Source organism: Brienomyrus brachyistius, chromosome 16 (assembly GCF_023856365.1).
Source record: "Brienomyrus brachyistius isolate T26 chromosome 16, BBRACH_0.4, whole genome shotgun sequence".
Taxonomy (NCBI): domain Eukaryota; kingdom Metazoa; phylum Chordata; class Actinopteri; order Osteoglossiformes; family Mormyridae; genus Brienomyrus; species Brienomyrus brachyistius.
The window spans coordinates 2634370-2772611 of record NC_064548.1 but is presented as its reverse complement, the minus strand read 5'-3'; the positions used below and the strand labels follow the sequence as shown (position 1 = coordinate 2772611).

General features: G+C 44.7%; 3 protein-coding genes and 1 long non-coding RNA gene across 6 annotated transcripts; 1 reads left to right on the top strand and 3 right to left on the bottom strand.

Annotated features, from left to right (window-relative positions):
* Nucleotides 1-16813: 16813 nt before the first annotated feature.
* Nucleotides 16814-20178, top strand: LOC125709987 (uncharacterized). The gene is made up of 3 exons (XR_007382893.1): nucleotides 16814-16965; nucleotides 17320-17386; nucleotides 19026-20178. It is a non-coding gene; the product is annotated as an uncharacterized LOC125709987 (long non-coding RNA).
* A 1321-nt stretch (nucleotides 20179-21499) lies between these two features.
* man1a2 (mannosidase, alpha, class 1A, member 2) lies at nucleotides 21500-114182 on the bottom strand. 3 transcript variants are annotated; one of them, XM_048979030.1, is made up of 14 exons: nucleotides 113109-114182; nucleotides 112099-112529; nucleotides 74341-74602; nucleotides 69232-69328; nucleotides 51195-51313; nucleotides 46756-46836; nucleotides 39538-39632; nucleotides 35751-35874; nucleotides 35147-35240; nucleotides 33199-33314; nucleotides 32283-32502; nucleotides 31923-32095; nucleotides 25514-25629; nucleotides 21500-22827 (listed from the first exon to the last, which is right to left on the bottom strand). In XM_048979030.1, the coding sequence occupies exons 2-14, from the start codon at nucleotides 112407-112409 to the stop codon at nucleotides 22701-22703; spliced, it is 1935 nt and encodes a 644-aa protein (XP_048834987.1). In that variant the 5' UTR covers nucleotides 112410-112529; nucleotides 113109-114182; the 3' UTR covers nucleotides 21500-22700. The 3 variants fall into 3 exon arrangements, with proteins under 3 accessions (XP_048834987.1, XP_048834990.1, XP_048834991.1); XM_048979033.1 differs by having other exon boundaries at nucleotides 113416-114182; XM_048979034.1 differs by having other exon boundaries at nucleotides 112099-112230; nucleotides 113109-113144.
* Nucleotides 114183-122471: 8289 nt separating this feature from the next.
* trim45 (tripartite motif containing 45) lies at nucleotides 122472-128766 on the bottom strand. The gene is made up of 6 exons (XM_048979035.1): nucleotides 127848-128766; nucleotides 125664-126409; nucleotides 124190-124319; nucleotides 123736-123850; nucleotides 123372-123498; nucleotides 122472-123237 (listed from the first exon to the last, which is right to left on the bottom strand). Exons 1-6 carry the CDS (start codon nucleotides 128390-128392, stop codon nucleotides 123086-123088), a joined length of 1815 nt encoding a protein of 604 aa, XP_048834992.1. The 5' UTR covers nucleotides 128393-128766; the 3' UTR covers nucleotides 122472-123085.
* Nucleotides 128767-128844: 78 nt separating this feature from the next.
* On the bottom strand, nucleotides 128845-133444 carry vtcn1 (V-set domain containing T cell activation inhibitor 1). The gene is made up of 5 exons (XM_048979059.1): nucleotides 132968-133444; nucleotides 132502-132566; nucleotides 131373-131735; nucleotides 130467-130721; nucleotides 128845-130281 (listed from the first exon to the last, which is right to left on the bottom strand). The coding sequence occupies exons 1-5, from the start codon at nucleotides 132997-132999 to the stop codon at nucleotides 130169-130171; spliced, it is 828 nt and encodes a 275-aa protein (XP_048835016.1). The 5' UTR covers nucleotides 133000-133444; the 3' UTR covers nucleotides 128845-130168.
* Between the last annotated feature and the right edge of the window lie 4798 nt (nucleotides 133445-138242).

Here is a 138242-nt window from a genome sequence, read left to right as displayed (position 1 = left end):
GATTCTGTTCATAGTTTTTATGGACAGAATTTCTAGGCGCAGCCAGGGCGTTGAGGGCGTCCGGTTCGGTGACCTCAGGATTAGGTCTCTGCTTTTTGCGGATGATGTGGTTCTGTTGGCCTCATCGAACCGTGACCTTCAGCTCTCACTGGAGCAGTTCGCAGCCGAGTGCGAAGCGGCTGGGATGAGAATCAGCACCTCCAAATCCGAGACCATGGTTCTCAGCCGGAAAAGGGTAGAATGTTCTCTCCGGGTTGGGGATGGGGTCCTCCCCCAAGTGGAGGAGTTTAAGTATCTCGGGATCCTGTTCACGAGTAGGGGAACGATGGAGCAGGAGATCGACAGGCAGATCGGTGCGGCGTCAGCAGTCATGCGGGCGCTGCATCGGTCTGTCATGGTGAAGAGAGAGCTGAGCCAAAAGGCACAGCTCTCGATTTACCAGTCGATCTACGTTCCTACCCTCACCTATGGTCATGAGCTTTGGGTAGTGACCGAAAGAACAAGATCGCGGGTACAAGCGGCCGAAATGAGTTTCCTCCGCAGGGTGGCTGGGCTCTCCCTTAGAGATAGGGTGAGGAGCTCAGTCATTCGGGAGGGACTCAGAGTAGAGTCGCTGCTCCTCCGCATCGAGAGGAGCCAGATGAGGTGGCTCGGGCATCTGATCAGGATGTCTCCGGGACGCCTTCCTGGGGAGGTATTCCGGGCATGTCCCACTGGGAGGAGACCCCGGGGAAGACCCAGGACACGCTGGAGAGACTATGTCTCTCGGCTGGCCTGGGAACGCCTCGGGATCCCCCCAGAGGAGCTGGACGAAGTGGCCGGGGAGAGGGAAGTCTGGGTCTCCCTGCTGAGGCTGCTGCCCCCGCGACTCGACCCCGGATTAAGCGGGAGATGATGGATGGATGGATGGATGGATGGATATTGACACCAATACATACAGTAAACTGGTTAAATTTGCAGACGACACCAAGGTGGGTGGTGTAGCAGATACTGAACAAGCAGCACAGAGGCTACAACGGGATCTGGATTCAATTAGGAACTGGGCTGATACCTGGCAGATGGAATTTAACATAGATAAATGTAAGGTAATCTATCACTAGATTTACCGAGTTTTTATTCTCTGCTGAGAGTCCCAAGGTGTTTGTCACCCCTGCTGTGATTTTCGCAGGTCTTCAGCCCCATCCTCCTCCTGCTTTTGTTGTGCAAACACACCCATTACCTGTGAGGCCTGGCGCATTTGCATTTTTTACTCAGAGTAGCTCAAATCCAAGGCAGGCTAAACCTCTGTGTGTGACATGGAAACCTTCACAAAAGTCTGTCATATCTATACCAAATATCCCACACGCTGACTGACCTGCAAATATGAAAGACGCACATTCACAAAATATATGGAAACACAAGTCTGTGTTATTTATAAAACAAATTGAGTGAAAATAGAATGAAAAGTTGCTAATAGAATGAAATGAATAAAATGAAAACATGCTAACACTTCAGTCTCCAATGCATGTTTGTATATAAATGTCAAAAGCTGAGTGAAGTCATGGTCCATGGTTTTTGACATGCTCATACACATACAGAATAAAATGTCATTTCATTTTCATTGGCCATCACTGAATTATAACACCAAAAGTGAATTTTGTTTTTGTGTGATCTCTCCAGCTTTGCATGTTTGGCTGTTCATGTAAAAATTGATGTATCCGTGCCTCAGTTCCAGGTTCATCTCTTTGTCATCTTTCTGCCTTTTGTCTCAGTGGTTACTGTCCCACACAGTCTGTCTATCTTTCAAAGTCTGTGTTTGCAGCGTTTGAAAACCCAGTGACCATCATCCCTGTATTTGGCAATGGAGTTCCTTGGCTAGAAGAATCGGAAACAATCTTCTTTTTCCTTTCCACCCTGTAGATGCTTTGTACAGAACGTAGGCATTCACCGCCACCAAGTCCAGCATGTTGTAAAACACAGCTACTGGCCACTTGCTTGTTGCTGCTCGTACTGAATACATGCGCGCCATTCTAAACACTGACGTGGAGAATTCCTCTCCCTGTGCAGTGTCCTTTGCCAATGGAGGAAGTTCACGGCAAACGTTATTCACCATGCCCAGTAAAGTGAAGCAGTCTGTGTGACAGTGACAGTGAGGTGAAGAAATTGTCCATTGTGACATTTCTCCCGTCATCCAGAAATGACTCCATCAGACTCATGACCACGTTCTCTGCCAGCCTTCACCAAGAACTGTGCTGAAAGTTTCACTCCAGGAGAACACATGAACATAGATGTACAGCTGTTCTCGACCAAGGTTCATTGTCCATGCAGTATATTTACATTTACAGGATTTGGCAGACGCCCTTAGCCAGAGCGACTTACATAAGTGCTTTGAGACTCTGCAATGAATTTCCGATGCTAGCTCAATAAGGACCCCAGCTACGAATACTATCTCTGAGAACGCCATTGAGTAGTGCAGAATTTTTATTTTATTTTATTTTTTTAAAACACACACCAGAAAAAGAGTCGAGTAAGAATATAGAAGTTCTACGTCAGGTATTTCTGAAAAAGAAAAGTTTTGAGTCGTCGCTTGAAGACATTCAAGGATTCAGCTGTTCGGACATCTAGGGGGAGTTCATTCCATCAATTAGGTGCCAGGACAGAGAAGAGCCGAGATGCGTGTCTTCCTTGTGCCTTGAGGGGAGGTGGGACCAGTCGAGCAGTGCTGGAGGATCGGAGAGATCGTGGTGCAGAGCGGGGTGTGATGAGGTCCTTTAGGTAGGATGGTGCCAGAGAATTTTTGGCTTTGTATGCGAGCATCAGTGTTTTGAATCTGATGCGTGCAGCTACAGGAAGCCAGTGGAGGGAGCGCAGCAAAGGAGTGGTGTGGGAGAACTTGGGAAGGATGAAAACAAGATGAGCAGCTGCATTCTGAATCAGTTGGAGTTGCAGTAGTCAAGGCGTGAGATGACGAGGGACTGGACGAGTATCTGGGTAGCCTGGGTGGAAAGAAATGGACGTATCCTCCTGATGTTAAAGAGGAGAAACCGACAAGAGCGAGAAAGACTGGCGATATGTGAGGAAAATGACAACCGATCATCTATGGTAACTCCAAGGTTTCTAGCAGAAACCGAAGGACGGATCAGGGAGTTGTCAAAGGAGATCGCAAGGTCCTGGAGGGGGGATGAGTCAGCCGGGATGTAAAGCAACTCAGTTTTACTAGTGTTGAGTTTTAGCTGGTGAGTGGTCATCCAAGATGAGATGTCTGCCAAGCATGTAGAGATCTTAGTGGAGACATGAGTGTCTGAGGGAGGGAAGGAGAGGATGAGTTGAGTGTCATCGGCATAGCAGTGGTAGGAGAAGCCATGTGAGGATATAACTTCGCCAAGAGATTTAGTGTAGAGGGAGAATAGGAGAGGGCCAAGAACCGAGCCCTGAGGGACACGGGTGGAAAGACAACGTGGAGTAGATGTGGATCCATTCCATGTCACTTGGTATATCGCATCCAAGCCGGACAAATTTGGGATCAAGTTCTGGATGGCCACGGATTTGGAGACCAAATACGTCTGCAACGTGTCCCCTAACTTGGGAAAGGACCCCAGTCACCAGAAAAGGGAGAGGCTGGCAGAGAACATGGTCATGAGTCTGATGGAGCCATTTCTGGATGACGGGAGAAATGTCACAACTGACAATTTCTTCACCTCACTGGCACTGTCACACAGACTGCTTCAGCGCAAAACAACACTACTGAGCACAGGGAATAAAGTTTGGTATGAACTTCCTCCAATTTCAAAGGACACTGCACAGCAAGAGGAATTCTCCGCGTCAGTGCTTAGAAGTGGCAGTGTCTCCTTGACAATTTATGCACCTAAAAAAACAAGATTGTGTGTGTTCTGAGTTCCTTGGACCAAGATGTGGCGATCTGTGAAGGCAGAAAGAGGAAACCCAACACGATAACAGACTATAACCACATGAAGGTATGTGAATGTGTGTATAATTTTACATCAGTGCTACAATGTTTTCTGATATGTACTATACAGGCCTATATAGAAAGAAGGTAGAAAAAAAGCAAATACACTCATGACTCTCTCTCTCTCTGCTGTTATAGTGTGGTGTAAATGTGTTGGACCAAATGGCGCGCATGTATTCCGTAAGAGCAGCAACATGCAGGTGGCCAGTAGCTGTATTTTACAACATGCTGGACCTGGTGGTGGCAAATTCCTACGTTCTGTACAAGGCATGTACAGGGTGGGAAGGCAAAAGAAGATTATTTTTGAGTCATCTAGCCAAGGAACTCCATTGCCAATTTATGCCACAAAAGGCTATGGGGACAGAGGAAGGCTGCTGCTGTGCCAGGACTTGTATGAACAACTCAGTGTCAGGTACAGGAGAACTGCAACAGAAACCGCAGCAGGTTTACCAGTGCAAAGTGTTACAAATTCACTTGTGCCAAATGCAGGGATGATGGTCACTGGGTCTGCAAACACTGCAAAGTTTGAAACACTCAATTTTTTTTATAAATAAAACAGACTTGTGCTTCCATATATTTTGTGAATGTGTGTCTTTCATATTTGCAGGTCAGTCAGCGTGTGGGATATTTGGTATAGATATGGCAGACTTTTGTGAAGGTTTCCATGTCACACACAGAGGTTTAGCCTGCCTTTGGATTTTAGCTGCTCTGAGTAAAAAAATGCAAATGTGCCAGGCCTCACAGGTAATGGGTGTGTTTGCACAACAAAAGCAGGAGGACAATGGCCCAAGAAACTCTCAGCAGGGATGCTAGTAGGTGTTAGGCCCAGGGAATTTACGCAAATTCGCGTAGATTTGGCAGTTCTAGTGCTATGCAGGGAGCAGAAATATAGAGTACAGTTATTTTATGGGTTCCACTGAAATAAAGGTAGCTGATTACGAGAAAGATCTCAATGTGTATGTTGATGCTTCCATGTTCCACTCTCGTCAGTGTGGGGAAGCAATAAAAATGGCCAATAGAATGTTGGGTTACTGTATGTGCACCTTAAGAGTGTGGGGACCTGCACCTGTAACTATGGTATTTTATACTAATCTTCAGTATGCTGTATTAATTGTGCATTATCGTTACCCATGTAAAGCAAATACAATAAAATTATCATTTGATTTAAAACAAATGCAAATATTTCATAAACCAGCTACTTAATAATGGTTTACATTCAGACTGAGCAAAGTTTCTCAAATATGGTTCCACCACTCACATGACAAGCCACAATACATGATGGTCTAAGTCAATCAATGTAGGGTACAGCTTCTGTCCACTACATTGTGGTGTGCCTCACACTAATTCGTAATGCGCTGTATAGTAGATGAAACTCTCAGTTGAGAATTCGAACAGCACTACAAAATGGCTGATTCACTTTATAGAGGACTATATAGTGGACATTTTGAACACTTTTGTGTGAATGTGTGTGTGAGTGTGTGTGCGCATGTGTGTGTGTCGTCCATGATTCATTTCAAGAGTTGACGAGATATGTTTTCAGAGCATGCCTCCCTGTGTAATGGCACAATGTACTGACATGCTCAAACAACCTCTGGGGTCAGCATTAAAGAGTCATAAGGTGGAAAGGCCTACTTAAGGCCTCAAGATGAAACTACATTTCACATAAATGCATATCTGTTAACCTTTAATATAATATTTGATTACCTTTAAAAATCAATAACATAAATCATAATGAAAATTCCCATTATAAAATAACAATATCCTCCCTTTGAAATTATATGTTAATTATAGCATTATATCTGAAATCCTGCATCTTGCAGAGTTCATAATTACATGCTTAATAAATCATATGCTCAATCACGCTTTTCCCTTATCAAGGAAATCACCCAGTAATTTATGTTGGGACTGTGACATGTGACTCAGCAGCTTAGGGTGCTGTGCTTATGAATACAAGGTCATCACTTTAAATCCTAAGTTCAGCACAATGACTTCACCATTGGGCCCTTAATTCTCCATTTCTTCAGGGTACGGATTCAAGTACTGGTCCTCATCCTACAAAATATTCATGGACCTGGGCGGGGGTTGATAAGCAATTTTGTAAGTTTAACTGTTTCCATTTTTTCAGGTATCTAAAGAACACACAAACATACTGCGTCATGAATAGAAAATATATAGTATGTTTCTGGAAATTAGCCAAATACTCTGCAAACCCCCAATATTCCAGTGATCAGCTGTAGCAGAAATCTTCTATTAATGATGCCATTGATTTATTTACGCTCATATACCATGAGACGAGAATTTTATGGTCTGTTGGAATAATAGGGTTAACTATGCTTTGATAAATTTATGAGTAACCTGATTGATTATGATAATACAAAAATATCACAAAAAGTTGATAGCCAGCAGCTGTATGTTAAGTTCAAAGTTCATAAGCTGTTGTTTACTTGTCCGAGCTGGCAGGCCTGTGCAATCATCATGCACCCCACTGCTGTACTGGGCTCTTATTTATGAAGATGGTTTGTATTATATGATCATTAGAGGTAAACATTCCGGGGTTTGTTAAATATTGTGCAAACCACCTTTATGCTGTCACACTGAGTTTGGGGGAAATAGTTAATTCAGTCTGTAAGCCAGTGCGATAAAGTTAATCATGGAAAAGGTGAGTCAGCATGGATGTGACGTAGGCCCCGAATCTAAGCGAAGGCCATTAGCACATTAAACAGTGCCAGTCTCTGCGTAATGCATGAGTTAGCCTCCCTATATGACTCATTTAATGCTCCTTTAATAGATTCACTCTTTCCTCTGACCTTATGAGAAGTGCTACACTAACAGAGTTTGAGTCACCTGTCATCTTAATTATGTCAAAGGTCGGCTTTCCACAGGAAAAACATTTTAAATCAGACCTTGTTTTGCATGTGACACGCGAACATATTTTTAAAGAACAACAAAAAGAGGCATTATATATATATGCCATGATGCAACACTGCTGTTGACCATGTGAGAGAGACTGGAGACTTCTCAGTGGTGTGACGCTCCACGTCTTTTTTGGGGTGAGTAGTTGACAAGGATTCATAACATGTTGGTAGGGTGCAAGGACGGGTGTGTGTCTTGTGACTGAAATCCTGTTCAGGAGGCCCTTGTGCTCTGTGCTGCCTGGGAAAAAAGTTTTATATGCTATGGATGAATGAGTCTCCTGATAACTGATGAATGGATCATTTGCACAAGTTTTTCTGTCCTGTAGTCTGGATATCCAGCTAGAGGGAAGGTGACCCTTCGCTGAGTAGTAATACATACACATACAGCAGTGCAATTCTCCCGCGGAGGACATCAGTCCACAGCCACTACGGTATAAGAAAAATCTAACAGGCATGTCTGTGAACAGGGGTGGCATGGTGGTGCACTGGTTAGCACTGTTGCCTCACACCTCTGGGACCCGGGTTCGAGTCTCTGCCTGGGTTACATGCGTGTGGAGTTTGCATGTTCTCCCCATGTCATCGTGGGGTTTCCTCCGGGTACTCCAGTTTCCCCCCACAATCCAAAAACATGCTGAGGCTAATTGGAGTTGCTAAATTGCCCGTAGGTGTGCATGTGAGAGTGAATGGTGTGTGAGTGTGCCCTGCGATGGGCTGACCCCTCATCCTGGGTTGTTCCCTGCCTCGTGCCCATTGCTTCTGGGATAGGCTCCGGACCCCCCGCGACCCAGTAGGATAAGCGGTTTGGAAAATGGATGGATGAATGTCTGTGAACATCTGTGGCATGTAACATCCCCAGTCAGTCAGTTTCTTCACGCTTCTTCCCTCTTCCTGTTCCCCTGAACCCCCAGCTCCAGGGCTGCATACTGGCTGACCCTGCACTGTGACCCACATGCTTGCTCTCACCTGCATGTGTCTCATGGAGAGCAGGATGGGGTAGGTGAAATGAGAATTGCCCCACAGGGATCAATAAAGAATCATATTTATGATCTGGAAAATAGTCACATTGAACAGGAATCATATTTCTGATCTGGAAAATAGTCACATTGAACAGTATATGGACCTACTGGAATATATACACATGCACACACATATAATTCAGCAATCAAAATATGTTTTATGAAATCATCAGTCTATCTCATATCTCCATTGGATGTTAGAAGTGTCTCTCAAAACTGCATGTCTATCATGCTTGTTTGGAAGAGTGATAGGGCTGCATAATTCTAAGTAAAAAATTAATCATGATTTTTTTTTCATTCAGAATTAAGATTGCAATTTTTGCCCCCAATTGTAGAGCAATATATTTCTCTCTTGATTGATTGATTATTATATCTCGATTTCCCTCTTGTGTGACTAGGTGTGCGTGTATCTCCTGATCCCCAGCCTGGTGAGTGTGTCCCGATCCCCTTTTGAGTGTTTGCGTTTGGACAGATATCCCTGCTTCTGCATGAGTGTCTGCCTCTCTCTTCACTCCCCGGACAAACTCCTTGGTGTTTTGACCTTAGCATTCATCTTTGACTTACTTTCACATTAAGAGTTTTGGCTACCCGTAACTACAAATTTGGTCCCATATTCCTTAGTAGTCCCTTTACATATACAAACAAAAATATATCTGTTATCGTACTTGTCAAAATTTCCACATTGGTGCACCACTAACAATATGATCATTATTGAAACAAACTTTGCAAAACAGCAAAGGATCACTGTTGGTAAGTTACATACAGGGGCGCCGCTAAGGGGGGGAAAGTTGGGACAATTCTAAGGGCCCACGCCCTTTAGGGGCCCCCAGAGATCTGAATGGGTGTGGTAGGGGGACCCAACCTCATATTTTGTCATAGGGCCCAAAATTGCTAGCGGCGCCCCTGCTTACATATATGGATATAATATGATCATTTCAATTATAATGATGTCTGTTATTTGCATTTTTAGTGACAGTTTTCAGGATGTATTTTTGTATAGTGCATTATCACAACATTACATCGTCTCAAAACGATTTACAGCATCCCCACCCAAAGCCCCCAGTGAGTAAGCCATAGGCGACAGTGGCAAGGAAAAACTCCCAAGAAGGAAGAAACCTTGGGAAGGACCAGACTCAAAGGGGGAGCCCATCCTCCAGGGGGCGGCAGGGAGAGTCAGACTGGAGAGATGGCTAAGTACCGAGTCATAATGTCCAAATCATAAAATTTGAGACACGACCGGGGAGCAGGGGGGAGATGACAAGCCGGTGCCGACACTCCCTCCAATCGCCAGGCAACCAGAAGTAAGGCAGAGGGTCATACATAGAAGATGACACAGGCAGTGTCATCCAGCCCAGTCGGATGCCGTTTCATCTTCACCGTCTTTTCCTTAATTAATTAGACATATCATACTTTCGAAAAGTGCTATTAAGGTCCCTTCTGGTGTCATCGCCGACATTGCGGACCTGTCAGTCTCCAGGTCGAGTACTATCCCATCCCAACTACCTAGCTGGCCAGCTTGCAAGCTAGCGGACCTTGTAGGTGCCCGCAGGCATCTTACATTAGCAAGATAAGTTTGGTGATAATTAATGCAGCTAGGGAATTACTTACATAAAAACCTATTACTTGGGGGCGCAATAAGTTGTCGTATTGACTAGTAAACGACAAGAAACATAAATAACACAATCAACGAAAATCTGCTGCTAAGTCAATCAGTACTTGTATTTCCCGCTTGCTCCATTTTGGACAGCAGTTAGAAGAACTTTATCGGCAGTCTATTAGTCATCCTACTGGTCCCGGATGTAAAGGGTTGAATTTCGGACAGTATTTTAAACCACTGAAATTCTGGCAGCGTATTTGAAACAGCGAAAATAACGGGACTGAATATTGTAAAGCGTAAATAAGACGACTGAATATTACTGCTTGAATAATAAAGATGCGAATAAAACACATGGAATACTTTCAACTGAATTTCTTCTTTTCAAATTTATTTTGAGGCGAAATTAAATGAACTGAATTCATGTGGTTGAATTATAAACATGCACTTTAAAATACGTATGTTTTGGAACTGAATTTTGGAAGCTGAATATTTTTGTACTGAATATTTAAGCAATGAAATTACAATTGAAATGTTTTCAGTTGAAATGTTCAATGTTTAAATGTATACACATATTAAATTACAGTCTCCAAAAATTCAAAGCATCAATAATGCAATGCTTTTTTATTTGATAAGTGTAATTCAACGTGATTTTTTTAATCAGTGACTTTTGTCATTAATTTACTTCCATATTAAAGCCCCAAAGGAAGATAGTCCACGCCTGCACACAGGAGTATAAATCAAGATTGTATTTCAAAAATAATGCATTGTGCAGTTCATCAGCTAAATATTAGATCACTAACTACTAAGGCACTTATTCTAAATGAAATGATTTTGGGCCATGTCCTAAACATGCTCTGTCTAACAGAGACATGGGTAAAAACCTAATGAGTACTTAGCCTTAAATGAGGTGACACCGCCAGGATATAGTTATGAGCACAGAGCCCGACTCAATGGTAAAGGGGGAGGTGTTACAACAATTTATGAAAAAACACTACCGATAATGCAGAAGTCAGGATTTAAATGTAAATCATTTGAATTATTGTTCCTCAAAATCTCAATCACCTGTTCAAAATCTGAAACTCTCTCCCCCTCATTATAATTTATCGTCCACCAGGTACTTATTTGGAATTTTCAGCCGAATTTTCAGAATTCCTTTCAGTCCTAGTTATTTCAACTGAGAGAGCAATAATTGTGGGTGACTTTAATATTCATGTAGACAACGAACATGATCCCCTGACAATCCATCCATCCATCATCTTCCGCTTAATCCGGGGTCGGGTTGCGGGGGAAGCAGTCTCAGCAGGGAAGCCCAGACTTCTTTCTCCCCGGCCACTTCATCCAGCTCCTCTGGGGGGATCCCGAGGCGTTCCCAGGCCAGCCAGGAGACATAGTCTCTCCAGCGTGTCCTGGGTCTTCCCCGGGGTCTCCTCCCAGTGGGCCATGCCCGGAACACCTCCCCAGGGAGGCGTCCAGGAGGCATCCTAATCAGATGCCCGAGCCACCTCATCTGGCTCCTCTCGATGCGGAGGAGCAGCGGCTCTACTCTGAGTCCCTCCCGAATGACTGAACTCCTCACCCTATCTCTAAGGGAGAGCACAGCTACCCTGCGGAGGAAACTCATTTCGGCCGCTTGCACCCGCGATCTCGTTCTTTCGGTCACTACCCATAGCTCATGACCATAGGTGAGGGTAGGAACGTAGATCGACTGGTAAATCGAGAGCTGTGCCTTTTGGCTCAGCTCTCTCTTCACCATGACAGACCGATGCAGCGCCCGCATGACTGCTGACGCCGAACCGATCCGCCTGTCAACCTCCCGCTCCATCGTTCCCCCACTCGTGAACAAGATCCCGAGATACTTAAACTCCTCCACTTGGGGGAGGACCCCATCCCCAACCCGGAGAGAGCATTCTACCCTTTTCCGGCTGAGAACCATGGTCTCGGATTTGTAGGTACTGATTCTCATCCCAGCCGCTTCACACTCGGCTGCGAACTACTCCAGTGAGAGCTGAAGGTCACGGTCTGATGAAGCCAACAGAACCACATCATCTGCAAAAAGTAGAGACCTAATCCTGAAGTCACTGAACCGGACACCCTCAACGCCCTGGCTGCGCCTAGAAATTCTGTCCATTAAAGCTATGAACAGAATCGGTGACAAAGGGCAGCCCTGACGGAGTCCAACCCTCACCGGAAACAAGTCCGACTTATTGCCGCCCATGCGGACCAGGCTCTGGCACCGGTCATACAGGGACCGAACCGCCCTTAAAAGGGAGCCCGGTACCCCATACTCCCGGAGCACTCCCCACAGGACTCCCCAAGGGACACGGTCGAATGCCTTCTCCAAGTCCACAAAACACATGTAGACTGGTCGGGCAAACTCCCATGAACCCTCCAAAACCCTGCTGAGAGTATAGAGCTGGTCCACTGCTCCACGGCCAGGGTGAAACAGTGCTCCTCCTGAATCCGAGGTTCGACAATCCGGTGGACCATCCTCTCCAGGACCCCCGAATAGACCTTACCAGGGAGGCTGAGGAGTGTGATCCCCCTATAGTTGGAGCACACCCTCCGGTCCCCATTCTTAAAGAGGGGGACCACCACCCCGGTGTGCCAGTCCAGAGGCACTGCCCTCGATGTCCACGCGATGCCGCAGATGCGTTTCAGCCAGGACAGCCACACAGCATCCAGAGCCTTGAGGAACTCCGGGCGAATGTCATCCACCCCCAGGGCCCGGCCACCGAGGAGCTTTTTAACCACCTCAGTGACCTCCACCCCAGAAATAGGCGAGTCCACACCCAAGTCCCCACCCCTTACAATAGCCTTTACTAATATACTAGACTCTATGGGTATCATTCAAAACGTAATTGGGCTTACCCATGACTGCGGTCACACCCTTGGTATAGTCCTATCGTTTGGTCTAGATATAAATAATGTAACTCTACTGCCTCAGACCAGTATTATCTCAGACCATCATCTTATCACGTTCAATATTTACCTTGCTCAAAATATGAACTCCCCGACTCGCTTCTATGCCAAACATACAATGACGTCACATACAGCAAGTAACTTCATTGATAATCTCCCTGAGCTATCGTTTTTGACCAAAGTAATGTGAAATCCTGCTGAACTTGATAGTATTACGGATTGTTTAGCATCTACGCTTAGTTCCACCCTAGAGAAAATTGTTCCGTTAAAAAAAAAAAGATCAGAGTAAATAAAATTGTTCTTTGATATAATGACTGTCACGATCGCCGATAAAAGCAGGCCTGCTGCGCCTCTTTGTTCAGGTCTGTCATTCTGTCACGATCGCCGATAAAAGCGGGCGATCGAGCGTGCAGGCGAGCTAGCAGGAAGCAGGCAGGCAGGCAATATCGGGGAAAACCGGGGATTTATTCTGGAACGGGACGGGCAAGACAGAACACTGGTAATGACGCTCACAAACATCAATGACGGACGATGAACTAAGGTAAGACAGGGACTGAAATAGACAAAACAACAAGGTACAGCTGGGTACGATTGGGGAAGCACACGTGGATAATCAGGGGGGCGTGGCACACATGAGGATCGTACGAGCTGGGCGTGTCAATGACCACTTGCGTAATTTAAAACAGGAGACAAAGAAATTAGAACGTAAGTGGCATCAAAATAAACTAGTGGTGTTTGAACTAGCATGGAAAGAGGCTATGGGTAGCTGCAGTATAAAAAGGCTCTTAGTCCCGCTAAATGAGAGTATCGCAACTAACTGAAATAAACAAAAATAATCATAGATTCCTATTTAATATGGTGTCCAAGCTGACTAATAACCAGACTACTACTCAAAGTGTGCCCGCGTTACTTTCCAGTGACAACTTTATGAAAGTTTTTGACCAAAAATATGTTCAATTAGACAGAACATTTTGAATATTCCAGTAACTACATTCTCTGGCCTTGACACAGCATGGGCTAATGCTGCAACCGCCCTATTTGAAGCATTTACCGTGATTAACCAGTCAGAACTGAGTCCTTAATTTTATCTTCCAATTCATCTACTTGTATGCTAGACCCTGTTCCAACAAAATTATTCAAAGAGATGATCCCGGCATTGATTGAACCGCTACTAGCAATAGTTAACTCCTCCATCAGCATTGGCCATCTACCAAAATCTTTTAAATTAGCAGTAATTAAACCTCTATTTAAGAAGCCATGGGGGTGGCATGGTGGTGCAGTGGTTAGCACTGTTGCCTCACACCTCTGCCTCACACCTCTGATAAACTATAGACCAATCTCTAATCTACCATTTATCTCTAAAATAATAGAGAGAGTTGTAGCTAGTCAACTAACGTAATTTCTGCAGGAGAACCAGATTTATGAGAGATTTCAGTCTGGGTTTAGAGCTCATCATAGTACAGAGACTACTCTACTGAAGGTGGTAAATGATCTTCTCCTGTCTGCTGACCAAGGCTGTGCCTCGCTCCTAGTGCTGCTTGACCTTAGTGCTGCTTTTGATACTATAGACCATGCCATTCTCCTAGACAGGATTGAACATACTGTAATGTGATGGCTACAGCCACACAGTAAGACCTTAGTTCAGTATTTGTAGGCCTTGTCTAATTAAATTGCTTTACAGTAATAATTCGTAGGTTTTAGTTGTGTTTTTGCCTTTTGTGTTAGGTGTAGAGTGTGTGTGTGTATATATTGATATTGTAGGGTTGTGTGCAGTCATTGTTTAATCTATTTGGTTTGTAGGTACTTTGGTTGTGGGGGATGGTCTTCAATTCAGTACAAAGGTGTGGCTGAGGGCAGAGGTGTTTCAAAGGACAACCCCTAGAGCAGGAGTGAACCATGTGCTGCCATGGCAAGAGGGGGGAGTTGGGGTTTAGCTGTGTTTTGCTTTGTTTAGTTATATGTAGTGCTTATTTGGTTTACCCCTTTTGTGTGTTAATTGGTTTGGACAAACTGCTATATATGTTCCCTCGTTTCCTTATTAAGTAAGGTCAGCTTGCTTCAGTTACTGGTTTGCGGTGTAATATTATGTTTGTTTTTGTTGACCTCTGTTTTGGGCCCAGTTATTAAGGTTTGAGCGTGTCATTGTTTGCAATATGGGGGGTCAATAAAGCCCTATTTCTTTAATTAAGTTCCTGTGTTTGTCGCCTTACTGCTTGGTTCTTCACAATTGGTGGCAGCAGTAGGGTTTTTCTGTTTTTTGGATTTTTTTTTCCTGTGTTCCCCTCCATTGAGGAAGAATGGTTCATGTAGAAAGAAGTAGGAAAGACCAAGGAGCACTGGTGAGCTCACAGACTCCGCAGGAGAAGCTAGCTGGGAGTGAAGAGGTTGAACAGGGATCTTCCAGTGGGGTAGAAGGTGAAGGAGTCAACTCTGATCTGATGGCTATTTTTCAAGCCCATATGGGGCAGAGGGAGATCACTGCAAGACAGGAACATTGGTTTAAATCACTGCAACATTAGTTTCAGCTATTGCAGATGGAAGTACAGGCCCGGACCTCCCTGCCTCCAGATCCTCTACCAGCAGGTGAGCTCCTGGATTTGGAGGAACCTTATCTCCCGCAGGCCCAAGTTGGGGCTACGGCTGGGACCATCATTCCAGCCATGAGTGTGGCAAGTCAATATCATCCACATTGCAAACGCAGGTTAGAAAAATTAACTGATGCTGATGATGTTGAGCATTTTCTTACTGCCTTTGAACGCATTGCAGAAGCATGCAGGTGGCCGAAAGTGGATTGGATTTTTCATTTAATGCCATTGCTGACTGGAAAAGCCAGAGGGGCTTATGTGCATATGGAGGTCGATGATGCCCTTGACTATGAGAAGGTAAAGAGTGCCATTTTTTCTAAGTATGAAATTAATTTTGAGACCTATAGACAGAGGTTCCGCTCTCTGGATTTACCATGATGATCACCCCAAGGAATTGTATGCAAGACTTGAGGAGCTTTACGGGAAGTGGATACAGCCAAAAGATAAAGCCATCCCTGAGATTGGTGAAATTATCATATTGGAGAATGTTGAGAATTATTGAGAATGTTGTCCCCTGAGCTCCAGATTTGGATGCAAGAGCATGACCCCAGTTCGGCAATGGAGGCTGCTAAGTTGGCTGATGTGTTTGTGTCAACACAAATGTCTTTGGTGCCGTGCCATCCTGCTGAGTCTAAGTTCCAGAGGAGCATGTCTGTTAAAATGGTACATATTGAAATAAATGGAACAGCTTTAAAGGCCTTGATTGAAGTGATCAGACTCTCATCAACAGGAAGTTTGTTCTGCCTAATGTCAACACTGGAGACACCATTCCTATCTGTTGTGTACACGGGGATGAGAAAAGGTATCTAACAGCGGATGTGTACATAAAGGTAGAGGGTGTAATTTCATCTTGTGAACATTGGGGTTGTTGATAACCTACCTTATCCAGCGGTGTTAGGTCGAGACATTCCTGTGCTTTTTTTGATTTTTTGGAGCTGGAGGGAAGCCGAAAATGTAATGTTGTTACCAGAGCACAGGCTAAAAGGTTCTTTGAGTGCCTGGAGGGACTCGGTGCTCTACCCTTCTCCAACGGTGAGTTGGAGATCTTGCGTGGGAAATCACGGAAAACCTGTCGTCAGAGAAGAGTGGAGAAATTCCAACACACAGTTGTGAAACCTGTAACCCACACTGATCCAGAGCTGTTTTCAGGGTTTCAGGTGCCAGCCAATGTCATTGATATGCAGAGAACTGATCCATCTTTCATGCCTCTGTTTAAGGAAGCAAAGGAGGAGTAGCCAGAACTGGAACTGGATTGGATTGAGGGCTTTATTTTACAAAATGGCATTCTCTATCGGCAGCGGGGGTCAGGGCGGGAGCTGGTGGTTCCCCAAGCAGTTGGAGATGCAATACTTGCATTGCGGCATTCTGTTCCCTGGGCTGGCCACCTAGGTAAACATAAGACCACAGCGCGTATTCAACATAATTTTCATTGGCCCGGCTTGCAGAGAGATGCTGCTCAGTTTTGCGGAAGATGCCCTCAGTGCCAAAGGACATATTCTAGCATTCCATCCAGAGCTCCACTCCAGCCAGTACCTATCATTGGTACTCCAGAACATCTGGGGATGGACATTGTTGGTCCAGTTCAAAGGAGTAAAGCAGGAAACTGTTATATGCTGGTGATAACAGATTTTTCCATTGAAGTCCATAAAAGGACACCTAACACAAAAGGCTAAACACAACTAAAACCTATGAATTATTACTGTAAAGCAATTTAATTAGAAAACGCATACAAATACTGAACTAAGGTCTCACTGTGTGGCTGTAGCCATCCCCCCCCCCCTTCAGAACTGTCGCTGGCACAGCGGGAGAGATAATCTGCTGTAAGGTTATCCTTGCCTGGAATATGCTGAACATTGAAACAAAACAGTTGCAGTGCTTGATACCACTGGGTGATCCTTCCGTTGGTGTCCTTCATCCGATACATTTTACCATTCTTGCCTTTGGCTTGCATGGAGCTCCGGGGACCTTCCAGAGACTCATGGATCAGGTACGTGATCTTGGTGGGTTTACTGCAGCCTACTTGGATGACATTGCCATTTATAGTGCCAGTTGGGAAGACTAGGAACATTTAGGCACCGTCCTGGGCCGTCGTAACACTGCTGGGCTAACAGTGAATCCTGCAAAGTGTGTGTCTGCTGCGGCTGAAACAGAATACTTGGGCCATACTATTGGAGGTGGGGTGGTACGGCCGCAAGTTAGTAAGATTCCTGCTATTGAGTCGTGTCCTCTGCCACAAACAAAAAAACAACTCCGATCCTTTCTGGGCATGGCAGGTTTTTATCGCTTTATACTACAGTTCTCTGCCAGGGCAGCTAAGCTCCCTGACCTGACTGGTTTTCAGCATCCCAATCAGGTCCAGTGGACGGAGACAGCTGTGGAAGCCTTTCAGGACATCCGGCAATCATTGAGTAAGAATCCCGTTTGTTTGTATAGTCTAAATTTTGATGACCATTTTATATTAGAAACAGATGCTTCTGATAGGGTTTTGGGGGCAGTGCTTCTGCAGGGATGGGGGGGGGGGGGGGTGTGATGGCTACAGCCACACAGTAAGACCTTAGTTCAGTATTTGTATGCTTTTTCTAATTAAATTGCTTTACAGTAATAATTCATAGGTTTTAGTTGTGTTTTTGCCTTTTGTGTTAGGTGTAGAGTGTGTGTGTGTGTGTGTGTGTGTGTATATATTGATGGGGTTGTGTGCAGTGATTGTTTAATCTTTTGGTTTGTGGTTACTTTTATTGTGGGGAATGGTCTTCTATTCAGCATAAAGGTGTGGCTGAGGGTGGAGGTGTCTCAAAGGACAACCCCTGCAGCAGGAGTGAACCATGTGCTGCCATAGCAAAAGGGGGGAGTTGGGGTTTAGCTGTCTTTTGCTTTGTTTAGTTATATGTAGTGCTTATTTGGTTTACCTCTTTTCTGTGTTAATTGGTTTGGCCAAACCGCTATATATGTTCCCTCGTTTCCTTATTAAGAAAGGTCAGTTTGCTTCAGTTACTGGTTTGCTTTGTAATATTATGTTATGTTTTTGTTGATCTCTTTTATGGGCCCAGTTATTAAGGTTTGAGTTTGTTATTGTTTGCATTTTGGGGGTCAATAAAGCCCTATTTCTTTAAGTTCCTGTGTTTGTTGCCTTACTGCTTGGTTCCTCACATGTAGGCATAAGGGGAGTGGCACTCTCTTGAATTAAATCTTAACTCTCAGATCGCATCAGTATGTGAATTTAAATAGTGATTCCTCAGAGCATGTCAAGGTCAGATATGGAGTGTCACAAGGTTCAGTTTTAGGTTCCCTACTATTTTCACTATACATGTTACCTTTAGGCTTAGTTATTCGTAAGCATGGAGTTAGTTTTCATTGCTTTGCAGATGATACATAATTATGTATATCGACTAAACCAGAAGTTAGACATCAACTTCAGAGAATGGAAGAATGCTTAACATCAAAAAGAGGATGTCAGACAACTTCCTCCAGTTAAATCTAGACAAGACTGAGGTTCTTCTGGTGGCTTTAGTGCCAGTAAAAAGTAAACTGTCTGGCATCATAGTTAGTCCATCCAGATTATCTATTGCACCAAGTACTGTTGTTAAAAACCTTGGTGTTATTTTAAATTCTGATCTTTTGTTTGATGTACATGCTTCTAACATTAGCCATACTGCCTTCTTTCACCTGCGTATTATTGCCAAATCCATTCTATCCTTTCAAGATGCAGAGAAATTGATTCAACTCATTACTGTAATGTCTTATTCTCCAGCTGTCCAAATAGGTCATTAACTAAACTTCAGCTAGTCCAGAATGCAGCAGCCAGAGTCCTCACCAAAACTAAAAAATATGATCATATTACCCAAATTTTACCTCCTCTACACTGTCTGCCAGTTAGATTTCCTGTTGACTACAAAATACTACCCTTAACTTATAAAGCTGTACATGCTCTGTGAGTGACCTCGTTTACAACTACATTCCGAATCGTATGCTTCGATTGCAAGATGCAGATCTTCTATTCATACCCAGAATAAAGAACGTTTTATAAGGTGCGTTTTTTCCTTTTCTAAGGTGAATGGGAAATCTGGAGGTTCATATTCATTTGAGATTAAAGGTGAAAGGGGGGATTGGTGCTGTCGTCCTGCCACTCTCGCCGATCACTTAAGCTGTTTACGGTAGGTTGGTTTGAAGCCAAAACCCCTGGAAACCCTCATGTCTGTGCTTCCTTCCAAGTCTCTCTTTTAGCCAGGCTGCCATAGTTACTTTAGTACTGCCGGAGGTTAGGTTAGGTGTAGGGCAATAACTCTTCTCCATCTTCTCTTTTCCGAGCTGATCCCTAGCCGACACTACACTGCTTGGACCCTCACCTGGACTCCTGGAGATAACTACATGAAACCAACTGGGACTTTAAAACTATATGGACTAAAATTTATGTCAATGTAAATACAGTTTCATGCTCCCTGGTTGCCCAGAGGAGGATGGGATCCCCTTCCGAGTCTAGGTTCCTCTCAAGGTTTCTTCCTGCTAGAAGGAGTTTTTCCTTGCCACTTTCACCTCAGGCTTGCTTGCTGGGATTCGAGCCAGTTATATGTAAATTGCTTTGTGACAATGACTATTATTAAAAGCATTACATAAATAAAATTGAATTGAAGATGGCAACAGCTGGCTAACAAGTGGCATTGCAGCTGCTGTAAGCTCTCAATTTTGACTTGAAAATGGGGTGCTTCAGTGGGTAACTATATTGCCTCACATATCCTAGTTTGTGCGTGCGGAGCTTGCATGTTCTTTCTATGTTACCTGGGTTTTTTCAGATAATCTGATGTCCATCTGCATTCCAATTCATTTAGGCTGATTGGTGTCTCTGAATTGTCCATAGTGAATGACAATGTGTGCTTTTGTGAGCCTGACTATTATAAGCAGTTAGAAGATGAATGGATTAAAACAATGGCTTTTTACCTCACTTAAAACCCCAAGGGGGAGACAACTCAACTCATTAAAAGTGTTTCATTTCATCTCCCCCACAAAAACTACACAAAAGGATAATTAACTTTTGTGCATCCAAGACTTTAACGACAACCTCATGTGGTCAGGGCTGGAAACAGCAGACTAGGTTGGTGAAAGATGATCTTGGGATTACTGGGTCGGAAATAACTTCAAACCACCAAGTTTTCTGCAGCCCTTGTGTCTGACCTGTTCACCTACTTGACTCCAAGTGGAGGATAATGCAGTTTTTTTTTTGGTAACTTTTAGATGAGCTGGGATCTTTAAAAGAACCAAACCTGTAACCTGGTTATTCTGTATAAAAATAATACACCTTTGCTGGACCTAGATACCCTACTGGATTACCATCATATCATCTATATATCCAGGAGCTCCAGATTCCTTCTGCAGTTCAAAGACATGCAGTTAGGCTAACTGGCATCTCTCAGTTACATGTAGTGTGTGTGTGTGTGTGTGTGTGTGTGTGTGTGTGTATGGGGGGGCGTAGACTGGTGGGCATGTTTTACATGCTAGTGCTTGTAGCCAGGGGTGCCATAATGGGGGATGGGTGGGGAGAGGCATTTGGAAGATTCAGAGGCTCTTAAAAATGTTTAACTTAATTGGATTGGTACAGGTTCCCGGCCCAATATGCAGTAACTAGTTGAAAAATGAAACTTGTTGGGCAAAATGTAATGAAGTAATGAAATTACAAAATAAACATAACTGTAATCTGTTACAGTTACTGAGATAAAACATGTAATTAAATTACAGTTATTGATCAAAATGCTGGTGATTATAAAAAGGTACAAAAATATAAGCAGTAAAAATATAAGCGGTAAAAATTTAGAATATTCATTTTGTTGCTTTGCATCTTTTTGCCACATAGAAATGCCGCGTTTGGCATATTCCCAAATATGCTTTGCAGGTCAGCAAAGTTTTATTGTCCGGTTTAAAACATTTGTTAGAAAAGTAATCAAATGTAATAAGTTACATTACTTAGTGCAGAGTAAACAAAGTAATCAAAACAGTAGCATTACTTATTCCTTTTATAAAAGGGTTAACTAGTAATCTGCAACCTATTACACTTGAAAAATAACCTTCCCAACACTGCCAATATGATACGTTATCACTGGGCCCAAAACGTTTAGCGGCACCCCCGCCGGGGGCAGCAGGAATTTCTGATCTGACATATTATTAGAAAAACCAATTAAGTAAAACTTTCTTTCTTCCTTAAGGATTTAAATACAATTATCTGAACACAAGTACAATTGTGCCTCTTGGGAAGATTATAGGTGAAAATAACCATGTTGAAAGAGGGAACATTTCCTTCAGTAGCTATCTGGTCTTCTGCATGATTGAAGACACAGGGCTGAATACTTGGCCCTCACTAACACCCCCTTTTGCTTGTGTAAACTAATGTATGATGCCTGGAAACTATCAGCACAAACACAACGAGAATAAAAAGTCATCGGTGCATTAGTGTTAAGACGTGTATTATGTTCTCATTTGTGATCATTTTGTTTGCATGCACGTGAGCCCCCCCACCCCACCCTAACCCCCTTATCTGTGTCAGGCAATTCATTGGCGTGAAGAAACTGATCAGCTTAGGCAAAATTAACTTTCACTGTGGGGTGCCACTGGGATATGATCGCTGCATGGCTGCATATAAAATTAATGTTAACTAGTGAGTAGTCAGAAGATCAAAGCTGACTAACTGGTTAGTAGAAGATGCTGCTTCTGCGTCTCCTAACTAAGGAACATATTTACTTATTTAGTTAGTTATTTAGTTAGCGTAGTGACTCTTTGTGATCAACAGGGGGCCCAACGTAGATGTGAGGTTTAAATGGTGGTGAACACTGCTGCTGTTCATAGGCCATCCCCATCATACATGTATAAACATAAAGCACAACTGCCCCCTTATGGTCAGATACATTATTTTGGAGAGAATTTCCTCAGTTGTCTCATATCCCTCCTATTACACAGGAACTGTGGTACATATTTGTATGTACAGGACCGGTTTAGTATGAAACGAAGGCAAAGCTGCTTGTAAGTACCTCCTTTTTACTTTCAACTTTCAAGCACATCAAGAAAAACCAGTTATAGATTCAATTTTACAATTCGGCAACATTGTACAGCAGCCTCCAAGTGAAACATACTGTACGTCTTGCAGGAGTCAGTCACTTAAATCCTTCTGAATGAAAAGACCAGGACAATTACACTGGTTTTGTATTTGAGGGGCAGGCAGTGAGGAGGTCTCCCATACCGCAGTGCAGCCACAGGGTTTAATAGGAGCAGGAAATGACATCACATAAAGGGAGGGAAGAGCCGAAACCCGCCCACAGGTCCCAACATTATAAGGCTATAAATGAATTATATCCAGCAGGTTTTATGAGGGCAAATGTGTTGAATAAAGGATAAACAACAGTGACATTTAGAGCTGAAGAGCATTTTGTGGAAGGGGGCCCTGTTTCCATTGAGACTGCGATGGACCTTATGTTAGGAATCATTCCAGGCCAGTCCATTCCAGGCCAAACCTCAAACCCAGAAGTGTTCTTCTTATAGTGTTAATTGTTGCTACCGACAGTCACTGGCAATGAAGGGAAATATATACATAGTTTAAAAAACTGTAGGTCATAGAATGACCCCCCCTCGGCCAGCACACTTTTTCAGTCACCCCCAGATGGCTGTAAGGTCTAAGTTCCACAGAGAAACATGTTAATCCACTTGAGGACATTGGGGTAAAGCCAAGGCAGGTGTTCTGGGTCCCTACTGTTGGCTCCCTGGCAGAGTGAGGTTGACCAGGCGCAGCACGGGGAGAGGGTGAGCCTCTGTGTTGAACACCCAGCTATCCAATGGCAGAAGATCGTCGCTGGAGAAAAGCAGGTAGAGATACCTGGGAGAGATGTGAGACATTAAGGAATGAGCACGGATAGTCTGGTGGTTCAAACTAGAGGCAAGAGTAGGACCATTCGACTGGCCTCGCCAGATATTTGACCTTCCTGCTTACCCTGTAAATTATTTTAATGGGTGCATATTTATGCACCAGCCAGCTATATGCTATTTTTCAATCAATTCATCAGTATGGTAATTTTTAAGGAGGGTGTTTTGTGACAGTATGCAATAAATAAATATAGCATTCAAATAAATATAATATAAACGGTCATATAAATGATTATTTATAAACATGCAATTTAAATGATTACCAGCAACCACTACAAAGTCACCCATTAAACTTAGTGGTTGGGGTCTAAAAACATTTAATTGGTTGTACTGCAACCAGTCAGATCAATCTTGTCTGGTCTATTGAATTTTCATTTATAACTGCAATTTAAATGATTATTTAAACAATCGTTTAAATGACATATTTATAAAAAGTCATTTACTTGACATTTTAAATTATAATTTAAATAATCATTTACATGACATATTTATGTATTGAATATTGACACAAAACATCCTCCACATAATTTTTAGCTAAAGAAGATATGGAATTTGAAACAATAATCCACTAAATCGAACATTACTGGAAAAAGTTTTGAATTTAAGTAGGTCTATATACATGACTTGCTCTTTAAAAAAAATAAAAATAAACAACCGGCTGATTGCAGTATATACTTACAACATTATAATTACAGCAAATTACATGAATTGGGAGAATCTTTTAATAAATGCATGCTTTCCAGTGGCAAAACAATTATTTTTTTTATTAGAATGCAAAAAGTGAGTATGATTAACTGATTAAGGACAGAGGCATATCCATCTCTTCAGCAATATGTGTCCACATACTGGACACTCTCTCCAACACCAGCACTGGTTTCTGTAATGCACAGAATTTTCACTGAAGTTTTATCGACTATAATAACAATAATTTGTTATCCCACATGTATTCTGAACCCTGATTCTGCATGAATATGTCCTGCGCCCACAACTTTTCTGCTGGCTCTCGCGGGTCCCGCAGGATACTGCTCTCGTTGCACAGTTCTAACTCAAACAGCAGGGGGCAGTACAAGACATGCTCTACACAGTCCACATGTCCTGCTTTCTGTTCTGCATAGACTGCGGAATACAACTCTACGTCCTGGTCCTGTGGTTTTGTGCTGTACAACAATGTGTCAACATCTGTTTTGTAACTGCTACTAAATGCAATGTAATGCAATTATGTAATGACAGAGAAACTAAAAAGACAGAAATTAAAATAGCCGATCAAAATTACAGCTTGAGACAGCATACTTAGGTGAAGTAGAGAAGGTTTCTCTGTGGTGCCAACCTAACTTCGACCTGAATGTCTCTAAGATCAAGGGAGATGGTCTTGGACTTCAGGAAGGAGCAGGAGAGGGAGTACGCAAATCTCAAGATTTTCAGGACTCTGGTGGAGAGGGTCAGCAACTACTGGTACCTTGGAGTGCATATCTCTGAGGACATGACATGGACAACCCACATGTCCACCCCAGCGCAGAAAGCTAGGCAGCAAGTGTATCACCTGAAGCAGCTAAAGAAATTCAGAATAACCTCTGCACTGCAAAAAACCTTCTACAGCCCTACTGCAGGATCTGTGCTTTTCGGGGAGCTTCGCTGCCTGATATGGCAGCTGCAGCTCCAAGGACTGCAGAGCCCTAGACATAACTGCCCGCCCTGTAGAGGGCAATATGGCGTGCTGCGAGAATCACCAGGACAGAACTGCCTGCCGTGCAGAACATTTACATCCAGTGACGTAGGTCCAGGGCATTAAGTATTACCAGAGACACCTGTGCCATAAACTGTTCCCTGCAGAAAGGCTGGTGTCCCTGAAGCCTTATGGTCAGGACTGAGAGGGTGAGGAGAAGCTTCTACCCCCAGGCCATTAGGATCTTTAATACCACCATTTAAAAACTAAGATAAGCTATAACTGCAGCCTGCACTTTAAACATTTTCTTAAGCTTTTGTGTTTTATATACATATATATAAAGTCTTGCTCACAACCAGTAGTTCTATGTAAAACATTTATTTTAAGCAGTAATAAATTGAAACGTAAGTTATAGTTTTCAAATAGCTGTTCTGAGTTAAAAAGCTCATTGACAAGCAGTCTCATTGCGGGCTTCTTAATTAGTACTACTTTGCAATAGCATAAACACCAAACACCATTTGTGTCCATTATCCCTTACAATTAAATTGGAATTAATACCAAAATGGCAAGAACAGAATTGAATGAGTCAATAAAATTATGGCACTAAATAAAAGGAAAATGTCTGTGTGGAAGATATGTGCAGATATATTAAACTTTACATGTCAAAGGACTTTTGTTATGCAACCAGTGAATTTGCAACATTTTTACAGAATTAAGCATTCCAACAGTCCCAAGACTTTCTGTGAGTATTGTATTTCACACACCATTTATCACATACCTAGCTGATTCTCCTCACTCTCTGGGTGTCTCTAGCAAGCAAGGGCTACATCCTCTCTGCTGTAAACCTTATTCTGCAGAGGCTAGCTTATCTGAGAGCAGCAGGGACACTGATGCAGACAAACAGTGTAAGATTTACACAGTGGGAGAAGAACAGATCTGATATTTAGAGTGTAAGACTGAGGGACTGAAAACTTGCTTCAGAGTCTCTGCCAGAAAGAAGCTCTGCTGCACGTCATCATAGGCAGGGCTGGAGGAATAGACATCCTTCACTCCGGAAAACCCACCACTGACCCGACAGTGCTTATTGATGGCCTGAAAGAAAGGTGAGAGACAAGTGAGAGTGAGGCAGCTAAAAGGTTATATCACATGCAGGGACGGATTATGGGTTGTGTGGGCCCCTGGGCAAAACGTTCGTGAGGGCCCCCCCCACCCCACCACCACCACCAGCACCACCACCACCAGCACCACCACCACAACCACCACAATTCAAGGGCCCTTGGCAGCCAAACGCCCTCCCTATAGGGTCAGGGGCCCTTGTAGGCAGAGGATCAAAGAATGTAGGCCCTCTAAAATAGACAAACGAAAATACATTGTTGATAAGTGTTGCAAATTGTTTTGGGCTAGGGGCCCCATGGGCCCCCTGCACCCCAAGGGCCCCTGGGCAGCGGCCCCGCTGGCCCGGTCCGTAATCCGTCCCTGATCACATGAGCCATGAGGCCGGGGTGAGTGAGGCAGCTACAGGAGTACATCACAGGTGACATGAGGACAAGGTGAGCAAGGCAGCTAAATAAGTACATCGCATGAGCCATGAAGCTGGGGTGAGTAAGGCAGCTACATGGATCTGGATGGATACATCACTGGTGACATGAGGCCAAGGTGAGCGAGGTAGCTACATGGGTACACAGACAGTGGGGTGGGATGGGGGGATACATCCCAGTAATATAGGGACCCTGATCCCCCCACTTTTGAGGAGGAAAAAAATAACAAAACTTTGTTTAGTAGCACCCCTCCTGGAGCCGACACCTTATCGTGGTGGAGGGGTTTGCGTGTTACAATGATCCCAGGAGCTATGTTGTCTGGGGCTTTATGCCCCTGGTAGGGTCACCCAAGGCAAACAGGTCCTGGGTGAGGAACCAGACGAAGCACGGCTCAAAAACCCTTTATGATGAGAAAAATCCTGGATTCACGGTTTCCCTTGCCCGGACGCGGGTCACCGGGGCCCCCCCCTGGAGCCAGGCCTGGGGGTGGGGCTCGATGGCGAGCGCCTGGCGGCCAGGCCTACACCCATGGGGCCTGGTCGGGCGCAGCCCGAACAAGGCACGTGGGTCCCCCCTCCAATGGGCTCACCACCCATGGGAGGGGCCAAAGGGGTCGGGTGCGAAGTGATCTGGGCGGCGGCCAAAGGCGGGGACCTTGGCGGTCCGATCCTCGGCTGCAGAAGCTAGCTCTAGGGACATGGAATGTCACCTCTCTGATGGGGAAAGAGCCTGAGCTGGTGCGCGAGGTTGTGAAGTTCCGGCTAGATATAGTCGGACTCACCTCGACGCACGGCTTGGGCTCTGGAACCAGTCTCCTTGAGGGGGGTTGGACCCTTTTCCACTCTGGAGTTGCCCGCGGGGAGAGGCGCCGAGCGGGCGTGGGCATACTTATTGCCCCCAGGCTGGGCGCCTGTACATTGGGGTTTACCGCGGTGGACGAGAGGGTAGCCTCCCTCCGCCTTCGGGTGGGGGGACGGGTCCTGACTGTTGTTTGCGCTTATGCGCCAAACAGCAGTTCGGAATACCCACCCTTTTTGGAGTCCTTGGAAGGGGTGTTTGAGAGCGCTCCTCCTGGGGACTCCCTTGTTCTGCTGGGGGACTTCAATGCTCACGTGGGCAGCGACAGTGAGACCTGGAGGGGCGTGATTGGGAGGAACGGCCCCCCCGATCTGAACCCGAGCGGTGTTTTGTTATTGGACTTCTGTGCTCATCACGGACTGTCCATAATGAACACCATGTTCAAGCATAAGGGTGTCCATATGTGCACTTGGCACCAGGACACCCTAGGCCGCAGTTCGATGATCGACTTTGTAGTCGTGTCGTCGGACTTGCGGCCGCATGTTTTGGACACTCGGGTGAAGAGAGGGGCGGAGCTGTCAACCGATCACTACCTGGTGGTGGGTTGGCTCCGCTGGTGGGGGAGGAAGCCGGCCAGGCCTGGCAGGCCCAAGCGTATAGTGAGGGTCTGCTGGGAACGTCTGGCGGAATCCCCTGTCAGGGAGAGTTTCAACTCCTACCTCCAGCAGAACTTCTCCCATATCCCGGGGGAGGCGGGGGACATTGAGTCCGAATGGGCCATGTTCCGTGCCTCCATTGTGGAGGCGGCTGACCGGAGCTGCGGCCGCAAGGTGGTCGGTGCCTGTCGCGGCGGTAATCCCCGAACCCGCTGGTGGACACCGGTGGTAAGGGATGCCGTCAAGCTGAAGAAGGAGTCTTATCGGGCCTTTCTGGCCTGTGGGACTCCAGACGCAGCTGACGGCTACCGGCAGGCCAAGCGGAATGCGGCTTTGGCGGTCGCTGAGGCAAAAACTCGGGTGTGGGAGGAGTTTGGTGAGGCCATGGAGAACGACTTCCGGACGGCTTCGAGGAGATTCTGGTCCACCATCCGGCGGCTCCGGGCGGGAAAGCGGTGCAGCATCAACACTATTTATGGTGGGGATGGTGCGCTGCTGACCTCAGCTCGGGACGTTTTGGGTCGGTGGGGGGAGTACTTCGAAGACCTCCTCAATCCCACCGACACGCCTTCCAATATGGAAGCAGAGTGTGGGGACTTGGGGGTGGACTCGCCTATCTCGGGGGTGGAGGTCGCTGAGGTGGTCAAAAAGCTCCTCGGTGGCCGGGCCCCGGGGGTGGACGAGATTCGCCCAGAGTTCCTCAAGGCTCTGGATGCTGCGGGGCTGTCCTGGTTGACACGCATCTGCAGCATCGCGTGGACATCGGGGGCAGTACCTCTGGACTGGCAGACCGGGGTGGTGGTCCCCCTCTTTAAGAAGGGGGACCGGAGGGTGTGCTCCAACTACAGGGGGATCACACTCCTCAGCCTCCCTGGTAAGGTCTATTCGGGGGTCCTGGAAAGGAGGGTCCGCCGGATTGTCGAACCTCGGATTCAGGAGGAGCAGTGTGGTTTTCGCCCTGGCCGTGGAACAGTGGACCAGCTCTATACTCTCAGCAGGGTTCTGGAGGGTTCATGGGAGTTTGCCCGACCAGTCTACATGTGTTTTGTGGACTTGGAAAAGGCATTCGACCGTGTCCCTCGTGGGGTCCTGTGGGGAGTGCTCCGGGAGTATGGGGTACCGGGCTCCCTTTTAAGGGCGGTTCGGTCCCTGTATGACCGGTGCCAGAGTTTGGTCCGCATGGGCGGCAATAAGTCGGACTCGTTCCCGGTGAGGGTTGGACTCCGTCAGGGCTGCCCTTTGTCACCGATTCTGTTCATAGTTTTTATGGACAGAATTTCTAGGCGCAGCCAGGGCGTTGAGGGCGTCCGGTTCGGTGACCTCAGGATTAGGTCTCTGCTTTTTGCAGATGATGTGGTTCTGTTGGCCTCATCGAGCCATGACCTTCAGCTCTCGCTGGAGCAGTTCGCAGCCGAGTGCGAAGCGGCTGGGATGAGAATCAGCATCTCCAAATCCGAGACCATGGTTCTCAGCCGGAAAAGGGTAGAGTGCTCTCTCCGGGTTGGGGATGGGGTCCTCCCCCAAGTGGAGGAGTTTAAGTATCTCGGGATCTTGTTCACGAGTGGGGGAACGATGGAGCGGGAGATCGACAGGCGGATCGGTGCGGCGTCGGCAGTCATGCGGGCGCTGCATCGGTCTGTCATGGTGAAGAGAGAGCTGAGCCAAAAGGCGAAGCTCTCGATTTACCAGTCGATCTACGTTCCTACCCTCACCTATGGTCATGAGCTTTGGGTAGTGACCGAAAGAACGAGATCGCGGGTACAAGCGGCCGAAATGAGTTTCCTCCGCAGGGTGGCTGGGCTCTCCCTTAGAGATAGGGTGAGGAGCTCAGTCATTCGGGAGGGACTCAGAGTAGAGCCGCTGCTCCTCCGCATCGAGAGGAGCCAGATGAGGTGGCTCGGGCATCTGATCAGGATGCCTCCGGGACGCCTCCCTGGGGAGGTATTCCGGGCATGTCCCACTGGGAGGAGGCCCCGGGGAAGACCCAGGACACGCTGGAGAGACTATGTCTCTCGGCTGGCCTGGGAACGCCTCGGGGTCCCCCCAGAGGAGCTAGACGAAGTGGCCGGGGAGAGGGAAGTCTGGGTCTCCCTGCTGAGGCTGCTGCCCCCGCGACCCGACCCCGGATCAAGCGGGAGATGATGGATGGATGGATGGATGGATGTTTAGTAGCATCCCTAAATTGGGTTAAACCCTGTGATGTTTGAACTCATCAAACTATGTTGACCATCACAAACTACTCATGGCATGTGTTTGCTGGAAGTAGGAGCGTAGCAGCTACATGGGTACGTCACAGGAAGAAGGATTTATTAAAATAAATAATAATAATAATAACAACAACAACCAGGGGGTATTACATGAAAGTAGCTAAAGAAAGCCAGACTTTCCCGAAAAAGTTAGACTCAAACTAGCGCCATCTCTAAACTTAGCCTCATGTTGTTCCATGAATGTAGTTCAGCTTTAACTAATCAAAGCTCATACAAGACAGACTTACATAGTCTCACTTAGTGCACACAGCCGAGATATGTAAAAAGCCCAAAAGAATGGATGAACGATAGATCGACCAAATGAGTCGGAAAGTGTGCAAAACGAAAGCGTTGTGTTTTTTTCCACCGCAAAACAAACACCGCTAATGGAACTGTACAAAAAATACAAAGATGTAATCGCTAAAAAGGCAAAACTATTTCCATAAATAAAGCCAGGGAGTTGGCTTGCCAAAGAATTGTAGACAAACTAAAAGCGTAACTTATGTAAATGTTAAATTGCCGTGTACAGTGACACGGTGTACAGTGGTTTATGCTGATGCCTTACACCGTGAAAGTTCCTGGTTCGACCCCCATAGCCAACGGGGAACCATCTGAGTTAAGTTCACACATCACTCTTACCGTATGTTATTCTGTATTATTTGATCTCTGTAAAATACTTTCAGTCACATCCGTGTGAAATGTTACAAATAACCGTATGTAAATTTCTTCCTCCATCCATCCATCCATCCATCCATCCATCCATCATCTTCCGCTTATCTGAGGTTGGGTCATGGAGGCAGCAGTCTTAGCAGGGAAACCCAGACTTCCCCCTCCCCGGCCACTTCATTCAGCTCCTCTGGGGGAATCCCGAAGCGTTCCGAGGCCAGCCGAGAGACATAGTCTTTCCAGCATGTCCTGGGTCTTCCCCAGGACCTCCTCCCAGTGGGACATGCCCGGAACACCTCACCCGGGAGGAGGCATCCTAATCAGATGCCTGAGCCACCTCATCTGGCTCCTCTCAATGCGGAGGAGCAGCGGCTCCACTCTGAGTCCCTCCCGAATGACTGAGCTCCTCACCCTATCTCTAAGGGAGAGCCCAGCCACCCTGCGGAGAAAACTCATTTAGGCCGCTTGCACCTGCGATCTCGTTCTTTCAGTCACTATTCATAGATCATGACCATAGGTGAGGGTGGGAACGTAGATCAACTGGTAAATCGAGAGCTTTGCCTTTTGGCTCAGCTCCATCTTCACCATGACAGACCGATGCAGCACCCAAAACACTGCTGATGCTGCACCGATCTGCCTGTCGATCTCCCGCTCCATCCTTCCCTCACTCGTGAACAAGACCCAGAGATACTTAAACTCCACTTGGGGAAGGACCCCCTCCCCGACCCGGAGGGAGCACTCCACCCTTTTCTGGCTGAGGACCATGGTCTCGGATTTGGAGGTGCTGATTCTCATCCCAGCCGCTTCACACTCAGCTGCGAACTGTCCCAGTGAGAGCCGAAGGTCACGGTCTGATGAAGCCAACAGAACCACATCATCTGCAAAAAGCAGAGACCTAATCCTGAGGTCACCAAACCGGACACCCTCAATGCCCTGGGTGTGCTTAGAAATTCTGTCCATAAAAGCTATGAACAGAATCGGTGACGAAGGGCAGCCCTGACGGAGTTCAACCCTCACTGAAAACGAGTCACACTTATTTCCAACCCTGCGGACCAAGCTCTGACACCGGTCATACAGGGACCGAACTGCCCTTATAAGGAAGCCTGGCACCCCATACTCCTGGAGCACTCCCTACAGGATTACATGACATGAGTAGTGAGAGCGTGGCATTTCATCCGACAGAATGATTTTTTGGGAATCTGTTCCCACACGTTGGGTGTTCTTTGAGACAACGCTTAACTAAGAGAGACAGTTAACCTGCTCCGGAGCAGACTTCTTCACTCACCATGGTAGCTCAGCGGGGATTAATTTAAGACACGATGATGGAACGGAACTCCCACTTAAATGATCTAGGCTTGTCGAAGTAAGTCAGACTTTCCCTTAATCCTGCTTCGTGGAACACCCCCCTGGCTGTTGTAAATATTTCACAGACAGGTTTGCTTACTCCACTCCACGTATGCACAGTCCTGTCCTGCACCTACCTCTGCAGCCTCCCAACCCCACTGGCGGTACTTGGGATCATGGGTGAACCTCCACATGTACCAGTAGGTCTCAATGACTTCAGGCCTCAGTATATAATACTTCTCATTCTGGCGGACGGCTACAGCTTCTAAGCCACTGTCAAACTTGAAAGCCTCTGGCCCGAGCTTCAGCACTATTGTGGAGAGAAGGAGATTGCACTGTGATGTTCGTTCATCATTTATCAATCATGACAATTCATGTATTTCATGCAGGAACTATATTACTTCATGATTTGTTCTTGAGTTGTAACTGAGTAACTAAGTTAGTTGAACCCCCTCAATTAAAGTATTGCCGCCTGGTTCTTGGCTTTCTGCTCTCACCCGTACGGTCATATGATTCATGGCACGTGTGGGCGATTTCGGCCCCCAGCTGCAGATAGTGTCCAGCCTTGTCATTTGGTGAGCCATCAGCTCCCAGGGCAAACATGCCCCCAGCGAAGCAGGTCAGGTGACCCATCTTGCGCTCCAGGTGTCCGTTCTTCCATTCTCCGATGAAGGTCAAGCCGCCACTGGACTTGCGAATCAAGTGGCGCTCTATAGCCTAAAGACATGTGGGTGTACTTTATAAAGTTTCATACATTTATACATGGTATGATTGGAGGGTGAGCTTCTGGCTTGTTAAGGATGGATGGATGGATTGGTGGATGGAAGGATAATGACAGCAGGAGTGAGGACCACATACTCTAGATTCTAGTCTAGAGATAGGGAACACACTTTCACTGACTAGGGTATGGTCACACATTTCATTCAATATTATAAATTTAATTCATGGAAAATTATTTATTATATATTTGTTTTGGCATTAAACATATTAATCTTAGTGTACTTAGTAAATATGTCAGATTTATGTGAAGTTTTGACATAATTTGTTTTGATCCCAGATAGCCAAGATGAAAGTTGCCTTGTTTATCTAATTACCATGCGAATGCGATTTGAATACGTGGAAATGCGGCTATTTAGAATGCGAATAGGTGAGGACGCCGCTACACGCCCCCGATTCAGGTAAAACAAAGAAAGGTGACATGGTTTATTTTTTGCCGATTTAACTTAATTTTAAAAACTTTAATACTTTGACAATGGATGTTTTGAAAAGAAGACAGATTACGGATTTAGTCAGCATTTTTTTCATGTTTCTACATAAAGATTTCAGCGCGATACAAACTGAAATAGACAAAAAAATAAGTTGCATCCTCAACGATGCACTCGACCCCAGAGGGTTAAAGAGTTAAGGGCTCACCTCAATAGCATCATCATAGGTCTTCCTGGCCTCCGTATCGGTTCTGTCAGACATGAGCCAGGCTTTTAGGAGGTATTCATAGAAACTGTCCCCTAGCCCTCCCACAGAGGTATGGTCTGGGGGCAGAAACACTCATTAATCCACCAGAACATTTAGCAGGTTGAGGTTTCCTTCTATTCTGGACAAATCAACGTTAATCACATGATACATATATAATATACAATGAGGCAGACCACAGGAAAACATCTCCCTGTCACTGTGACAGTAGAGAATAAAGCTCTGCAGGAGAGTGCTCTTTCAGTCAGATGATCTGTTTCGGGACCAGGTTACGGAGAAGACTCTGAAACAAGCAGGAACTAGAATCCACACGAACTGCAGGTTGCTAAGGGTTTCTCTCCTCTTGGCTGACCAACAGCAGGTCAAATTTTAAAGGAAAGGGGAACACTGGTGACACTGTTCCTGAAATCCAGAGTGAAACTGACAGCACTAACCCTCCTGGCAAAATCATCTGATCAAGTTTTAGCATGAAATCTGCTTCCTACTGAACTGGGAAAACAAGTTCCAGAGTACAAGGCTGTGTTTTCATTCTGTATCCATCACAATTATTTTAGAATCTGCTAAAATAGCTATTCAGTCTGTCTGTGCCCAGTCTCCTTGGTCTTTGCTTTCATCCTGCATCTCGTGTCTTCCACTCAATTAGCTGGAATAGTGCCAACTTAATTAGGAAGATAATGACTGGTTGTATTCAAGGTCTGTACAATAATCACTACTGCAGAGTACAATTAGTGGCAACACATATATTATTGTAATAAAATGTGTGAATGGTTCATCTGTTTTAGCCCTTGAACTATGAGAGATGGGTATTTTTCAGGATGCTTTCCCTATGCATGGGGATCAGGCCTCAGAAAGCCAGAGAAAATTTGTTCCAGTGAAAGACAGCAGTAAAAGTAAGAGGAAATAAAAAAGTAAGAGGAATCATTCTACTATTTAATATGACTGAGCATTATTTATATTTCAACATGAGATCCTGTGACTAGAAATCTCTGCTATACCTGATCAACCAAGTGATTGGGGTCTTATCCCCAATATCTCTCTGTCTTATTCACCCAGAGGGGATACCTGTTCATCAGCAGCTCTCTGCTGTACTCTGATTCACTCAGAAGGGATAAGTTCTCATCACCATCTCTTTGCTTCACGCAGAGGGGATAAGTCCTCATCACCGTCTCTCTCTGCTTTACCATAATTCATTCAGAGGGGATAAGTACCCATCACAATCTCTCTATTTCACCCCGGTTCACCCAAAAGTGATAAGTCCTCATCAACACATCCTTTGCCTCATCCTTGGAAACTGCAGTCGCTGTGATTATCCATCCCCAAACTGCTTCCCTGTTATAATGGGTAGCTAGTGGCACAGATGGCTCCACTACAATCATTATTATTCAGCTCACTAGAAGGCACACCAACACCCCATGGATAATTTTACAGCTCATAAATCTCAGCTCTGATCTCTGATGAGCTAAGGGGATTGAAGACATGTTAAAAAATAACACAAAATAAAGTGAATATTCAATGACAAGGTGACCTGTTTCATCTTTGCTGGCCACCCTTTTTGTAATTTCCTCTTATAAGACTCAGATAATGGAACCTAATTGCTCAGATACATTTGCAAGCCTTTGAGAAGTCCTTCTGGGATTGAGATGCCTTCAGTAAATATCTCATGGTGTTTAGCTGCATCTACAAGCATTAGAGCTAAGTACTATTTGGTCATGTCTTCCGAATATAGTGATTCAGAGCTCTCCACAGCTTACACCAGGTGAAGGAGACTAAATGTTAGCAGCACTAATTTGGAGCTGTAAGATGTGGGAAACTGCAACAATGCACTGTAGACTGTAGTGAAGAGTTAACCAATGAAACACTTGTCCAAGAGTCAGTTGTGGGAAGTACTCACGCTGTCCCCAGCGTCCTGTCCGAGGGTTCAGATAATTGGGGTACAGTCCATTGGGCCGGTCCAGCTTGGCCAGTAGCTTGCGTATGTGCATAACCTTGGAAATGGAGCAGGCATATTCATACATCTCAGATGTTGTATCTCAATACATTAGTCCACAAACTGATAAACAAATGCTGTGAGACACACATACACACACACAAAGCAAACAGGCTAGATCCTGTGGTAGACATCATCTTCAGTCTGACAATGGTGGCATCTCATTTTGTTGCTGATCAACCTACTTTCTCATTCTCTTCTCTTGCTATTAAAAAAAAAAACCTGAAGACCCGCATTGACTTCAGCCCATGTGTCAATCATCATAATCAGGCAAGTCTGTTGGTCACATTTTGTGCACCCACTCCATCTCTCAGTTGCTTATGATACTGATTATAGCTTCATGAACTGGCTGAATCCCTGCCGATCCGCACAGCAGATAAAGCCTTACTCCACAGAATCTGCTGCTGCTATCACTCCAACAGCAAGAAATGGGCAACACATGAAAACAAAAACCAAAGTTAAGAGCAGGTATCTGACTCTGGGCTGAAATAGAACTGTCCCCACTCACCTTCTGGTAGTAGTTGGGGTTTCCCGACAGGTAGGTGAGGTGAACGAACTCCATGTGGAGGGTTCCGAACTCAGCGAGGATACTGCTGCCTGCCGAAGCCCAGCCCCAGTTCCGGCCTACGCCGCTGGGAACATGCAAATGAGGGAAGATCTGAGCAAAGATCACATTCCCTCCAAATGACATTTTATTAATCACCTTCCAACATACCAGTCCCCCAGAAGGAGCTTTGAAGGACAGTTGAACTGGGTGCCAAAATACAATGCTTGGTTTTGAAGTTCACTATAATATATAACATCCTATAACATCCTTCTTCTTTGCATATGGGTGGACAGCCAAAAAAGGTTGAAGCCCTTCTTCTCAGTATTAGTTTCAGTGCAGTTACCGAGTTTTGCCTTTATAGGGCAGAAAAGCCTATAGATGCCATGCCACCTGTACAGCAGAACTACAGAACCCTGCGCTGGCCATGACATGGATTCCCCTTCAGAAGGGTTAGTGCTGTCATGTTTTATTCATTTTTAAAACTCGCAAGGTCTGAATGTCATATGGAAGCGACCCAGAGACAGAGAGGAGAACCGGAAGGGAACTCTGGGCAGCATATGGCAGAGAATGGGTTACATGGTCACCAAATGAATTGCAGAAGTGGACAGAGCATATTCCTGCTACACTTAAGACTTTTAGAAATGAATTTTAAGAAATGTTAAACAGAAGAGATGAAGAGGGAGAAATTATTTATTCTCTGGGAACATGAATGAACTGATTTTCCTGCCAATAATAATATGAATTAGAGTCAATTTAAGAGAAAATGGGAGGAAGGGATAAGGAGAGAGAGAGGTACGACATATTATAAGGAATATGCATGGAATCCGTCCTCGGATGGCAGTAATAATAATTTATTAATAATGTAAATTATATGTTCATTGTTTGCATACTGTCCGTCTAACTTAAGAGACACAATTAGCCAGAACCAAACTCATTTACTAACACAGATCTACTGACTGGCTGATACAATTTTCAAATCATCAAATTTAACAAAAAAATTGTCATGACCTGCCTGTCCGATCCTCCCGTATGCCACGCCCCCTTGTTGCCTCGTGTGGTATCCCAGTGTTCTCAGCTGTGTCTAGGTGTTGTTAATTGATTCTGTGTATCTAGTGCTTCCGTGTCTGTGTTACCCCTGTCCGGTCATTGACGTTTGTATGCGTTTTTCCCTGCGTTTTGGTCTTCTCCCGAAATAAAACTCAGTTTACCCGGCTCTTCGTGCCCCTGGTCCTGCTTCCGCATTTCAGACCATAACAAAAATTTAATAAAAAAAAAATAAAAAAATTAAACAATGTGTATGGTAGAGATGGTTTGATAATTTTTTTTCTTCCAATATTAATATTTTGAGTATTGACTGATACCAATCAGATATTTTTCCCCTTTATGAACTACTAAGCCCTAAATGAGATATTTGTATCAATACATTTCAAGTTAACATGGCAGAATATCTGCATTTAGTGTTGCAGCAGCAGAGTTTGTGTATGCTAAAAAATAGTATAGTATAATGGTCATGTTGCTCTAACAAAAGCAATATGTTGGCTTCAGGTAAAAATCCGTGGGCAACACGATTCTGCCTCTATGTTTAATTCAGTAAGAACTTTCACAAAAATGAACAGAAATATAACTGTTGCCAAATTAAATATAACAATGAAATCAATCATAAAAATATTACTGTATGTCCCAACTAACAGTTTCTAGTCAAAAAGTACACATAAGGCTCTAGCACAAAATTTACAGTGGAGCACAGTTACAACTTTTAAGTAATTATTGCCCAAACTTTAAAAAGTATACAAGTCTGCAGATATCTAGCTTGTATAAATTTTACCACGTTCACTATGTACAGAAAAATCAGCATTAACCTTACATGCATTATACTCTGAAGTTTTGCTTTTTTCTTCCTTCAGCGTGAAGTACAGTAATACCTCCTTCACATTTATGAGGCTTAGGTGTGGAAGATCCCTGCGAATGTGAAAATTTGTATATAATACTTGGACCTCCTAACCTTAACCCATAACTGCCAGCCTGACTGATAACATAAAAAGTCTATTAATTATCAATTTCTAAACAAACAATACTCTATGTTCACTTTATATTTCAGATTACTTAGTGATTTGCTATCAAGACCATCCATCCATCCATTTTCCAAACCGCTTATCCTTCTGGGTCACGGGGAGCCTATCCCGGAAGCCACGGGCACGAGGCAAGGAGCAACCCAGGATGGGGGGCTAGCCCATTGCAGGGGACACTCACACACCATTCACTCACATATGCACACATATGGGCAATTTAGTAACTCTATCAAGATCTTTTTTATGTAATATACAAGCCATCGAAATGATGCCCCTGAATGTACAGCACTACTACTGTACACACTGGGTCCACTACGTTTCGAACTCTTTATTAAAAATGCAAAATAAATGGCACTGAAAAGCTTAAAATTTAATGAGAGAAGCACGAGATTCCATGGTCCATGGTCACAAAGACACTTAATGTGAGTGAGGCTGGTTGGCTGGACAAAGATGCATAGGATACCCAAGCCAAGAATGTAAATATGAAAGATTCAATATGAACTTACAGTAACAAGTATTATGTATTAGTAATATTTACATATTATATGATTTTTTTTGTCATCCAAATCATTTTCAGTATTGTTTTTGGTTCACACGTCATCGGTGAGTTTCTATGACATTTCGGCAAGGTCCAAGAAATTCCTATTTTATTGTTCAAGGCTAAATAGCAAATAAGCAAAACCACAAATGGCAAATGCATGAATGTGAAACGGTTATTGTATTTCCATACAGCCGACATGACAGCTCTGACGCACATGCATCACTGAACAGCCAACCATCACATGATCCTCACATCTGCTTATGGAATAACTTGCTAAAGCTACAAGCATTTTCGCAATTTTCAGGCTAGACCTGTCTTACTCCCCTGTCCCCCAGTATCTAATCCAGCATTTTTTGCCAGTATCTGTCCAGTATCCATAGTGGGTATTGGATGGGTGCCATCTCTAGACTATAGCATATGAAAATATAATATTATCCAGTAATTTTAATGTGACAGATATAACTATGAAATCTGATGAGTCAGCACTAAAAAGGCATGTACACAGACATACAGCCCTCTTACTCATCCAGCCCAGTTACATGTGAAAGGGGAATGTACCCCCAGCCATGCCCTGCCCTCCTGATAGGGCAAAGGGCAAAGTTCCCAAAGGGCGGCCCCATATTCCATGTCCATACTGAAAACCTACAGCATGCACCAAAGCCTCACGAATGTCACTGCCGCACTCCAGCTCCATTAACATGCTTAGGCTGATGTAAACATTGATCAGGCATCTGTAAGTTACTCCTCACAGTATGGTGAGCATACATGTTCTCTATCAGCCATGTGCCAGTTAAGACTTGCGATCGGATACAGGGCTGCTGCATATAATTCCCCAGCCGGAACAAAATTGCTTCAGCTGGGCCTGCATAACACACAACCCCTCCCGCTTGGGGCCTCTGCACCTGACCCTGCAACTGTCCCCCAGAAACAGCAGGCCTACTCAGATGTATCGTGCTGCCCCCCTAATGAGACAGATGAAGCTAAACCTTCATTTAATTTCAGCCACTAAAAAACCTGAAAATCCCAATAATGCAAGCTGAGCACTAACACTTGTCGCTATAGGACAGCTGGGCTGGACAGTTTTCACTACGCCTAAGAGCATAACCATGTCATTCTTTGGGAAATGTGCCCTGCTCACCTCTTCAGGTTCACCATGGCCCACGGGATTCCTGTGGGGGTGTTAAATGCTGGAAGAAGCTTCTCGGCCAGCTGGACCGCCTTCACTTTAAAAACCTGCAGGGGAGCCAGGAGACAGACAGATAGGGGAGAAGCGAGAGGAAGGCTTTCAGACACATCCATGTAGATGGAAGCCCTCAGCATGTTCAGGTGTCCTGATTCAACAGTGCAGTGCAATAACCCCATTGTTGGTCAGCTGATTGTGTTCACCGCATTCTGCACACCATACATAAAAGCCTGTCATTCGTGGAATAGCTACCGAGTGAAAGGTATTGGGAGTTAATTGGTCACTGTATTTTAATTCTCACCAAAACAGCCAGTTAAAATGTTAAAATGATACAGTTAAAAGTAAGATCATTGTGCCACCAAAAAAGTTCTGTGACTTGAACCCTGTCCAGACCCCATAACAGCATGTGACCCAGATGCCGTAGATTGAGGAACATGCAGTCTTTCTTCTGGGCTCTCCTAATAAGCTCACAGGATTTCCCTGAAAGCCCCTGTTGGCTGAGAATACTCCTCCCAGTTCAGTGATATGTAATTACCCAGGGCCTTCCTTTGGCCATCAATGCACCACAAACGACACTGAAGTTTTTCACTTAAGGACATACTTGTCACTTAGTAAGTTGGATGCCACCCTGCTGCCCATTTTGATGAAGTTTTGGTAGATTGAGTCCGTGCATCCTGAGAATCCCCACAACATTAATACCAACACAAAGAAGAAAATGTTTCCATTAAAATGAAGAGGGTGCTACATTACCAGATGGTAACTCTCCAGTGAATGCCTGCCCCATGTGGGCCTAATCTTCTGAAATACAGCAGTGGGCAGAATCCTGTTAGCATACACATGTGTATGTAAAACTACATACCTTGCTGGATCTGGAATTGCATGCTTATAATTTACAGTGTCTCAAGGGGGTGCTCTCATGCTAGAGTGCACCAAGAAGCTTTACAAAGAATTCGAAATGCAGGGTGACTTTCATTGTGTCTTCTCAGGGTTTCCAGGAAATGTGGTAAAATCCAGTATGGTTATATGTTCAGCTCCTTTTGCCCAAAGTTAGTGCCATCCTAGATTGACAGAGACAAAACCGCTTTGGGTGATTACTGTCCAGAGGCCATATGGGGGGCATCTGGACCACTCTGGCTGGGTGAGACTGGGAGATTCTGGGACTGTACCTGCTGTTGTTACTGTACAATGTGACAGCCCACAGTATGACTGTGCACAGGCTGGGCTGCAGACAGCTGCATTACTGACATTGTTTTGTTTTATCTGTGAGCTGGCCAGCAGGTTTGGAAATCAGCACACAGAAATATTTTACATTGTGCTTAATGAATGTATCTTTCAGAACATTTCATTTTAGGCATAATTTTGTGTCCTGAAGAATGATATGTTAAGTTATTTGCTCTAATGATATGAAGTCAGCCAGAGATCATAAAAGCAAAAGAACTTGAGGCCATGTCCTGCTTAGGAACCTCAGTCCCAATTGGTCTATTTCAACCATAAATGTCAGAGTGTTTTAGAGTCTAGTCATGGACTCCAATTTGTCCTCATGGTCTGAAGCATGCATACTATCAGAAAAGTGTCTGAAAAAATGAGCAAGATCAAGGTGGATTTATTGTGTTGTAAAACATGAGCATCATGAGGCTACTCTACGTTGACTTGGGGGGGTGGGGGGGGTGATTTACAGTCTTGGAAGGTCATGGTACCTATACATAAGATTGCTACAGGACCCTCCTGCCTGACAGCACAACATGCTGGATATATGATACAATGGCTGGAAGAACTATGAGGGACTATAAATGAGGTACCTGATGAATTCTCATGTTTCAGAATCAATCCTCAGGGATCTGTCAAAAAAGTACAAATGAAAGCCACTTCCAGCAATAATCTTAAACAATTGTTTCTTCTCTCTTTCCTTAAGACCATAAAGTTGATGTATTTTCCATTGAGCTCACTTCCATAATAAAACTGTTTTTAAAGTAAGCCTTTCCCAAGATTCAGCAGACACTGAATGGGCTTTTCACTAATGACTGCAGTTCCTCAAGAAGCTTATTGTTTGGCTGCTGTTGCCAAGGTGACACAGGTTCACCTAGAGGGACCTGGAAAAATGATGCACTTGGCAGAATGCAGAGCTGCATCCTTTTTCTCCCACCTATCTCCTCATGCCACCATCTCACCAGTACTCCCATAAACCCTGTATCGATATCACCACTAAAAGGTAACTGAATTACCAACTATCCATCCATCCATTTTCCAAACCGCTTATCGTACTGGGTTGTGGGGGGTCCAGAGCCTATCCTGGAAGCAATGGGCACGAGGCAGGGAACAACCCAGGATGGGGGGCCAGCCCATCGCAGGGCGAATTACCAACTAGATGATAACAATTCAAACATTTGGATTTTATTGCTATTATTTGAATATACATTCCCTAATAAGATTCCAGAAATACAGTATCGTTCAGAAGATCAGGGTCACTTTCCTTGCCTTTTTCCATTAAAAAAATACCAGATTAACCAGAAATACTTTGTAGACATTGTTAATGTCCAACAATCATAGCTGGAAACAACTTTTTTAAATGGAATATCTACATAGGTGTACAGAGGCCCATTATTAGCAACAATTATTCCTGTATTCCAGTAGAATGTTTGCTAATGCAAGTTCATAATTTTACAAGGTTAATTCACCATTAGAAAACCAGTTTGCCATTATGTTAGCACAGATGAAAGTTGCCGTACTGATTAAAGAAACTACTAAAACTGGCCTTCTTTGGACTAGTTGAGTATCTGGAGCATCAAAAATTGTGGGTTTGATTACAAGCTCAAAATGGTCAGAAACAAAAAACTTTCTTCTGAATCTCATCACTGCATTCTTGTTCTAAGAAATGAAGGCTATTCTATGCGAGAAAGTGCCAGGAAACTGAAGATCTCGTACAGTGCTGCGTATTACTCGTTTCACAGAGTAGCACAAATTGGCTCTAACCACAACAGAAAGAGGAGAGGGAGGCTCCAGAGCACAACTGAGTGAGAGGATAACACTGCCCAGCCAAAAAAAAGTCGCTATTTGAGTTTATATCAGCAAATACTTAAGAGCCAATGACTGGATCATTATTACAGCCCAGCAACGTTATGCAGCAATAAAGTAAAGTCAGCTGAGTACCTGATTCTACTGAATGGTCTGGTTACACCTCCACCCATCATAAATGGATTTTTTCTTCCCTGTTGGCACGGGCATAGGAGAAGAATGCCAAGATTCATTTGGTTTGAATTCAGAGGTTCAGGGAGCATGAGGAATCATGAGGAATCATTTTCCCGCATGACTTGGTCACCACAGAGTTGTGACCTTAACCTCACTGAAGGTCTTTGGGATGTGCTGAAGGAGGCTTTATGGAGGTTCAACTCACTTGTCAATACAGGATCTCAGTGAGACATTAAGAACATAAGAACATAAGAACTATACAAATGAGAGGAGGCCATTTGGCCCATCAAGCTCGCTTGGGGAGAACTAAACTAATAGCTCAGAGTCGTTAAAATCTTATCTAGCTCTGATTTAAAGGAACCCAAGGATTCAGCTTGCACTACATTATCAGGAAGGCTATTCCATACTCTGACTACACGCTGTGTAAAGAAGTGCTTCCTTAAATCCAGCTTGAAATGTTCTCCCGCTAATTTCCACCTATGGCCACGAGTTCGTGTATTTAAACTAATGCTGAAGTAACTATTTGGTTGAACAGCATCCAAACCTGTTAGAATCTTATATACCTGGATCATGTCCCCCCCTCAGTCTCCTTTGCTTGAGACTGAACAGATTTAGCTCAAGTAACCGTTCCTCGTATGACATTCCTCTAAGACCAGGAATCATTTTTGTGGCCCTACGCTGCACCTTTTCTAAGGCCACAATGTCCTTTTTAAGATATGGTGACCAAACCTGCACACAATATTCTAGGTGAGGTCTCACCAAGGAATTGTATAATCTTAGCATTACCTCCCTTGACTTAAACTCCACACACCTGGAGATATACCCCAACATCCTATTGGCCTTTTTTATTGCTTCCCCACACTGGCGAGAATGGGACATGGAAGCATCAACATACACACCAAGGTCTTTCTCATGATCAGCTACCTTTATTTCAGTGACACCCATGAAATACCTGTACTTTATATTTCTGCTCCCTAGATGGAGTACCTTACATTTATCGACGTTAAATTTCATCTGCCAGGTATCGGCCCAGTCACTAATTAAATCAAGATCCCGCTGTAGCTGCTGAGCCACTAATTCAGTATCTGCTACACCACCCACCTTGGTGTCATCTGCAAATTTCACCAGTTTACTGTATATATTGGTATCCATATCATTTATGTAAATTAGGAAGAATAGTGGTCCTAAAATCGAACCCTGCGGTACCCCACTATGAACGCAAGCCCACTGTGACATTGTGCCTCTTATAACTACTCGCTGTTTCCTATCTGTTAACCAGTTATCAATCCAGGTCGCTACGGTACCTAAAATACCTGTCGCTTTGAGTTTAAGTAGGAGCCTCTTGTGGGGGACAACATCAAAAGCCTTTTGGAAATCTAAGTAGATGACATCATAGGCCTTCTTATCATCAACTTCCTGAGTAGCTTCCTCAAAATGCAAATCTGAATGAAAATAAAGGGTGAGATGTTGTATAAGCTTGTGGAAACAAAGCCATGGCAAATGTGCGCCATAATGAAAGCTAAACGTGGTCCAACAAAAAATTCAAATGGCGCCTTTTATTTTTTTAGCTGGGCAGTGTATATAGGAGTGTGTAGTTTGAGAAACAGATGGTCTTCAACTGGCAGCTGCATTAAATAGTATCCGCAGAAGACCAGTCTCATTGTCAGCAGTGAAGAGGCAACTCCGGCATGCTGGCCTTCTAGACAAAATTGCAAAGAAAATGCTGTATCTCAGAATGGCCAGTTAAAAGAAAATACTGAGATGGGCAAGACAGAAACTAGACAGAAGAAGATTGGGAAAAAGTGCTATGGGTGGACAAATCTAAGTTTGAGATGTTTGGATTACAAAGAAGAAATTTTGTGAGACATAGATCTAAAAGACGCTAGAGTAGTACTTGACAATATCTGTCTAGCATGGTAGAGCTAATGTGGTGGTGTGGGGCTGCTTTGGTGATGGTAAAGTGGGAAATTAGTACAGACTAAAAATGATCTTGAAGAAGGAAGGCTATCACTCAATTTTGCAACACCATTCCATATTCTGCGGATGGCACTTAACTGAAGCCAATTTCATTTTACAACAGCACAATGACCCAAACACAGCTCCAGAGAACTATTTAGGGATGAAACAGTCAGCAAGTATTCTGTGTATAATGGAGTGGCCAGCACAGTCACCAGATCTCGACTCTATTGAGCTGTTATGGGAGCAGCTTGACCAAATGGTATGTAAGAAGTGCCCATCAAGCCAGTCCAACTTGTGGGAGACAATCTGTGAAGCACGGAGTGAAATCTTTCAGATTACCTCAACAAACTGATATCTAGAATGCCCAAGGTCTACAAGACTGTACTTGCTGCAAAAGGTCTGTTTGACAAAGGCAAAAGAGTATATTTAGCTATATTTCCTACTCAAAGTCATTTAATGTATGTTTTCATGGAAATAAAGGAAAATTTTGAACAGCAGTGTAGTTAACGACAGCAAAAAAAAACATATAATATGAGCCACTCTTCAATAGCTCACGGAAATATATCCTTCCAAAGTACAGCTGTAATGGTACATGTATCCATTATGTACCATTTGGTACATCCAGTCCACACAATGAAACAAATGAATGCATTTCTTGACAGAGGTAGAACCTAAATTCACAGAGAAAAGATTATGCTAATTGTGGGAGTGAGTTGGCTACAGCTGACACTGGTCACAGTCAATCAACAGTAAAGCAAGAGTTTGAAAACTCTCTCACATAATTTAAATCAGTAGTTTAGGAACATTTTGGTTTCTCAATAAATTCTACTGACAATGGAAATATGCTGCTGGAAACATACACAACATGCTAACTCTATTGAGATGAAGATGGGATCATCCATATGTGCGGCATTTGAGGTGCTTTTTCCAGGAAATTCAGACCGAGCTAAAGAACAACTAGGCTATAAGGGTGTATCGCTTTAGGTATACAATCATGCTCAGTAGAAGGGAACACAAGATTTAGTTCATTCAGACTGTTGTGATGTAGTCGTATTTTTTGCAAATAAGTGTCACTTAGGTTTGTTATACAGACACATCGACAAACACATTGCCTTTTGTTTGGGTCACACCTGCTCCCAATAGACACATTTTGAGTGGATGTAATGATTACATTACAGGAAGTTGTGCACGCAAAGTGGTGGCAGAAAAACAAGAAACAGACGGAGGTGAATGGGCAAAGACCCAAAAATAAAGAAATACTGTAAAACGCTGTGCTGATGCTTGCCAAAAAGAAATTCAAAAAGTAGCAAGCCTCATTTTTAAAGGATATGCATACCATCGTCAAAGACAACATTTGAAGTGAAACAGGTGTAGATAATTGACAAGCATAATTCAGAAGGCATACTAAATTAACCCTACGGCATAAAATAATGCTTAGTCATATAAATAGAAGCAACATTTTTACATAGACGTTTTTCATTTTTATGGATCCTTATTATTATCAAGACCTGCGCGTGCAGTCCTCGTGTGTGCCACGCCCCCTGATCATCCATGTGTACTTCCCCAATTGTTATTTTCTGTTATTTCAGCTTGTCTGGTGTATTTAGTCCACGTCTAAGTCCGCATTCCCCAGATCTGTCATTAATGTTTGTTGCTGTCTGCCCTGGTCTTCCATTAATAAACCCCATTTCCTTTATTCTGCCTACATGCCTTGTCCTTCCCCGCTCCTGCCTACCCGTCCACCCGTGGACGTTACAATTATATAGCATTTTGTAATGTTTGTTCTATATTAATTGTCTATTCTTACTGCTCACACACACTCAGACTGACAAACAGACAGACAGACACACACGCACTCAGACCGACAGACACACTCACAGACACACACTCAGATGGACAGACACACGCATACACACAGATAAACACACACACTCAGACAGACAGAGAGAGAGAGAGCCACAGACAGACACACACTCAGACAGACAGAGAGAGAGACACACACACACTCAGACAGACAGACAAACTCACCTCCTGTCCTGAGAGGTAGTACGCTGCCAGCAGTCCACCAATGAAGCGGATGTTGACCTCAAAGACAGACACCTCTGCGTTCTGCACAAATCAAAAATTTAACACATTCCTGAAGAATACAGCACACAGCCAGAATCCTTTAATGTCTTTAACACTAATAAATAGCAGTTTTATATTGGTGAAAATATCTGCTTATGAAGCAAAAAAACAGATACTGTACAGTGTAAATTTCCCTTAGAATATCTGTGCCTGCATTTATAGTGTCTCAGTGTAGGAAAACAGACTTCAGTGGCCCAGAATCCTCAGAGTGATGCAAATTTGGCCCTACTTTTAGGAGTAGGAGTGAAAACATGTTAGAAATCTTGCCCAGAAAAATTGTAATATTGCACAGACATCCATATCAAGTCAATATCATGTCTGTTGGTCGAAAATCCTTTCTGAACATATTTGAGACATGCAAAGCTGGTTCAGTTTCTCAACGTCTGACCAATAAATCTTTTAAACATCTGCAGACCTTTATCTCAGCACCATTTTCTGAACGTCAGATCAGAACAGGGACGTTTAGCATAAGTCATCCGCCGTGACTAAGTGTTCATTCACTCCAGCGCCTATTTTGTCGGTTAGTGATGATTTTGCTGCTTCTGATTTATTGCTGGGTTGCATTGAATTATAGTATCATTCAAACTGTCTTAAAGCAATAGGGCTCAACATTATCTAGGGATAAAATGTACTGACAAGTTTTAATGTAACTGTCAAAAGAAACATAAATTGAGAATAGCCTGACTAGCTACAGCTTGACACAGTTGCCAGTGTATTAATCATGTTAGCTATTCATTGAATTTTAGGCACCACGACTATCAACTTCACCCCATCCTGGGTGGTTCCCTGCCTTGCATGTATAGCCTCTGGGATAGGCTCTGGATCACTCACGACCCTGAACAGGACAAGCCGTTACAGACAATAGATGGATGGATGTATGGATGAATGGATGACTATCAATTTTTCTTCCATTTTCAAACAAACATAACAAATCTTTGATAGGAACACACAACACAGTGTTTATTTATGGACTAGAGAACATTCATTGGGTGTCTCCACACCGCATCACTGTCCATTTGCATAAAGTAGAGCTCCGTGGTTGCCTGGGCTGATTCAATTAATAAATAATTAAAAAATAATAATTAATAAAATAGCCCTGGACTCCACAAAAATATATTAATTACTAAAAGGTAAGCCTGTTTTTTCAGTCGTTATGAAAATTGAACTCTAATAACTGATTCAAACTATGGAAGCCAGGAATCTCACACGACTGGTGTTTCAGCAATGATTGATTCTTTCAAAGCATTATCTATTTCTGTTAAAATTCCACATCTGTCTCAGCCTCAGAGTTTAAGCAGTGGACTGGCTTCCACTAATACTTTGAAATGTCTAAATACTATTTTACTGAAAAGTACATTGGCAAATACTTAGTCAAAAATCAGCTAGACCAGTTTAAGCTGGTGACCCACCCAACTATACCATTAAAGAATTAAAGAAGAAACCATTAAGAAGACAACTCATATTACACCCACTATATATTCTCTTCATTGGCTTCCATTCCAGTTCAACATATTGGAGAGCCTTACATGGTCAGGCCCCGCCGTACATAATGGACCTGGTACATCCCTATTCAGCTAGCTGTGTTCTAAGGTCCTCTGATCAAAGGCTCATTGCTGTTCCACGGACAAGACTTAAAACACGTGGTGATTGGGCATTTCAAGTTGTTGTCCGAAGGTTATGGAATGATCTTCTTCCATTGTTGTGTGTAGCAGATTCTGCTGAAGGTTTTAAATGGCAGCTTACCTTTGATCTCAGGCTTTTGGTAAAATGTGAGCCAATCCTGTGAAATCATGTTTTGTTATGTGTTGTCATGTATGTAGTATGTGTCTGTTTTTAATAGGTTTTATACGTTTTTCTCTGTCTTGTGGTTTTTTCCCAGCAGTTTAGTTTTGTACAGCACTCTGTGACTCCTTTGTAAACTTAAAAGTAAAATTTACTTTCTTACTAATTTTACTTACTAAAGAGCAGCAGGACCATATTAACCCAGCTAAGACTAGCTATCAGCATAAGCCATTTTTTCAGTAGGAGTAGTATGCCTATATTATGAAAATTTGTGGGATGTGGGCTGAAGTAGCTGAAAGGTTTGCAGGCTCAGGTAGGAGTGGTCTAAAATATTGCTGGAAGGGTGACAGACATAAGGACCGACACATGGTCTCCAACCCATGTATGTTAAAGGGAAGTTGGAGCAAATGTCATAAATCATGCTGATGCAGTAAAATTATGACAACAGGTTAACTTTGCTTATTTATCATTTGTTTTTGTTTCTTCAGCTGCAGTGATGAACTGGGATAAGGGGGCAAGAGTCTCAAATAAGGACGGACATGGCCGACCAGCTCAAGCCCCAGGGAGGAAGGCTGGACTGGGGAAATACAGAAAGGGCATGAAGTGGATGCTGTTGATGTACATGAATGTCAATGATGGGAGGGGCATAAATATTAAAATAACATATTTGTGCATTTTGCTATTCATTTTTTCAAGCATGTTTTGAATATTTGTAATGTTAAATATATATAACCGAATGAAAGTTTAGCTTAATAAAGAAATGCATACCTTAATATTTAATAGAAATATGTCATTTGTATTGGTTAAAATGAAAAATAAATATATATTGAAAAGACGCGATATAAACCAGTTTTAAAAATGCTGATATTACATTTAAAACGATGCGGTAAAAACTTCCATTGTTCTTCCAGAGTAAAAATGGCATTGTTAAAAAGACGTCCTTCTAGATACGTTTTTGTATGTTGAGTAACAGCTACAATAATGGAGATGATCTCATGGGATGATCAGCTGTTTTCCATAACGGAGGACGAGGGATTTTGCTGGCTCATTCACCACTAAGAAGATGGCACGAAGTACTGACCTGCAACATGTTTATAAATCGTTATCAAACCTGGCCGATAAATCACACTTTCATATTCCACAGTTTCATCACTAGCAAGCATAGGAGTTAATATGCGCTGTTCTGTAAAGAGTAAACCACAGAAATCTGACCCCCCCCCCCCCCCCCCCCCACCATATCCGTGAATTATTCAGGGAGGACACAGGGAGTGATAAGCAGAGTTAACAGTCAGTTAACAGCAGAATGGGGCTGAAAGGTCATTTAAATGACTTTGAATGTGGCATGGTTGTTTGTGCTAGATCAGCTGATATGAGTATTTCAGAAACTGCTGATTTACTGGGATTTTAATGGACAGCCATCTCTAGGGTTCACAGAAAACGGGTTGAAAAAGAAAATATATCCATTGAGTGGCAGTTCTCCAAGTAAAAATGCCTTGTTGATGGCAGAGGTCAGAGAAGAATGGTCAGACTGGTTCAAGCTGATAGAAAGGCAACAGCAACTGAAATAACCACTTGGTACAACCAAGGAATGCAGAAGAGTAGGGCCAGAATTTGGAGTAAACAACATGCAAGCATGGATCCATACTGCCTTTTATCGACAATTCAGGCATTGCTGTTGGTGTCATTGTTCGGGGGATATTTTCTTGGCACAGTTTGGGTCCCTTAGTTGCAGTCAACAAATCTGTGTTATGCTAACGTGTCAATATGGACCAAAGTCTCTGAGGAATGTTTCAAACACCTTGTTGAATCTATGACACAAAGAATTAAGGCAGTTCTGAAGGCAAAAGAGGGCCCAACCTGGTAATAGCAAGGAGTAACTAATGAAGTGGCTAGTGAGTATATATTTTTATACGTGCCTGGCCAAAGAAAAAGTTGCAATTTTAATTTTTCATTGGACCACTTCACTTTTAGCTTTCATTATGGCGCACATTTGTCATGGCATTCTTTTCACAGGCTTATGCAACATCTCACCCTTTATTTTCATCCAGATTTGCAGTCATTTCTCAACGAGATCCTGTATTGATGAGTGAGTTGAACCTCCATAAAACCTCCTTTATCACATCCCAAAGACCTTCAGTGAGGTTAAGGTCACAACTCTGTGGTGACCAAGTCATACGTGAGAATGATTCCTCATGCTTCTTGAACCACTGTTTGACATTTCGAACCCAATGAATCTTGGCATTCTTGTACTGGAATATGCCCATGCCAGTGGGGAAGAGAAAAATCCATTCATGATGGATGGAGGTGCAACCTGGCCAGTAGATTCAGGTACTCAGCTGACTTCACTTTATTGCAGCATAACGTAGCTGGGCTGCAATAATGATCCAATCAATGATCCTTTGCTAATACAAATTCAAATAGCGACGCGTTTTTTGGGCATGCAGTGTACAGAAGAGCCATGACTAAAAACAGCAGTGTACAGTGGACAGAAACAAAAAACGAGCCAGTACAGCTAATCAGAAAGTGAAAGAGCTGAGCAGCACGGAAGCAGTACTGACCACACTGAAGTCCAGGTTCTCTTCAATCCAAGCCTGTCCGTCCTTAAACTCATCATGCAGGCCCATCATATAGAGCGTGTCCAGTGCGTCAACAATGGTAGCTCCCATCTGGGAGTTTCCTGCAACAAGGGGAGAAAGAAAAACCCACTTTAGCCCATTACACTACTGTTACCGAATATCATTCACGGAGATGTAAGAACTGAAAAGCAAGCATATTATATATAATACCGTTCAAAAGTTTGGGGTCGCTTAGAAATTTCCTTGTTTTCCATGAACACAAACATTAAATGACATTGAATAGGAAATATAGCTAAATAAATAGGAAATAGACAATGACAAAGTTAGAAATAATCATTCCTGAATTTAAAATAATAATTGTGTTTTTCAGTCTTTGCTTTCTTCAAAGAGTCCTCCATTTGTAGCAAGTCAGTTTGTTGAGGTAATCTGATGAAATTTCACCCCATGCTTTTTGAAACATCTCCCACAAGTTGGACTGGCTTGATGGGCACTTCTTAGATACCATTTGGTCAAGCTGCTCCCATAACAGCTTAACAGAGTTGAGATCTGGTGACTGTGCTGGCCACTCCATTATACACAGAATACCTGCTGACTGCTTCTTCCCAAAGCAGTTCTTTGGAGCTGTGTAGCTTGGGTCATTGACCTGTTGTAGGATAAAATTAGCTCCAAATAAGCGCTGTCCACATGGTATGGCATGGTGTTGCAAAAGTGGTAGCCATCCTTCTTCAAAATCCCTTTCAGCCTGTACATATCTCCCACTTTACCATCACCACAGCATCATCTTGCCTCTACCATACTCAACAGACATTGTCAAGCACTTCTCCAGTATCTTTTAAATATATCTGTGTCTCACAAAATTTGATTTTTGTAATCCAAACACCTCAAACTTAGATTTGTCTACCCATAGCACTTTTTTCCCAATCTTCCTTTGTCCAGTGTCTGTCAGTATTTTCTTTTTATTGGTCATTCTGAGATACGGATATTTCTTTGCAATTCTGCCTAGAAAGCCAGCATCCCAGAGTTGCTGCTTCACTGTTAAGAACATAAGAAATTTAAAAACGAGAGTAGGCCATTCGGCCCATCAAGCTCATTTGGGGAGATCTTAACTAATAGCTCAGAGTTGTTAAAATCTTATCTAGCTCTGATTTAAAGGAACCCAGGGTTTTAGCTTGCGCTACACTAGCAGGAAGACTATTCCATACTCTAACTACACGCTCTGTAAAGAAGTGCTTCCTCAAATTCATTTTAAAATGTTCTCCTGCTAATTTCCACTTATGGCCACGAGTTCTAGTATTTAAACTAATATTGAAGTAGCCATTTGGCTGAACAGCATCAAGACCTGTTAGAATCTTATATACCTGGATCATGTCCCCCCTTATTCTCCTTTGCTCAAGGCTAAACAGATTCAGCTTAGCTAACCTCTCCTCATAAGACATTCCTCTAAGACCAGGAATCATTCTTGTAGCCCTACGTTGGACCTTTTCCAAGGCAGCAATGCCCTTCTTATAGGATGTTGATGTTGAGACTGGTCTTCTGCAGATACTATTTAATGGAGCTGCCATTAAAGGCTGTCTCTTTCTCGAACTACACTCACCTATATATTTATCCTCTCACTCAGTTGTGCTATGGAGCCTCCCTCTCCCCTTTCTGTCATGGTTAGAATCAGTTTATGCTGCTCTGTGAAGGGAGTAATACGCAGCACTGTATGAGATTGTCAGTTTCCTGGGAATTTCTTGTATAGAATAGCCTTCATTTCTCTGAACAAGAATAGACTGAGTTTCAGAAGAAAATTCTTTGTTTCTGACCATTCTGAGTGTGTAATTGAAACCACAATTGCTGATGCTCCAGATACTCAATTAGTCCAAAGAAGGCCAGTTTTTTTTGCTTCTTCCACACTTTGAACCCGACAAATGCATAATGTGTTGATTTTCGCACCCATTAATCTCAGGATGGTAATTTTGGATAGGTATAATGCTCAGGCATGAATCACATATCGCTGGAATTGAGAGAGATTACTCGATCCAGTCATTCACATTAGATGGAAAACAAAGTGAATTTTCACTTCCACAATGAACGTACTACCCTTCTGGGGAAAAAAAATGTATTTTATAATTGATTTCTTCTAAATCTATAAATTAAGGGATAGAAAAACACTCAAAAATTGGCTGGACTTCTACTAGAAATAACAAAATGCAGCAGTCTATTTATTAGGAAGATAATTACTTGATATTTTCGTAATATTTATTCACAGAAGTCTATATTTGTATGTTTGATGTCGAGCTCCATCAAAAGAGTTGAACTAGAATGCACTCATTATGTAACTGAAACACGGCTCACATGTAAACACAATGATGTGTTACAGTGCTGCTCTGCCGTTTGATGCTAAAATGCTGAGTAAAAGTTTCATTCTCAAATTTCACTTTACTAATAATAGCGTATATAGGCGGAAAAACAAAAAACAATAGAGATAAACATTCAGCATTATGTCTGTATTTATCCAGTGAACCATAAATAAGCAATGCTATGTTTCAATTTCTTTCAAATGTTATGAAGTTATATGTGCATGTGTGTATATATATATATATATATATATATATATATAAACCAGGGGCGGCATGGTGGTGCAGTGGTTAGCACTGTTGCCTCACACCTCTGGGACCCAGGTTCGAGTCTCCGCCTGGGACACATGTGTGTGGAGTTTGCATGTTCTCCCCATGTCATCGTGGGGTTTCCTCCGGGTGCTCCGGTTTCCCCCCACAGTCCAAAAACATGCTGAGGCTAATTGGAGTTGCTAAATTGCCCGTACGTGTGCATGCGTGAGTGACTGCTGTGTGAATGTGCCCTGCGATGGGCTGGCCCCCCATCCTGGGTTGTTCCCTGCCTTGTGCCCATTGATTCCGGGATAGGCTCCGGACCCCCCGCGACCCAGTAGGATAAGCGGTTTGGAAAATGGATGGATGGATGGATAAACCATCCATTGTTGTCTATCAGATAACTTCAACAAGTTACTAATTGGCACTAACCATGTATAACTGCATAATACTAAGCCATAGAAAGGTCTCCAGTAAAACCCCTCCATTTCCATATCATAGAGACTCTAAACTCAACATTTATAAGATTATATTTGCAGTGCCTGCAAATTTTTATATTAGATGAGACTAAAAATAGAGAAATTTCAGTAGGCGCATATGGTTTGACTGTGTCAGCATTTACGCATCAAATTAATGTTAATGTTCATTTAAATTCTTATTCAGTTTTCTGTGGTGAAAGGAGGATGGATGTGCAAAGTAAGAATTTTATTGTACCCCGAAACTCTTTTCTGTGCATTTGACAATAAAACTAACCTCCTGTTTCCATGGTTGATGTCAACAGATAGAAAGTGGTCTCAACATTAAAGATGAATTCATACAGATATTGCCGTTATCAAGCCCGTCTAAAAAAGTTGTTTTATCTAATGTTCCCCCATTTATTAGTAATGAACTACTGTCCAACATTCTGGGGCGCCACGGGAAGCTGGTGAGCCCAATTAGAACGATTCCTCTTGGCTGCAAAAATGCCGAATTCAGGCACGTCTTTTAGGCGGCAAACATTTATGAGTCTTAACGCCCCGCAGGAGGTCCTGGACGTGTCTGTTAAGATCACAGTGGAGGGGAAAGTTTATATGATTCTTATCAGCTCCGAGAATGTGAAGTGTTTTGCGTGGTTTTGGGAATGTGCGGCAGGCCTGCCCGCGAGGGGAGCCCCCCCCCCCCCCCCCCCCCGGGGGAGCGCGAGGAGGGGCACGAGGCCCCAGGGGTGCCGATGCTGTAGTAGCGGACCTGGACTCAGATCATGGGGGCCAGGAGGACAAGACCCCCCCGCCCACAGTCACTGATCCCCCACCCCCCCCGCTCCCGAACCGCGCCGGGACGGTGGGCTGACATAGGAGCCCGGCCCGGACGCAGCAGGGCCTGCTGGCGGCAGCGCGGTGAGTGACCCACCTGTAGATGACACCGCAGCAGAACATCCCGAGCCTGAGCTGGACCTGCACTTACCGGATTCTGATAATGATCATGAGGACGTAGAGAGTTTGGCTGATGACTTGGAGGACTCACAAGCCTCCATGAACTCCAGCACCCCTGTAGGTAGGACCAAGGTTTACTCTCTTGAGCAGATCTGTTTCTTTCTGGACAGCACTAAAGGCCAGAGAAAACCTAAGATAGAGTGCTATGTCCCTACTAACTGTTTTTAGCTTCATGTACGATGACAATGAGGAAATGTACTTTGGGCGAGCTTGATAAACAGAAGCGGTACAGATTAAAGAAGCTGATGAGCACTGTTAGGAGTGTGTTACGCCACCGCTAGCAGTACAGTGGGTTTATGTTCTATGTTTCTTGTCCTTTATCAGCTCTTTTTTTTACCAGTATTATGGCTTCGTTGATTTTTGGCTCGCTAAATATTAATGGGTGTCGCAGTGCTACTAAAAGAGCTGCGTTGTTTGATTACATTGCTATAAAAAAGGTGGATGTTGTGTTTTTACAAGAGACTCACAGTAATGAGGGGAACCAGGCTCAGTGGCGGGCTGACTGGGGCGGTCAGGTTGTTTTTAGTCATGGCTCTTCTGTCAGTGCTAGGGTCGCTCTGCTGTTCTCACAGAGGGTCCCAGTCCTGCGACCGGTGGTTACAGAAGTTGTACCTGGGAGGCTCCTGTGTGTTCAGTTTTACCTGCATGAACTGTTGTTCTCATTTATTAATGTGTATGCACCAAATGGCAGGCTCAGAACGGGTGGCCTTTTTTACAGATTTACATACGTTCTTAGAGACACTGTCACAGGAGAGCGTTGTTGTTCTGGCTGGTGATTTCAATTCTACTCTGGAGCACGTGCTCGACAGGAATCACGAGGAGCCTCACCCTGGTTCAGCTTCGGTTCTGCGATCTGTTGATTGACTAAACTTTGGTCTGACTGATGTGTGGAGAGACCATTTCCCAAAGTGCAGACAGTATACCTGGGTGAAGGTGAACTCTAACATGGTGTCTGCTGCTCAGCTGGACAGGTTTTATGTAAACTATCGGAATAAGGGCAGATTTTTAAGCTGTGGCATCGCTCCCTTCCCTCTTTCCGATCATCATTTTGCTTCTGTCACTTTCTCTTGCACTGATTTATCCTCGCAACATTGTTACTGGCGTTTTAGTAATAAATTAGTTCAGGACCACAACTTTGTACGATCTTTCTCTGTCTTCTGGGAGGTGTGGAGGGAGAAAAAAATCACAATTCAAGTCCCTCAGTAAATCGTGGGATATCGGAAAAGTGCAAATTGAGCTCTTCTGCCAGACCTATACTGCATATTTCCAGACTGAACTACAGAACCGGTTTAAAAGACTGGAAGATGAGATCTTGCGGCTGTGCACAGGAGCAGAGCATGGTACGGTGGGAGATGCTGAGGCCCTGCAGAGGAACTGACTCCTGTTGAAAGTCCTTCTGGTGGAGAGAGGGGTTGGAGCGATGGCCTGGGCCCGCTATACGAAGGAGACTGATATGGACGCCCCCACCGTGTATTTTTGGATTGGAGAAGCACAGGGAAGAGAGAAAGACCTTTCGGCACTTGATCCTCCCCAATGGGCGTAGCACGTTTGACAAGCACGAGCTTTTACAACACTCAATAGCCTTTTATGAGACCCTGTTCTTTGCTGAGGCCTGTGATCAGACAGTGGCTGATCAGTTTCTTTGGGACTTACCAAGTCTTTCAGTCACAGACAGAGATGAGCTGGAAGAGCCTTTGACTCTGACAGAACTTACTGCTGCTGTCCATGAGCAGTCAGTCAGGAAAGCACCAGGCCTGGACGGACTGACCGCGGAATTTTATAAATATTTCTGGCCCCTGATTGGTGTGGACTTGTTCTGTGTTTTTCAAGAAAGTGTTGATATGGGCCTTCTTCCATCCAGCTGCCGGAGGGCTGTTCTAACGCTGCTGCCCAAGAAGGGGGATCTGGGACTTCTGAAGAACTGGCGGCCGGTCTCGCTTCTCGGTGTGGATTATAAGATCTTGTCCAAAGCTCTGACTAACCGGCTGAAAACATGTGTTTCAACGATCATTCACTGGGATCAGTCTTCTTGTGTACTAGGGCGTTCAATTTTTGATAACCTTTTTTTAGCTTTTTTTTAAGATCTTTTGTCTTTTGTGTCAGAACAAGGTTTGGATGTAGGTCTGGTCTCTTTAGATCAGGAAAAAGCATTTGACAGAGTGGACCACACCTTTCTGTTTAAGACCCTTCAAATTTGGTTTTGGTCCAAAGATTGTTTCTTACATTAGACTGTTGTACACCAATGTGTGTAGCCTCCTGAACATTAATGGCTCTCTCCTTTTCCTGTCACCAGAGGGATACGGCAGGGCTGTGGGTTGTCTGGGCTGCTGTACTCACTGGCGGTGGAGCCGCTACTTCAGGCTTTTCGAAAGCGTCTCCAGGGAGTACCGGTACCTGGCATCAACCTTGGAGGAGGAGTGACTGTTACACTTACTGCTTATGCAGATGACGTCACTGTTTTTATCAGGTCCAACATGGATATGGAGGTGCCTACAGCACTTCTTGGTGATTTCCAGCGTGCCTCTTCCGCTCGAGTCAACTGGAGCAAAAGTGCCACGTACCTGCTGGGCCAGTGGTCCGGGCGGGGCCCTCCTCAACTGCCACAGCAGTGTGTATGGAGCAAGGATGGTATCAGACTGCTGGGTCTTTACCTGGGAACTGAGCACTTCATGGAGAAGAATTGGAGCGGATTGATTGACAGGATTACTGGAAGACTTTAGCGCTGGAGGTGGATCATATCGAGGGAGAGTGCTGATGATTAACAATTTGGCTGCCTCCATGAAGTGGCACTGACTCATGGTGCCAAATCCTCCGATGGACCTGTTGCATCAGGTCCAGAAGGGGTTTACTGATTTTTTCTGGAATGGGTACCACTGGCTCTCTCCGGGGATTCTTCATTTGCCAGTGTCTGAAGGAGGGCAGGGCCTGGTTCATCTGCTGAGCGAGGTCAGGGGGATGAGGCTCCAGTGTGCACAGACACTGCTTTACAGTACCGAACACCTGCTGTAGATGCATGTGGCCCTCGCCCTGCTCCGCAGCTGCGGAGGCCTTGCATATGATAAACAAATGTTTTTACTTTCTGGAGATGCACTTCAACTTATGGGTGTGAGTGGTTTTTATGCTTCGGTGCTGAACGCTTGGCGCTTGTTCCGGGTGGCACGGATGGAGAATGACCACTATGGCCTTGAGGAACCATCCATCCATCCATCCATCCATTTGCCAAACCGCTTATCCTATTGGGTCGCGGGGGGTCCGGAGCCTATCCCGGAATCAATGGGCACGAGGCAGGGAACAACCCAGGATGGGGGGCCAGCCCATCGCAGGGCACACTCACACACCATTCACTCACACATGCACACCTATGGGCAATTCAGCAACTCCAATTAGCCTCAGCATGTTTTTGGACTGTGGGGGGAAACCGGAGTACCCGGAGGAAACCCCACGACGACACGGGGAGAACATGCAAACTCCGCACACATGTGACCCAGGCGGAGACTCGAACCCGGGTCCCAGAGGTGTGAGGCGACAGTGCTAACCACTGCACCACCATGCCGCCCCCTTGAGGAACCATTCTTTAATAATTCCTTTTTTTCCTCGCAGCTGACACTTACAAATTCAGTTGATGAGATACTTGTTGTCATGCCCAGCTCGTCCGCTCCTCGTGTGTGCCACGCCCCCCTGATTACCCACGTGTTCTTTCCCGATTGTACCCAGCTGTGTCTAGTTACTTTGATCAGTCCTGTGTATTTCAGTCCGTGTCTTACCTGAGTCCGTTGTCCGTCATTGATGTTACCTGGTGTTTGTCGACCCGTATTTCCCAATAAACCCCAGTTTGCCCTGTTTTCCGCCTGCCTGCTTGTTCCTGTTCGCTCGCCTGCCCGACGATCGCCCTCTTCCAGCGTGATTGTGACATTTGTGGAGTTGGGGATCACAAGGGTAAAACATGTTTTAAATGCTGAGTCCGGACATTTTTTGTCACCTGACTCACTTGCTATCCAAGTGGGGTTCCGGTCTGTGAGGCTGCTTGGGAACCTTTTACATGCACTTTAAGGTTCTTTCCCCCCAACCTTTCAGGAATATTTACAGTGGGTTCTGGGTCGAGGTGCAACCTGCCCTTCCTTCCCAGAACAGTGTGTTACCCCGTTGGTAGCTGTTGATCGCAGTGACACTGGTCACATACTTTCCTTTCAGTACTTGCGGAATATCTGGTTCTCCCTGGCAGGGAGGAAACTTCTGTACCATGTTGCCGTTAAGTCTTTTTTCTTTCATGACCTGAAAGGGAGGCCAGATACGAAGTGGAGGCCCACTTGGCTGCTCCAGGGAAGTTTTTGCCGTCATGGAGGCTCCTCTATAAGAGACCGCTTCCCAAACGTTCAGGGGACCTCCAGTGGAGAATCCTGCACTGCATAATGCCCACCGACAGTTTTGTGTCTCGGTTTAATGCTGATGTTGTGTTTGTACTCTGATGTTGTGTTTGTGAGCGTGACACCTTCTGTCATTGTGCCAGAAGTGTCATGCCCGGCTCGTCCGCTCCTCCTGTGTGCCACGCCCCCTGCTTACCCACGTGTGTTTCCCGGATCGTACCCAGCTGTGTCCGTTTGCTTTCAATCAGTCTTGTGTATTTAAGTCCTGGTCTCCCCAGTTTTCCTTGTCTGTCATTGATGTCAGTCGATGTTCGTGCCCTCGTCCTTGGAATTAAACCCCTCGTTTGCCCTGATTCCTGGATGTCTGCCTGCTTTTTACCCGCCTGCCCGCACGATCGCCCGCTCCCCGTGTGATCGTGACAGAATGACGGACCACAAAAACAAAAGCAAGCGGAGCAAGCGAATCCCGGAAGAACCGGTAATCCCTCTTGGAGCCGGCACGTTGGCCAGGCTTTGGCCATTCAGTGAGGAGGTAATCGCTCCAGACCCGAACCACGTCACCCAGTTCTTCACCCTCCAGGGGTTATACTGGAGGGTGATGGACGAACTGGCTGGGCAGATGACGCCGGAAGCGGACCGGCTCGCCCAGCAGCTTGAGGACGGGTTCGCCACGTTTACTCCTGCTTCCCCTCCTGAAGTCCTGGAGCAGCTAGCCGAGGATCTCCGGAGGTTACTCCTGCTCCGGAGAGCGGTGGATCCCGCTCCGGACCAGCCGTCGCCGTCCTCGGACCTTGCTCCCGAGCAGCCACCTACGCCGCTCGCACAGCCGCTTGCGCAGCCGCCTGCGCCGCTCTCGCGGCCGCCTGCGCAGCCGCCTGCGCCGCTCTCGCGGCCACCTGCTGCAGCCGATCCTGAGGCACTCCCGTCTCCGCCTGCTGCAGCCGATCCTGAGGCGCTCCCGTCTCCGCCTGCTGCAGCCGATCCTGAGGCGCTCCCGTCTCCGCCTGCTGCAGCCGATCCTGAGGCGCTCCCGTCTCCGCCTGCTGCAGCCGATCCTGAGGCGCTCCCGTCTCCGCCTGCTGCAGCCGATCCCGAGGCGCCCCCGCTGCAGTCACCTGCAGTTCCCGGGCGAGCGCCCCCACGACGGCAGCCTGCAGCCGGCGGCGGCTCCCCCGCTCGCCTTGCCTTCGCCGGGGGTCCCTCCGGCTCCTTCGTCCCCGCCTCCGGTGCTCCCTCCTGCTCCCTCCCTGGCCCCTCCACGGGCCCCTCGCCCTGTCTCCTCAGCCCCTCCACGGGCCCCTCCGGCTCCGGTCTCCCGGTCGCCTGCGGCCCCTCCGGCTACCACCCGTCGCCCGCTGGGTTTCCCTCGGGCGCCCCTCTTTTCCCCCTCCTTGTCTCCCTTCGCTCCTCCCTTTGTCCCTTCGGTCCCCTCTCCACCTTCCGCCTCTGTCCCGCTGTCCTCTGTTCTTGGTCCCTTTGTTCTGCCCCGCTCCACTCCTGGTTACCCATCGTTCCCTCCCGTCACTCCCGCTCCTTTTGTTCCTCCTGTTCCCTCTGTTTCTCCCTTCCTGATCTGTCTCTCTGCCTTCCCGTCCCTTTGTCAGCTTCTGTCTTACGTCTTGTCCCTGGCTTTGTTCTGTGTCTCTGTCTTGTTCCCGGTCCCGTGTTGATGGGTTCTGTTTTGTTTTTCAGGTCCTGGTTTACCTCGTCCCGTCCGTCGCCCCCTTCCTTGGCGCGCCCGGTGAAGCGCGCCTTTGGGGGGGGGTTCTGTCATGCCCGGCTCGTCCGCTCCTCCTGTGTGCCACGCCCCCTGCTTACCCACGTGTGTTTCCCGGATCGTACCCAGCTGTGTCCGTTTGCTTTCAATCAGTCTTGTGTATTTAAGTCCTGGTCTCCCCAGTTTTCCTTGTCTGTCATTGATGTCAGTCGATGTTCGTGCCCTCGTCCTTGGAATTAAACCCCTCGTTTGCCCTGATTCCTGGCTGTCTGCCTGCTTTTTACCCGCCTGCCCGCACGATCGCCGCTCTGCCCGCGATCACCCGTGACACAAAGGACCTGTGATTATTTCTGATGATGGAGTTTTGGGTTTTTCCTGGTGATTCACGCTGAGTTACTGTTTGAGCTGTGATTAAGATTGGCTGCTAACTGCTTAATAAAGGTGTTTTAAAAGTCTCTCTCTCTGTCTCTCTCTCTCTTACTCTCTATTATGACATATATCAGTAACCCAGAATGTCCTGAAAACAAAAGTGGGTGACTCATGTATATACCATGTAATGAGCCTAAAATCATAAGGATAGAAAAATGCTCAAAAATGGACAGGGTTCAAAAAGTTAATCAGCAACAGTTTTCATCTGTGCTAACATAGTTGCAACGGGGTTTACTAATGATCACTGAACTTTTAAATGACAAGGTTGCATTAGCAAACCTAACCTTCCACTGGAACAGAGTGGAACAGATTCATCCATCCATCCATCCATTTTCCAAACTGCTTATCCTACTGGGTCGGGGGGGGGGGGTTTAGAGCATATCCTGGAAGCAATGGGCATGAGGCAAGGAACAATCAAGGATGGGGGGCCAGCCCATCGCAGGGCACACTCACACATGCACACCTATGGGCAATTTAGTAACTCCAATTAGCCTCAGCATGTTTTTGGTCTGTAGGGGGAAACCGGAGTACCCAGAGGAAAGCCCACGACAACATGGGGAGAACATGTAAACTCCACACACATATGACCCAAGGAGAGACTCGAACCCGGGTCCCAGAGGTGTGAGGCAACAGTGGTAACCAGTGCACCACCATGCCGCCCCCCAGAGGACTAATTGTTGCTGATAATGGGCCTCTGTACACCTATGTAGATATTCCATTAAAAAACAGCCGTTTCCAACAATGAAAATGATCTACAAAATTAACAATGTCTACACAGTATTTCTCATAAATCTGATGTTATTTTAATGGACAAAAAACATACAAGGAAATTTCTATGTGACCCAAAACTTTTGAATAGTAGTGTATATGATTCAAAATATATTTAAATTTATATATATATAAAATGTAGAATTTGAAAAAAAAAATCACATCAATGAAGAACAGTAAGACTAGCCTGGAGTGAACCCTGAATGAATAAGTAGAGAGAGAGAGAGAGAGAGAGAGAGAGAGAGAGAGAGAGAGAGAGAGAGAGAGAGAGAGAGAGAGAGAGAGAGAGAGAGAACAAGGACATTGTTTGCTGCTAATCTGACCTGGCTGCTGCTGTCATTGATTCATTTAACCTTCCACTGCCCAAGTAGGTCAGTGAGAAACAAGCTCTCACTGGGGCTGCCGATCTGCCAGTGAAGGCAGGACATAAACCTCGATGGGCTTGATAAAGCAAGCAGCATGACTGGTACTTTAAGAGGGTTTCAGAGTGAGGCTCCATCAAAGGCTGAATCTGCCCCCCGCTGACCACTGGAGCTGCTGTTACTATTATTGACAAAGCCCTAAATCACTCTAAAAATAGCCCTGCTGCAGCAGCTCCCTCTCAGGCTAATCGGGGCAGGGGCTCATCACACATTAGAAGCCTGCACACAGCCACAAGCTGCCCCAGCTGGTTTCAACATGGTGCCATGGACAGCTGTTGCATATAGGGCTACCAAGCCTGTGGATGATGTGGTTAACCTGACCCTGCGCTCTCTACTAGAGCACCTTGACACCTCAGGGATCTATATTGGAGTACTACACACGTGGACAAAATTGTTGGTACCCTTCAGTCAATGAAAGAAAAACTCACAATGGTTACAGAAATAATTTTAATCTGACAAAAGTAATAATAAATAAAAATTCTATGAAATTTAACTAATAAAAGTCAGACATTGATTTTTAACCATGCTTCAACAAAATTAATACAAAAAAAACTCATGAAACAGGCCTGGACAAAAATGATGGTACCCCTAACTTAATATTTTGTTGCACAACCTTTTGAGGCAATCACTGCAATCAAACGATTCCTGTAACTGTCAATGAGACTTCTGCACTTCTCAGCAGGTATTTTGGCCCACTCCTCATGAGCAAACTGCTCCAGTTGTCTCAGGTTTGAAGGGTGCCTTTTCCAGACGGCATGTTTCAGCTCTTTCCAAAGATGCTCAATAGGATTGAGGTCAGGGCTCATAGAAGGCCACTTTAGAATAGTCCAATGTTTTCCTCGTAGCCATTCTTGGGTGTTTTTAGCTGTGTGTTTTGGGTCATTGTCCTGTTGCAAGACCTATGACCTGCGACTGAGACCAAGCTTTCTGACACTGGCCAGCACATTTCTCTCTAGAATCCCTTGATAGTCTTGAGATTTCATTGTACCCTGCACAGATTCAAGACACCCTGTGCCAGATGCAGCAAAGCAGCCCCAGAACATAACAGAGCCTCCTCCATGTTTCACAGAAGGGACAGTGTTCTTTTCTTGATATGCTTCATTTTTCCGTCTGTGAACATAGAGCTGATGTGCCTTGGAAAAAAGTTCAATTTTTGTCTCATCTGTCCATAGGACATTCTCCCAGAATCTTTGTGGCTTGTCCACATGTAGTTTGGCAAATTCCAGTCTGGCTTTTTTATGACTTGTTTTCAACAATGGTGTCCTCCTTGGTCGTCTCCCATGAAGTCCACTTTGGCTCAAACAACGACGGATGGTGCGATCTGACACTGATGTTCCTTGAGCTTGAAGTTCACCTTGGATCTCTTTAGAAGTTTTTCTGGGCTCTTTTGTTACCATTCGTATTATCCGTCTCTTTGATTTGTCATCAATTTTCCTCCTGCGGCCACGTCCAGGGAGGTTGGCTACAGTCCCATGGATCTTAAATTTCTGAATAATATGTGCAACTGTAGTCACAGGAACATCAAGCTGCTTTGAGATGGTCTTATAGCCTTTACCTTTGACATGCTTGTCTATAATTTTCTTTCTAATCTCCTGAGACAACTCTTTCCTTCGCTTCCTCTGGTCCATGTTGAGTGTGGTACACACCATGTCACCAAACAACACAGTGACTACCTGGAGCCCTATATATAGGTCCACTGACTGATTACAAGATTGTAGACACCTGTGATGCTAATTAGTGGACACACCTTGGATTAACATGTCCCTTTGGTCACATTATTTTCAGTCTTTTCTAGGGGTACCATCATTTTTGTCCAGGCCTGTTTCATGAGTTTTTTTTTATTAATTCTGTTGAAGCATGGTTGAAAATCAAAGTCTGACTTTTATTAGTTAAATTTCATCGAATTTTTATTTATTATTACTTTTGTCAGATTAAAGTTATTTCTGTGACCATTGTGAGTTTTTCTTTCATTGACTGAAGGGTACCAACAATTTTGTCCACGTGTGTATTTGTGAAAATCACCTCAGCTTTTAATACCCTTGACCCTGAACTGCAGCTGCTGTGACATATTCCACCTGTTGTTGGATCACAGACTTTCTTACAGACAGAAGACAGCAGGTACAACTGGGGAAACATAGATCCTATCTAAGGCTGTAACCCTTCAGTGAAATTTCTGAAGTTTGCCGATGACCCGACTGTTGTCTGTCTCATAACTAATGGTTATGAAACTGGCTACAAAGCCCGAAACAGGCAATATCATGGTGCAGGCAAAATCATCTGGTGCTCGATACCCTGAAGACTTTTTAGAATGCCCCCCCCCCATCAATGGTGCTATGGTCACCACTGCAGAATCCCTATTATGACTGGGAACTCCTCCCATTGTCACATACTCGTTGGACTGTATCTATGGCCAGGTGTACAAATAATTATTCGAAGGCAATAAATTACATCATTTGAAAACAATTCCAGAATATGTTTTGAATAAAAGTTTTTCTTGTTTCTTTACATAATACTCAAAATAGTAACATTTTAGACGGTTTTTAAAATTTGTTCTTCAAGATCCTCAATTTCATTTCCAATTTTGACCATTTTTACACAGTGTACAAATAATTCTTGGCTACACTGTGTATTGTTTGTTGTCATGTTGTATGTTCATACCAACTCACTCATTCATAACTGGATTCTTATTTTGGTCCATATTGCTTGTCTATAAGTGCTACTCAGTATTTTAAATACTGCATCACTTTTAGAGTATATCTGGTGGTCATCGGTATTCCTTAGTAAGTTTGATATCGAGACGTGATGAATAAATATTCCTACTGCCTTTACTGATGCTAGTCAATGACACTAGCATGGTCTGGTGCTGCCTTAGTTTTTAACAAAGTCATTAGTCACTTGCCAAAAACAGGGAACAATCTCAGCATTATTTTTTGTATGGTTATTTATCCATCTCCTTCCTAAGTATGTCGGGCATTTTTATTTCCAGCTGGCACTGCTTTCCTCAGTCAGGTGTTTCAGCCTCACTGAGGTTCAGGGTAGGAAACATTCACCTGGAAACCTTTCAAAGAATCCAGTGAGGTTAGCTTTCTCATGCTTCTTTTCAACATCTCATCACTAGAGGAGGTGGTGCAGGCAGTCTCCAACAAAATCAGGATTCTAGCAGGTCTTCCTGCTCTGCATCACCAGAGAAATTTAAATATTATGAACCAGCCAGGGTGGGATCCAGGCAGCCCATGAACAGCCTGCAGAGTAACGCTTCATTGCTGTTTTGTCAAATCATAAAAATTTATTTGGATCAGACCAGAAACATCTGCCATAACAGGACTCCAACAAACAGTTATTTGGCTGTCCTGCTGCTGTTTTATTTTATTTATTTTTTTTGGGGGGGGGGGTGCTTTTATTAATGACACTTGCACATGCTTTCACAACTGTGCACTGCACAATGCACTGCTCTCCTCACAGTCTTGTCCAGCAAATATGTCCACATGCCGTCATAAAAACCTGTCTACACACAATGGCTGAATGTCCTGTAGCTGTATGGCCATGGGGAACCGGAAAGGGTTAGTAGAGAAATGAGATTAGGCCTCATGAGGTCCTAAACATGCAGACAATGACAGTCTATGAGGGGCATGTGTAACACAAAATGGTTTAATGTCTTGAACAGAAGCTGGTACAATGAGGGCCAAAAACAGCTGTGTGGCTAAAAAACAGGCGAGGGTCATAAATGCAGATGGGCAAACGCAAAAAAGCACAAGGCATACATGTGGTTGTAAACAGACAATAGTCAAAAACATGCAGCCACACTAATCAGGCAAAAGGCAGCGTTGCAAACAGGAAGGCAAAGTAAAGGTCAGAACACAGCAAGGCAGGAGTTGATAAAGACTAAAGTGCAGGAGAAAACCCTGACAATCGTACAAGGAAGGACTGGGTAAATAGGGTCAGAGAACAAGAAACCACTGGATCCCCGCAAGAGATTCTGGAAACTGGAGTCTGCTACACTGTACATGGACCGTGACAACCCACTCCTCTACCGTACTGATCATCGCAGTGAAGTTCCATGGCCTGCTTGGTCACTGTACCCAATTCTAACCCTCCAACCCACAGCTTCATTCATATGTGCTTCAGTGTGATGGATACCTCCTGAGGAACAGCTCTGTCTTCTGACTGTTATACGCTGACTAGCTAATGGCTCTCCGGCGTAGAATAGAGTACTTTCTGGACCATTTGTAAATGACGGCACTTCACACGACTATGTGAGCAGTTAATGAAGCATTTAAACTGAATGATCAGAAAATATTCCACTGCATAACATTTAAGACACAAAAATATACAACCTGAATAACATGGTGAAACTGGTGATAGGGAAAGTAGTTCTCCTACAGAGCCCAGTCATGTTAGAAGACATGATTAACTCTGACTGAACCACTCTGTCACATAAAGTGACATTATGACTGAGCTGTGACCCTGTGATTGTGCTGTTACCTCGTTGTGATTCAGATGCTGTGGTTTAGCTGTGCTGTTTTGTGGTGCTATGACGTCACCGTCATTCGGATGTTGTGAATGAGCTGTGCTGTATTGTGGTGCTGTGACCTCACCCTGATTTGGATAACGTGACTGACCTTTGCTATTTTGTGATGCAGTGAGCCGCCATGATTTGGATGCTGTGGCTGAGCCCCTGTTCACTACATGTCCAAAAAATGGAGGGTTTAAATACTGGGACCCAGTGGTGGCTGGCCCATAGGGGGCGCTCGGGCACCGCCCTCCCAGATGTGGGGGAGGGGAGGGAAGGGAATATACATTTTTTTATTTTTTTTTAATCAATGTCAGTTTTACTTAATAGTGTGTGCCTACATGCAATCTGAATTTTTTTTTTGTTGCCAAAGAGGAGGGACAGATTAGGGGAAAAAAGAAAAGAACAAAAAAAAGGAGTACGTGAGAAACAATCTGAATTATTTAAACAACATTTCCACCAACTGACTCTCATTCAACAGTGAATTTCCACCGACAGATTTCCACCAATCATTTCTCTTCTTGGACGTTCATCAAAGTGCCTCAGAAGTGCAGCGAAATAGCCAATCGTGTATGGTTACTAGGCGAATATAATAAAGATTTCACCTATCAGAATCGCCGAATTAAATGGTTTTGGGGCGCTGGAAATATTGGCCCTGCTACAGAAAATGCGGGAAAGTTTTGGATCGCTCTCAGGTCAGTCAGTCAGAGGGAGATGATGGTGATGACGACAGTTGAGGGGCAGTTTCCAACAAGTTTGGTGAGATCGTTATTGAATTACCCTTTTCCGAGAAGGACGATGGGGGAAAAAATCCATATTAAGGAGCTGGGACCCGACAAGCCTGAATTAAATATCACCCAGCCAACTAAGGAAATTAAATTATGATTGTGAAATTGTTGTCATTTTCTGACTGTTCATTTGAATGCTTATACTGGACTAGGAAAGGAAATCTATTGGTACATCAGCCCCACCAACATTTTTTTTCACCACCCGCCACTGCTGGGACCTCTCTCTCAAAATCAACGTCCTGCTCAATCTGCATCTCATCTGCATAGCATACAGTCTCTCCCAGATTCCCACAGGCTCTGCCAGAATCAGCTTATTATGGTGACAGTTTCAAATCCTGCTCCAGACCCAATCTGGATGCTACCCAGAGATGACACACTAAAAGTTGAGTGACAATAAGCACAGGAAAAAAACAATGTTAAAAGCTACTCCAGGAAATGGCACCAGTGTGCAAGCAACTCTCTCATAATGCATCTGCAACAAAGGAGGGACCAGGGCTAGGTGAGGTGGACCTGGTCAGGACACATTTCACAACTAGAATAAGTATCTTGATCTAATTACATAAACAGATATACTTTAAGCTTTAATAATGCTGTTGTTCAAAGTTGCCTTCTTGGCCAGAAGGTTGCTTGGTAAAGTTAGACATAGCTGAAGAGGTGCGTGCGATGCATGCTAGCAGGAAGTGTATGCAGCTCGATATGTAAATCAGTAGACAACCTGCACTCAGCAAGCGACACAGTGTGTCTGATGGCTTGTCATGCAGCATCACATCAAACATCTCTACAAGCTATTATTAAGGATCAGCAGCAGGCCCTACTAGTCTAACAGAGAATTACAACTTCATGTAGGCTCTTATGTGGTATATCATGTCTAGCTGTGAAGAAAATAACCTGCGCAGATCCTGTTGCATTGTGAGATGTATCACTTGGTGTGACATGGATGTTCTGAATATGCACTCACCAAAGATGTTGGTGGAATGCCCCTTCTTGGCCAGCGGCTTGAGCTCGTTGTGTCCCCAGCCATACTGCCGGTAGCTGTCCCAAGCATGCTTCATCATCTGGAAGATGAAGTGACATATGGTGTATAACACGGCCTGTCTGTCAGCTGCCTGATTCACTGTGGTGGCAATGAGCTTCCAGAACCCAGGACTTTATAACCATGGAGATCTTACACAGTTCCATACTATAATATACTAAACTATACCACACAATGCTATGTTATGCCACACTATACTTAAATAAACAGACTGATATGCAGACACACATACCTCCACAGAGCAGCAGGCCTAATTAGACACCATAAGAAGCAACATACACATTTATAACATGTGCACACATCCATATTCCACAGTTGCTACAATTCACACCATGCAACAGATGCAACTGATGATGATAACTGAGCCAAAGATGGTTTATCTGTATATGCCCATACAGAATATAAAAATGGTGCAATTCTAGAAAAAGAGGCAATGTAGCGGTGGTTTCATTTCCTTTTATATCACAACAGCAAGAACATACTATGTACTTCCTGCTGTGATACTGTAACCCAAATTCCCTCACAAGGTAGGATACATGAGACATATGGATATAAAACCAGCATAATATAGTCTCCCTTTGCAAAAGCACAATGCATTGTAAAGTGTACACAAAGTCCTGTTTGTGTCTGTGAATGGAGAAGCGATGGATGATGATGTTCCTTGGTACGTAACAGGCACTGACCATCCCCTATTCACAGTGCCAGACACCGCTGAATCACAGCACCAGGTACCACCCAGCCCCTAATAACAGTGTCAGCACCCAGTCAGACTGTCCACTTTTTTCCACTAGTTCTGCCCACTATCACAGGTCTAAGAGTAACAGGATTGTGCACCATTCATATCTGAATTGAAAACGGTTGTGAAAATCCAATGGATGGAGTTGAAGTATAAAGTATACTTTATAAAGTATAGTGTATAAAGTACACCACCTCCTGACACTAGCGCAGTGGAAATGTGTTCTGTACAGTGATGAATTACGCTCCTCTGTCTGACAGTCTAATGGCCGAGTCTGAGTTTGGTGGATGCCAGGAGAATATGGAAGTATATATTGGACTTCATTATTTGTAACCCACAGAAGCACAGGCACTGATGTTGAATGGGAAAACTTGGCTTGCAATCTCCATTCTAGTTCATCCCAAAAGTGATTGATGGGTATGAGGTCAGGGCTCTGTGTGGGCCAATAAAGTTCTTCCACATCAACTATGTTTTATGGACCTTGCTTTGTAACCCTAAGCCATCAAATACATTCAACATCAGTGCCTGACTTCATAAATGCTCTTCTGGATGAATGGGAAAAAAATCCTGCAAATTTCAAAATCTTGTGGACAGTCTTCCTAGAAGAGTGGCAATTGTTATAGCTGCCAATGAGGGACCAACTGCATAATAATCCATATGGATTTAGAATGGGATGTCATAAAAGTTCCTCTAGGTGTAATGGGCAAGTGTCACAATACTTTTTCATTTTCAATTTCAAGAATAATGTGTAGTAGATATAAAATGTACACACACTTCTGCCTACTGGCAGATATTTTTATGATAAAAGATTTAACTATAATATATTATAACTTATTCCACCTTTATTTCAAAATTGCAATCTATACAAAAAAGGTGAAAACAAATCAGATACCGTTTTAAAAGCAAAAAAAAAAAAAAAAGATTAAGTTTATTCCTGAAGAATAAATTTTCATCCTTTATTTGCTGTTTGCGCAAGTACAGATACATTGGAGTTCTTCAATTTGCCCGCCCCATCTTGCTTCCCATAGCTTTGGGGTCACAGCACAGGGTTAGAGAATGTGCAATTCTGATATTCTTTTGGATGCATCATACTGCAATACCCATGGTCTGCAAAGAGCTTTCAAAACATGAATGAGATTTCATCAGTCAAAGGTATAAATCAGAAGAACAAGATGAGGATGTCCTTCCAAGAATGATGAGAAAACTAGGAGAAAACTGGTCAGTGAGGCCATCAAGAGGCCTACAGCAACATTAAAGGAGCTTCAGCAATGCTTCAGTAATGGATGTTCCTTACATGTGACAACAATCTCTTGTCTTCTTCATATGCCTGGGTTGTGGGGTAGGGGAGCAAGACGGAAGCCTTTAGTCACAAAGTAAAACATCCAAGCCCAGCTTAACTTTGCAAATAGGTACAGTATGTCCAAAATTTCAAAAGCAGAAATATAAGGATACAAGCAAAAAGGTATGCATCCATGTAATGTAACTGCGATACAAAAAATAATTCTATCTGTTCAATTTTTGCTCTTCAACTCTATATCTTCTCTCCACACTTCCAAGTTAATGCCGATGCTTGTGGTCAACCAATCAGAAAGTTTATCATTATAAGCTCCACTCTAGTAATTTGTGTTCGAACGAAAAGTACGAATGAAGAATAGGGACTAAAAAAAGGTTCCGAAACTGCCTCTGAGGAACTACAATCAGCCAAGTTCCTGAGAAGGGAATGTGACAGAAGTTCCTTGTTTCTGAAAAAAGTCCTGGTGACATTCATATTCGACATCGGCCCTTTTCTAGTTTAAAAAGGATGTTTATTAATATCTTTACTGAACAGGGAGGCTTGTTATGCTCTGCCATACTGAAAATAGGATCTCAGGCTAGTCACACGAAACTCTAGTGAGCGTGATGTTCTGGGGAGGGCTTTTGTATGCTCTCATTTTCTCCATGAAGAGGAGCCATTCCTGCAGAAGACATCACATACTCCCCCCATTCAAAATGAAGGTAAAGTGGGGCTTATACCCCTGACACACCACATTTAATCAAATACAGGGTGCTTAAGGGAGCCAGGGCAGTAATGAGATGACTGTTGCACACGGTTGTAAATTCTCATTAAGGAAAACGATTGCTGATAGACCGTCTCATAGCAACAGCGATGCACATGTGGCATATGCCACTTACCACCAAGGTGTGTGATTAAAAAAAAAAAAAAACATCCCTACTTAATCTCTACGTCTCATGATTCGATTATGATTCATGGGGTAACCATTTGATTATAAACCGATGCTTGATTCATTACGATGCATCTCATCCATAATTGATTATGCAAATATTCAGAGTAAGTCGAACTTTGTTTGTGACATGCCATTCTGTGATAACATTTTGTAAAAACTCTACAAAATGAGCACCCATTTCGCTTTATTAAAGGACTCTACTTTGTAGTACATGAGATTGCAGCTGCAAGTCATCAGTAACGTTCTATGCAGTCAAGGTTACATACGCATCTGTAGTTATGGCCATTCAGGAATCGCACATGACAGCCACCCAGCTAGCATGTTTCACTGACTCCTTAACTCCAGCTTTCGTGTCATTGAATAGAGCGGGTGTAGCTGCGTCTGTGAAAAACAAACTCCACGATGGTATTCTGTACATTTATTCCAAGGTACGCAGAAGAAGGCGATAGCTTGCATTTTCCACTGCAGAACAAGGATGGCGATCCCTTACATTAAATGAAGCAATAGATGGCGTGACTTTGCCCTTTCGGAGTTCGGCTGATATCAGAGCTTCTTGCTGCTGAACTTATTGCTTTCCCTATGCCATGTCTTCTATCTGACTGGCACACCTGGCACAAAAGTTTAAAGTAGCTTCCAGAAAGCAGACTATTGTTTCAAAATAACTTCATTTAAATTTATTTAATTGTATATTTCAATATAGTTTATCTATACATTTTTTTAAAGAATTCCTTTTTTGGCATTGATCCTTCCTTTAACACCTGCAACGCGATGCCTCATAAAAATGATTACTTGCCCCACTGCCACTTTGAAAGCACTGAAACATATCTTGTACTTATTTGCAAATAGTGTTTTTGTTGGAAATTCATAATCTGTACCTGACAAGAATTCGTTGCTCGGATTTGATGATTTTTTTACAAGCACCATTTCGCCAAATGGGCAGCTGATCAACACAAAACTAGATAAAATGTTTATAGATTTTTCAATTTTATTTCATGCAGCCCGAAATAATAATTAAAAAAAACAATTTGTATAATGATACTGTCATGCCCTGCTCGTCCGCTCCTCGTGTGTGCCACGCCCCCTGCTTACCAACGTGTGCTTCCCTGATCGTACCCAGCTGTGTCCGTTTACTTTCAATCAGTCCTGTCTATTTGAGTCCTTGTCTTATCAGAGTTCGATGTCTGTCATTGATGTTAGCTGTTGTCAGTCTGCGTCAGATGTTTCCCAGTCCGCGCTACAACATTAAATACCCGTTTCACCCCTTATTCTGCCTGCTTCCTGCTTTCCCGCCTACACGCTTGATCGCCTGCTTTTAATCGCCGCGATCGTGACAGATAGTTTACACAATTCATTTAAAAAATTAGCCCTGCAACGGGCTGGTCCCCCATCCTGGGTTGTTCCCTGCCTTGTGGCCATTGCTTCTAGGATAGGCTCCGGACCCCCCGCGATCCAATAGGATAAATGATTGGAAAATGGATGGATGGATTTTAAAAATGAAAGAAAATTAATATTATTATAATGAGTTCATGTGAATGACCCATGTACTCCTCGTTGTGTTAATTTTACATTAATTTAGGAATTCAATGTGTGAATATTTCTGATAATTTTATTTATGAGGTTTTCATATTAGGTACGATTAATCCAGGTTAATTACAGACAACTGTGTAATTGATTTGATATTTTTTTAAAATGCATTCACAGTCCTAGAATTTCTGAGATTTGCTACAGGAACAATCGGATAAAAAGTTACCAAACGCCAAACTGTCTTAGTGGAGGTTGCCTGCACAAGAAGGCAGGGGTGGGACACGGAATTTATAAGAGGATAATCATCAGTTGTGTCACAAAGGTCAGTCACTTTAACACAAAGGTCAGCTGTATTCTCACAGGCTGATACAACTCACACTGTTTGTTTTGCTGCTATTGGTGAAGCCCCATATCCATTCATGACTTATTTAATAGCAGTTTCGTGTTTCCCTGTACAATGCAAAACGGCAAACTGGAGATGGACGCCTTTCTCCTGCCCTCATCCTGACCATGCCCCCAGCCACCCCCCTGCCACAGCCTGTGACTGACCTCTCGGATCTTGTCCCGCTTCTCCTTCATCTCAGGGTCCCCAGGGTCGCCGTCATTGATGCCCACTAACCGAGGCATGGGCACCGGGGACAGAGGTAGGGCTGCAGCCTCCTTCTTGTGGAGGTCCTGGGCCATGCGGTTCTTTTCTGTCTGGATTTCAGCTCGTAGCTCTTGGTGAGTCTTTCTCAGCTTTTCCTTGGCCTCCTGCAAGGCTTGCTCATGGTCAGCACGGATCTTTCTCCTTAGGCTCTCCTCTTCCTCCCTGTAGGCGCAGAGAGGGAGGATGGGGAGACTCAGGCACTGGCAGGAGCATGAAAGCATATACACCTGGATGTTGAATGGCTTGGGCTTAGGCAGTGATCAGAAGGTCACCACCTCTAATATTGTGCTTGGCAGATTAGTCGGGTATCTGTTAGGCTCTTGGGCACCCTGCCTGAAATGCTCAAGGATAAATCACCAGATCCTGTGTTCTAACCATAAGTTTCACTGTCACCCGTGTTTGTCTCAGAGCACAGGAAGATGGGATATATGAAAAGAAGCATTCCAACATATTTCTGCGAATAAGGCATCATTGTTGCATTTTTTATTTGGCTATTATTAGAGCTTAGATGAAGCAAAGTCAGAGTACTTAACCCTTCGCTTACTGAATTAAGGCTAAGAACCAACATGCATTAAGAGGTCAGATGGTCCAAGCTGTCTTATCAGCCCTTACCCAGTGCAACATTCTCAAAGTATAAAACAAACCAGTGCTTTGCCCATGCTGGGTAGCGAGACCATAATCCTTCACTTAGGGTGCACAGCTACTCTATATGGACAAAAGTATTGGGACACACCTCTTAATCATTGAATTCCGGGATTTCATTCAGATCCATTGCGTATAAGCCATGAGGTATATAAAATCAAGCATGTAGGTTTACAAACATTTGGGAAAGAATGGGTTGTTCTGCACAGTTCAAGCATTTGATATGAATTCAAACATTATACTGTCATAGGATGCCACCTTTGCGTAAGTCAGTTCGTGAAATTTCTTTCCTTCTAGACATTCCACGGTCAACTGTAAGTGGCACTATTGCAAAGTGGATATATTTAGGAAGAACAGAAAGAGCCACAAACTTCCTCTGGCACTAACCCCAGCACAAACACAACTACATGCAATCCTCACATCACCAAGCACAATGCCAAGTGTCAGGTAGAGTGGTATACAGCATGCCATCACGGGATCTGTAGCAGTGGAAACATGTTCTGTGGAGTGATGAATTGTGCTTCTCTGTCAGGCACGATGGACGAGCTTGGGTTTGGTATTGGGAACACTGTACTTCAGTCAGAACATCCTGCCCACTATAAGGTGGACATCTCAGTAAGATAACGTGAGCCCCCATATTTCTGGGGAATTGGTTCCAGAACCCCTGGCAGAATATGAAAATTATCGGATGCAATTGCATGGATATAACCTACATACATCTTCCTGTATATTTTTAATAATCTCTAGATTACTTGTAATGCATAATACTATGTAAATGCTATGCAAATCGGTGTTATACTGTATTGTTTAGGAAATAATGACAAGAAAAAAAGTGTTCGGTACAGACACAAACGCAACCATTCAACTATTCGGAGCACCTTCATAATGCATTCATGGAACATTCACAAGCAGCATGTAAATATACCTTAACATCATATAATGTTTGTAATTAATGTATATTAAAGTTGTTAATGATTATAAGGTATGCTTACATGTTCCTTATGAATGTTCTATGAATGCATTATGAAAATACACTGAATGTTCTACGAATGTATAATGATTGGATTATGAAGATGGAATTCATGTAAAGCACTACCAATAATATAATTATAAATGGAGAGAATATTAATTAATTCTCTCTCTCTCTCTCTCTCTCTCTCTCACACACACACACACACACACACACAGGTTTTTAATTATATCTTTGTGGGGACCCTCCATTAATTTCTGTGGAGAAAACTCTAATCCCAACATGACGACCTCATACCCCCACCCAACCCTAATCTTAACCACAAATAACCAAACAAAATACGAGACTTTTGCCATTTATAGTTTTTTGATTGCATTCACAGGTCTTTGTGGGAACCTGCCAAATGGTCCCCACAACGTCAAAATAACAGGTTTTTATCACATTTTGTGGGATATTTGGTCACCATAATGTAATATTAACATAATACCCCCCTCCCACACACACACACACACACACACACACACACACACACACACACACACACTGTGTTAACACTCATCAACACCCAAAACTACACATCACTTCATTGCCTGGATTCAGCGTAGTACTCAGAATGCAGCATATACGAGTTTTTCCTTTTGTAAGTTTCTAGATATTTTTTTTTAATAATTACAATCTACATTTGGTTGTATCCAGAGGACTGACAGAATGTGTGGCCTGATAATAACTGTGGCATTATTATTACATAATTAAACATCCATAGAAAAATTTCCAGAAATTACACAGAAATGAGCAGAGAATGAATAATGCATGAAAGGAGGTAAATGTTCATGGTGCCTCCTAGAGACCATTTCAGGAGTAGTGAAGGTCTAGAATAAAAGAACATAATTGTTTGAATTGAATGAATCTGCATCTTTCCTAATTCCACTTCAGATGAATGTCTGCAACAGTGAGAAATACGGGGAGACACAGAGAGACTGGCTGGTTTTTGTTCTTTGTCCTGATCTGTCTCCATAATATCTTTCCATAGGTTAATTTCTATGCCAAACTTAGTGATGTAAAAAACACACGACAAATTAAAAACACTCAAAAGGCAAAACCCTATATCAGTTCCACCAAAACCACACTGCCATCAATGGTTAAAAAAACTGATTCTGCAAAAACGGCAGAGGCCACCATGGCATTAGCTATCGCTGAACACTGTTCTATGCTGGCATGTGATCACATTGGAGAAGCATGTAGAGCTGCTTTCTCAGACTCCACTGCTGCTACCCACTTCAAAATGCACAGGACAAAGTGATTAATGGTGTTCTAGCACCACACTTTCTAAAAAAGTTGGTTGTAGATGTGGGTGAGCATCATTTCAGTCTCTTCCTTAATGAGTCCACAGATGTAAGTGTTTCTACGTACCTGGTGCTGTTGTGACTTTCCTCGAGAAGTGTTGTCTAAAAAAAGAGAAACTCCTGGGGATAGGGACTGACAATGCCTCTGTTATGATGGGAATTAACAGTGGGGTCCATAAAGTGCTGAAGGAGGAGTATGGCCTCAAAGATCTGGTTCTTATTCGATGTGTGTGCCACTCTCTGCAGCTTGCTGTAAGTCATGCTTCCAATGACACCCTCCCTCGTAGTGTGGAGTACTTGGTACGAGAGACTTATGACTGGTTTTCAGTGTCTCCAAAGTGCAGGGAGGACTACAAGGCCATATATAACACCATCAACTGTGGGGAGAAACCCTTACAGATAACCAAGGTCTGTGCTACACGTTGGCTCTAAATTGAGCCCATAGTTTCACGCATTTTGAACCAGTGGGAGGAGCTGAGGCTGCATTTCGAAGTCACCAAGTCCACTGAACACAGCTACATGGCTGAGTGTTAAAGGGTAAAGTGTCGAGAGGCATCAGAGTCGGGCAAAAGACATGTAAAAATTTTAGATTGGTGATTTATTTTTACGCCATCTTAAGTTCTGACTCCTCCCATTAAGCACACAAGAAACAAAAAGAAAAATAAAGGAAAAAAACAAATAATACCTCAAAAGGGAACTAATATAAATAACCAAACAAAGGAAAACACCTGCAGCAATCAGACTTAACTATGGCCTCTAGTCCTCACACATCTGAGGATCTCCACCTCCTAGAGTGCACAGGTAGATGGACCCACAAAAAACAAACTAACCCCTGCCACCACCTTATAAACCCTTGACCCACCCCTTTAATTGGAAGCTACCATTCCCCACCGGCTACGGGGGTAACATCCTACCAAAAGGGAAAAAAGGAAAATAAGATGGGGCTACAGAAATAAATCTTTTGCCCATGTCAAATATCCAAACAAACACCCGACAACTCCTTATTACTCTCCCCCCCCCCCCCCCCCCAAGATAGCATTCCTGCCTTTACATACACCCCCACCTCCCTGTAGCCATCCTGGATGTAACAATAATGGGTAAGATGATATAGTCCCCTAAAGACAGTGAGGACGCCTCCGTACACTGCGGCCTCACATTGAGGTTTTATACTCCATGTACAGTGATCCTCAAAACATCTTTTTTGAAGTCTGTGCTAAGTGAGGTACAGTTGGCCATGCTTTTGAGGGAGAGCAGGTAGAACCTCTTCAGCTACTCGACAGCTTGGTTAGCCTGATCAAGTCCATGATCAGCAGGGTGCTGAATCACTGATAAATGTTGATGTACTGAAAAGGCCACTAGATGGATACATCAGTCCCAAACCGTACCTTGGTTACCTTTTTGAGCTAAAAGCAGCTGAGCTCCACCCTGTGCCTGAGGATGAAAACAATGTCAGAAAGCGGTGTGTAGCCTTCACCATTTCCCTCACTAATGAGTTGAGGGTGAAATTACCAGACAACATTGAAGCATTGCAGCACATGTTAGTTTTCAACGTGGAGGAAACTCTAAAGCACAATAAGAACCCTGGAGAAATAGTAAAAATAGCCAAGCTCCTTGTCTACTGCCCTGCAGAGATAGACAGGATTGTCCAGCAATGGTGTGACCCTCTCAGTAAATGGAATGAGACAAAAAACACACTCAGCTTCTGGAGTGAGATTTGTAAGTTGAGGGAAGCGGCTGATATCAACCCGTTTCACGAACTTGCCATGGCTGCTGTGTCTGTATTGTCCTTGCCCGACTCGAATGCTGAAGTAGAGAGAGTATTCTGCCAGATGAGTGTGATAAAAAGCAAACTTAGAAATCGGATGTCCTTGCAGAGCCTTAACTCCATCCTGTACGTCCGATATGGACTGAAGCTGTCTGGTGAGGCTTGCTATGAGCACCAACTGCCTGATGATGTTCTACAACTTTTTGCCACATCAGTTGCTTGCTCATTTAAGTCCGCTCCCTCAGTTGTTGACCCTAACATAGAGAACCTTGACCAAAATGATGATGACCCACTCTCTCTGTGAGCCAGCAAGGAGCTGTGTGTATGTGAAGGGGCTTTATTTATCTCAGAATGCCATTGACAGGTTTTTTTCTATTGTCCATTTTGAGTCCATTTAGATTGTTAATGTAGATTTTATACAAAAAATGTTAAAAAAAAAGTAACTCCACCAGAGTGTCTCTTTGGGGTCACATTTGCAGGTCCCAAGCCTGGATAAAGGAGAGGGGCTGGAATTGTGAGGCATAAAAAAACAAGAATCGACAGAATAAAGTTCATTTCTAGTTCTAAATGTAGTTATAGTGTTTTTTTAACCACTTTTTGTCTCTCCCACGACATTATTCCTCTCCTACGGCGTCCATTACAATTAACATGCACATTATGCAAATGAGGCTATGATGTCAATTAGCGACTTCTAGTGACTTTTGGGACAGCCAATAGCAACTTTCCTTGCTGAGGAGTTGGCAACAGTGCCACCATCCACTGTGCCGCAAGACACTGGTCCTATGTATGGGAAGCATCCAGCCAGCAGAAAACACATTAACTCTATTTGTTAATCTGCCTTATTTGTAAATAGTAAATAGTGCTATTTTAAGCAAATGCCATATTTTCTAATGGTAAAAGCATTGTCATTATGTTTTAGAGTGAAATTACATGGTCTAGTTTTGTTTTACAGCATATTACACGATATTGAATTGCTCTATAACTGATAAATGGCGCCCCTGGCCTGCAGAGGTGCGATTGAATGGTCATTTGTTTAAAACAACACGTTAATAAACACAACTATTGTTTTTTACCATTTAAAGCTGCCAGACCCTCTTTTATCTCTAGCTAGAAAAGATCGACGAGTCCGGAGCACCGTTAAAAGCACGCTGGTAAAAGTTATTTTCCTTAAAACGCATTTAAAATAGTTCATTATCCAAAAGTTTTCACAATATAGGGAAAAGATACAATTTACATGTGCTTCCTGGGAGCTGAATCCCTGAGCTTATGGCTGTTAGCACAACTCTCTCTATCTGTTGATCTGCAGAACTATTAAGTTAATATTAAATTGTGCTTTAACATTTTAATTGAAGTGGAAATGAAATCATTCAAAGAACAAATAGATCTAAGAGTAAGAGTAAATAATATCAAATAGATCGATCATGTTCGCAAGCTTCTAACCATCTCATTCTTCTTATTGCTGTTACTGAACACCATAGCATCAATATTTGAAGTAAAGATATTTATCCAAACAATATAATGCCTTTTTGCCTGCAAAGAAAAGATCAGGCCATTTTTATTGGCATTGGTATTGTCTTTGCTATGACTATGCGCTGATGCTTCAAAGAAAATATCTGTGAAATACTTTTTGAGTTATCACATTAACCGGGCCACATGCCTGAAACTACCCATTTTTTTGTTATCACGATGTGGCACTGCAACAGTTTTGGGGCGATCTGTCTTAAAATTTGATCCCTTTCAATTATTATGTGTCTGTAATGTTTGAAAAAGATCTGAACAAAACATTTAGAGTTACTGTGTTTTATGGGGCAATTTATCTGAAAATTAAACCAGATATAGATCTTCAGCTATATAATATTTTTGTGAGACATTAATAAGATCCATCTAATGTTTTTTCACTCATCACATTCTTAAGGTCTAATGTCACCTGTTTTCACTCCTCTCTTTGATGTCAATTTTAGGGTGATCTGTATAAAAATTTTATAATTTCCATTCTGGCACTTTCATCCTTTTAAAACATCTATCAAATGTTTATCAAGTTATCTTCTTAACAGGATCAAGTGTCAAAACTGTCCTTTTCATTATGCATCACTGCTTCAGTTTTAGGTGATCTCAAAATTTAACCAGTTTTAGTTCTTCACCCATAAAATTACTGTGCAAAATTAAAAAAAGATCCATCAAACAGTGTCTGAGTTACTGGCTCACAAACCAAAGGGCCTACAATGGCAGTGGCGGTGGAGATGGCAGCAGGAGCAAATACAACAAGTTTTCTCTGAAGACTGGTGAATATAATAAACCAACTGGCTAGTTCTCTTCATTCAAGAATCAAACATGAGGCAGCAGTCAGTGAAGGTAGCAAAATGTTTATCAAAAGGCCACTATAGATTTCTGCTGCGGAAGAATAACAGAAAGAGAACAGATGGGCAATAAATGGTTGGGTGGGTGGATGACGGAGGCTTTCCTGACAGAGGGATTAAGACAGAGGGATTAAGAAGAGCTTGGACAGGGGGTAGGTGGACTTATTTCAAATCACACGGAGGCATCTTCTGACCCTAGACCCAAGCCTATAGCAGTTTTAGAGAATGTTTTGGCATTAATCTCACCAGTTCCTAGATACTTATGTGATCATGTATTGGTGGCAGGAGATTCCTAGCTGTGGACCATTTTCATTGGGAGGTTCCTGTGAAGCGTGTTATTCGGTGTATTAGGACTCTCTGTATTGTATACTCCTTTAAACTCCTTTAAATGTATTTGCTTTTTTGTTTTCTATTTGCACACATGTGCTGACTACTATATGTGCAAGAGGTCACCCTGGAATCAACAACAACAAATCTTATCTTATGCCTTTTGAATCCTGTGGCTGCTGGGCCCTTTAGCAAGACCCTTAACCCTGAAACCTGCTCCAGAGGGTCCAGGTAAATGGCCGACCCTGTGCTCAGACCCCAGGTTTTGCCCTAACCTGTACAGAGGATACACATTGACTTCACTTTCCCGCGGGAACACGGAGTGAGTGCCAAAACATGCTGCAACATGTCTGATTTTAGGCAGGGAAATGACAAAACAAATAATTATCTGCTTAATAAAAGGTACAGGTAAGCAGACCTGACAGGGATCCGTACAAAGATCCAATGGACCATGTACAAAAAAATTGGCTCAAATAATTTCTGTCTTCACCAATATGTATGGAAAATAATAATTATCATTTCATCCATCCATCCATCCATCCATCCATCCATCCATCATTCCGCTTAATCCGGGGTCGGGTCGCGGGGGCAGCAGTCTCAGCAGGGAAGCCCAGACTTCCCTCTCCCCGGCCACTTCATCCAGCTCTTCTGGGGGGATCCCGAGGCGTTCCCAGGCCAGCCAGGAGACATAGTCCCCAGGCGTTCCCCAGGACCTCCTCCCAGTGGGACATCCCCGGAACACCTCCCCAGGGAGGCGTCCTGGAGGCATCCTAATCAGATGCCCGAGCCACCTCATCTGGCTCCTCTCGATGTGGAGGAGCAGCGGCTGTACTCTGAGTCCCTCCCGAATGACTGAACTCCTCACCCTATCTCAAAGGGAGAGCCCAGCCACCCTGTGGAGGAAACTCATTTCGGCCGCTTGCACCCGCGATCTCGTTCTTTCGGTCACTACCCATAGCTATTGACCATAGGTGAGGGAAATTATCATTTCATCCATCCATCCATCCATTTTCCAAACCGCTTATCCTATTGGGTCGCGGGGGGTCCGGAGCCTATCCCGGAATCAATGGGCACGAGGCAGGGAACAACCCAGGATGGGGGGCCAGCCCATCGCAGGGCACACTCACACACCATTCACTCACACATGCACACCTACGGGCAATTCAGCAACTCCAATTAGCCTCAGCATGTTTTTGGACTGTGGGGGGAAACCGGAGTACCCGGAGGAAACCCCACGACGACACGGGGAGAACATGCAAACTCCGCACACATGTGACCCAGGCGGAGACTCGAACCCGGGTCCCAGAGGTGTGAGGCGACAGTGCTAACCACTGCACCACCATGCCGCCCCCTATCATTTCATTATTTATTAATTAATTATTGTTATTAATAAATTATTATCCTTGAATAATTTTTATTATGGAAGTCCCAATTAGTCAGTTACTTGAAGATTTAGTTCTAGGATATGAATGGAATTCATTAATTACAGTATCACTACATAACCTTGGTTAGAATGTTCGTCCCGCGAACTTAACTTTCACCAGATAATGTAGCAACTCTGTGACAACACCCTTCTCAGGGCTGTTAAGAAAGTCTTGTGATACTTTAAGACAAGATTGGGACTTCAAAAAGCTTAGTAGCGATTTTGCACCAGTGAAGTGACTTATTATAAGGTAATCACACAGATGGAGATTTAAGATAAACAGGTCCTTCTCTCTTTGAGGTAGTTTGTGTGACGAAGGAGGGGGTGCACGTTTGATTCTTAAAACACCAGCACTCTTTGTTTCACTCCGATCAGTACCTAAGTGTGCAGGCCACCCCTAGACAAGGCCACCAAGGGGGGTACCAGCCTGCACCAGGCCGGATCTTTAAGTCAAGGCCCAGGTTGTTATTCCTAGATTCTTAATCTCTGAGCCATAAAACTTGGAATGTTGGCCTTCCTTTGCCCTGTTATGTGAATCAGCCAGCACATGATCTGTCAGTGTGAAGCATCCCTTGACCTGAGGGTTAAGTGCCTTGCTCAAGTGCCCATGGACATGTGACTATTTGGCCGAGCTCAGGGCTTGCACTGTTAACATTCCAGTTAGAGGTACTGAGGCTTAGCCAGCTAAGCCACGCACTGCCCCCTCTAAAATCTTTGTAATAATGTAAAATATGTCTCCCTAGACAACTTAGTCTTATTTTGCAAGACGTGGCACTTTAACAAAGTTTCAACTAGTGTTGCACCTCTATGGAAATTTGACTGATAACTCATAATAGTTGCCAAATATGCCAGCACAAATTAGTGGGTTCTGTCATGACCTGCGCGTCCAGTCCTCGCGTGTGCCACGCCCCCTGATCATCCACATGTTCTTCCCCGATTGTGCCCAGCTGTTTTCTATCAGTCTGTGTATTTAGTTGGCATCTGAGTCCGTATTCCCCAGACTTGTCATTAATGTTAGTTTGTCGCTGTCAGCCCTGTCTTCCCCGTTCCGTTCAATAAAAGCCCATATCCTGCACCCTGATCTGACAGCCTCGTAGTTCCCCGCTACCTGCCTGCCCGTCTACCCAGCAATCCTGACAGGTCACCAGGAGTGAATATAAGGTTTCCCTTCTTACTCATCAATGCATCCATGGACATGCCTCCCCCCACCTCAAAGAACTTATCAACCCACAATGCACAACATGTTCCCTCCGTTCTACACACTCAAACCTCCTCTACATACCCAGAACCAACCTGAAGACTATGGGAGATAGGGCTTTCTGTGTTGCTGCCCCACGCCTGTGGAATGCCCTCCCTGACACCCTGAGAGCACCACAACCCACTGACTGTTTTAAAAAGCATCGTAAGACATTTCCTTTTAACAAAACCTTTGGTTCCCCCACTTAGAGGTTTTAAATTTCTTGACTTTTTTTTTTATTGTATGCTTTATCTCTTTTTAACTTGTAGCCCTTTGAGATCCAAGGATTTAAGATGGATTATTTATTTATTAGCTAACCGCTCTTCATAAGACATTCCTCTAAGACCAGGAATCATTCTTGTAGCCCTACGTTGAACCCTTTCCAAGGCAGCAATGACCTTTTTCCCCCTTTGTCCTGTCCGGCATCTTTAGTAATCTTTAGTAAGAATCATGGTCTGAATGCACCATGAAAGAAGGAAAAAGAAAAGAAAAAAGGAGAAACATGTCAAGAGTGAATAAATTCAGAAATGTGATTTTATCCAGAAATGGATAAATTCAGGAAGAAACAAAATTAAAGAGTGTAGAAAGTAACAGAACTATACAAGCTTATAAAATCTTAGTGTGTGCTTGGATGGGTGCGTGCATGTACATGTACATGTGTGCTCAGTTGTGTAGGCGAGATGCAGGCTAGTGTGCTTGTGTTGTGTGTTTGTGTTGTGTGCGTGTGTTGTGTGTGTGTGTTATGTGTGTGCGTTTTCAACATGGAATGTACTAAATAGCAAGGGTGGGAGGCTGCAACCACACCCCACAAGAGCCAGAGGTCGGCGGAGACAGGCCCGGGAGAACCAGGACGTCCGCAGCCCCCAAAGAGCACGGAAGAGCCGGGACCCCACTTCCCAATGATAGCTCCAGCCGGGGGAGGAGGGAGGTCCCAGACACAGCCCCCGCAGCCAAAAGGGCATGAGCCCCAGAGAACTAGAGGCAACAGGCAGCTGGCCCCCCGAGGGCCGCTCCCGTACGAGCCAAGGCCAGGGCCCCTAGGACCCCAGGTGGACGGGAGCCAACCAGCCCCTGGTGGAGAGCCCCACCCACGCCGGAGAGGCCTGAGCCCCCCCTGGGCCACCACCCCGAGGAAAGGGGCCAGCAACCATGCCCAGGAGGCCAAGCACCCCTAGGACGGAACAGCAAGCCCCAGACCCAGGCCCCTACCATCCACACAGACACCCCGCAAACACACCTCTCATGCACATAGACCATATACACATCCCCACAACATACACAGACACCGATACACAGAAACAGAAAGACATAGGCCCATCCACCCCAGACTGCCCTCCGACATGTGGGAGAACGGATGCAACTCCCGGCGCCAGCCGCAACCCCAGGGCGCCGCCAACCGTGCGACCACCCAAGCACCCCCCCCCCGCCCCCCACTATTTCCGGCAGGGACCCTCCCCTTCTCCTCCCCCATGCATCTGTGTGAGAGGTAGAGTGTTGGAGGCGTGTGGAGATGTATGTGACTGTATGTAGTGTAGGGGTGAGTATGACTGTTGAGAAACTAAGATGAATTTAAAATTGACGGGGGAAGCGTTGAGGAGCGCTGCTTGTGAACAGCTCTCCTCCACATCACCCCCCCATCAAGACCCTCAATGTATATGATGTGAGTAAAATTGGGGGGCGGCAGCAGCACAGAGGCGAGTGATACCACCAGCCTCTGAGTAGTGCCCCCGCCCCCCAAGGCCCTGTGTGTATGCTGGTATGTGATGACTAAAGTGCAATTAAAAAAGGGGGAGGCAATGTCCTTTTTAAGGTATGGTGACCAAACCTGCACAAAACATTCTACTGTAGGTGGGGTCTTACCAAGGGATTGTATAATCTTACACTGTAAAAAATGTTATGTTAATTTTTTCTTATGTTAACTTATACAACAATGTAGTTTAGACAACATAAAATATTTCATTTTGGCACGTGAACTAATTTTATTAATTTGGTAAGTCGACATAACACAGTACTTCGCATTATGCCTACAACTATAATTAGTTGGACAGATGAACATGTCATAGACATGCGCATATCTCTAAAGTACAACGTCACACTTTTTTTTTTTTCTGTACGCACATGAGTGGGAATTTCATTCAAACTGCTTCAGCAACAGAGGAAATTTATTGTAAAATATCAGACTCGTACGATCCTCGTGTGTACCACGCCCCCTGATTATCCACGTGTGCTTCCCTGATTGTACCCAGCTGTATCCTGTTGTCTTGTCTATTTCAGTCCCCGTCTTGCCTCAGTTCATTGTCTGTCATTGATGTTAGTTGAAGTTTGATGTTTCCTGCTCCCCGTATCCTTATTAAATCCCCGTATTCCATCTGCCTTGCCTGCGTCCTGCCCGTCTGCCTGCCCGTGCACATCACCCGCACAACCAGATCCTAACAAGACTTAAGTTGAGTACAAATTCTTTCTTGTTGACCTCTGTTTTATTATTTAATGTGTCAGACAGACAATGAAAATTTATTAGTGGAGAGACCATAAATTTGGAATTTTCTCTAGATGATGTTACATGTAACTGTTCCTGTTAAAATAAATTAGCATTGTTTAAGAATAATGAGTTTGCATTTTACAAGATTGTTTGAACAATGGTATCTATGATTGTGAACGTATTGCAAATGCTTTTAGTTTCGAGACACATGCTGCCGGACTGGCTAAATTTTCTCAATATTTAATGGTGTTGGTGCAGTAGCTTTTTGTGGAAGTGTTAGAGATGGGTTCTTTTAACAGACGTCTTCATTTTTAATTCTTTGCATTGTACATGTATATTTTAAGGGCCAATGATATTTTTAAATTTGGAATTAAACATCAACGATTAATTTTTCAACTAGCATACAGTTTAATTAAATTACGATGTTAATATATTTTATAAATATATTCATTGCAATGAGTCACAAAGTTTGGGTCTGCTCTTTTGGGGCCCAAAACGATTGATTTCAATATATCAGAAAGTTCAAAATAGTTATACTGCATTTTAATGGTAAATTTATACCATTGAATAACAGAAAAACTTCCATCCATCCATCCATTTTCCAAACCGCTTATTCTTCTGGGTCATGGGGGGTCCGGAGCCTATCCCAGAAGCTATGGGCATGAGGCAGGGAACAACCCAGGATAGGGGGCCAGCCCATCACAGGGCACAGAAAAACTTTTTTTTCTTAAAATTTTTTAATAAAAATGTAAACGGTTTAACACTCCATTTATCATAGATGACAACTGTCATGTGTAAAATAGAGCAAAATTTCCTTTGAATGTATATTGCTTTATAACAATGTATTAAAACATGTTGTTTATCAAGTATAACATTAAATTCTTAAATGCTGTTTTTCTTTAATTTATGTTCTAGAAACAACAGCGGATACAAAAGACAGGACACACTGAGACTGGATACATAATCAATGTTTTGGAATTGTAAGTTTTGCCACTTTTCTTCAGCAAATAAACATATTATAATAAGATATTATAAAGCAAAACATGGACACTATGGAAGGTCATGCCCTTTGCCTGAGAAATATTTATTGTGATTGGCCCTGTACCTTCAGAACTGAAGTTGGTTTAAAAAGACATTTAGTCGCCCAACATGAAAGAGGATCAGACACTGTGGCAAAAAACCTTCGACTGCTTTGCAATTTGTGCAATATTTATGAATGCTTTGATTTAGCTAAATACTTTGTGCATTTGGGAAGACACACTAAAAACTGTTGGGTGCCCATTTAGAGAGTGTTCCTTTAAATTAAACTTATACAAGACCTTTACAGCTCACAGGAGCAGGTATCATCCTGACTCTGGCATACAGGATTTACGGGATGAGATGATTAGTTATGGCCAGGAGGACAGCACTTTTGCTGTGGATACTGAACACCTTCACCCGGAATTAGAATTTTCTTTGAATGATGAAGATGAAGTTCATGACATTGACTCTGAAAATGAAGAGAAATGCAGCCTAGCATCATTGTTCCTATGAATGCAAACAGTCTTGCATGTTTCTGAATCTGCCATTCAAGAGATATTAGAAGAACTTCACGAAATTTACTGTTTGGGTTGTTTATGTCCCAATTTTAAAGGTTCTTACTAAGTTACTGAATAGGACAAAAGTTTTGGACATTTTGAAAAACAGATTATGGGCACATGTTGGTTAGTATATATTTATGACAGTCTATTTATGACAGCTTGTACTGGAAAGAGAATCACATAACTAACAAGGACTTAAACATTGCTCTAGGATTGTTAGTGGATGACTTTGAGCTTTGTAACCCGTTAGGTAGCTCAAAAACCAAGAACAAAATTTGTGGAATTTATTGGGTTACTGCAAATTTACCTGTCAAATACAGGTCATCCTTATCCTCCATCTATCCATCTATGTTAAAGACATTGAGCTGCTTGAAAACCAGGGCCTGTTTGTTGAGAAATTGAGAGTAAATGTATCTGGAACAGTGGTCTTTGTATCCGCTGATAATTTGGGAGCTCATTCTTTAGCAGGGTTTCAGGTAAGCTTCACTGCAGGGAACTTTTGTAGGTTTTGCTTAGCAAGCCGAGAGGACATCCAAAAAAGGTTACTAAGAAGTGGAGAATTTGATCTTAGAAAACAGCATGATCTTGACAAATGTATTTCTGAACTTCAAAAAAATGAAAAGTTGTCGTGTTGATGATATAAAAATAGACTGTGTGTTGAACAGATTGACCAGTTTCCAAACAGCAAGAGGATTTTCCCCAGACTTCTTGCATGACTTGTTAGAGAGTATTGTTCCAGTGGAGCTGAGTATGTGCATAAATGTTTTAATTTCCAACAAGCTCTTTACATTGGATGAACTGTACTGCTTGACAAAATCATTTCCTTACAAATTTGAAGATCGCCTTAATCAGCCCCAAAAAATTCCAAGAACATTTAATAACAATGGATCAATTGGGGGGAACGTGCATGAAAATTGGACACTTTTGCGGTTGCTTCCTCTAATGATTGCTCATTTGGCGCTGGAGCACAACAAGGCATGGATGATTCTCATGGAGTTAAAAGAGATGGTTGAACTTTTGTCCAGCTCAAAATCCACAGAGGAATCTCTCTTACCTGGAATGCAAAATATCAGATTACGGGCACTTAGTATAGGACGTATTTCTGGACTTCAGACTGCGCCCTAAACACCATTATCTTGAATATTATTCACAACTTGTTAGCTGTTTTGGTCCCTTACTGAACTATTGGATAATTCGTTTTGAAGCAAAACACAGAATTTTTAAAAAAGCCGTGAGAAAGATTCAAATAATTTTAGGAAAAAACTCCTTACAATGTCAACCCAGTACCAGTTTTTACTTGTCTACAATCTGGAAATGCCAAGTCTTTTTAAACCACCTTTGGAAGTGACAAATATCTCAGATGTTTCACCGGATATTTTTGACTTATCTATCAAGTCAGCTATTAGAAAAAAGCACAGGAATGTTGGTCTAGCTTCTGTTGCTACATGGCACAAAGTATTCTGAGGGCATGATTGTTTCTTTTTGGGAAACAAGTGGACTGCCTGACTTGTAAGACAATCAAAATTTTCATTGTTTCTCAAAAAGCTTCATTTATTGACGAATGCGTCACAGCATGGTACGTGGAACATCTGCGGTGCTTTGAGCTGTGCAAGGATCAGTCTTCAGAATTCCTCATTGTAGATCTTCAGGACCTGAATGATTACTCCCCAGTTAATCTATACATGATCCAAGGAAGACTTCTCATCTCTTTCAAGGCTTTTCTTACTCACTAATGTACATGATTTCAAGTTTAGTTAGTATTTCATAAAAATAAAAAAAAAATCTTACACTTGCAGTGTAAAGTTGTTGATGTTACTGCTTCTTCAGGATCTTCAGTAATCATGCTACTTCGAGTAATTATTTCCAAAGATGACATTTGAAGGGTGTTAATTGAAAGCGTACCCAAGATAGATTAACTTATTTACATACTGTCTCAAAGGTTAAATTTAGATACTATCATAACTCTGCAATTTCAAGATCCTGCATTTGAAAATGAACTGTGTACTGTAATTTGACAAATCTATCTGATTTATTCAAAGACTGAGCAACTTTGAGAGTGATACAGAAGCTTTCAAAAAGTTCTGATCCTTCAAGTGACAGTCAGGTGTCTGAATCTTCCCAAGAAACTTCAACTGTGCACAGTGCTTTCTCAGAAGATTCACCTCGTAGTCATATTCAGCAGTGGCCAGTCTCATTTGTAATTCCAGCTTTTTCTTCTGCAGGTGAATTAAGGCTCCAGCAGGGCAATAATAATTTCACTGAAGATGGATCTTTCATTACTGCATCCAATGATATGAAGAGTGACATTCTTGAAAAGCTTGCAGAAACTATTTTTGCCATCAGGCCATATCCAAAAAGTAAAGAATACGAGGATGTTGGAAGAGCCCTGATAGAAAAGCACCCATGTTTGAAAGAACCTGGGTCGTCTTTGGGATGGAAAGGTTGGATGTTTAGTCTATAATAGAAAATAAGAACATAAGAACATAATGTCATGACCCAGCTCATCGGCTCCTCGTGTGTGCCACGCCCCCTGATTACCCGCGTGTGCTTCCCTGATTGTTTCCAGCCTTGTCTGATTACTTTGCTTAGTCTTGTCCTGTTTTAAGTCCTGGTCTTGCTTGTTACCCTTGTCCGTCATTGTGGATTCGGTGTGGTGTGTGTTCCCAGATCCTGTCCTGTCGTAATAAACCCCAGTTTAGCCCTGATCACTGCCTGCCTGCCTCTCCTTACCTGCCGACCCGCACGATCGCCGCTTCCCGTGAACACGATTGTGACACATAAGAACTATACAAACGAGAGGAGGCCATTCGGCCCATAAAGCTCGCTTGGGGAGAACTTAACTAATAGCTCAGAGTTGTTAAAATCTTATCTAGCTCTGATTTAAAGGAACCCAAGGATTCAGCTTGCACTACATTATCAGGAAGACTATTCCATACTCTGACTACGCGCTGTGTAAAGAAGTGCTTCCTTAAATCCAGTTTTAAATGTTCTCCCGCTAATTTCCACCTATGGCCACGAGTTCGTGTATTTGAACTAATGCTGAAGTAACTATTTGGTTGAACAGCATCCAAATCTGTTAGAATCTTATATACCTGGATCATGTCCCCCCTCAGTCTCCTTTGCTTGAGACTGAACAGATTTAGCTCAAGTAACCTTTCCGCATATGACATTCCTCTAAGACCAGGAATCATTTTTGTGGCCCTATGCTGCACCTTTTCTAAGGCCACAATGTCCTTTTTATGTCCTTTTATGGTGACCAAACCTGCACACAATATTCTAGGTGAGGTCTCACCAAGGAATTGTATAATCTTAGCATTACCTCCCTTGACTTATACTCCACACACCTGAAGATATACCCCAACATCCTATTGGACTTTTTTATTGCTTCCCCACACTGGCGAGAATGGGACATGGAAGCATCAACATACACACCAAGGTCTTTTTCATGATCAGCTACCTTTATTTCAGTGGGACCCATAAAATACCTGTACTTTATATTTCTGCTCCCTACATGGAGTACCTTACATTTGTCTACGTTAAATTTCATCTGCCAGGTATCGGCCCAGTCACTAATTAAATCAAGATCCCACTGTAGCTGCTGAGCTGCTAATTCAGTATCTGCTACACCACCCACCTTGGTGTCATCTGCAAATTTCACCAGTTTACTGTATATATTGGTATCTATATCATTTATGTAAATTAGAAACAATAGTGGTCCTAAAATAGAACCCTGCGGTACCCCACTATGGACGCAGGCCCACTGTGACATTGTGCCTCTTATAAGTACTCGCTGTTTCCTATCTGTTAACCAGTTATCAATCCAGGTCGCTACGGTACCTAAAATACCTGTCGCTTTGAGTTTAAGTAGGAGCCTCTTGTGGGGGACAACATCAAAAGCCTTTTGGAAATCTAAGTAGATGACATCATAGGCCTTCTTATCATCAACTTCCTGAGTAGCTTCCTCAAAAAACTCCAACAGATTTGTTAAACAGGATCTACCTCTCCTAAATCCATGCTGGCTATCCCGCAAAATGTTATTGGAGTCCAGGTAATCTACCATTTTCTCTTTGATTATAGCCTCCATAACTGTACCAGTTATACAAGTTAGACTGATTGGCCTATAGTTAGACAAATTACTTCTATCCCCTTTTTTGAAAATAGGCGTTATGAAGGCGTGCTTCCAATCAGAAGGTACCACACCTTCAGATAAGGATTTTTGAAACAGTAAAGTTAAGGGTCGGCAAATAATATCCCTCATCTCTTTTAACACTATAGGTAAGATGCCATCAGGGCCCTGTGATTTATTTATTTTGAGCTTAGCTAGGCTTTGCAAAACATCTGCTTCAGTTATATATATATATTAGCTATAGACGATGCTGGATAGGTAATAACTGGTAAATTACTAAGGTCCTCAACAGTGAATACCCGTGCAAAACTATCATTGAACTCATTTACTATATCAATGTCGTTTACTATTATAAGACCCTTACTATCCTGCAGATTAGTAATTTCAGGTTTTAGAGCTCTTTTAGAGTTAAAATACTGGAAGAAACTTTTAACGTCATCCTTAGCTTCCAATGCAACCATCCTTTCGACATTTCTTTTAGCTCGTCTAATATCATTTTTTAACTCAGCCTGTAGACTTAGATATTCCTGCTTAATTCTGTCATCGTCAGTTATTTTCCATTGCTGGAACAAAGCCCTTTTCCTCCTTACTTTATGCTTTATTTCCCTAGTAAACCACCTAGGTTGCAATTTCCTAGATTTATTCTTGCTGGAAACAGGTATGAAGTCCTCTTGCACTTGCAATAATGTGCTTTTAAAAAATTCCCAGGCCTCTTCAACAGTTTTGTTATTTAACTCCATCCAGTTCACAGTTTCTAGTTTTAGTCTCATACACTTAAAGTCAGCCTTCCTAACATTATATATTTTTGATTTGGACTTAGCTCTTCGAACACTAAACTTAACCTCAAATTTGACCATGTTATGATCGCTACTGTCAAGTGGTTCTAAAACGTCTAATTTACCAATCCTGTCCTGGTTATTAGAGAGAACAAGATCAAGAATGGCATCTCCCCTGGTAGGGGTGTTAACAAACTGAGTAAAAAAACAATCCTGTACTAATTCCACCATCTCCAGTTCATTTTCTGAAGAGCCAGTGACAATGTCCCACTGCATTCCTGGTAGATTAAAATCACCCATAACTACCACATCATTTTTATTGCTCATAGTCCTAATATCACTGTATAACAATCTGCTTTCCTCAGCAGCTATATTAGGTGTTCTGTAACAAACACCGACAATTAGGCTATTTGAGTTTTTAGCATCTAATTTTACCCATATTGCTTCCGTAGTTTTATTTATATCAGTAAGTTCCCTTGCCTGCAAGTTTTCCTTTACATATACTGCAACACCACCTCCCTTTTTTCCTATACGATCCTTACGGAACAACGTGTAACCATCCATATTATATTCTTGTCCATCCTTTTCACTCAACCACGTTTCAGTTATTCCTATAATATCATGAGTCCGATGAGATAAAAGCCTCTAAATCAAAAAGCCTCTAAATAACGACGTGTGTAGAATTTACACTAATACATGGCGTACTTACAAAACTAGGAATGTGCGTAAACAAAAATCCAGATGCATAAAACTGTGATCGACGCACATTCACTTTATAAATCCCACTGAGCGTGAAATTTTACGGACGTGAATGAGCCCACAGCCACCTCCCCTATAATTATGTATATTTGCATATGTAAATTAGTATAAATACCTGCTTTGTTCTGTTTTTCTTAAACAACAATGGATAAACAATGGAAAAACAAGTATTTTAGAGGAGGTCATGTTAACAGAAATCAAGAAAAGTGATATTATATAGTGGTTTAAGTAGTGGCATCAGCACTAAAGTTGACAGGGCGGCAGAACGTGGCGGAGTCAGTTAAAAGTGTTTTTATCTATTTGCATGGTGGATGAAATTAAGAAGAAGTTGGTTGGGCATTATAGTCAATGTGAAAAAACGAGTGGCCACTCACCGTAACAGTCTTAACAGCACAGGCGGAGGGAGCGGAATCCCCGGTCTCACACTTTATCGGGTGAGGGGGACGCCGATGTCAGCGCGGGTGAGTTTTTCTCGTACCAAACTTGTTTGAATTACTTGCATGTTTATAAATAAGAAGTAGGGCGCAGATGCAGTGTTACTTTTGTTTATTCTGTTTGTATATTCTTACAGACAATAGTACAAGAGGTTCCCCCAGTGCCGAGGACGACACAGGCGGTGATGGTGCTGCTGTGCCAAGCACATGTTTGGGCGCTGGCTGCACACATTCCCGTGCCTCGGAAACCGGGGGGCGGCCATAAGAACATAAGAACTATACAAACGAGAGGAGGCCATTCGGCCCATCAAGCTCGCTTGGGGAGAACTAAACTAATAGCTCAGAGTCGTTAAAATCTTATCTAGCTCTGATTTAAAGGAACCCAAGGATTCAGCTTGCACTACATTATCAGGAAGGCTATTCCATACTCTGACTACACGCTGTGTAAAGAAGTGCTTCCTTAAATCCAGCTTGAAATGTTCTCCCGCTAATTTCCACCTATGGCCACGAGTTCGTGTATTTAAACTAATGCTGAAGTAACTATTTGGTTGAACAGCATCCAAACCTGTTAGAATCTTATATACCTGGATCATGTCCCCCCTCAGTCTCCTTTGCTTGAGACTGAACAGATTTAGCTCAAGTAACCGTTCCTCGTATGACATTCCTCTAAGACCAGGAATCATTTTTGTGGCCCTACGCTGCACCTTTTCTAAGGCCACAATGTCCTTTTTAAGATATGGTGACCAAACCTGCACACAATATTCTAGGTGAGGCCATCCAACCGTGTGCTGACTGAAGCTGTGCTGCAGTCACAAAATGCAATAGTCAATGCTGTAAGAGATGTTGCCAATGAATTAAAACATCTATTAATGATACGCTGTGTGATATTAACCACACATTAAAAGAATTAGTTAAAAAATAAATTCCTTGGTTACCTGTTTTACATTCTTGCTATTACATTAATGAGATGCATGTTCGGATCGCACATAATTTGTACATTAATAGAGTGAAAGTGCTTTCTATTTACATAAGCAAATTCGTTCTCTGAATGTGCCTTTATAGCAATGTGAGTGCAGTCGATGGCTCCGATTACATTGGGAAAACCATACATCGCTGCAAATTGCGCTTTACTGTTTGCCTGTTCAACCACAGTGTAAGAAAAATTTATATATCTGGGTGACAAGCGGATTATGCCGTCTCACACAGCTGGCATGACGCGACTTGGTGTTGACTAAATCACTATGATCCCTGAATATGCGGTCTCTTCCAATTCTTCCATAAGCTACGTCTTCCAATAACGCAAGAGCTGCCATGGCAGTTGTAATAGTTCGGTCATTTTCTGCATTTTCTGCACAAATTGAATAAAAATCAGGTGCCGTACATTTGTAAACAACATATAATTAATGTCGGTGTATTGGATAAAGTCAGCGTCATGATTGTGAGTTTAAAAAGGGAAATTAGCATCGAAACGAGCCATCCGTGTACAAAACCGAGCAGAAACGTGCGTACGGCATGTGTGGAGCTGCCGTGAGAATGTGCGTAGCGGTACGCCAAGTTTCGTTTATACATGTCGACGTGAGCGTGGAAACGGCGTGCGTATGCACCGTTTATACATGAGGCCCCAGACTGGGTAGTTATTTCCAACACACATGAATCCTGATTTGGCAGAATCCGTGTATCATTCGTTCATCTATTTCCTAAATAAAACCAATAGTCAACAAAAATAACATTTGTTTCTACAATATTTGTTTCTACTGTATTGCTCTGTGATACTGTACTGTATTATAGTGTATTTCAATTATAGGACTACACAATTTAGTAATTTCATTTGTACAGTAATGTAATTTGAAAAAGCATTTGAAACTGCTGTACTGTATTCTGAATGAGTAAAACTTCAGTAAATAGCAACACTGTCCATTTCATTACCTTATATTTATGTAATAAAAATACAAAATGTCAATTAGATGGTAATCTGCCATGAGACAGAAAGAAAAAAAAATCAGGTATAATAGTTATTAATTTCACCCAGACAGACGTGATGACTATAAGTGGTTTCCATTGTAAGTCGTTTTGTAAGTTAGTTATTTGTCAGTTATTGGGGGATCAACCGTGATCAAATGGGACACAGTCTGCAATTTCACCGCTGGTGTTCTGACATTTTGGCATACTTTATCAAAATAGCATACTTACATATTTTAAAGAGGGTAAAGTACTCTAATAAGGAAATTCACAATTTCAGAATAACAGGGTTGCCAACTCTCAGGCATCTGGTGTGACACACGCCGTCAGACAAACGATCACAGCAAGAAATCTTATGGCAAATCTATATTATTCCATTTTAAACCTAAAATTATCTACATCGATAGCGTTGGGGTAGTTTGCAAACCCTACACACTATTCACAAGGTAATTAAACTAGCTGTTACATACATGTAACAGTGTGTACAGACTTGTCTCAAATTGAAAATTTCAGTCCAGCCAGTTGACCAAACTTGGCAACCCTTAGAATAAACTGTGTCTTTAACAGTGATGATTGTGCCCTAATAAAGAAATGTGCCCAACTGGAATAAAATATCTATGGTTTTAAATGGTGGTACGGTGTTCTGGGGTGGCTTTCCCTAAAGCTTTGTAATGCTAAGTAGTTTATTATCTATTACCTAAGACTGATCGTTAATTAGCATGCGTTTCCCAAAAGTTTCGTAACTAAAGTAGTTTGTTATCAAATTCGTAGACCCTCTCATTATTTTCTACGTCATTCTTTAGTCTGCTCTCCTGTCACAGACACAGAGATCAGGCAGAATACATGTCAAAAACATACAGACTCTCTTTTTTGATGTTGATGATATAATAAGAGGTCAATATTGAAATATCATACTTTAAGGTCGACTTTAAATTAATGCAAACGGGGCTCGTTGTTGTAACACCTATATGCCATTTGAGTACATAACAGGGTTGTGCACCATTCAGAAATTACTTGAGAATGGCCTTGAAAATCAAATTAAATTCATAAAATTGAAAACACGGTGTTCAATCACAATTCGATTTTGAATATAAGGAAGTAGAATTAAAATGGATAGGCATGGCCGAAATGATTGGCACAATTTCTCCAAGAAAATTGTTGCAATTAGAAATGTTTTCGTATACACATGTTTATTCCCTTTATGTGCATTGGATCAACACAAAGAAACAGAGAAAAAAAGCCAAATTTGTCATCATTTCACACAGAACTGCAAAAATGGGCCGGACAAAATTATTGGCACCTTTTCAAAATTGTGGGTAAATCGTTTTATTTCAAGCATATGATGCACGTTTGAACTCACCTTTGGCAAGAAACAGGTACTGGCAATATAGCAATCACACCTGACGCCAGTTAAAATGGAGAAAGGTTGACTCAGCCTTTCTGTTGTGTCTGTGTGCCACACTAAGCATGGAGAACAGAAAGAAGAGCAGAGAATTGTCTGAGGACTTGAGAACAAAAATTGTGGAAAAATATCAACAATCTCAGGGCTACAAGTCCATCTCCAAAGATCTTCATGTTTACAGAAAATGGAATTAGGCCTACGAAGAAAGGAACGCAGTACCTACAGTAAACATAGTGGAGGTTCTAAGGTGTTTTGGGGATGTTTTGCTGCATCTGGCACTGGATGTCTTGACTGTGTGCAAGGCATCATGCAGTCTAAAGACGACCAAAAGATTTTGGGGTGCAATGTAGGGCCCAGTGGGGTAGCATGGTGGTGCAGTGGTTAGCACTGTTGCCTCACACCTCTGGGACCCAGGTTCGAGTCTCCGCCTGGGTCACATGTGTGTGCAGTTGGCATGTTCTCCCCATGTCGTCGTGGGGTTTCCTCCGGGTACTCCGGTTTCCCCCCACAGTCCAAAAACATGCTGAGGCTAATTGGTGTTACTAAAATTGCCCATAGGTGTGCCTGTGTGAGTGACTGGTGTGTGATCGTGCCCTGCGATGGGCTGGCCCCCTGTCCTGGGTTGTTCCCTGCCTCATGCCCATTGCTTCTGGGATAGGCTCAGGACCCCCCGCGACCCAGTAGGATAAGCGGTTTGGAAAATGGATGGATGGATGGATGTAGGGCCCAGTGTCAGAAAGCTGGGTTTGCATCAGAGGTCATGGGTGTTCCAGCAAGACAATGACCCTAAACATACCTCTAAAAGCACCCAGAAATGGTTGAAGACAAAGTGCTGGGGAGTTCTGAAGTGGTCAGAAATGAGTCTGGATCTAAATCCGATTGAACACTTATGGAGAGCTCTCAAAATTACTGTGGGGAGAAGGCACCCTTCAAATCTGAGTGACCTTGAGCAGTTTGCAAAAGAAGAGTGGTCAAAAATTCCAGTTGAGCGGTATAACAAGCTTGTTGATTTTTATAGGAAGCAACTGATTTCAGTTATCCAAAGGGCGTGAAACCAAATATTAAGTTTGGGGTGCCAATAATTTTGTCCAGCCCAGTTTTTGAGTTTTGTATGAAATGTCAAATTCGGCTTTTTTCTGTTTTTTCTGTTGTTTATTTCCTTTATGTGTATTGGAACATGTGTATTCCAAAACATTTGTAATTGTAACAATTTTCTGGGAGAAATGGTGTATTTTCTGGAAAAATTACAGCAGTGCCTAGAATTTTGGCAATGACTGTAGCTAGTATTGCTGCAATCCATTCTTGCCCCTAATTGCAATCTCCTCATCTTTGTTGTCCTCTGTGGGATGGTGTGATCCCATCTCTATTTATCTGGTGCTTAAAAATTAACGGTATTGAAATGAATGGTAATCACGGCTCCAGAGGTGACATTTTCCACATATTATGCTCATAAATAAGGTGAGATCTGTTGTGTAGTTGTCTGGACACAATCTCTGAAATTCAATCCATTATTCCTAATTTATTCAGCCATCAGGGAATACGTACAGTTTAGGGTGCCAGTAATATTTTTGAGTTTTGTATGAAATGACGTCAAATTTGGTTTTTATTCTCTGCTTTTTTGTGTTGTTCCAATACACATAAAAGAAATAAACATGTGTATACCAAAACATTTGTAATTGTAACGATGGTGCATTTTCTGGAAAAATGTGCCTCATTCAGGACACCTCTAGCAACCACTTGTTCGACAAAAAGTCAAACCCAAGGATTCTCAGAAGAGACACAGTACTGAAAGAGTCCAGTAGTCATCTCACTGGATAGCATCCATCCCTCACTGCCATACAACAAGACAGGGAACACCAGGACTCTAAAGACTTGGACCAGCGACCTCATGACTCATGCTCTCCCAGTGTATCTGCTGACTTCATAGGAAGAGTCACCAGAAAAATGAATGTTGCTGCCAAAGTAAGTAAGTCTATTGACAAGGTCAACATTCTCCCCGCAGACAGATACACTACTCACACATTTAAACTCCGCATTTCGGTGGCTCTACTCTCTGAGATACGCGGAATGGAGAGTGGCCAGATCTCTGTAGGTGGGTATACCTACTTTTGGTCTGATGGCTGCCATAGTTAGGGAGTAGCTGTTACTGTAGTGGAACAGCTCTTCCTGATGGTGTCTGATGCCACTCCTCACCATGCCACCGTGAATATTTACATTAGCAAAAAGTATACATTGGTACACACATTTGAAGTGTTGCCTACAGAATGAATAATTTAACTGTGATTTTGTGTAAAACATCCTCATGGTAAAACAACATGGTGAAAAAACCTCAACCATAGCCATCTGAAATCCACAGGGAAAGCTACTGCATGCAGACAAGGACTTAGATGGCTGACATAAACCAAATGCATATTTTTACAATAGACTAAAACAATTACACAATTTTTATCTTACAATCATATAAAAAGAAAGTTCACTCTCTAGTATCAATAAGATTAATATATACACCTATAATGATGAAAGTAAATGAAAGTAAAAGTCTTATCTTTTGCTAGATATGACATTCATGTTTGCATTGAATTGAAATTAATTAAATTCTTCTTACTGTCATTCCAATTCAACATCATACAGGGTGTGGCCCATCCATCCATCCATCATCTACCGCTGAATCCGGGGTCGGGTCGCGGGGGCAGCAGTCTCAGCAGGGAGACCCAGACTTCCCTCTCCCCGGCCACTTCATCCAGCTCCTCTGGGGGGACCCCAAGGTGTTCCCAGGCCAGCCGAGAGACATAGTCTCTCCAGCGTGTCCTGGGTCTTCCCCGGGGCCTCCTCCCAGTGGGACATGCCCGGAACACCTCACCAGGGAGGCGTCCAGGAGGCATCATAATCAGATGCCCGAGCCACCTCATCTGGCTCCTCTCGATACGGAGGAGCAGCGGCTCTACTCTGAGTCCCTCCCGAATGACTGAGCTCCTCACCCTATCTCTAAGGGAGAGCCCAGCCACCCTGCAGAGGAAACTCATTTCGGCCGCTTGTACCCGCGATCACGTTCTTTCGGTCACTACCCATAGCTCATGACCATAGGTGAGGGTAGGAACGTAGATCGACTGGTAAATCGAGAGCTTCGCCTTTTGGCTCAGCTCTCTCTTCACCATGACAGATTGATGCAGCGCCCGCATCACTGCTGACGCCGCACCGATCCGCCTGTCGATCTCCCGCTCCATTGTTCTCCCACTCGTGAACAAGACCCCGAGATACTTAAACTCCTCCACTTGGGGAAGGACCCCATCCCCAACCCAGAGAGAGCATTCTACCTTTTTCCGGCTGAGAACCATGGTCTCGGATTTGGAGGTGCTGATCCTCATCCCAGCCGCTTCACACTCGGCTACGAACCGTCCCAATGAGAGTCGAAGGTCACGGTCCGATGAGGCCAACAGAACCAAATCATCTGCAAAAAGCAGAGACCTAATCCTGAGACCTAACGCCCTGGCTGTGCCTAGAAATTCTGTCCAAAAAAACTATGAACAGAATCGGTGACAAAGGGTAGCCCTGAGGGAGTCCAACCCTCACTGGAAACGAGTCCGACTTATTGCCGCCCATGCGGACCAGGCTCTGGCACCGGTCATACAGGGACCGAACCGCCCTTAAAAGGAAGCCCGGTACCCCATACTCCCGGAGCACCCCTCACAGGACTCCCCGAGGGACACGGTCGAATGCCTTCTCCAAGTCCACAAAATACATGTAGACTGGTCGGGCAAACTTCCATGAGCCCTCCAAAACCCTGCTGAGAGTATAGAGCTGGTCCACTGTTCCACGGCCAGAGCGAAAACCACACTGCTCCTCCTGAATCCGAGGTTCAACAATCCAGCGGACCCTCCTCTCCAGGACCCCCGAACAGACCTTACCAGGGAGGCTGAGGAGTGTGATCCCCCTATAGTTGGAGCACACCCTCCGGTCCCCCTTCTTAAAGAGGGGGACCACCACCCCGGTCTGCCAGTCCAGAGGCACTGCCCCCGATGTCCACGCGATGCCGCAGATGCGTGTCAACCAGGACAGCCCCGCAACATCCAGAGCCTTGAGGAACTCCGGGCGGATCTCATCCACCCCCGGGGCCCGGCCACCGAGGAGCTTTTTAACCACCTCAGTGACCTCCGACCCAGAGATAGGCGAGTCCACCCCCAAGTCCCCACACCCTGCTTCCATTACGGAAGGTGTGTCGGTGGGATTGAGAAGGTCTTCGAAGTATTCCCTCCACCGACCCAGAACGTCCCGAGTTGAGGTCAGCAGCGCACCATCCCCACTATAAACAGTGTTGATGTTGCACCGCTTCCCCGCCCTGAGCCACCGGATGGTGGACCAGAACCTCCTCGAAGCCGTCCGGAAGTCGTTTTCCATGGCCTCGCCATACTCCTCCCAAACCCGAGTTTTTGCCTCAGCAACCGCCAAAGCCGCATCCCGCTTGGCCTGCCGGTAGCCGTCAGCTGCGTCTGGAGTCCCACAGGCCAAAAAGGCCTGGTAGGACTCCTTCTTCAGCTTAACAGCATCCCTCACCACTGGTGTCCACCAGCGGGTTCAAGGATTGCCGCCGTGACAGGCACCGACCACCTTACGGCCGCAGCTCCGGTCAGCCGCCTCCACAATGGAGGCGCGGAACATGGCCCATTCGGACTCAATGTCCCCCACCTCCCCCGGGATATGGGAGAAGTTCTGCCGGAGGTAGGAGTTGAAACTCCTCCTGACAGGGGGTTCCGCCAGACGTTCCCAGCAGACCCTCACTATACGATTGGGCCTGCCAGGCCTGGCCGGCTTCCTCCCCCACCAGCGGAGCCAACCCACCACCAGGTAGTGATCAGTTGACAGCTCCGCCCCTCTCTTCACCCAAGTGTCCAAGACATGCGGCCGCAAGTCCGACAACACGACTACAAAGTCGATCATCGAACTGCGGCCTAGTGTGTCCTGGTGCCAAGTGCACATGTGGACACCCCTATGTTTGAACATGGTGTTCATTATGGACAATCCATGACGAGCACAGAAGTCCAACAACAAAGCACCGCTCGGGTTCAGGTCGGGGGGGCCGTTCCTCCCAATCACGCCCCTCCAGGTCTCACTGTCATTGCCCACGTGAGCATTGAAGTCCCCCAGCAGAACAAGAGAGTCCCCAGGAGGAGCGCTTTCCAACACCCCTTCCAAGGACTCCAAAAAGGGTGGGTATTCTGAACTGCCGTTTGGCGCAAAAGCGCAAACAACAGTCAGGACCCGTCCCCCCACCCGAAGGCGAAGGGAGGCTACCCTCTCGTCCACTGCGGTAAACCCCAACGTACAGGAACCCAGCCAGGGGGCAATAAGTATGCCCACCCCCGCTCGGCGCCTCTTCCCTTGGGCAACTCCAGAGTGGAAAAGGGTCCAACCCCCCTCAAGGAGACTGGTTCCAGAGCCCAAGCCGTGTGTCGAGGTGAGTCCGACTATATCTAGCCGGAACTTCGCAACCTCGCGCACCAGGTCAGGCTCCTTCCCCATCAGAGAGGTGACATTCCATGTCCCTAGAGCTAGCTTCTGCAGCCGAGGATCGGACCGCCAAGGTCCCCGCCTTTGGCTGCCACCCAACTTGCATCGCACCTGACCCCTATGGCCCCTCCCATGGGTGGTGAGCCCATTGGAGGGGGGACCCACGTGCCTTGTTCGGGCTGTGCCTGACCAGGCCCCATGAGTGTAGGCCTGGCCACCAGGCGCTCGCCCTCGAGCCCCACCCCCAGGCCTGGCTCCAGGGGGGGACCCCGGTGACCCGCGTCCAGGCAAGGGAAATTGTGTGTCCAAAATCTTGTCCTTCATAGGAATCTTCTGAGCCGCACTTCGTCTGGTTCCTCACCCAGGACCGGTTTGCCTTGGGTGACCCTACCAGGGGCATAAAACCCCAGACAACATAGCTCCTGAGATCACTGGAACACGCAAACCCCTCCACCACGATAAGGTGTCGGCTCCACCGTAAATACATACATTTGATGTATGTTCTGTGTCTACAGCAATGCTAGGTTTTGCATCTTATATGCGTGCATGCATGTGCATTTTTGTGTGGTGTTTTGAGACACCATAGTGCACTTTGCATCTAAACACTTCATGTGATACATGCGAAAAAACCGCTACACTGAGAACAAGCTAGCAGAGAAATTTAGATAGAATTATGCGTAAATTTCAAGTATCAGACAATATAAAAATAATGTATATGTGAGAGAGAAAGTCAATGTCATTCAAGTGGTTAATGGAAGGAATACATTTAATATATAAAATAAACACTTTCACAAAAGTTACAAAATCATTTCTATCCTATAATTCCACGCAGGCACTAACAGCTGATATACACTCAAGGACCCTCCTTCCTACACTTACGACAGGTGTACCTGGCGCAGTGCATATACTGCTGAGTTCTCCTTCCAGCTGTAAGATTATTTTTGGGTACATGCACTGTCAGAATAACACTGCCAGTTATGAACACTTGTGTGAACAATTCTTTGGTTTCCGACACATTTCTAGCCTGAGGTGGAAGTTCCCGTCGTATCTTATTTATGGTGCAAAGCAGAATCGTGTTGCGTTTCAGCAGTCTATTAGCCAGTGACAGGGATGTGACGAAATCGCCGGTTGTAACTGTACTGCCCTTGCCTAGAAATGGTTCCATGAGCTTTTTCCTAATTTTTCTTTACACAGTTAATACCGTAACACATGTAAAGCACAACTTTTATATTATAATTTTAAATTAGGGTAAGCTGTATACTTTGTAAATATTACACATTACACCTATGTTATCTTCAAAATGTGTGTCACATGACTATTTTGGTCCAATCATAATTAAATCAAATCACGCCTGCTAGGCTAGTTTCATTAGCACAAGAGCACAAGATGGATAATAACCCTCTTTTTTTTGTCCCCCCGCAGTGATCCTGCAGCACATTTAGCCACTGGCTCAAGCCACCATGGTATATTAAAGAATATTACCGGGGATCATTCCTGCCTGCCATCATCAGACACCACAACACCCCCTCCAAAGTGCCAACCCCCACCCCAAATCATAATACATCAGGAAGCATCCTGTCTTACAATACAATCCAGTACTTGCTGTTCTAACTGCACATAATATATTAGCACATAAATAATATTCTTACAATTAAATAATTAATTTTGATGTCACATTGTAAGATCATTTAAATAATTTGTATACTATGCACTTTTTAAATCTGTTTGCACTATGTGTACTGTCTTTGTACTTTGTCTAATTGGCAAAATATATATGTGGACTTGTGCACTATGTTCTTGCTGCTACAGTATATGCACCAGAATTTCCCCCATCATCAATAAAGTTAACCATAATCATAATCAAATCTGAACAGGACCAGGGGGCGGTTGCACAAAACACCTTAAGTATGACACCTAAGGTTTCATTTTTCCATAGCTAAGGCATTTATTTAAGGGTGTCGCACAGAACCCCTTAAAAGGTTTCCTTAGTTAAGGAAAAACATTAAGGGATTTACAACATTGAAAGCCATGGCTAAAATGCATTTTACAGCAGTAAAATTGTCCCATTTCCATGTAGACCGTTCATACGCTTGCACTCGCGATTGCTTGTTATACCCGTTATTGTCTCACAAAATTTCTCACAAAGTAAAAAAAATAAATAATAAAAAAACCGGGAGGAAACAAGACAAGAAAGCCAAATTGGTCAGAGGAGGAAAAGGTTATACTTTTGGAGGAATACAATAAACTAAAAGAACATACTAAAAAGTAAATGTGGTTCCGCAAATAACAGCAAACAGAAAACAACGAATGTGGGAGGAAATTGTAATGAAAATGAATTCAAGAAGTCTGGAGAAAAGTTCTATCCAAGAGGTCCAAAAAAATACAACTTATCTGTTCGGGCCAAAAAAAAGATCACTAATTACAGGAGAGAATGCGACAAAACTGGTAAGATAACTCTTACCAGTTGACATTAACTTACAACTTAAGATAGGTTAAATGAATAACATGACTTGAGAGAACTGTTAACGTGAGTCTATGTTGCTGACAGTGAAATAGATCTCAGTACATAAGTTGCTCATCTTCTTTCAACAAGTTATTATTAAACATTAAAGTATTTAAAGTATAGATATAAAGTAGACTGTATCGGTGGGTAACGTTAAACAGTAGGCTATGGTTAATTAATGAGCTGAACGTGAAACAGGCTTAACGTTGAATGACACTCGCATTTAGACTACAACCTAATATGCTAGAAAATAAATAATTCATTACCAGAATTTATTCTATACAAAATGTTATTTTCAAGGTGGAGGTCCACCTCCAAAACCTCTTTCAAATGAGGCAGCGATGGTAGCGGACATGAATGACGCGGCACACCGTTGACTTGTGGACATGAACTACATCGCCTATTACAGTATGGAATGAACGTGTAGCATAAAACCACAGAGCAATCATTAATTTCAACGCAACTGGCAGATAGAGCAATATCAATTGCCCATCATTTAGCGTATCTAAGGGGTTCTCCCGGTCGCGGAACACTCTTTTTGGGGTGCGTTTATTTTCGTTATTTATTATCATAAACTCGGCCATGTTGCAGTTAAGGTACGGTTAGAGGTACCTTAATTTTTTTTCCTTAGTTTGGTTGCTAAAGTCTTTTCTGCAACCGTTAAGGTATAAGACGAAAGTAAGAAGAAAAACTTAAAAACGTAAAGGAAAATTTTAAGGAAACCTTAAGGAGGAGACTTACGGATGTTTTGTGCAACCGACATTATTTTAAGACTTTAACTCAGGCTTTAAGGAAAATCTTAGCTTAAGGTGTTTTGTGCAACTGGCTCCAGATCTTTACCCATGCAACATGTCTACATAAGCTGAAAAACACCTATAAAATATGTTTTGGGTTGTCATGGTAACAGGATCAAGTGTCTGAAACTGCAGCAATGCTACATCTGTCTCAAAAGTTGATCACTTCCAGTTTGTCACATGACAATGTGTCAAATTTTGAAAAACATCTGTACAATACTTTTAGAGTTACTGCATTCACAATGTGTTTCCTTCCTCTGCTGCCACACAGCACTGCTGGCTCATTTTTGGAGCAATTTGTTTGAAACTGAAACCAGGTGTAGATCGTCATCCATAGTACGTTATACTGAAGCAGTAATAAGATCCACCAAATACTTTTTAACTTATCACATTCATAATATCACAAGTCATCTGCTTTGATGCTTCCATTTTGCTGCCACTAACCAGCATCGCTTCACTTTTGGGGTGATCTGTCTCAGAATTTAATCTGTTCCAATGTGGTATCCATACAATGCCTTTGCAAAGTTTGAAAAGATCCACTGAGCAGTTGCTCAATTATCTTAACAAGCAAAGGATCTGCAGCAGTGGACCGGTCTCAGAACCATATGTATGTACCTCCCCAGCAAACTATGCTGGGAAATACCAGAATAGTGTTGCTTCTTAATACCATCAAAAAACTGTTTGCCACAGCATAAAATCTGGACCATATGCCCATATTAAGAAGTAGGTACCGCCCAAGTCTCGTGCTGGCTACTTGAAGGGGGGGTAATGTTAGTGGAATGGCCTTAAAGACATGCTGTAGCACAGCTGGGCATATGACCACCAGAAACTTTTATATGCATTTTTTTAAACATTCTCATGGAGGGACCGGGCCACCTACAGAAAGTGAGCTCCTTCCTTGCAACAGAAGTGGGAGTGTTGTGTGTTCTTTGTGTTCTGCGAGCAGAGTTTGTATTGCGATTCTGAGAATGAATTTCCACAAGGGGCAGGCCACATCAGGCAGCATTCAGGGGTTCACAGTTACAGCATAGATAGACTGAAAGGTACAGCGTAACACCATCCATTTCTGTTCCTGCACAGGGAAACAGGCTAGATATGCAATAGCATGAAAATCCAGTTTGACTGGAAACTACTGCTTTACTTATTATTTGTGTAAGTACAGGCACGTTGACATGCTTCTTTTACACATCCTGTCTCCCTATGAGACATAAACACTCACACACAAGCAAAGAGCACTGCTCAAAAGTCTTAGGCAGTCAAAGAAAATGTTTAATTTCATTAGTTAACTCGATGCAGTACTGATTAGCCATACAAGGTGTGCTTAGAGGTGAAGTAAAAACAATCATAGCTGTATTGGATGATAAGTACAAATTGGACTTTACAAGAAGAAATGGCTAAGCTGACACACTTTGACAGACATAATCATACTATAATACCATAGTTTTACACCAACGTCATTTATTTAAGTTGGTGGTGAAATTTAACAGACACATGGGATGGCTGAGGTACCTCTGTGGAAAGGTTTGGGAATTGAAAAAGTCATCCCTAGTCAACCCACTAGATATCAGTGACTTTTAGAAGAACAGAAAAAATTCTTATTAGTTTATTATCGTGTTTCTGATAATTTGCATGCCCTGTCCTGGCCCTGGACCCCCATAACCCTGCACCGGACAAGCGGGTATAGAAAATGGATGGATGGATGTTAATTTGCATCTGTTCTAATGTTAAATTGTACTTTTGCACAGTATTGTACATACCTGTAGAGTTCAAAGGTCTAAGTGCAAGGTCAGCCATTTATCAGGCATCCTTGGAGCATTTCAGGAGGTGGGAGGGGCCTTACTCAAGGACCCCACAGACACATGACTATTCTGCTAAGGACAGAATTTGACCAGCAACCACCTGCTCACATACAGTGAGGCCTAACCTACTTAGCCACACTCCTGCCCCTTGTACGATGTGCATCAAAGCACCACGTCCACCTTGTCGTGGGTGTACAGACTCACGCATTTAGCAGCTTGCTGGTGTGAGTCTCCCTTCAGGCCAGAGGGCACAAGCTCATTCACACTTACAGTCTGCTGCCCATAAACAACTCAGGCCTGCCTCACTACTGTTTTTTATCACTTTTACACTAAGGGATATTGAGCTAGGCTATTTTTAATGTCCCCCAATTTTGATTCTCCCTAGAAAATCAGATATAGATTGGCTGCTTATACACTTAACACAAACTTATACACAAACTTACTTAAGTAAACATGCCATTTTGAAACAGTTGAGAATCTATAGAATATCACCCAATCAAACTTCAGGAAGGGACCCCACTACAGGTTACAAACAGGTTACAATATTAAACCAGATGACCACGTCATACATCTGATGCCCCCACCTTCCTCCACTGGTGTTGCTGTAGTGCTAGTTAGCATATAGACCAACCCAAAGGCCCAGGTTTAGGAACTGGAGGGTGGCACGGGCACCACTGCATTGCCCCATCACTCAGGCTCCTAAATGATCTAATGAATTCCTCCTTTGCTTCTCGAGCTTTGTGTTAAATCTTCTCCTTGTTCCCCATCATGGCTGCAGAACTACGGCCTCTTATGTGCCAAGTGAGAGTAATGTGTGTATGTGTGGGGTGCAGATTACAGTAAATCCCCGTGACAATGCAGCTGCTCCTCACAGAGGACTCACATCAGCTTGTACCTCCTGCACATCATTGCCCTCCACAATGCCTCTTCCATTTTACATTCGCTGAATCTCCCCTCATGCCTTTGACAAACTCTTTAATACCAAGCAAATTCCATGTCATTTTTTCCATTTATTGCGCTTGATGAGAAGTAAACTGAATGGGGCTACCTACCTTTATCACAGGCACAACAACAATTCTGCTTCTTGGAATGTTCATTGCTCAGCTGATTTGTATAGCAGACACGTTTACATTTAGCTGTTCGGAAAGGGCTTTTTATCCAAAGGTGAGTTATGCTTTTATACTCTGTTTATCAAAGGCAGAACAGCAGCAGGGTCTTCAGAGAGTAGCTAAACTGCCACTGACATGCAAAGGCACAGTTCAGAGACATCCTGAGGAACGAATCTCAGGGCCGAGTTACAGGGATACACTGAGGGACTGGGTGTAATGACTTCAGGCGGTGAGCTTATGACCGACAAACCTGTGAAAGAGAAAGAGCCCATAATGCTGCAGGTGGAGCAGCTGCCAGCAGAGCAGGGAGGGTCAGACACAGACAGCAAGGCAGATACTGCAGCCCTAACAGCAGTATTTCAGATCAGCCACAATGAGCGCAGTGCCACACAGTCCCATGCTTCACAGACAGCCTACAGAGAGTTCAAACTGAAAAATCAGATTGGAATATAAACCATGCCTTATGTAAATCAAGGTTTTTCCACTAAGTTCAGAGAGAGGGCTTATTTTCTGACCTGAGGACAGCACTAAAAGGGACTTCAGTGGGACATTTTACTGGTGTTCAGATTGATAATACTGCCAGGCACAGACTGGCCATTGGGAAAGTTTGGGTATTTCCTCAATGGGAAATAAAAGTTGCATCCTGGTCCTTAACTGATGCTCATCAGTACCTGGGACAATACATACAAAACCAACTAGTGATGATGGCCATGGGTGCATTGCTCCAGACTTCTACGTGTCTGTGTGTGTGGCATGTCATCAGAGTCTTATGTAAACATCCATCCATCCATCCATTTTCCAAACCGCTTATCCTATTGGGTCGCGGGGGGTCCGGAGCCTATCCCGGAATCAATGGGCACGAGGCAGGGAACAACCCAGGATGGGGGGCCAGCCCATCGCAGGGCACACTCACACACCATTCACTCACACATGCACACCTATGGGCAATTCAGCAACTCCAATTAGCCTCAGCATGTTTTTGGACTGTGGGGGGAAACCGGAGTACCCGGAGGAAACCCCACGACGACATGGGGAGAACATGCAAACTCCGCACACATGTGACCCAGGCGGAGACTCGAACCCGGGTCCCAGAGGTGTGAGGCGACAGTGCTAACCACTGCACCACCATGCCGCCCCCCTTATGTAAACATTTCATTTTAAATCTCTACATATAGTTCACAAAAAATTGTTAGGGTTAAACCAGGAACAATTTGGGTTGACACCATTGAGCAGAAACAGGAGATTCATGCAACTAAATGAAAAACACCCCTGCTGCTATCCACATCTAACACCCAGATGTATTTAATGGAGTCTGTTTCCACAAAATCAAACCCAGAACATTTTTATATTTCAAATCTAGACTCTGAGGAAAGATATGGGAGCACAGCATGAGCAACTTCACCCCAATCCTGCTTTCAGCATGACCACACGAGCTCCCCTCTGTATTGCTATATCCTATGGGTATAAACACTGCCCCTGCCCCCCTATTCTGTCACACTGAGGGTGACAGTTTGTTTTAGTACTGAATATAGGAGGTACAGATGATGGAGCTCTTCTGATGCTTTGTATGTTGTCTAGCATCCCTAAGCAGGGTCTGGGATCCCTAAGCGAGGTCTGGGATCCCTAAGCAGGGTCTAGGATGCTTGCTAGAGTCTGGGATCCCTATATGGGGTCTGAGATCCCTAAATGGGGTCCAGGATGCATAATCATGATCTGAGATCTCTACACAGGGTCTGAAATCCATAAGCAGGATCTGCAATTCCTCACCGAAGTCTGAGATCCCTAAATGGGGTCTGGGATCCCAAACTTTACTGACTGCACCTTGGCTTAGAGGCTGCAGTATCACATTGGATAATAAATTACTCTCTGTCAGCAGTCAGCAGATTTTTTTCAATTGAATCAAGGCCACAGAAGCTATTACTATGAATACCAAAGGTAAAAACAATATTGTCAGAAACTGTTTCCTACTGTGTTCTACCTGTTTGCCAAACTTAGAAGAAATGGGTTCATATGCAAGGAAAATTACACACACATACACATTTGACAACTAAATATATTAATGGTCACAGATACACACATGCACCCACACGCACACACACACACAACACCTATACTGAAAATGTTCATCTGCTTCTACAATATATGAGTAGTTATGTTGCACTGTACATCAGTCTGTGAAATTAAAGGATTTCTTTGTATTTGTAGTTTTTTCCATCGATCACACTGTTTTCACTGTAGCTAGGTTTACATATATGATAAAAGGAGGAGTCGTCAGGAACTTTGCAAATACCAGTGAAATGAGAAAAGCAGGACCAAAGCAAAGACGTAAGGGGATGGGGTTGGGGAGGTGAAGTCCATGCCGTCTTTACCTGTGCCGGTGTTCGTCATGGTCTCCTTGCCCGTGGATCACCGCCAGACCAGGGTGCCTGCCCTGTATGTTTGGGTCGACATGTGGTATAAGCACATCCTCCAGGCCCAGGTCGAAGCGCTTGTGTTTGGAGCTGTCCGGAAGAAAGAAGAATGCCCCAAAGCAGAGGGTGATGAAGGCACTAAGAATGAGGAGCAGGATGAATTTCTCTGAGAGCCGCAGCGTGGCCCTGTGGTGGGTCAGCGAAGAGGCTCCAGGTACGACAGACGGTATCCGCCGGCCCGACAGCGGCAGCAGCGCCGGAGCAGTCATGGTTTGCTATGTGAGCTCGATTGATAAGGCGATGTCATGCGTCGTGTTATTATCTCATGTTGACCAGCATCTATCGCAACATTAATCCATATTGTAGGTGTAAAATGTCATCCTTAAGTTCTGAAAATAAAGAAAGAAAACAGAAATCATACATGTGAGATGTCAGGACTGCTAAAAGTTTTATGGAATAGTTAGTCCAATTGCCACCCCTCCCACATACACACCCAAGCACACAAACATAGGCACATGCTGTAAATATGTTAACTATTTTTCTTTTCTATTCTTCTTTCAAATACAATGATATGTGCGTTTGTTTTAGGTTCCCAAAATGTGTATGTAGAAACGGAGAAAGGCCTAACTTGACAGCATATGAGCCGCCTGTGAAGCGATGCACGGTTTCCGTTAACCATTTTGCCCCTGAATTGCGCTGCGCCAGTTGTACACCTGCGTCTCCGGTCTCCGGCATGCCAGCTGCCGGCTTGGCATTTCCCAAAAGACCCAGTGAAATGCTGCCTGAACTAGGCACTTTCCTGATTTAACTGTATATTCCATAGCATGCACTAAAAAGCAAAGCACGAGCGTGACATATATGTCTACCAAACACAGTAATTCATGGACGGTAATTATGCATGCACAGATTTACATGAATAACAATGCCTCATCAGAAGACATACAGTCCAGTAACTGTCAGCGACCTACCATCTCCTTACGAAGCGTGAAAATCGTTTTGACTTCCTTCACCCATGCCCAAGTAAAGTTTCTAGCCAGTAGGTCCAACGAGAAGGAGAATTGGTAACGATTTCGTTATTAAATAAAGAACGCGGAATCAACTAGATCCCACCTCCTGGAAACTGGATGGGAAATTGTGGGGGAAAACGGCAAATCCGTGATATATTTACATCCAGAGAGGTGTAATTGTAATACGATTAATTTTTTTCGTATAAATGTATCTTATTATTTGTGATAATATTCCGTTTTGGCTACATTATGTCGGAATAGGTTCTACCTTCCATAGAGCATCCATTGAAAATAGCCATTCTTCCTTAGGCCTTCATCACATAATGACGGCGGTTTCTTAAATGCCAGTTGCGATACACCGGAAAATAAGCAAGTTAGCGTTAAATCATTTCTCATAACGGAGCGTTTGTTTCGTGCGCAATCACACGCACGGCACGCAATCGAGGCCAAAACTATGATCGCGAAGGAGCGCTGTCTCGTCCTGCTGCTGCATCGCCGCTCCTTCCAGGCAAATCGGCATTTCCATTCAAAGCCCTTTCCAGTCTCCGTTTTCAGGAAATCATCCGGCTACACTGAGAGAGATGTTGGTAGCCAGTCAAAGTGATTTTTCTCCCCGCTGAATTCGAAAGTAGCATATATTCCCCGTGAAGCGATGCTCTTAATGAGGCAGCAGCTCCTCTTCTAGGTCCTCCGCCATCCTATGAACAACCGGGCGTGCAAAGCTAGGGGGCGTCTCTCAGCTGCGCCATTTAACTTTAGGAAACGTTTACCAAATACATCTGCAGTATAGCCAAGTGTCCGCGCCAGTCAAGTATTTGGGATAAAACATTCAATTATAATAACTGTTTGTTTAATTAACTTGTAAAAAAGGCAAGTATGTCGAATATGAATTTCTGTTTCTGCTGTTTTATTTAGGCCTACATAAGGACTGTATGTATTACTGACCTTAAATTAAGTCCCATTTACTGGAAAATATATAAAATATTATACATTTTCTTGTCCACATCACCCAGATGAAACACTCCGCAAGGCACTGCTGGCTCTCCTCAGAGTTTCAGTGAATACTCTGTTTTCTGACTGACAGCCTCAGCTGCTGGGGACTTCCGGAATGCTACTCTAGCAACTGAAAGGGCTTTAGCAGATGAAGAAATCCTCAAAATGAAGACCCATTATAGCCCAGCTGATAAATTTTATGGTGTGGTTTCTTCTGATAGACAAATTCACTATACACATCCACTGTACGTATTCCCTGATTGCTGAATAAATTAGGAATAATGGATTGAATTTCAGAGATTGTGTCCAGACAACTACACAACAGGTCTCACCTTATTTATGAGCATAATATGTGGAAAATGTCACCTCTGGAGCCGTGTGTCATGCCCGGCTCGTCCGCTCCTCGTGTGTGCCACGCCCCCTGCCTTCCCACGTGCATTTCCTTGATTGTACCCTGCTGTATCTGCTTACTTTGATTAGTCTTGTCTGGTTTTAAGTCCTGGTCTTACCTGTTAGCGTTGTCTGTCATTGATGTTAGTCCGCGTCAGATGTTCCCTGCTACCCGTTCCCCCGATTCCCTTATTAAAACCCCAGTTTGCCCCGTAATTCGCCTGTCTGCCTGCTTCCTGTCTGCTCGCCTGCCTGTTCGCCTTACCGGCTTCCAGCGTCCCGTGACAGAATGACAGACCAAAAGAAGAAGCGGAGAGGGAGGAAGAAGCTCCCAGAAGAGCCGATCCGTCTGGGCGCCTGCTCGCTCTCCAGCCCCTGGCTCCCTCAGGAGGAGGAGCTCGTCCTGGGTCCCGACCTGGGACCGTACGGTCTGGGACCCTGCTCCCTGGCGAGGCTCTGGGCTCCGAGCGAGGATGAAGAGGACGAGCCCTTCGTCTTCCCGGACCCAGAGCCCCTCCCTGCGGAACAGCTACCGCCCCCCAAGCGGTGCGATAACCGGCCCGAGCGGCTGGCCAATGGGAGGGCCAGAGCAGTGAGGGACGCCATCCCGCGGGTTCCCCGCCCTCTTAAAGGGGCCACGCCCGTTTCGCCCGCGGCCCTCGCTGACAGGTACTTCACCCTCCAGGGACTGTATTGGAGGGTGATGGGAGAACCGGCCCCACAGGGCCCTCCGGAGGGGGAAAAGCTCGCAGTGCAACTGGGGCAGGATTTCGCCTCTTTCACTCCAGAATCCCCGTATTCAGATCTGGAGAGGATGGCTGAAGACCTCCGGAGGCTGATCAAGCTCCGGAGAGCTCCGGAAGCGCCCCCTCCGCCTGCAGCTCCAGGGCAGGCGCCCCCACTGCAGCCGCCTGCTGCAGCTCCTGGGCAGGCGCCCCCACTGCAGCCACCTGCAGCTCCAGGGCAGGCGCCCCCTCTGCAGCCGCCTGCTGCAGCTCCCGGGCCGGCGCCCCCACTGCAGCCACCTCCAGTTCCTGACCGCGCTCCAGTTCCTGCAGAGGCACCCCCTCTGCAGCCGCCTGCTGCAGCTCCCGGGCAGGCGCCCCCACTGCAGCCACCTGCTGCAGCTCCAGGGCAGGCGCCCCCACTGCAGCCACCTGCAGCTCCAGGGCAGGCGCCCCCTCTGCAGCCGCCTGCTGCAGCTCCCGGGCCGGCGCCCCCACTGCAGCCACCTCCAGTTCCTGACCGCGCTCCAGTTCCTGCAGAGGCACCCCCTCTGCAGCCGCCTGCTGCAGCTCCCGGGCAGGCGCCCCCACTGCAGCCACCTGCTGCAGCTCCAGGGCAGGCGCCCCCACTGCAGCCACCTGCTGCAGCTCCAGGGCAGGCGCCCCCACTGCAGCCACCTGCTGCAGCTCCAGGGCAGGCGCCCCCACTGCAGCCACCTGCAGCTCCAGGGCAGGCGCCCCCTCTGCAGCCGCCTGCTGCAGCTCCCGGGCCGGCGCCCCCACTGCAGCCACCTCCAGTTCCTGACCGCGCTCCAGTTCCTGACCGCGCTCCAGTTCCTGACCGTGCTCCAGTTCCTGACCGCGCTCCAGTTCCCGGGCAGGCGCCCCCTCAGCAGCCGCCTGCTGCAGCTCCCGGGCAGGCGCCCCCCCCCGCGGCCTGACCGTGTTCCTGTCCCGGCGCCCCGGCGGCCTGACCGTGTTCCTGTCCCGGCGCCCCGGCGGCCTGACCGTGTTCCTGTCCCGGCGCCCCGGCGGCATGCCGCAGCTCCAGAGGCGCCCCCTCCGCCTGCAGCAGCTCCAGAGGCGCCCCCTCCGCCTGCAGCAGCTCCAGAGGCGCCCCCTCCGCCTGCAGCAGCTCCAGAGGCGCCCCCTCCGCCTGCAGCAGCTCCAGAGGCGCCCCCTCCGCCTGCAGCAGCTCCAGAGGCGCCCCCTCCGCCTGCAGCAGCTCCAGAGGCGCCCCCTCCGCCTGCAGCAGCTCCAGTCCCTGTCCTAGTCCCCGAGGTGGTCCTGGACAACTCCATCTTGGCTCCTCCCTCTTCGGAGGTGGAGGAGCTGGAATGGGACCCCTCGGGGACAGAACTCGTAACCCCTTGTCCCTCGCCCCGGCGACATCGACCCCGAACTAGGGTCGGCCTGTCTGTGTCCCGCAGGGGAAGGGGACACAGACGCAGGGCTGGGGTCCCGCCCGCCCTGCCCCCTGGCTCGCCCTCCCTCGCCTGCGCTGGGGCTCGGTTGGCGCCTGCGGGTCCTGGCCCTCCGGGTCGGCTGTCGCCTGCAGGTCCCTCTCCGGTGCCTCGTCGCCCTGCCTCGCTCCCCTCTCTGGGTCCTGGTCGGTCGCCTGGGGGTTCCCCGACGGCGGCTCCTCGGTCGCCTGCGGGGCCCTTACCTCCGGCCCTTTCCCGGACGTCGCCGCCTGCTGCGGCTCCCCCCTCCTCCGGGCCTTCGCCCTGGCCCCTTCCTACTCCCTCGTCCCCTTCCCCGGTGCTCCCTCCTGCTCCCTCCCTGGCCCCTCCGCGGGTCCCTTGCCCTGTCTCCTCGACCCCTCCGGGGTCCCTTCCGGCTCCGGCCTCCCGGCCGCCTGCGGCCCCTCCGGCTGCCTCCCGTCGCCCGCTGGGGCTCCCTCGGGCTCCCCTCTGTTCCCCCTCCTTGTCTCCCTTCGCTCCTCCCTTTGTCCCTTCGGTCCTCTCTCCTCCTTCCGCCTTTGTCCCACCTCCTCTGTGCCCTCCGTTCACTCCTGGCCCTTGTGTCCCGCCTGTTCCTTCTGTGTCCCCTCTCTTTCTCTGTCGGTCCGTGTTCCCCGTCCTCTGTCAGGTTTTGTCCCTGGTCCTGTCTTTGTGCCTGTTCTGTCTCTCTGTTTAGTTCCCGGTCCTTTGTTCTTGGTTTTGGGTTTTGTTTTTCAGGTCTTGGTCCCCTCGTCCCGTTCGTCGCCTCCTCCTGGGCGCGCCCGGTGCAGCGCGCCTTTGGGGGGGGGCTCTGTCATGCCCGGCTCGTCCGCTCCTCGTGTGTGCCACGCCCCCTGCCTTCCCACGTGCATTTCCTTGATTGTACCCTGCTGTATCTGCTTACTTTGATTAGTCTTGTCTGGTTTTAAGTCCTGGTCTTACCTGTTAGCGTTGTCTGTCATTGATGTTAGTCCGCGTCAGATGTTCCCTGCTACCCGTTCCCCCGATTCCCTTATTAAAACCCCAGTTTGCCCCGTAATTCGCCTGTCTGCCTGCTTCCTGTCTGCTCGCCTGCCTGTTCGCCTTACCGGCTTCCAGCGTCCCGTGACACCGTGATTACCATTCATTTCAATACCGTTAATTTTTAAGCACCAGATAAATAGAGATGAGATCACACCATCCCACAGAGGACAACAAAGATGAGGAGATTGCAACTGGGGGCAAGAATGGATTGCAGCACCACCAGCTACAGTCATTGCCAAAATTCTAGGCACCGCTGGAATTTTTCCAGAAAATACACCATTTCTCCAAGAAAATTGTTACAATTACAAATGTTTTGGTATACACATGTTCCAATACACATAAAGCAAATAAACAACAGAAAAAAGCCGAATTTGACATTTCATACAAAACTCAAAAACTGGGCTGGACAGAATTATTGGCACCCTAAACTTAATATTTGGTTGCACGCCCTTTGGAAAAAATAACTGAAGTCAGTCGCTTCCTATAACCATCAACAAGATTGTTACACTTCTGAACTGGAATTTTCGACCACTCTTCTTTTGCAAACTGCTCAAGGTCTCTCAGGTTTGAAGGGTGCCTTCTCCCCACAGAAATTTTGAGATCTCTCCATAAGCGTTCAAGCGGATTTAGATCCGGACTCATTGCTGACCACTTCAGAACTCTCCAGCACTTTATCTTCAACCATTTTTGGGTGCTTTTAGTGGTATATTTGGGATCATTGTCCTGCTGGAACACCCATGACCTCTGACGCAGATCCAACTTTCTGACACTTTTTTGCACCCCAAAATCTTTTGGTAGTCTTCAGACTTCATAATGCCTTGTACACAGTCAAGGCATCCAGTTCCAGAGGCAGCAAAACATCCCCAAAACATCTTAGAACCTCCACTATGTTGACTGTAGGTTCTGTGTTCTTTTCTTCGTAGGCCTCATTCCATTTTCTGTAAACAGTAGAATGATGAGCTTTACCAAAAAGCACTACCTTGGTCTCATCTGTCCACAAGATGTTCTCCCAGAAGGATTTTGGCTTCCGCAAGTACATTTTGGCAAACTCCAGTCTGGCTTTTTTAAGTTTCTATGTCAGCAGTGGGGTCGTCCTGGGTCTCCTGCCATAGCGTTTCATTTAGTTCAGATGTCGACGGATAGTTCGAGCTGACGCACCCTGAGTCTGCAAAACAGCTTGATTTTCTTTAAAAGTTGATTGGGACTGTTTATCCAACATTCAGACTATCCCGCGCTGCAGTCTTTTATGAAATTTTCTCTTCCATCCACGTCCAAGGAGATTAGCTACAGTGCCATGTGTTGTGAACTTCTTCATTATGTTGCGCACAGTGGACAAAGGAACATGAAGATCTCTGGAGATGGATTTGTGGGCTTGAGATTGTTGATATTTTTCCACAATGTTTGTTCTCAAGTCCTCAGACAATACTCTGCTCTTCTTTCTGTTCTCCATGCTTAGTGTGGCACACAGACACAGCAGAAAGGTTGGGTCAACTTTTGTCCATTTTAACTGGCTTCAGGTGTGATTGCTATATTGCCAGCACCTGTTTCTTGCCACAGGTGAGTTCAAACGAGCATCATATGCTTGAAATAAAACGATTTATCCACAATTTTGAAAAGGTGCCAATAATTTTGTCCGGCCCATTTTTGGAGTTCTGTGTGAAATATCAAATCTGGCTTTTTTTCTCTGTTTCTTTGTGTTGATCCAATGCACATAAAGGAAATGAACATGTGTATACCAAAACATTTCTAATTGCAACAATTTTCTTGGAGAAATGGTGCATTTTCTGGAAAAATTCCAGGGGTGCCTATAATTTCGGCCATGACTGTATGTAGTAGCAAAATTTGAACAATCCATGCCTCCCCCCACCACACACCTCAGACACACAAACACATACCCTCATAGACAGGTTCCTGTACAACAAACTTATGTAATTTGTGAAAAATTCCTTATTTTTTAACAATTCATTTTAGCGAATGAAATGGTCTCGGCAAACACACTGATTCATCTGGAGAGTCAAATTTTTCACTGAGTGATTCATTAGTCATCATCCTAGCACCAACCATCTGGTGTAATGATGTACAGATATAATTAATAATATAAAATTATATACATATATACACAAAGGGGTGAAGGAGAGATTTTTGAATTGGGATGTGGGGGGTGGTTACCAAGCAATAGTAAGAGCTCTCTCTTTTAAGCTTACCCTGTCATACTTGATGAGCCATTTGACTGAATTTGGCCTAATGGTTTAATACAGTAAACATTTTGATTGATTGGTCAACAGACAGTACTGTGCAAAAGTCTTAGGCAGTCACAGAAAAGAATGTTTAAAAGATCTTCATGTTGGTGTAAAACTATGACATGTTTGTCAAAGCATGTCAGCTTAGCCATTTCAAAACATCTAAAATACCACAGCAACCGTCCAATACACCCATGTATTTTGTTACTCGACCTCTACCCCACCTTATTTGGCTAATTAATACCCCATTGAATTATTTAATAAATGAAGTTAATTAATTGAGCTGGTGGAGAAATTTAATGAACACATAGAATGGCTGAGGTGCCCCTAAGGAGAGGTTTGGTAACCAAGCAGCTTTTCTAACCATCCATGAAGATATCAGAACCTTTTTGGAGGAGAGATGAAATTCTCATTCATTTTTCATGTGTTGTTCATTGTTTTTTCTGAGTAAAAATACATGTACTGCCAAGATAAATATCTATAAAAATTTTCTTTGACTGCCTAAGGCTTTTGCATAGTACTCTAGTTAGTTACTTTTTGTCTGGTATGGCTTTGCCATCATCCACAAATGTGACCCGTGCTGGCAAAATGAGTCGGAATGAAGAAATTTTCAAAATGGAGTTATTATTATTTTTAGATTCTCCTTTTTAAAACCTTCAAAATGATGTATGGTTTGTTGGAATCAGACAAAAAAATGACTGAGTTACATCCGTTAGAAGTCAGCAAATTTGGAAAAGTCAATTTTGAGAAAAATCAGTTTAAAGTTTTCTGAATGTTCCAAATCAAAACACCATAGCAACCATAACCTTAAGGTGCTTGTAACAGCACAAAAATTACAACGTTACAACGCTAGCATAGATGTTGGCTAGCAACAAGCCACTTTTTTGTACATCAACAGGGCTTTATAAAATCAAGTTGTATTGGTTCAGAGTGATTTCATTGGAAATTCTATGCAAATTCTTAGAAATTAGGCGAGCCTCGCTTCACGGTGGGGCAAACAATCGGTGGGGCAATTCCCAGTCATGCCGCAAGCGAGTGGAGAAAAACACAGATTTTCTAAGAAAATTTAAGATAAAGGACTAATTTCTGAAGTCAAAGCCCATATAAAACATTCAAATTATGATGGTTCAAGGTATTTATTTGCTATTTTGATTATTGGAATCGATAGATGATGCCTTAATGGACTCATTTTTGGGAAAATCTGAATTTCGATGAAAATTACCTTTGACATTTTTGACTCTAGCTTATAATTAGCCTGTGCGCATTACGACTCATTGTGCCAGCACGGGTCACAAATGGCTAATTGGACAAAAGCCTAAACAACAGATGGCCTCCTCTACAATGTGCAGCAAGTTAAAATTTACTGAGCCCCAGTATACTGTAATGTTGCATTTTATGTGAGGACACATTCATTGATTTATCACTTCATTCTAAAAGACATCATTTTATGTTGGGTCAAACTTAGATGAAATCATTAGCTTTGTTACAGTAATATAAATTAACCTGAGATATGGGGAAAAATTATTAAGTTCAATTCAATTTCAGCACATTTTCACATTACAATGCCTCATAAAGCTTTACATTATCCCATCCCAAAACCCCGGTGAGCAAGCCAGTGGTTGCAAACTCCTTAGAAGGAAAAACCCCTGGGAGGAATCAGACTCAGAAGGAAAGCCCAACCTCCAAGGGCCAGCAGAGGAAGTCAAATGAACAAGATGGCAAAATCCTAATTCACACTGTAGAAATTTTAAGGTTCGAGTCTAAGTGTGGTTGGCAGGCAGGTGCTGCTTCTGATGGCAGAGTGTGGTAGAGCAGGGCACACAGGACACAGAAGGGCGGATATGCTGGAAGGACATCACAAATAATAGAGGAACACACACATATACATATACACATATATATGTGTATATATGTGTATATATATATACACACACACACACACACACACACACACACACACACACACACACACACACACACACACACAGCGCAAAAAAAGTAACACTTTAAAATTTAAAGTTAATTAGCGGAGGGGGTTGTTAATCAGTTTCAGCTGCTTTGGTGTTAATGAAATTAATAACAGATGCACTAGAGGGCCAACAATGAGACAACCCCCGAAACTGGAAAGGTTTAACAGGTGGAGGCCACTGACTTTTTCCCTCCTCATTTTTTCTGATTGTTTTTTCACTAGTTTTGCATTTGGCTAGTCAGTGTGGCTACTGGCAGCATGAGGTGATATCTGAACCCTACAAAGGTTGCACAGCTAATCCAACTGCTGATTTGTTTAAAAATATAGAAAGTTCTCTTTATACACTTTATATACAGTCATGGCAAAAATTTAACAAATAAATTAAGTAATATTTCTGTTTAAAACAATTGAAACTATTGTGACTTCCATCTCTACTATACTGTACTATAAAATACTGCCATCTAGTGTTTAGAACTCGCAAAACCACAGTAGGCCAATCAGAACTACTGCTTCACACCAAAAACTCAAAAAGACTGATGGAATGATGTATCAAATGTCAATTTATATACGCATGAGCTGGTATACAGCAATACATCTGAAAGGATTACAAGGATTATGGGCACAAAGTTCAGCATCAATAGAACTTCTGAGAAGCAAAGGCAGCCAAACACCATATATGCAGGTATGTGTGGTTTTATTTAAAGAAAAACATCTATAGAAAATTAAGGCACTTAGGTGTATCATAACAGTCCAGCATGATAAGTGACATGCATCAGAACATTTTACCTCTCAAATATCAGTATAGTTAAATATCCGACAATCAAGTACATGCGAAAGTGGTATTTTTGAGCACTGGTAATGTCAAGGAGAGACACATGAATATTATTTAAGACATTAGTAAAAATATGTATAGCAGACCACAGTACTGGTAAAAGAATATGCTGAATGTGTTAAAAATCAGAAGTGTAAAAAAAAAAACAGTAAAAAAATCCAAGAGAGCCTTTTTTTCTCCATGAACTGCTTGGAAGCAGGTGTGAGTACAAGTGTCTGTGCTGTTGCAACTGGAAACTTTGGTAAAACCGATTTAAATGATTATCACCCTATTGCGGCAAGACCAATTGATCATAAACCAAAGGCTGAAGCTTCGGTGGAGCTCTCAGAGGTCCACAGTCCTGATGGTGTTACGGGCGGAACCTGTCTCAATGCTGCCCCCTAGGCACTCGGAGGCTTCCACTGTGCTACCACAACACGACCAGTGAGCCCTGCCTGGGTGGCCCGGGTGTCCGTGTCCGCAGCCCTGGTATCCGCCTGAAGGCAGAATGCATGCATAATGAAAACAACCTTGAAAAATGGGAAACTGGAAAAATCAGAATACTCTCCCCTTGCCTAGGCAAACATCAAATGGGACCCACCCCTCAAGCGTACCACCTTCAAAGGTTTACCTGGCATTGACCCCCCACAGCCACATCGGGCCTCTTTAGCACCACCACTGGAGCAGAAGGAGCAGCAGTGAAACACACCGCGGTGTTTGCGTACCTTCCTCTTCACTGTCAGGACAAAAGGTGAGCCCTGAAATCACACACACACACATTTGCTTGTATTCCTGTTAGAGGGTTACTGTTAATTATCACTGTTTATACAATGTTAATATTCTTTGCATTCATTTTTGACATATGATCCTTTTTCAGGCTAGAATAGGAAATATATAATGACAGAAATACTGAACGTTGCTCTGGACCAGCATATCTGACAGATGGTCATTAAGCACACTGAACGCTGACCCACTTCAAGCCCAGCACAAGATACCTTAATGTGTTGAGCTTTGACGCAGATCCACACAGAGTAGGAGCCAGGCTCCGAGGGTGTGTAGGATACACGGTAGGATCCGTCGCCGTTATCTACCACCTTGGCTTCCACCATGCTGAGAGGCACAACCAGGGATTCAAAACAATGACAGCAGAGAAAATATGAAGCTCTCCATGTATTGCAGTCAGTTCCAAACTGACTAGTATAAAAGTTTTATCCATTACACTATGAACCAAATCCTAGGGTTGGTGAAACTTTAAACTCCTCCAAATAAATTCTTATTACTTTATTGATGAACACAAAGTAAACACAACTAACAAGGAACAAGAAAAACAGTTACACTGGTAGTATGTACCTTCCTTGCACTTAAAGAGCAAATCAGTGCAGATCAAACTAATTGAGCAGGGCCAACTCTGCCAATGCTGGTCAGCTCTCGATTCGTGGGAAAACTCACCAGTTTCTCCTCTCCTTGTGGACAATGCTGACCAGCACTGTGTCTCCACCCCGGGCCATGGTCTCCCCGGCTGTATCCCTGCACAGCAGGGTGAACTCGCCGCGCTGCCCTTCCCAGCCACACTGATGGCCTGGAGACAGGTTTCAAGGTTAGCCTATCATTACACTACCCCCGCCCATAACAATGAAATACTCAACACCTGTCACATAAAGGGCCAGCACAGCTGGTGTCCTCTGGCTGAGGAGTCCAGCACTCAAGCACAGCTTGCATTTAAAACAATACACCATTAAACGCATACTGTTAAGGGAACAGCCCCTTTAATAATCAGGTTTCTTGTAATAAAGATAAGGAGTAATTCCATTAATATCTGCATTTTTATCTTCCGCCTTTATCTGCTTTTACAGTAGAGGGTCACAGGAAGTCTGGGACCAATCCCAGGAAGCACAGGGGCATCCAGTCATCCAATTCCATCATGGTTTTAGACTTTGTTAGGAAACCCACACGAGCCAACTTTACACAAACAGGGTGGGAATGGGATCTGATCCTCTAACCCCCCTGAGCCGATGTGCTGCCCAACTTTATTTCTGCTGTATACAAATATGATATATGTGAGAAGTCTGCACTGAACCTGCAGAGGGGACACACAGTTTGCAAATGATTCACAGGTGAATGGAATTTTGTACTGTTTTAGTCTCCAGGAATTGAAACACTGCTTGCTTTACTATGCTGACAGAAACAAACATTAAACACCTGTTAAGCCTGACTAGCAGCTTCCCTGGCTTGTATGAAGAGGTCTCCTAGCTGATATCCTTCCAGGAAATAGAAATTCTTTGTCGGTGCCCCAGGTAAACATTAGGTTAAACAGTCTAGCAGCTCCACCTCCTGAGGTCTGAACTGGCATTTACATTTATTTATTTTGTTTTCTCACTTTGGATCAAAACTGAGTCAGACAATCCCTGAATCTTGCTTTACGGACTTGCTCTGGATGCAATAAGTGAAACCCCTTTGCTGACTATGGATCTGAACCAGGCAGCTTCCAATCATGAGCACAATGTCCTAAGCTACAGAGCCACACATCGCCCCAGATGCAGACTACACCCATACAGAATGGAGATGAGACTCGAACCCCAAACCATGGAGGTGTGAGAAAACAGGGCGACAAACTGTGCCACACCTAGGTATGCGAAACCCAGAGACCAGCAAAACATTTAAACTGCATCTACCCCAAAAAGACTACAGGACAACAGGGAGAGACACTCACAAAAAGCCAGCAGTGGAATTCTGATACCTGGTGCCACTGCAGCCAGCCTGTGCATTTCCCATGATGCACTGCGGTCAGAACTATTGGCTGCTAATACTGAGTGTACAAAGCGTGTAAGCAGGGCCAATAACTCTGCCCTGCAGCAGCATCAAGGTGGTACCGGCCTGCTGAAGAATACTGACAAACCACAACCATGACTGGTATTAGCCTCACCTTCACCCTGGATGACACACTTGCTGGGATCCACAGTCTTCGCATGGATGACCCCCAGCACAGGGTAACCCGCCACCTGCCCTCCGCTCTCCTGGGGCAGGAAGCAAATGTTGCTGCTGTCAGCAGCTGCCACACACAGAGGCTCATTCCCATTTGCCTCTGCCAGCCTCTCCAGCCTGCACACCGTCACCATGCAGGCACTCAGCACACCCACATCGGATCCACATTCCAGCAGCCGCTCTGCAAAATCCACCGCACCCCGTGCGTCGGCCAGCGCTTGTCTCAGCTGCGCCCCCTGCAGGTGTAGTACATTTCTGCGCTGCAGGCGCACATCCTCCAGCCGTTGTAGCAACACCAGACAGTGGGTCTCAATGGCACGGGCATAGCCTCGGCCGAATGCCCGGACCTCCTGTGCCACTGCGTCCACCTGCGCCTGCAGGGAATGCTGGGAGTCATCCACCCACTTCAGCGCCTCCTCTAGCCGGCCCAGGTGCGGCTGCATGCTTCCTGTCAGCTGCCGGATGTGCTCTGCAGAGCGGCTGGCTGCCTCCTGGGTGGGGCTGCACTGGTGCCCCCAGTGGTTAGCTGAGGCACACTCCCGGCAAACCACGGTGTCACACTGCTCACAGAAAAGCTGCAACCGCTTGCCAGGGTGCAGGCGGCACAGCGCAACCCGTGGGACGTGGCCCCGGGCCTTCAGGTCCTGAAGCCGCTCCACCCAGTGAGACGAGGTCTTCTTCTGCCTTCTGGAGGCAAAAGGCCAGAAATGATGGTTAGACCATAGACTGCGGAAGATTAAGCAGTTCATCATTTGCAGGATCCGAACCAACAACCTCAGTGAAAAATCCAGCTGCTTAATCGCCAGCAGCCCTAAACAGACCAAGTCAATAAATACCACTTTGCCCTATGATGCATTTCAGCATCTGCAGGTGTACTAATAATCCATCAAGAATAATCGATACTTTTATTGTCCCCGTAGGGAAATTGTCTTTACGCCTCCCACAACTTGCTCTTTTTTCATAGAGGAAGTTGTCTGCGAAGGGCTGCCACCCGTAGCGGCGCCCAGGGAGCTGGGAGTTAAGGGCCTTGCTCAAGGAGCCACAGTCTGAGGCGGGGTTTGAACCTACGACCTTCTGTTTACAGGCACACAGGCTTAGCCCACAGAGCTACACGCTGCTCCCGAATAGTCATGCAAATATGCCACACAACATAAGAACATAAGAAATTTACAAATGAGAGGAGGCCATTCAGCCCATCAAGCTTGTTTGGGGAGAACTTAACTAATAGCTCAGAGTTGTTAAAATCTTATCTAGCGCTGATTAAAAGCAACCCAGGGTTTTAGCTTGCACTACACTAGCAGGAAGACTATTCCATACTCAACATACTGTGTAAGGAAGTGTTTAAAATGTTCTCCTGCTAATTTCCACCTTTGGCCACAAGTTCTAGTATTTCAACTAATATTAAAGTAGCCATTTGGCTGAACAGCATTCAGACCTGTTAGAATCATGTCCCCCCTTCAGTCTCCTTAGCTCAAGGCTGAACAGATTCAGCTGAGCTAACCTCTCCTCATACGACATTCCCCTAAGACCAGGAATCATTCTCATAGCCCTCTGTTGCACCCTTTCCAAGGTAGCAATGTCTTTCTTAAGGTATGGTGACCAAACCTGCACACAATATTCTAGGTGGGGTCTTATCAAGGAATTATATAATCGTAGCATCACTTCCCTTGACTTAAACTCCACACACCTACAGATATAACCCAACATCCTATTTGCCTTTCTTATTGCTTCCCCACACTGGCAAGAGTGGGACATGGAAGCATTAACATACACACCAAGATCTTTCTCATAATCAGTTGCCTTTATTTCAGTGGAACCCATAAAATATCTGTACTTTATATTTCTGCTCCCTGTATGGATTACCTTACATTTATCTATGTTAAATTTCATCTGCCAGGTGTCAGCCCAGTCACTAATTAAATCAAGATCCAGTTGTAGCCTCTGTTCTGCTAGTTTAGTATCTACTACTCCACCCACCTTGGTGTAATCTGCAAATGAAACCAGTTTACTGTAAGTGTACGACACACTTATCTAATCACCCAAACCGTCATATGGGGATTATGTTGAAACATCAAGTATTAAATAAGCAGTACAATATTATTGATAATAATGACGATGATAATACCTGTGCGCCTGGTAGCAGAATTCACACAGATTGGCGCAGCACACTTCGCAGCGGTTTTCGGCGTCGCCCTCGCCGCACAGGTCACACACTAGCTCGCAGTCTTCCTTCAGCAGAGACTCCAAGAAAACCTCATCGAGGGCCAGATGATCCGTGGGTAGGGCGTCCACCCCGGACGGTGGCAGATCCACCTCGGAGTCACACTCGGGGCACAACACGGTGACGGTGTGCTGGTCGCGGAGGTACGACTCTTCGGGGAAAATGCTTTTACCATTAATGCCGAGTACGGAGAAGGGCTCTAGCTGGCGAATGCACTCGGAGCAAAACGTGTGCAAACATGGAAAAATTTTGGGGTCGCGATAAAAGTGCTTACAGACTCGACACACTGCCTTGGAACCCCTAAGGGCGATATCCCCGTCCGCCGCGGTGTATTTCTGCTCGACGCCGCAGCCCGTGTCCGCCTGTATATCGGCTTTCTGCGCTAGGAACCGCTTCTCACTAATCACGGACATTTTCTGTGTCTGGCATTCACCGCAAGAAATATTCATCGTGCACAACAGGGCAAATATATAACGCAGCAGCGGGTCCTGACGAAAAGTGCAACCAAATCCAAACAAAGCCGCATCGGTTCCCGAAAAGCCCACATTAATCTGTTTCGGTGTCCCGAGAAGCCACACATTTACTGTAACACACGGGCGACTTAGCCTCGCTTTCTCTCATATTTACACATCTGGCGCCAAACCTGAGCGACGAACACGTTTTCCTGTTTTTTTGCTTTTCGTATTACGATTAACTTTTTCACCAAACTTGGGTCAGGAAACAGCGGGGCCTTCGCCCAAATTCTGGAAGTGGAGCTATTTTTACTAAACACGGAAGGAGGTCCGTGTTCTCGTGTCGCCCCCACCCGCTCCCCTCTCGGTAATTTCACCCTGTTAATATACTGGGGAAGGCAAAAGTGCATATATATTCGGCCTACATATATTCAAAAGTAAAAAAAATATATAATGTAATATGAGAAGGTTTATTTTCCATTTGGATACATGTTTTACAACATTTTTAATTATAGGACTTACCAACTTTGTTACCAACTTTGATGAGCTGGCTAGTGTGAGATTTTTATTTCGGGACAACTCTGCACACATTTACATGCATGTAACAGTTTTACCTTGTAATTAGTCTGTAGGATTTGCCGACCACCCCGTGCTTTTGATATATCTAATTTTAGGCTTATAATGGAATAATATAGATTTGCCATAAGATTGCTTGCTTGAGTGTGTGAGTCAGGAAGCATGAGTGTTTCGCCAGATGCATCAAAGTTGGCCACCCTGAGGACTAGATAAGCTGCCATGTTCTTATTTTTGGGCACGCACACTCGTGCATCCAGCTGTCAGATTCTCACACTCACACTAGAATTTTTACAACGTATCTATATTAATCCATTACAAACCTAAAATGAACTACTTCAAAAGTGCTGGGTAGTTTGTAAACCCTACAGACTATTTACAAGGTAATTAAATGGTTTGCTTTCATGTAAATGTGAGTCCAGACTTGTTTCAAATTGAAAATTTGACCAAAGTTGGCAACCCTACTTTATACACTTAAGATTAAGGCAAAGCAAAGACTGCACCATACTGGAAATACCAGAAATTTAGCAGAATTGTTTATGACAACCCATTTAGCGAAAGTGAATTAATGGCCCCAGTACACTTTGGAAAGATGGAACATGGTTCAATAAATCAGCAACACCCGAATGCCCGTGATGATGTCTGCTTAGGGCCCCCAGATAAGAAAATGTGCTCCTGCCAGGTCTACTGGTTTCAACTAGGATTTCCCATTATTCTCTACTTCTGAAACAACCAAAATTGCACGATTACCCATAGTCCTTTATAAAAAAATGACAGCAAATTATAATAATAAAAATATATATGGCTAACACACTACATATGTTGCACTTACATTGGACCATAGAGTTCACTCAGTTCTCATGGTTAACACCTTGATGTTACAGATTCACTCTGAAGAAATAATGCAGAGGTAACCACTTCCTGGAGCCAACTAGGTCCACTGTGCTTCGAACAGAGGTGGTTCTTAAACTGCCGTTCTTCGAGAATAGGCAGTGTGTCTACCTTTTTTGCTTTTACTATTGTGAGTAAAGAGCATGATCTTATTTTGCAATTTGGTATTTGGCTTTGTTTTCAACAAGTGGTCCAGCGATTCTCTTTGTTAGTTTTTTTTCTATATTCAGGTGAGCTCAGTGATTTTGTCACCGTTTTCAATGGAACAGACAGCAGAGTACTGAACAGCCAGTAACGTTTGGTTCTGTGTTAGAACCGCCAGCACAGCAAGGGATGGAGAGAGATAAGGAGACTCAGCCACTCAGGCAGCAGCACTGGCGACATGTTGAAGGTGAAGGACGTTGTCCCCAATACTCCTGTTCCTGTAGACCAAAGGGAAGCGAGACTTACTGACTCTCACTTAGAAAATTATTTTATTGATCGTGTAGGAAAGGTGCATCTATAAATTTTTTGTCTGTTAACAAATTTTAGTGCCCTCTTTCAACAAGTGCCATTGTGTGTGGACCTGTTGCTATAAGATCAGCTGTCATTGGAGTACTTTGTTTACCTGTAATTGTTGCATTGGACACAGATTTTACCAGGTTGTTCTGGATGAGGCAGGTATATGATTCATTTAGGAGAACCGGCTGCTTCAGCCTGCTCAGCACACGGGAGATGCCCATATAGTTTGTGAAGAGGCTGGTATTGTCGTTTAGTATGTTCCCGGAATGGTCTGACCAGGTCACATTTGGTTTAGGAAACCATGTGTTTGCCTCAGCAGTTAAAGTGCTGTCCGTCTCAGTGAAGCTGGGGGCAGAGTATGCTAAAATAAAAGAACAAGTCACATGATCTTACAGCCAAAGTATAAGTTTAGAGGATGTAAACATATAAACTATTTCCTAACTACATTTCTATTTGACAATGATTTACTTTAGTCATCTCTATACATTATTGTTCTGGATCCCATGCCCATGGTGGGGGAGGGGCAGGGGGGGTGGATCAACAGGTTATGCCTCTGTGCCTGTGGTCAGAATGTTGCTGACTTAAGCCCCACTTTTGGCATAATTTTCACATCTTCGTTGGGTCCTTCACCCCACAGAATGCTCCAGGAGTGCCTGATAAGTAGCTGACCCTGTGCTTGGACCCCAAGCGTCCCTTTCAACTGAATATGTCTCTATGTATGTCTCAAAGGAGAGCAAGATGGAATATGTGAAAAGAGGCCTTTTAGTGCACCTGAATTTCTTTCATAAACCACATTATAAGTGAGAGAATTGAGAGAATTTCTCTCAATTAATGATAAAATCCAAATTCTGCTTGTTGTCTGATTTGTTTATTTATTTTTAGATACTGTTTTTAACCTATAAAATCTGCTCTAAGGCACATTGTGACAATGTGTATTACATTTGATCGGCAGGTTAATGTGTCACTTAAAAACATGTTCATGTGTATACAAGACAGAAGACGGGGCTCTCACCAGCTACTCTCAGTTGTATACTGACAGTTCCATGTCCACTGGGGGCGCTCACACCACAGCGGTAAGTGCCGCTGTCTTCCATCGTGATTCTGCGCAGTAGCAGGGAGGCGTTGCCAGTGGCAATGGCATTTGGGAACAGCTCTGCCCTGTTCCTGAACTGTGAGTTCTGGTTCTGCAGTTGGGCCGTTCTGTCTTGGTAGAAGTACACCACCCCACCCAGCCCATCCTTTGTCCAGGTGACAGTGGCGTCAGTCGCCAATTTCCCATTTACGCTTGATGGGTCGAAGGTGCAGTCCAAAATGATGTCCTGTGTGATGTTTCCTACAGGAAATGTGTCTTTGCTTTGCACAATGGACTGGTAGCCTGATGGCGAAACACAGCTGGCTGAAGAATCACCTCTCCAGATTCAGAACTGGGCCAGGCATAAACAGCTTCTATAGAACTGTGTCTGTATTTATTTAATATTAAAGACCTCATGAAGGCCAAGTTAGTCGTATCACATATGTATTACCATGCTTCTTTAACCCTTTGCCCTCAGTATCAACAAAATTTTAATAAAAATAAAAAACTAATAAAAAATAATTCTGCACACCTGCCACCTTTCTCTATAACATAAGGAAGCATGGGACACAGAGTAGGGGACATCCTTGACAGGGTGGGAGGGGACACACAAACACACCTCCATACACACAATGGACAGGATGGCAGGTTTTTGGCCTGCAAGCCAAACTCGTCATTCATAAAAGGGTCAGAAATCGAAAACACAACCCTGGTGGTATAAGAGCATTGTCCCAGTTCTCTCCCCCTTTACAGCAATCACATGTTGTCATTCTGTCGGTTTTATGCTAAACAGCAGTCATTTTTTAATTCTGTCTGGGTGAACCAGTCACAAGTTTGTTACCCAGTGTTCTCAAAGGCTGAAACAGTGCTTGACTGTGCGTCCTAGCCAACCCTGTGAAAGGGGTTATTTCAGACTGGGGGCAGTAAGACTTGATTATTCTACCGTACAATAGTGAAGACATCCTCACGTCAATTGAATAAGTTAGATTAAATTGATAGCATTTTAATTTAAGTTCATTTGTAAAACCAGCTAATCATGGAAAGCCTGAACGAGCTTTAAAATACTTACGTGTAAATGCAATGGACAACAGGAGGATGATGAACCCACCGACTATGAATATTAAGATGATGATGCTGGAAATAAAATTATAGGTAACTTTATGTAACAAATACAAAAGGTTTCAGTTCCACAATGGATAGGCATATAGAGTGTGGGTTCATCTGATACACAATAATATTCACAACATTTATTTTAGTAATTTATGCAATATCAAGTAATTCAAACACTGACTTTAACCTAACTACCAAAAGGTATAATCAGTTCTTTTGATTGGTTTTAATTATCTACAGATAATATGCAATAAAATTCAACATTTTTATGCAAGATGCAACCATTAACCACCTTCTTAGTTTATTTTCTCCCTGTACTCAGTTGTCAAGTCTATCAAACTGGGAGAAATTAACTTGCAGCTCATTATACAGTAAACCAAAAAGTGGAATCATCATTTGAATTTGCAGTCATAGGTGATACAGACCCCCAGAAGATGATCTGCCCGATTGAGGCCATGGTGTCCCGCAGGCTGCCCCAATTCCGTGTGATCGTCAGGGAGTTTGCTGTGTGGCGTCTGGCAGGAGCCTGAACAGGAGAAGGAATGAGCCTCACATGCCTTTCCCCGGGTTCACAGTACTCCTCTTGTGTCAATATTGTCTTTTGGAAGGTGTGGGCCTGTCATGCCCTCACTGTGCAACCCCGCAACGTAAGTGACGGCTTTCAGGTAAGTACTGCCTGCCTGTAGATGTTTAGCCCAATGTCTTTCCCTTTGTTCTGAAATAAATATATGTGGGGTAAACTTTTTGTGCACCGGGAGCAGGAGGAACACAAAATAAAACCCATTTTTTGGTAGGTAAGGCAGGTAATCAAGTCACTTCAGCTGGTGAAAAGCAGCGTTACAACAGAAAGACAGTAAGCAACTTCAAGCATGATGACCAAAAAATAAATAAATGCGTCTAAGTAAAATGTTTTGAAAATGACCGTGTTTATTACTTAAGTAGCATTTCTAACAAGTCTCTTGTTATCTGGAGGGTTTTCAGGTTGCAGGAAATTTGTCATGCAAGGTAGCTAATGTTAGGTAACTAAAATTAGAATTATATAATACTGTCAATGTACCAAACCCAAAACGTAACGAAAAAGACTAATTAAACTGGATTTATTCCCCGGACAGTCCCGTCACTTGGTCCGGCCATGTAATCCATACCCATCTTCCACTCACTAACTTATACAATTTGTAGAAGTACTGGATGGGTGTCACGCCCACACGGGTGGAGTCCACCAGAAGCGTCACAGCGATCCTAAGTGGCAAGCAGTCAAAAGACAGACAGAGCGGAGGACGCTGCGAAGTACTGAGCCAATGTCTTTGAGCCTTACTAAGCATTCTCTTGTCTCTCGTCTACCCGGTTTCCCGAACCTGGTCCGTTTACCCTGTGTGTTTACCTTACCTTTTCCTCGTCTTCCCAGACCCGTTCCCGAACCTGACCCTTCAACCCTGCTGAGACCGGCAAGTCTTGTTCCCGCTTCCCCATGTGTTCTTGTCCCGTGTCTCACTGTTGGACGGATTCCCCGGCTTCTGACCCACGTTTACGGACATCGACCATTCTCTTTGCTTTTCCCCACTAGAACTAGTGCTTCATTGCTTTCATTAAAACTTGCTGCAGCTCGCATATCTGGATCCCTGTCCTTCATCGGCTGGTATCACAATGGGTCAGCTGGAAATGTATAGGTTAATAAATGTATTTTTACCTGAATGCCGTGAGTCCTTGTTGTGATATGTAGGTCAAAAGTATACTGTCAGGTGTCATGCCCGGCTCGTCCGCTCCTCCTGTGTGCCACGCCCCCTAATTACCCACGTGTGATTTCCTGATCCTGCCCAGTCGTGTCTTGTTTCCTGCTGTCTGGTTCCGTGTATTTAAGTCCTGGTCTCCCCAGTTTGCTTTGTCTGTCATTAATGTCAGTTGATGATGTTGTCAATGTCTGTTTCCCGACCTGCTCCCGTTTCCCCGATTAAACCCCCGTTTTCCCGTATCCCGCTTGTCAGCCTGCTCCTTCCGCACGATCGCCGCTCGGCTCGCGATCGCTCACCTCGTCCCGTGACAGAATGACAGACCCACCGAAGAAGAGGAAGCAGAGACGAAGAAAGGTACCGGAGGAATCGATCGCTTTAGGTGCCTGCTCGCTCTCAAGCCCTGGGCTCCCTAACAAGGGTAGAGAGCGAGAGCCGGTCCTAGCCCCAGAGGTCAAGCCGCTCCAGTCCGGAGCTTGTTTCCTGTCCCGGCTCTGGGATAATAGCGACGATGAAGAGGAGGAGCTCGTCCTAATTCCGGGCGTTAATCCGCCTACGGAGGATGAGCTGCCACCCCTCGCACTGCACCAGTACTGCCCCAAGGGACTGAGTAATCGGGGCGGTATCCGCGCAGGTGGAGAGGCGATCCCGCGAGTACCCCGCTTCCCAAGGAGGACAGCGACCGTGCCTCCGCTGCCCGACGGGCCAGTCCCTCCTGTCGAGGTACCACCCTCGCCTCAGGAACGGTTGGCGCATAAGTTCTTCGCCCTCCAGGGCTTATTTTGGAGGGTGATCGGGGACCCAGCCATTCCCGAGGGTCCCGCAGCAACGCTCCTCACCGCAAGGCTCCAGAAAGGATTCGAGTCGTTCACCCCCAGGTCGGGACCGGACGAGCTCGAGCACCTCGCGGAGGACCTGCAGGAGCTACTTCGTCTTAGACGAGCTCCTGACCCCTTGCCGACGCCGCCGCTTCCGCCATCCGTACAACCCCCTTCTCTGCAGCCTGCTACTGAGAAGCAGGCACTTCCTCTATCCGCGGACCCGGCTCCCGAGCAGGCGCAACGACCGACGCCTGCGCAGCCGCCTCCGCTGGCAACTACGGCCCTTGAGCCCGGGCCGCCCCCTGCGCTGCCGTCTGCGCAGCCGCCACCGCTTGCGCAGCCACCCGTGCAGCCAGCGCAGCCCCCAGCTGCAGCAGCTCCTGAGGCGCCCCCTCTCCCTGCTGCAGCAGCTCCCGGGCAGGCGCCCCCACTGCAGCAACCTGCAGCTCCCGGGCAGGCGCCCCCACTGCAGCAACCTGCAGCTCCCGGGCAGGCGCCCCCACTGCAGCAACCTGCAGCTCCCGGGCAGGCGCCCCCACTGCAGCAAGCTCCTGTCCCTGACCGCGCTCCTGTCCCTGACCGCGTTCCAGTTCCTGACCGCGCTGCAGCTCCCGGGCCGGCGCCCCCACGGCAACCACCTCCTGTTCCTGACCGCGCTGCAGCTCCCGGGCAGGCGCCCCCACTGCAGCCGCCTGCTGCAGCTCCCGGGCAGGCGCCCCCACTGCAGCCGCCTGCTGCAGCTCCCGGGCAGGCGCCCCCACTGCAGCCAGCTCCCGTTCCTGACCGCGCTCCAGTTCCTGCAGAGGCGCCCCCTCTGCAGCCGCCTGCTGCAGCTCCCGGGCAGGCGCCCCCTCTGCAGCCAGCTCCTGTTCCTGACCGTGTTCCAGTTCCTGACCGCGCTCCAGCTCCTGCAGAGGCACCCCCTCTGCAGCCGCCTGCTGCAGCTCCCGGGCAGGCGCCCCCACTGCAGCCACCTGCTGCAGCTCCCGGGCAGGCGCCCCCACTGCAGTGGCCTGCAGCTCCTGTCAGCGCTCCAGTTCCTGACCGCGCTGCAGCAGCTCCCGAGGTGCCCCCTGTGACAGTTTCTCCCTCGCCCCGGCGAACTCGACCCCAACCTGGGGTCATGTCTGTGTCCCGTAAAGGGAGGGGACACAGACGCAGGGCTGGGGTCCCGCCCGCCCTGCCCCCTGGCTCGCCCTGCCTCGCCTGCGCTGGGGCTCGGTTGGCGCCTGCGGGTCCTGGCCCTCCGGGTCGGCTGTCGCCTGCGGGTCCCTCTCCGGTGCCTCGTCGCCCTGCCTCGCTCCCCCCTCCGGGTCCTGGTCGGTCGCCTGGGGGTTCTCCGACGGCGGCTCCTCGGTCGCCTGCGGGGCCCCTACCTCCGGCCCTCCCCCGGACATCGCCGCCTGCTGCGGCTCCCCCCTCCTCCGTGCCTTCGCCCTGGCCCCTTCCAGCTCCCTCGTCCCCTTCCCTGGTGCTCCCTCCTGCTCCCTCCCTGGCCCCTCCGCGGGTCCCTCGCCCTGTCTCCTCTGCCCCTTCTCGGTCCCCTCCGGCTCCGGCCTCCCGGCCGCCTGCGGCCCCTCCGGCTGCCTCCCGTCGCCCGCTGGGGCTCCCACGGGCTCCCCATTGTTCCCCCGCCTTCTCTCCCTTCTCTCCTGCCCTGGTCCCTCCTTTGTTTGCTCCTCCTCCTGTCTTTCCTCCTTTCTCCGTTCCTCGTTCCTTTGTTCCTCCCGTCTCTGTTCCTTGTGCCCCGGTGTACCCGCCTTGCACTCCTGGCCCCTTTGTTCCGCCCGTTCCTTCTGTGTCTCCCTTCCTGGTTTGCCTGTCTGCCTTCCCGACCCTCTGTCAGGTTTTGTCTTTTGTCTTGTCCCTCGCTCTGTTTTGTACCTCGGTCCTGTTCCCTGTCCTGCGTTAATTCTGTTCTTGTTTTCCAGGTCCTGTCCTGCCTCGTCCCGTCCGTCGCCCCCTTCCTTGGCGCGCCCGGTGTAGCGCGCCTTTGGGGGGGGGTTCTGTCATGCCCGGCTCGTCCGCTCCTCCTGTGTGCCACGCCCCCTAATTACCCACGTGTGATTTCCTGATCCTGCCCAGTCGTGTCTTGTTTCCTGCTGTCTGGTTCCGTGTATTTAAGTCCTGGTCTCCCCAGTTTGCTTTGTCTGTCATTAATGTCAGTTGATGATGTTGTCAATGTCTGTTTCCCGACCTGCTCCCGTTTCCCCGATTAAACCCCCGTTTTCCCGTATCCCGCTTGTCAGCCTGCTCCTTCCGCACGATCGCCGCTCGGCTCGCGATCGCTCACCTCGTCCCGTGACATCAGGATCGGCGGTTAAACGAACAGGCAGAAGGACAGAAAGGATCAGGCAGGCAAGCGAAAGTCGGGGAAAAACGGATTACTACATTACTGTTTGCTGCAGCTTTTAAATAAATAAAATCAGTTTAGTGATACGTACAGTACAGGGTCAATGACTGCTTTGTAAGGAGATATGATTTCCAGCAGAATTCTGGGAGGGCATGTGTTGGAATAGCCTATATAATTAAAAAAATATTTAGTATCAATTTGAAATTTAGGCCTGCCACCTTGTTAGCGTCTGTATAAAGGTGCTTCCCAGTCCTGTGTACTCCAGTCCTGACGTTGTGATGCCTGTTAGTTTTGTTCACAGTTTCAGATTGGAGTTCCCCTGTGAGTTCCCTTTGTATGTGCCTTTAGTTCTCAAAAAAAATGTCTTGTTCTTGCCTTGACTCCTGCTCCCGAGTTCCTTCTTTCTGCATCGTCACAACACCTGACTGTCTAGTTTGCGTTTAATTGTTATTTCTTAAAGTGAACATTTATTTGTTTGCGAGTTGGTGATTGGTTAAAACAGAATGAGAACAATTCTAAATGCATCTCTTCTTTTGGCAGTCTTTTTATTGCATTGTGTATTTTATGGTATGCATACGCACAGTTTGTTTTCTACAACCCCAAATCAGAAAAAGTTGGGACTGTCACAGGACGCGGTCGAGCGAAGCGGCGATCGTGAGGGCAAGCGGGGAATCAGGAAGCAGGCAGGCAGGATTCGGGACGAACGGGGTTTATTATAGGGATATCCGGGGCAGGGAACACTGGACGGCAACAGACATCAATGATAAGACACGGACTGAAATACACAGGACTGATTGAA

Excerpts from the sequence above, each read along its gene's own strand:
- man1a2 (XM_048979030.1), bottom strand. The coding sequence starts at position 112,409 with ATGACTGCTCCGGCGCTGCTGCCGCTGTCGGGCCGGCGGATACCGTCT. Across the intron at positions 51,314-69,231 it reads GCATTCCACCAACATCTTTG|GAAACTCCCAGATGGGAGCT; the intron begins GTGAGTGCATAT and ends CCCTTGTTGCAG. Across the intron at positions 35,241-35,750 it reads ACCCCAACTACTACCAGAAG|GTTATGCACATACGCAAGCT; the intron begins GTGAGTGGGGAC and ends TCCATTTCCAAG.
- trim45 (XM_048979035.1), bottom strand. The coding sequence starts at position 128,392 with ATGAATATTTCTTGCGGTGAATGCCAGACACAGAAAATGTCCGTGATT. Across the intron at positions 123,851-124,189 it reads CACAAGGAGAGGAGAAACTG|CATGGTGGAAGCCAAGGTGG; the intron begins GTGAGTTTTCCC and ends TGTGCCTCTCAG. Across the intron at positions 123,499-123,735 it reads TCAAAGCTCAACACATTAAG|GGCTCACCTTTTGTCCTGAC; the intron begins GTATCTTGTGCT and ends GTGTGATTTCAG.
- vtcn1 (XM_048979059.1), bottom strand. The coding sequence starts at position 132,999 with ATGGCCTCAATCGGGCAGATCATCTTCTGGGG. Across the intron at positions 131,736-132,501 it reads GTTGTCCATTGCATTTACAC|GCTACCAGTCCATTGTGCAA; the intron begins GTAAGTATTTTA and ends TTTCGCCATCAG. Across the intron at positions 130,722-131,372 it reads TATACAACTGAGAGTAGCTG|CATACTCTGCCCCCAGCTTC; the intron begins GTGAGAGCCCCG and ends CTTTTATTTTAG.